This window comes from Peromyscus californicus, unplaced genomic scaffold (assembly GCF_007827085.1).
Source record: "Peromyscus californicus insignis strain IS unplaced genomic scaffold, ASM782708v3 Scaffold_20__1_contigs__length_68692818, whole genome shotgun sequence".
Taxonomy (NCBI): Eukaryota; Metazoa; Chordata; class Mammalia; order Rodentia; family Cricetidae; genus Peromyscus; species Peromyscus californicus.
The window spans coordinates 43,781,524-43,911,512 of NW_026294503.1; the positions used below are offsets into that span (position 1 = coordinate 43,781,524).

The following is a 129,989-nucleotide window of genomic DNA, read 5'->3' on the forward strand; positions in this document are numbered from 1 at the left end:
TGAAACAAATACAACATAAAAGAATGCAACACATCTTTGCATCATTAACAAATATCCCACAGCATAAACAAATCTAACACACCAACTAATATTCTACAACATCTAACACCCTCTTCTGACCTCTTCAGGCAAAACCCCATATAAGTAAAATAAATTACAAATAATAGTAATTAAAAAATTGCACAGACTGGCAGCTAGCTGGTGCACACCTTTAATCCCTCACTCGGTAGCCAGAGTTCTGTGAATTTGAGTTTGAGGCCAATCTGGTTTATATAGTGAGTTCCAGGACAGCCAGGGCTATGTAGAGAGACCCTGTCTAAAAAAAAAAAAAAAAAAAAAAAAAAAAGGATCCCAGGCCACAGCCTCCGCTGTGAATGATCCATAGATCATGGGGGAGGAGTCTGAGAAACAGCTGGCCAGAGAAGCAGCAGCTGTGACTTACCAAGTCAGGCCACAGACCTTGTGTTTAGTCCACAGCCACAGGGGAGGAGGGAGCAGCCGGTGGTAGCCCCGCAGCAGAAGGCAGCTCTCTGCTTCTTCAGGAGGCACAGTGTGGCTGGGGCAATGCCTCTACCCAGATGGGAGATGCCAAGGGTGGCGGGAGGGCTTGGCCCTAAGGGAGCAGAAGTGACCACTCAGAAGCACATCTGTCCAGTACCCTGAAGCCTTTTTCTCTAGGCATGATCTCAGGTAGCCCAGGCTGGACTCTAGCTTTGTATGTATTGGAGGATGACCTTGAACTCCCGATCCCTCATACTAGGATTACAGAATGTGTTACCATGCCCAGCTTGGGGACCCCCACTTTGAAGACAACGTCTTCTCAGCATCCAACATGGAGTCCCCAAGTGGGGGACCCTTATGGGAGGAATCCGACATCTATGGGGTGTCATACCTGCTGTAAGTGAGGCTCCTTCCAAAAATCATCCTTACAGTCTGCATCCTGCCTTTCTAAAGCAGACAACTTAGCTACTGGGGGAGTGGCCAGGGAGCTGGTAAGGGACACCAAAGACAGGCAATCAGGCTCATGTTTGAGCTCAGTCCTCTTCCTCCCTCTTGGTGTTTTGTTTGTTTGTTTGTTTTGTTTTTTGGTTTTTTTTTTTTTGTTGTTGTTGTTGTTTTTTTGAGACAGGGTTTCTCTGTGTAGCTGGCTGTTCTAGAACTCACCCAGAAGACCAGGCTGACCTCACAGAAATCCGCTTGCCTCTGCCTCCTGAGTACTGGAATTAAAGGTGTGTGTTACCATACCCAGCATACCATACCATGTCCTTTCTTAAATGACAGCTTGCCTCTCTGTGTGCCTGGCCCACGGTAGGCATTCACTACTGGCTCTCTGGCTTCTGTCTGAAGGAGGACTGGATCCCAAGAGCCTGGTTTTTGTCTGTTACCCTGTGTTTCATCACCTGTTCTGGGCCCCTCCCTGCCCTCCACATTGCTGGAGACAATCCTGACCTCCTGCAACGTGCTGAGCGTCTTCTTGCGGCAGAAGCTTCATCCCCTGCACTATCTTTTTTTTTTTTTTTTTTTTTTAAAGATTTATTTTATTATGTATACAGTGTTCTGCCTACATGTATTCCTGCAGGTCAGAAGAGGGCGCCAGATCTCATTACAGATGGCTGTGAGCCACCATGTGGTTGCTGGGAATTGAACTCAGGACCTCTGGAAGACCAACCAGTGTTCTTAACCTCTGAGCCATCTCTCCAGCCCCCCCTGCACTATCTTGATCAGGGTCACAGGGTCAGTCCTTACAGCCAAGAACATCAGCCATGTCTTCCGCACCCAGCACGAGACTTGACAGAACCAAACGCACATAGCCTTGAGAATGGGGGAAGTCTATTATATAACGGAGTCACTAAAACCCCTGTCCGGTGTTACTTACCCAATGCTTCAAATTCAAACCCTTGTGGTGGTTAGCAGAAGGGGTGTTGTTAAACTCTCTTTCCATACTTGGGGAAACTGAGGCACGTAGCTGGATGTGGCTTGTGCACCAAACCTGAGTGTGGCCAAGCACTGTGTTATACACTCCTGACACCACTCACTTGTCCCACCACAGTCAAAGTGTATTGCCTGCAGGACCAGTATTCGGGGCCATCCGAGAATGTGCTGGAAATGGATATTCTGTCCAAATGTGCTGAACCACAACCCCTGGATCTGGATTTCAGCAAGCCTGCTAGGACATCTAGTGCATGCCAAAGTTCTAGGACCACTGCTTTGCAATAACCCTGCCAAGTCCCTACAATCATCTGTACTTTATAGACAGGTAAGTGAGGCACAAAGAAAAAGGCAGGGGGTAGGGACAGTGAGATGGCTCGCTCAATACCTTAAGCTCTTACTTCTCTTGCAGAGGACCTGGGTTTGATTCCCAGCACTCACATGGTAACTCACAACCATCTGTAACTCTATGTGCAGGGGATCTGATACCCTCTTCTGGACTTGCAAGCACACCACTCATGTGGTACATATAAATTCACTCAGGCAGTTGTTTTTCTTCTTCTTTTTTTCTTCTTCTTCTTCTTCTTCTTCTTCTTCTTCTTCTTCTTCTTCTTCTTCTTCTCCTCCTCCTCCTCCTCCTCCTCCTCCTCCTCCTCCTTCTTCTTTTTAAATCTTATTTGTTTGTTTGTTTAGTTTTTTTTTTTTTTTTTTTTTTTTGTGACAGGGACTTTCTTTTATGCAGTTCTGCTCGGGCTGACCTGGAACTTATAATGTAGACCAGGCTGGCCTCGAACTCATAGACATCTGCCTGCCCCTGCCTGCCAATTGCTGGGGTTGAAGATGTGCGCCACCACCACCTCGTTGTTTTAATCTTAAAAAAGCAAAAAAGGCAGTCAGTCGCTCCACGGCCACGCAGCTGGTAGATGAGTACCAGTATTTGAATCCAAGTAGTTTCCCTCGCTCATGGAAATCACCGAAGAGTTGATATCAGAATTCAATTAGGATCAGTTTTGTTTCATTTGTTTGGTTTTGTTTTTTTTCGAGACAGGGTTTCTCTGTAGATCTGGCTGACCTCGAACTCACAGAGATCTGCGGACCTCTGCTGGGATTAAAGGCATGCGCCACTACCTCCCGTCTAGGATCAGTAGTTTTTAGTCATTCATGAATAACTCCATATTGTGCACCTGTTAGGGCCAGGCTAGGTGATGGAATCGGGGAGCCTAGTTCTCACTGAAGCCATTCTGGGAAAATCGGTCAGAAGACCTGAAGCAAAGCTGTGCGAGACAGGATGGGAGGCTCCTTTAAAAGGCGGAGACAAGTTGGCGGAACTATGGAACGAGGCCACTACGAGCGCTCTTCCGGAAACCTGAACTGTTACACTCGGAAGTGTTTTAGGCTAGCGGCAGCCACGCTACCGGAAGCTAGCTTCCCTGGTATGGGGCGCAACAAGAAGAAGAAGAAGCGAGATGGCGATGACCGGCGGCCCCGGCTCGTCCTCAACTTCGATGAAGAGAAGCGGCGGTGAGTGGCAGGGTCGAACCGGATTCCCGTCGGGCTGCCGGGAGAGGCCTGGCCAGGTCCAGGGCACGCACGTTCACGCAAGAGTCCTTCCGGCCCCGCCCCTGGACGTGCCCGAAGACCTCCGCTTTCCCCGCCTGGTGGGATGGAGTCGCCCGCTCTCCGCGCGCAGGTTCTGGGGTGCGCAGGGCTGTGCAGCCTGGTCCGTGGTCCCTGCACACCGCCGGCTCCCGACGAACAACGAGCGAGTGGGATGAGAGCGGTTTATGTTCATTCATTAACTCATCATACTGTGTCCCAGCCAAGCTTGGGACCCGGCGCTTCGGTGTCACCGTGGATAAATGACGCTGTAGTGAGTCTGCGAAAGCTCTAATGCAGCGCACCAAAGGGACCTGCAATGGCCAGGCCTGGTGGTGTAGACCTGTAGTCTTAGCCACTCGGGATGCTGAGGCAGGGGAATTGCAAAGTCAAGGGCTACAGAGAGAGTTCAAGACCAAGTCTGGGCGATTTGTAGAGTCCCTGTGCCCAAAGCAATGTAAACTAATTAGTTTAGGTTTAACCCTCCAGTACAACAGCAAAATCGGGAACAGAGCAGGGATCAGATAGGAGGAGGAAGCAAGAGTCAGGAAGGTGGGCGGCACCCCTAGGTCCCACCCCACCGGTGGGCTTAGGGGTCAGATGTCATTGAGGACTGGGTATTGGTTGGTTCAATAAAAGAGTTTTGGGATCTGGGTGCAGGCGTTCTTGGAAAGCCCTACTAGAGGTGACACCTCCCAGTATGGAAGCAGCCCCCACTTGCTCCGTCTCTACCACCTCATGTGTACCCACCAAGGGGGAAGAAACAGGTGAAGTAGGTGCCCTGGAGAAGGAAGCCTGGGAAAAAGCAGCCTTCTGTCGCACATTGTATGACGATGTTGTGGTCAGTGATGGAGCGTGTGAGACTGTCCCTTACGGCGTAGGTGTGTGATAGGTTATACCACCTAGGATTATATGTAAATACACTGTGATGCTCTAGCCAGGACTAGCAACGTGTTTCTTGTAAGGTACTCTTGTCATTGAATGCCTCCTAACCATGTTCTCTGTGAGCTTGGATGAGCACCCTAGTCTCCCGCAGTGTCTTTATCTGTCAAATAAGGACAGGCCGTGGAGAGTTAGAATGGGTTAGTGGGTGAGATAGACCCTGGCCCTTCTCTCCTCATGGCTCCTCCTGACTCTCCCCTGCTTCCTTCCTGCAGGGAGTACCTGACAGGCTTCCACAAACGGAAGGTGGAGCGGAAGAAGGCGGCCATCGAGGAGATAAAGCACCGACTGAAGCAGGAGCAGAAGAAGCTCCGGGAAGAGGTGAGGTGCGGAGGAGGGTGCGGGGCCAACTCCCAGGGGAGGGGCAGAGCGGAGGGTGTGTGAGCATGGCTGGAGCTGTTTGCACAGGTAGACACTGGGGGTGTGTGAAGGATGAGTCTCCTCTTGCGTTTGCTCTAGGAACCATGGTCCCACACCATGGAAGTGAACGGGGCTGTTGCCTGGGATGGACTGAATGGCCATTCTCACTGTGTGCCTTCCTGTTTGGTATCTTTTTCTGTGACCGTGATTTAAAAAAAAGTTCCTGACAGAGCAGCTTAGGGGAGAAAGGGTTTATTCTGGCTTTCAGCTCAAGGGCACAGTCCATTGTGGCAGGCGGATCAAGGCGGCAGGAGCTTGAATCCGCTGGTCCCATCACATCCAAGATCAGGAAGCAGAGTGATGAAGACAGGCTGCTGTTCAGCTCTCTTTCTCTACCTAATATAGCCCAGGATCCCAGCCAGGGAATGGCACCGCCCATAGTGGGCGGGTCTTCCCACCTCAAGATAACATCCCATAGGTATGCCCAGAGGCCCATCTCCCAGGCATCCCAGATTCTGTCAGGTTAACATTAACACCATCACATCCTTCCGTTTGACTTCAGCGCCACCAGGAATACCTGAAGATGCTGGCAGAAAGAGAGGAGGCACTAGGTGAGTCCCCACCGAGGTCTTGTGTGGAGAGCGTCTAGTGAGCCTGGGCTTCTGTGTCCCCTGGTGGTGATAAGGTAGAATGGGGAGAAAGCCGGATGGAGGGTGATTTTTGTTAGCCGCAGAGATCTTGGTGGTGATGTAGGGGCCACGCATGGTCTAAGTGCAAGTGGACCCAAACCATGCGGTACATTGAGGCTGAGCAGAGAGCCTGGGGATGGGACAGCTCTTGCTGTCAATCAGTTTCTCCAAAGCAGGGACACGCTGCGAGCATAAGGGATAAGAGGATAAGTCATTTCCAGCACTTACCTGTGGGTGGGACTCTGGACCACTCTGTGGATGCAGAAACAATGGGGAGGTAGGGGTGTAGATGCAGAAACAATGGGGAGGTAGGGGTGTAGATGTAGAAACAATGGGGAGGTAGGGGTGTAGATGTAGAAGCAATGGGGAGGTAGGGGGGGATGCAGAAGCAATGGGGAGGTAGGGGGGGATGCAGAAGCAATGGGGAGGTAGGGGGGGATGCAGAAGCAATGGGGAGGTAGGGGGGGATGCAGAAGCAATGGGGAGGTAGGGGGAGATGCAGAAGCAATGGGGAGGTAGGGGTGTAGATGCAGAAGCAATGGGGTGGTAGGGGGTGTAGATGCAGAAACAATGGGGAGGTAGGGGTGTAGATGCAGAAACAATGGGGAGGTAGGGGGAGATGCAGAAACAATGGGGAGGTAGGGGAGATGCAAGGAAAGAATGGCTGGCTCTAGAAAGCACACGGCGTGCCAGTCCCCGTCCCTGGAGGGCTGGGAGGGAGGCTGCGGCCTGGTGCCTGAGCCAGGGCTGAAAACTAGTCTGTGCTCACCTTGCAGAGGAGGCGGATGAGCTGGAGCGGCTGGTGACAGCAAAGACCGAGTCGGTGCAGTATGACCACCCCAATCACACAGTTACCGTGACCACCATCAGTGACCTGGACCTGTCAGGGGCCCGGCTGCTAGGTCTGCCCCCGCCTGAGGTAGGTCCCAGGACAGCCCTGAGGAGGAAGCGGTAGATTGGTCTGTGGGGGCTGCTCAGTGCCTGCCTATGTCGAGGGTCTCCTCCTGGAAGTGTGTCCCTGGCAGCTCTCTTGTATGGCTCAGCCCATCAGTCAGTTGAGTGTTGCCTGGATACGGGGGCCAGTAACCGTGAGGATGCAGGGGTGAGGCCCTTGGTACTGAGCCCAGCTGTAGTAATTGCTCAGCAGACCACTTCGATGGACCCCAGCCTGTGTGACAAGCAGCATACTGTGGCGTGTGTGTGCAGGGACAGTGAGTTTGCAGTGTGGGTTGTGCATCCTCAGTCACTTGTTCACTAATTGAAAACAACAGCATCCTGGTAAGGGACCAAAGCCCCTGCTCCACGTGAAGCTGAGCCTGTGGCTTGTGTAGGGATGTCTATAGCAGGCTCCCTTCAGGTCTGCAGTGTGCAAGTCTTTTGAATGAAACGCTGTGATATTTACATGGAACCTACGCAGGTTCTCCCCTGTCCTTTCAATCATTTCCTAGTTACTTAGAAAACTGAATGCCAGGCCAGCGAGAGAGCTTGGGGGTGAAGGTGCTTCCACCTCCTGAGTTCCACGGCCTGAGGTCAGTCCCAGGAGCTCGGAACTCCACATGATGGAAGGAGAGGGCTGGCTCCTACAGTTTATCCTCTGACCTCCTGTACACATCACACACACACACACACACACACACACACACACACACACACACCAACACACGCACACTAAATAATACAAAAACAAAATCTGAATTCCCTGTAAGTCCTGTCTGAGTTGTTGTTACAGGGCAGTGTTCAAAGAATAACGTGAGTCTGGGTCCTGGAAAGCTGGCTCAGCAGTTAAGAACACTTTCTGCTCTTAGAGAAGACCCAGGTTCAGTTCCCAGCACCCACATGGTGGCTCACAACTGTCTATAATTCCAGTTCCAGAGAATCTGACACTTCTGACCTCTGCAAGCACCAGGCATGCACGTGGTGTATAGATATACATGCAAGCAGTGTGTTCATACACATCAAATAGATGTAAAAATCTAAAACAATTAAAAAAACAAAAAAAAAGACTAATCTATGCTCAGCACAGACACCGTGTTTCCTTCCAGATGTTTTCTTTTCATTCTGCAGCTGGTCAACTCCAGCTGCCCAGAGAGTTAGAGTATAAAGTGCATTTCTGGGCTGAGGATACAGCCTGCCCAGAATGTGAGACCCTAGGGCCAGTCCCCAACATCACAAACAGCAGAACAAAGTCCCACACGTTTCCAGGCACGGGCACACACGACGGGGTGAAGGCAGGAGGGTCATTAGTTCAAGGCCAGCCTGGGCTCCTGTCTCAACGGGGTTCCTGGTTCCTGGGTTCCTGCTCCGTGCTGCAGTGTCTACGTCCTGGAGAGCCACGGCCAGACTGACCCCACTTAGCTGCTTTAAGCTCGTCCTTCCTTAAGGCCTGACACTGTGTCTTGCCATTTTGCTGATGTCGCTCTTGGTGAATGACTCGCTCACTACTTCATGCTTAACTAGCTTTTTTTTTTAAAGGTTTATTTATTATGTATACAGCGTTCTGCCTGCACATATCCCTGCAGGCCAGAAGAGGGTGCCAGATCTCACTATAGATGGTTATGAGCCATCATGTGGTTGCTGGGAATTGAACTCAGGACCTTTGGAAGAGCAGCCAGTGCTCTTAACCCCTGAGCCATCTCTCCAGCCCCTTAACTAGCTTTTTTATACAGCCCAGGACTCCATGCCTAAGGAATGATGCCACCCAGGGTGGGCTTGGTCTTGCCCATAGACCAACTTGATCTAGGCAGTTTCTCAATTGGGGCATGTCTCAGATGACTCTAGGGTATGTTCAGTTGACAATTAAGGCTGAACAGGACAGACATACACAGTGTATTCTTCACAGAGCCTTCTCTGAGCCCTCCTCAAGCCTTCCAGGTCAGACTTCTGTGCTAAAGGTAGGACTGCTCATCGTGACTATCCACACCCTTTAACAGTCCCTGTCCTTTGTTTCTCTAGCAAGGGGACCTGGATGGGTCCCAGGAGGAGGTGTCATCCATGGAGAAGCCAACAAAAGCCTTGCCCAGAAAGTCCAAAGATCCCCTGCTATCTCAGCGGTGAGCTCTGGCTTGTAGTTGCTGGGTCCCATTCCTGTCTGGCAGTAGTGGCGAGGCATGTGGAGCTGCCCTAGCCTGGAGGTTTGGGGGGTGGGGGTGGGGAACGTCAGGCTCTGTGGAGCCAGACCAGGCAGAGTTTGCAGTGTGTTTGGAGCTTGTCCCAGCTTCTCACCCGTGAGTCGAGTGATCACTCCCCAGCCTCTCACCCTTGCCTGAGTCTCAAGGGGAAGCCAAGCCCTGGCCTCACCCGCCTCCATTTTCCCCGTAGCATCTCCTCCCTCACAGCCACACTGCATGCACACAGTCGGAAGAAGGTGAAGAGGAAACACCCTCGGCGGGCCCAGGACTCCACCAAGAAACCACCCAGTGCCACACGTACCAGCAAGACTCAGCGCCGCCGCCGGATGACTGGAAAAGCCAGGCACAGCGGGGAGTGAGCCCTTGAGAAGAAGCCTGTGGCTCCCCAGCCAAAGTCCTGGCTGTCACCCAGCTATGCCGAGGGGTAACTGCAGCCTAAGCCTGGAAACAGGACTTCTCCAGCCTGGGGCCATCTTGTTTGGGACCACCCTGGGCTTTGAGCCAGGAAGGAATGGGCTTCCTAGAACCCTGGCCCCAGGAGCCTGCAGAGTGGTGTCGGGGTTTCTTCACACATGTACATCCACCTGGGACTCAACAGTCTTTGAAACTCCTCCCGTGTATGCTTGTGATTTGTCCTGGCTTTGATGCCATGCTCCAAAGTTGACTTCTGGGGTGGTGGGAATGGTCAGGGGTCCGTCTTCCACCTCTAAGTTTTTTTGAGGATATTGTAAGGTCATGTCATATCTGGGTCCCCAGTTATAGCTGGAGACCAGCATGTCCCTATGGAATCCAGAGCTGTGGCCAGCTGTGGTGGTATATGGTAATTAATGAAGCATCAAGGAGACTGAGGCAGGAGACTCAATTCATGGTCATCTTCAGCTCCGTAGGGAGTTTATGCCATCTTGGACCGGCTGTCAGGTAGTATCTGAAGACAGGGCTGGAGTCAGAAGGTCCCATTCAGGGGTGGGAAGCTTAGCTCAGGACCTTCCCTGGGGCTGGCTTGCCTGGCCTCGGCCCCTTCCCTCCTTCCGTGCCCTCTCTGCTTTGGGAGTGGTACCTCTGCCTGTTTAGCTGTCTCAGGTAGGCCTGGGCCTCACCCTCTAGACCACTGAGCAGGACAGCAAGCCAGGAGACGTGGGGATTTGGTCCCCACATGAGCCTCAAGCAGTGATACCCTACCGTGTGAACCTCCTTCAGGCCCCCCCCTGAGGCTGGAGTGTGAATAGTATAGGATGTTCTGTACTCCAGGGTCACACCTCATGGCTCACAGCATGTCCCCATCTCGTCTGCCTCCAACCCCTTTCTCTGGTGATGTGAAGTCATTTCCAGTGTACATTGGCAATTCACAAGAAGTGAAATGCCTTACATTTCTTTTCCTATGTGCCATTGGTTTTTCTAGCTGACCAAGGAAATTGAGTCCGAAGTTTGGCCAGTCATCAGATCAGGGGGGTAGAGTCAAAACCTCCTGGAAAACTTGTGTCTCCTCTCAGGATACACCCGAATACACAGGACACCCCCTACACATACACACACACACATCTGGAAAACGTGTGTCTCCTCCCAGGATATACCTCCTATACACACACAAACCCCTGGAAAACGTGTGTCTCCTCCCAGGATATACCCATTTATACAGGTGTTCCCCTACATATTCTCTCTCCTTTCTGTCTCTCTTCTCTCTTAGCTTGGACTCCTTCCCCGTGTCTCCATCCTGGGCAGGGTTTGGTCTGTAGGGACTTCATCAACAGCAGTGAGGTGAATTGAGCATGGTGACATACTCCTTTAATATGGATTGCTTTGCTGTAAGCTCTCGTCCAGACAGGGCTACAGAGAGCCAGCCTCAAAACGAACAGACACGCAAAAACGAGACACAAAAAACAAAAGGAGAGATAAAGTCACTAGGACATGTGTGCACGTGTGCAGTCCCAGCAGCTCAAGAGCCCTACGCAGGAGACCCCACGTTCTCCTCCGCACCAGCTGCGTTCCTCAAAAGTTCACAACTAGGTGGTGTAGTTAGGGCTCTCAGGCTGACAAGGTTACCAGCCTGGAGCTGGGAAGGCTAGACGCTGCGGTGGCAGCAGGCTTTCAGATCTTCTTTTATGCCTTTTTTTTTTTTTTTTTTGGACAACTTTGCCTCACAGCCTACTGAGCTATAGCCATCAAACCTGCCTTTCAGCTCTCAGAGAAGAGGAAGGGATGGCGAAGGACATAATCACCCTTTAAAAAATCTACACACTGGCTGTGTTCTGTTAGCCATAGAAGGCAAAGGGTATACTCCCTGCTGAGATGAAGCTTCAACCCTGGCTGTTCTGGGAAGGCATTCGCCCAGACAACTAGGGGTTGATCTGCGAACAGAGGGAAGGAGGATTGGGATGCAGCTAGCAGGCTCTTCCCCAGGAAGAGCTGTAGAGAGGCCCTCAGTGGCCCAGAGCTAATGGCTCCCAGCTGGCCCTGTCCAGGGAAGGCAGCCGGCCCAGGCACTCCAGAACAGGACAAGGGCATTTGACAAGGCTTCTGATCAGAAACGCCCCTTGATGTGACTACAGAGGCTCTTCCTGAGTTGGGTGACAGGAGAAGGTGGTGTGTGATTCAAGGTCTCTGGAGAGCAATGGATGGTTGGTTGGTCGGGAGAGGAAGGAAGTCTCGCCCAGGCCCAATGGAGTCAGGGTCAGGGCTTTGTTTTAGAGAGGCCCCCTGGTGGCAGTGAGGGTGTGTGCAGGCAGATCTGGACAAACCAGGGAGAGGCCGGAGGCTTCCTCCAGGCCTTCCCTCTCCAAGCATTTTCAGGCCACTGCAGATAATGGTGAGCAAGGCAGCTCAAGTGCCATGAGCACGTGGTGGGGACTCCCAGGAGGGAACCGAGGAGAGATGGTAACTCTAACATCAACGGCAGGGACCAAGCCCACCAAGCTGGCTGGCCGTACCCGAAGAGACAAAGGCCAGGGTTTGGGGCCTCACCTCCAGGATCTCAGCTGAGAGCTCTTGCTCCAGGTTGGGGTGGCAGAGGCCTTCCTGGGAGGAGTGGGATTTGAGCCATCACAAGTCAGTGAAGATCTGCTGTGATTCACCATTTCAGAGACGGCACAGAAGAGGCCTCGAGCTTAGAGTGGCTTTAGTCACAGTGTTGAAAGCCACCTTGACTCCATAGCAACACTGTGGTGATACTTCGTTTGTGCTTGAACAAATAAAGCTTGTCTGGAGATCAGAGTGTGGAGCTAGCCACTAGTTAACCACAGAGGCCAGACCATCGTGGCACACACCTTTAATCCCAGCACTAGGGAGGAGGAACAGGAAGTGACATGGCTGGGCGGAGAGAGGAATATAAGGCAGGCAGAGACAGGAGCTCTCCCTCCACTTCAGACTGAGGAGTTGGCCAGGAAAGAAGTGGCTGTGTCTTGCTCTTTGGTCTATCTGATCTTTCAGCATTTACCCCGATATCTGACTCCAGGTTTTTATTCTTAAGACCAATTAGAACTCATGCTACACAACACCTGCGTTTCCCCAGATGTAAGCAACCTTCCACCACCACAGTCTGATTTTGCCACCATGCTTTGGAATGTATCCCCTTGAACTGTGAGCTGAAACCAATGCTTACTAATTTTAACTCTGTGTTTTCCTAGGCAAGTAAACAGGTGAAAACAAGCCTGGCTATGTGCCGTCATCCCAGGTCAGCCCTGGCTGCAGCCAGCTTTGATGACCCCAGTAAAGGTCATCCATCCTGCTCTGCTCTGCCTGATAGCCCTCCTCTACCTTGCTCACCCTCCATTGCCCACGGGAGAAAGGACTGGGTGCTCCTTGCCCTTGCCAAGTGAAGAAACAGGTTCTGGGCTAGAGCAGGAGTCGTGGCACTCTCCAGATCTCTAAGGGGGTCTCAGTCAGGTGTGGAGCAGAGGCCAGTGAAGTGACAACATAGGTAGATGTTTGTCTTAGTTTCATTTGTTGCTGTGATAAAACATCCTGACCAGGGGCTGCAGAGATGACTTAGCAGTTAAGAGCACTGGCTGCTCTTCAGAGGACCTGGGTTCAATTCCCAGCACCCACTTGGCAGCTCATAACTACCTGTAACTCCAGTTCCAGGAGATCTGACACCTTCACACAGACATATATGCAGATAAACACCAGTGCACATAATAAGAATAAATCATTTAAAAAAAAAAAAAAGATGGGCTGGAGAGATGGCTCAGAGGTTAAGAGCACCGACTGCTCTTCCAGAGGTCCTGAGTTCAATTCCCAGCAACCACATGGTGGCTCACAACCATATGTAATGAGATCTGGTGCCCTCTTCTGTATACATAATAAATAAATAAATCTTTACAGAGGCTTAAAAAAATTAAACAAACAAAAAGCCTGACAAAAAGCAACTTACAGGAGAAAGGGTTTATTTTAGCGCACAATTCCAGATTACAGTCCATTGCAGGGAAGTCAAGGCAGGGACTGGAAGCAGCCAATCACATCACACCCAGACAAGAGCAGAGAGAATAAATACATTGATGCTATTTGTGCTCGGCTCCCTCCCTGCATTTCTGCAGTTCAGGATCCACTGTCTAGGGAATGGTGCTGCCCACAGTGCGGGAGTCTTTCCACCGCAACAGTGATCAAGACGACCCCCCACAAACATGTCCACAGGCCCCCCACAGACATGTTCACAGGCCCTCCCGACCTAGGCAGCTCTTCACTGAGACTTTACACATGATTGCAGAGTGTGAAAAATGATAATGAAAACTAACCACCACATCAGACTTCAGCCTGAAAACCTGAGTTTGATCCCCAGAACCAACATACCAGTGGAAGGAAAGAACCAATGGTTGCACAAGACTATCCTCTGAAACAAATGCTTGCCATCTTTTAAATTATTATTACTATTATTATTATTATTATCATTATTTTATGTTTTCTCAAGACAGGGTTTCTCTGCAGCCCTGACTGTCCTGAAACTCTCTTAAGATGAGGACCAGGAGGGCTGTGTGGTTCCTGGGTCCCAGGCAGCCTGGGAGAGCACAAACATGGCCATGTGGGGGTGAGGGGGTGGCTTCATCTCCTGGACTGCTAAGAGCTCTCTGGGCTCCGCCATCCTCCTCACCCACCCCTACAAGAGGAGCCTCTTCCCATAGTTCCCTTTGCTCCCGGCCTTCTGTCATCCTCTTGGGCAAACATTCCAAAGCTAAGGTGAGTACTCACTCACGGTGCCCAGCTGGTCCCCCCTCTCCTGCTTTCTACCCTAGGTCCGGCCATCCTTCAGCCTGTGACCCATCCAGACCCACAGGCTCACTCCTGGGTCTTTGCTTAGATGCAGGAGCCACGTCTCTAAGACCTCCCTGATGACCTGCTTGGAAACACACTGCCCAGCCCCCACATGCCACTCTGCTCTGCTCCCTTTTCTCCTAAGCACCTGCCAACTCAGCCATGCTTACTTATTTCTCTCTCACCTGGATCTGTTTTCCTCCACCATACAAACACACAAAAGCAGCACGCGGGTCTCTTGTTCTGTGATGAACTCTCAGCACACATGACTGACAAAGGGCTTCATAAATAATTCACAAACTGGGTTGTCAGGCGGGCCACCCTCAGTCGACTCTAGGTTGAATTGCCTGGTAGGGGCAGAAGGCTGGGGTCATGCTCAGTTCCAACTCAGATGAAATATCCATTCTACCCCAGGCTCAGAGAGGTCAAGAAACTGTCTCAAGATGACCCAGCCAAGAAGTTCTAGAGGCTGACCCTGAACCCAGGACTCCCTAGCCCCTGTCTTACTTACAGCTAGCCGGGCCATGGAGGAAGCCAGCTTGTCAGCCAGATGAATGCTGGGCCAGGATGGCTTGTTCGGGGCCTCGTTTCTGCCCTCACATGGGAAGAGGCCATATTTTATCCATGCTTTCTTTTCTGAGCTCTTCACCGGATACAGGTCAAAGAGAGAATTAGCAAATGGGGACGCTTTCCTGTGGCCTGTGGAGTCAGACATCCCAAGACATTGGTCCTGATTCTGCCCTTTATTAACTCTGCGACCCTGGCAAGTCAGTTGACATCTCTGATCTTTGTTGATGTGTGTAAAGGCCTGGCTTAGGAGCTGGTGTGGAACCGGTGCACAATAGAGCTTAACTTGAAGAGTTGGGGTGGTGCTGTACATTTTGTGGGTGAGCCCAGGTTTGTGTTCAAATGGAGGTGGAGATCCCTGAGCTTGGATGCTCTGTGGTCCCTGAGCAGCCTGGATACTGACTGCAGTATCCGGAGTGATGTGATGTTGGTACTGTGTTCCATTCATATTTACTAGTTGTCTGGAACTGTTCTGCCTGAACAATTTATTTGGTTGGTTGGTTTCTGTTTTTTGCTTTTGTTTGACAGGGTCTCATGTCTCGTAGGCCTGGAACTGATTCTGTAGCCAAATCTGGCCTTAACCTCCTTATCTTTTCTTTTCTTTTTTCTTTTCTTTTTTTTTTTTTTTTTTTTTGTTTTTTAGACAGGGTTTCTCTGTGTAGCCCTGCCTGTCCTTGAACTTACTCTGTAGACCAGCTGGCCTGGAACTCACAGAGATATGCCTGCCTCTGTCCTTTGAGTGCTGGGATTAAAGGGGTGCGCCACCACCACCCGGTCAACCTCCTAATCTTCTTGCCTTCACTTCCAGATCACTGCTTCTACTGTCCCCACCTCCCTCCCAATTGCTGCACTTACAGATGTACGTCACCAGCCTTTTGGTTTTGCTTTCTGGGAGTGTCTCACTCTTGCAGCCAGGCCGATCGAATTGTGAGCAATCCATTCTCCTGCTTCAGATTTTCAAGCGCTAGATGACAAGTATGTGCCACCACACCGGGCTAGACACACTTTGTACTTCCCACGTATGCATTAGTGTCTTTTGAAGACCTTAGCCAGAACGAACCAACGGGAAAGAGACCAGAGGCCACTGGGCCAGCTTCAGCACTCAGGCCCCATGGGGACAGGGCTGGACCAGGCTGCGGGTAGCCCAGGCGGAACGTGCTGTGCATCCCGCGCTCCAAGGCGCCTGGGCACCGCCCGCCTCTGCCCCGCCCCTAGTCCTCGCTGGGTCCAATCGCAAGCTGATTATGCAAATGAGGCTCTGAGGGCGAGCCTATTGGAGCGCGGCAGGGGCGTGGTCTTACGCGCACCTCCCGGGCAGCGTTTTGATTCATTGTTAAAATAGAGACTGTGACCCTGGCAGGAGCACCTCCATCGCGCGGTGAGTGGAAACCTGAGCCTAGGTCAGAACCCCGCGGCTAGCGGAACTGTCTGGGCCAGAAGGGGAGACCAGGGGTGGGAGGCTGAGGGACCCCGAGGAACTGGAGGACCGGCTGCAGGAAGTGCGGACCAAGGGTCCATTCTCCGGTCGGGGTGTGCAGATGCGCGAAGGCTTTTTGTAGTTACATCCTTACCATCTAAGGTGTATTTTAGGGAAGATTTCTGCCGGTTGGTTGGGGTCGTGGAGGAAACTGGAGTCACAGGAGCACATGAACAGTCCTTGTCTCGCCCCCTGGAAAAGGAGCCACGTTCTCCATCCAAGACGATGCTCCTCTTGGTGGCTGGACCAGGAAAGAGCAGACCAGGTTGGTGGGGCAAGTCCATCCATCCACCATATTAGAACCGGGACTAAGGAGGGCAGAGGGATGGTCGCCCAGGGAGGAACCCAAGCTCCGTGGATCCTCCTGTGGGGGTTCCACTCTCCAAGGGAACGACCTGGAGCCCCAGGGGGAGGACCCGAAATTCCTCAGCTCGGTTGAGATTAACAACAAAGGTTTGCTCCCCAGAGCTCTGTGTCACCATGTAGGTCCGGTATGAGGTGACCCCGTGGTGCCCTGAGGTACTTGAGCTTTGGGAGATGCTGGATACCACCTCTACCAATATCCTTCCAGGCTGTGGATAAGTGAGAGGACCCAGTCTCCTGACCCAGAGTCCCTTCCAGGGTGTGGACATTGTAGCCTCCAGAACAAGGAGGAGACTGGACTTGGCTCATGACCCCTAGCAAGGATGGAGGTGTAGCTCAGCGGTAGAGCGGTTGTCTAACACCTTCTAGGAGTTGGGTTTGATCTTCAGAACTGGGGTTGGGGTGGGGGGGGTGGGGAGTGGGATGGGGGACACCAGTGGTTCCTTTTGGGCTAAGCTCAGTCACATATGAGCTTTGTGACCTTAGGTGACTGTTCACATTTGTCTAAGATTTGTCCTCAAGTCTAAAATACCTGGCCAGCGCTTTGCATAACTGCATTTGCCAAGGGACCTGGGTGGCTTGGCAGTGTGATCCAGCACCCTCATGTCCACCCTGAGCTGTAGGACAGACCAAGAGCCTCCAGCTGGACCAGGTGCCACTGTGTGTCAGGGAACCTCCCTGAGCCTTGAGTGCCTCCTCGGGAACTGGTGTTAACTTTAGCTGAGTAAGAGGGGAGCTGTAGGTTTAGAAAGCTAGACACTTTGGGACGAGCTAGGGGGCTCTTTTATGGTGTACTCCAGCAGAGAAAACAGAATTATGGGGGTTTTGTTGCTGGCTTCTTTATTTGGTGTGTGTGTGTGTCTACATGTTTGTGTATGTGTACATATGGTGTGGGTACATGTGGAGGAAAGAGGATGTGTTCTTTCTTTCTTTCTTTTTGGTTTTTCAATACAGGGTTTCTCTGTATAGCCCTAGATGTCCTGGAACTCGATCTATAGACCAGGATGGCCTTGAACTTGGAGGTCTACCTGCCTCTGCCTCCTGAGTGCTGAGATTAATGGCGTGTGCCACCACCGCTTGGCAGGCAATGCTGGGTTTCTCTTTCAGTCACTATCTACCTTATTTTTGGAGACAAGGTCTCACTGAGACTGGAGCTGGATGATTCAGCTAGACTGGCTGGCCAGTGAGCACCAGGGACCCCCCCCCCACGTCCCCACCTCCCTAACACATAACATCGTGCTTGGGTTCTGGGCATTCAGATACAGGTCCTCATGCTTGTTGGCAGCTCTTTGCTGTTGTTTTTTGCTGTTGTTGTTTTTTTTTTTTTTTTTTGTCAAGAGATGGAGACTGTATGTTGCCTACACTGATCCCAAAGTTGCATACTCACAGATCCTCCTGCCTCACTGTTCTGAGTAGCTGGGATCAAGGGTGCACATCACCACCTATGACTGGAAACTTGCCTTTATTTATTTATTTATTTATTTTTATTCTTATTCGTTTATAGGTATACAGTGTTCTGCCTGCATGTGTCCCTGCAGGCCAGAAGAGGGCATCATTATAGATGGCTGTGAGCCACCATTTGGGTGCTGGGAATTGAACTTAGGACCTTTGGAAGAGCAGTCAGTGCTCTTAACCCCTGAGCCATCTCTCCAGCCCCCAAACTTGCCTTTATTATTGATTTGTTTGTGTTTGTTTTTTCAGACAGAGTTTCTCTGTGTAGCCCTGGCTGTATTGCAACTCACTTTGTAGACCAGGCTGGCCTCAAACTCACAGAGATCCATCTGCCTCTGCCTCTGTCTCCCGAGTGCTGGGATTAAAGGTGTATGCCACCACCTCCTGGCTTTGTCAAATTTTTTTTTTTCCTCATGGAAACTTGCTTTTTTTGTTTTGTTTTGTTTTTTGAGACAAGGTTTCTCTGTGTAACATCCCTGGCTGTCCTGGAACTCACTTTGTAGACCAGGCTGGTCTCGAACTCACAGAGATCTGCCTGCCTCTGCTTCCCAAGTGCTAGGTTTAAAGATGTGGGCCACCACCACCCGGCAGAAACTTGCATTTTTATGAGCAGCACAAGGAAAGTGTAATTCAGGGTCCTTGGAACATTGACCAACAATATATAGTAAGGATTAGAAATCACATGTAAATGCTTGGCAATATGTTGGGAAACTTAGTTGTTGATACTGTTGTTGAATACATGAACAGAAAAATGGGTAGACAGCTTTGTCTGGCTTGGACAAATCAGGGCTGGGGTCTATCTACATAATGGCCCACCAGTTATCAGGTTCTTGTTCCCGAATCCTTGCCAGGCCCCACGTAGAGAGCCAGCCACTGGGTCACAGGAAGTGCCTGGTGTGACTTACCTGCTATGGAGGACTTGGCTATGAAAGTCCCAGGTGTCCGTTTTGAAGCCATCATATCTCCCGAGAAGCACTCTCTGAACTGCTGTCACCCTGGGGAGCTCCATGGAGCAGGACACCAGGTAGGCCGGCGCTCTTTGGTGGTAGGTGGTGTGGAATGTGGCGTCAGTGATGGGCTGGGCCATGAACTTGCAGCTGAAGGGGAATGCTTCCTGCTGAGCTGTGTGGTGCTTGTGCTGTGTTAATGTTCCTACACCTTGTCCACTTTTCAGAGATCCTATATTTATGTGTGTATTTCATGTATATGAGTATCTGTTTGCCTGGATGCCTGCATGACCGAAGAGGCATCAGATCCCATTATTGATGGTTGTGAGCCATCATGTGGGTGCTGAGAATTGAACTCAGGACCTCTGGAAGTGAAGCCAGTACTCTTAACTGCTGAGCCATCTCTCCAGCCCCTATTTAATTTTTTTTTGAGACAGAATCTTACTGTGTAACCTTGCCTCAAGCTCACAGATCTGACTGACTGACTCTGCCTTTTTTTTTTTTTTTTTGAGATAAAATCTCATTATTATGTAGTGCTGATTGTCTTGGAACTTGCTATGTAGACCAGACCAGGCTGTCCTTGAGCTCAAGAGATCCCTTATCCCTGAGAACTGGGATTAAAGGTATGCACCACCATGGTTGGCTTATTAAAAAAAAAATTTTTTTTTTTTGAGACAGGGTTTCTTTGTGTAGCTTTGGCTGTCCTGGAACTCGATTTGTAAACCAAGCTGGTCTCAGATTTACAGAGATCTGCCTGACTCTGCCTCTCAAGTGCTGGGATTACAGGCATGTGCCACCATCACCTGGCTTTAACAATTTTTTTAGATTATATTTATTAACTCATGTATGTGTGTGTAAGGTTACACACATGCCATGATGCACTTGTAGAGATCAGAGGACAATTTGTGGGAGTCATTTTTTTCCTTTTATCATGTGGGTCCCTGGGATTGAACTTGAGTCTTGAGACTTAAGAGGTAAGTGCTATTACCCAGTGAACCATATTACCAACCCATACTTCTATCATTTTTATTTTTTTTAACTATAGACTCATCTAATTTATGCTTTGATATGCTGTTCTTTTGTTTTGTTTTGAGACAAGGTTACACTGTGTTGCCCTGGTTAGCTCTGGAACTCACTCACTGTGTAGACCAGGCTAGCTCCAAACTCACAGAGTCACATTCGTCTGCTTCCCAAGTGCTGAGATTAAAGGCATAATGCCATCATATGATTATGATTTCTCAACTATAATGCAATAAAGCTTTTTTGGGGGGGGCGGGAGGGGTTAAAAACTAAAAGAAGAAAGACCAGGTGTGAAGATGCTTGCCTTTAATCCCAGTGATTAGAGGCTAATGTGGGAGGGTTTGCATAGTTTGGTCAGCTTGAGCTACATAGTGAATTCTAGGCGAACCTGGCTGCAGAATGAGACCCTATCTCAAAACACAAAGCAAACTACAAAAAGCTATTAAAAGAGAACAGTCAATAGATGGTTGTCTGTCAAAGGCACCGCTCTTAAATCCCCACCTTTGAGGAAGAGCTTCCTTGGCAGGTATGAGAGGTACTAAAGATGGCTGGTGCCCACCAGAGACGTGTTTCCTCAGGTGCTGGGGTGAAAGAGGAGTCATTTGCTCACTGTGGTTGACGTGGGCAGACGCCAAGCTGCGGTTACACATAAGCCCAGGTGCCCTGGCATGCACCCTGAGAAGCGTGGTACCTGCAACTCTCCGAGGACCTTTCAGCCTCGACCTCCTGTGTTGCTTGTCATTTCCAGCAGAGTCTGAGGTTTTTCTTAGCCTGGCAGCCAGCTTCCCATCGCAGGGGGAGGGGTGGTGGGTGTCTCATTTGCCTGGAGCCGGTAGGCCCGCACTGTAACTCTGCTGGCCAGTTCCTTACCATGTGACCTGGGGCATATAAGCTCTCCTGACGTTCTCGGCGCAGCAGAGGGCTCAGCAGTCCCCTTACTCTGGTGCCTGATGCTGCTTAGCCTGAGATGTGTGGAGTCCTTGTGGGATGTTTTCCTCCTCTCCCCCCCACTTCCTGCCCAGAAACGAAGCTTTGGGAGTTCTTCCTGCCAGAGCAGAACCTCCTGTGCAAATGACCTTCTCTCAGCTGAAGGGGAGATGGCAAGCATGGACCAGAGGATTATGGGCTCAGTCAGATCTGAGGTAGAGCCTCAGTCCCACCATTTCCCAGGCAAGGTTTTGGGTCAGCATGTGTAGTCGTTTGGAATGAAGAGTTGCTTGAACTGAGCCAGTGTTTCACGGGATGCTAGGGCAGTGATGTTAAAGGAGCCTGTTGCCTCCCTGGCTCCAGGGGGCTGGTGGTCTCGTCAAAGCCGTGGACAGGAAGAAAGGAACCACGGAAATGGCTGTTTCAGCATGGCCATGGTCCATGCTATGAGGGATCAGGGGTTGTCAGGCCACGGGGAAAGTTCTCCAAGGACCTTTAGTGACTTGATGAAGGCTTGCCAGTGAAACTAGGGAAAAAAGAAAAGGGGAAGAGAATGGTACCGTGTGTACGAAGGGTTTGAGGGGGAAAGGATGAAGCACATCGGAGGGCTTAGGATTGGTCATTGAGGGCTGGAGAGATGGCTCAGAGGTTAAGAACACTGGCTGTTCTTCCAGAGGTCTTGAGTTCAATTCCTAGCAACCACAAGATGGCTCACAGCCATCTATAATGAGATCTGGTGCCCTCTCCTGGCCTGCAGGCATACATGGTGGCAGAATGTTATATACATAATAAATAAATAAATCTCTAAAAAAAAAAAGAAAAGAAAAAAAAAAGATTGGTTATTGAGCCAGGCAATGGTGACCCACACCTTTAATCCTAGCACTCAGGAGGCAGAGGCAGGCGGATCTCTGTGAGTTTGAGGCCAGCCTGGTCTACAAAGCAAGTTCCAGGACAGACTCCAAAACTACACAGAAAAACCCTCTCTCGAAATGACCGCCTCCCCCGCCACACAAAAAAAAGATTGGAGAACCGGTTGGGGCCTGGCTCTCATCTGGCTTGGTGTGCTTTGGTTTTGTGGACGAGCTGAGGACCTTAGATTGTGCTCGGTTGTCATGAGGTGACACTAAGGATTTTAAACAAGAGAGTGACTGAAGTGATCCTGTCTCCATTTTCAGTGTTGCTGTGATTGCTGGGCAAAGCGTGGAAGGCAGGGGGGAGAGAGGGGGAATGGGGACGGGGTAGAACTGCGACATGCCTTTGGTCCAGAGATGACGGCAGCCTTGAGATGGGGACAAAGGACTGTCCAGCCCCCAGAATCAGATTCTACTACCACGTCCTATGCACAGAGACTTGTGTCCTTCCAGAATTTAGGTGCCAGGGCTTCCTGAGTGACCTTCCTGTGCCTTCAGAGCTGAGCAGTTATCACTGAGTTTGCAAAGCTGAGGTCACCACTGAAGCAACTGGGATCTGACTCCAGTGGCCCTCTAGAGCAGCGAAGCATCTGTCCCCCCAACCAACCTCCTGGGAAGGAGGGCCACAGGCTGGTGTGTGCCCCCAGCCCTCCGGCTGCTCATCTCCGTCTTCTGGGCCACCGCTGCCTCCTGTTACTTGAAATTAAAAACTGACTGGGGGCTGGCAAGGTAACTCAGTGAGAAAGGGTGGTGCCAGGTCTGAGGACCTGAGTTCAAGTCCCTGGGACCCACGTGGTACAGGGTGAGACCTGACCCTTGCAAGTTGCCTTGTACACACACACACACACACACACACACACACACACACACACCCGCACACACATACACATACACACACACATACACACACACACATATACACACACACACACACCACACACACACACATACACACACATACACACACACACATACATATACACACACACACATGCACACACACACACAAATGTTTAAATAAAGAAGCTGGTAGCCAGGCGTTGGTGGCATATGCCTTTAATCCAAGCACTCAGGAGGCAAAGGCAGGCAAAGGCATCTCTGTGAGTTCGAGGCCAGCCCGGTCTATAGAGCAAGTTCCAGGACAGCCAGAGCTACACAGAGACATCCTGTCTTCAAACAAACAAACAAGAAGCTGGTGTGGAGAGATGGGTCAGTGGTTAAGAGCACTTGCTGCTCTTGCAGGCTTGGTTTGGTTCCCCAGCCCCATACCAGGCAGCTTACAACCACCTGGACCTACGTTCTGGGGAATCCAGTGCCCTCTTCTGGCCTCCATGGGCATGTGCACACACAGGCAATGAACATATATACACCCAGGTGCACACAGCATGCATATAAAATTGTGAGCACTTTAAAAGGCTGACCGGGAGCTGGACGGTGCCAATGATGGCAAAGAGGCGGCTCAGTGAAGGACACTTGGCCTAAAACAGGATGCTCTAAGATCCACCCCCAAGCCGGGCAGTGGTGACCCACACCTTTAACCCCAGCACTCAGGAGGCAAAGGCAGGCAGATCTCTGTGAGTTCGAAGTTAGCCTGGTTTACAGAGCAAGTTCCAGGATACCCAGGGCTACACAGAGAGACCCTGTCTTGAAAATTAAAAAAAAAAGAAAAAAAAAAATCCATCCCCAGAAGCATCAAAGGCAAACTGATTCCAGCCTCCATCTAGGACCTTTTCTCACTCTACACTGCTTGGTGGATGCAGGCTCAATCGTGGTGCCAGATCCCCAAGCCCCTGTCTCCTGCTGTGGTCTAGCCACTGAGCTGCAGCTCTGGATCATTGCCACTGTGTCCTATGGGTGCTCACACTCACTGAGCCCTGAGCAACCTCATACCTTAGGAGTTAGCCCTGGGCTTCTCCTCTCCATCCCCAGCCTTATCAACTCCTATTCCACTAGCAAGCATGAAGGCCTGAGTTCTGCTCCAAGCACCCACATAAAAAGCTGGGTGTAGGCCGGGCGGTGGTGGCGGCGCACGCCTTTAATCCCAGCACTTGGGAGGCAGAGCCAGGTGGATCTCTGTGAGTTCGAGGCCAGCCTGGGCTACCAAGCGAGTCCCAGGAAAGGCGCAAAGCTACACAGAGAAACCCTGTCTCGAAAAACGGAAAAAAAAAAAAAAAAAAAAAAAAAGCTGGGTGTAGCTAGGGGGTGCAGGTGGTGGTGGTGCACACCTTTGATCCAAGCACTCAGGAGGCAAGGCAGGCAAAGGCATCTCTGTGAGTTTGAGGCTGACCTGGTCTACAGAGTGAGTTCCAGGACAGCCAGGGCTGTTACACAGAGAAACCCTGTCTTTAAAAACAGAAAACCAAAACCAAACAAACAAAAAAGAATAGGAGCCGGGCGGTGGTGGTGCACGCCTTTAATCCCAGCACTCGGGAGGCAGAGCCAGGCGGATCTCTGTGAGTTCGAGGCCAGCCTGGGCTACCAAGTGAGTTCCAGGAAAGGCGCAAAGCTACACAGAGAAACCCTGTCTCGAAAAACCAAAAAAAAAAAAAAAAAAAAAAGAATAGGATAGTAGGAACTGGAGATATGGTTCAGTGGGTAAGACTCTTGCAGAGGACCTGATTCAGTTCTCAGTACCCACATAGAGGCTCAGATCCATCTCTAACTCAAGTTCCAGAGGACCGAACACCTTTTTGACCTCTGTGTACACTGAATGCATGTGGCACACAGACATACATGTAGGCAAGCAATCATACACACAAAATAAAATAATTTTTTAAAAGGGTAGAGCTGCAGTTGCCTTTAGCCTACTGGCTATGGGTGGGATAGGACCTCTGTTGGTCTTTTCTGTGTCGAACACACAGATTGCTAGCCCAGTGCCACTTTGAGATCTTTGGCAGCAGTTAACTCTGCAACTCACACACGATTGAGCCTGTATGATAATGAGTATTCAGAGATGGGTAATGCCTGGGGGGCACTCACCAACCTAAGACAGAGCGCCTGTGTGGCCTGGGCAGGCGTCTCCATGATGGGTAAGGTGACCTGCTGACTTCTCACACAACCTAAGTCAGAAGCTCATTTTTTAGTAAAAGAGGGACCTGTAGGGCCCTGTCGTCCCCCCCCCCCCCCCCCCCCCCCCCCCCCCCCCCCCACCCCCCCCCCCCCCCCCCCCCCCCCCCGTTTTGGGTAACTGTTGCCTTGCTTGCTGACCTTGACCTTGATATCCTCCCTATGCTAATTCCCTGCTGGGTTCCACCCTCCTGAATGCTTAAGGGAAGTTCCTTGTCTGTGTATCCTGCATAATGGGCATTAATAGCTTAGATGCAAGATTGTAAAACATCTGTAGTGAACTTCTGCCCTCCGGGGTTCTCCCATTGTGCTGTAAGCCTGTATTTAAGACCTCTTCCCTCCTTCAATAAACAGCATTCGGCATTTAAAAAAAAGCAAAACAATCAAAACCCAGCGCAGTATTTGACTTTTAAAATGGCCATCATATTCTCTTCCTCCCTTTTGTAAAAGTATAATAGTAAATTTCAACAAAAGAACAAATTCTCCACTGACAATCCCTATCTCAGCTTAAGCATATAAATTTTGCTGAGTTGGAATTGTGGGCAAATGACAGCTAGGTGTAGGAGCCTCACAGAATGGCATAACCTTAACAGGTAGCAGACAGTTCTAACGGATTCATCACCTGAAGTTTGTGCTGAAGCAGTCACTCCTTTGAGTTTATCCTTTGACCTCCACATGCACACTGTGGCGTGCTAGCCTGCCCCCCCCCCAAATCGAGGGTTTGTATATGAGAGAAAATGTACTATATTTATCTTTCTACATTTGGTTTATTTTGCTTAATTTACAGTTCCATGTATTTTCCTACAAACACTGTGATTTCATTTTTCTTTGTGTCTGAATAAATTCCATTTCATATATAAAAAAAAAGGGTAGAGCTGTGCGTGGTAGTCCACACCTTTAAATCCCAGAACTTGAGAGGCAGAGGCAAGTGGATCTCTTTGAAGAGTTTAAGGCCAGCCTGGGCTACATTGTGAGTTTCAAGTCAGCCAAGGCTACAGAGACTTTGCTTAGATAAATGAATAAATAAAAGGTGGAAAATGGTAGAGGAAGACACCAGTGCAATGTCACTCTCCAGTCTCCACATGTTCATGTGCACCTAACACACACACACACACACACACACACGCACGCACGCACGCACACACACACACACACACACACACACACACACACGCGCGCGCACACACGCACACACCACCCTAGTTTAGGGATGCAACTCAGAAGTAGGATACTTGCGCCGGGCGGTGGTGGTGCACGCCTTTAATCCCAGCACTCGGGAGGCAAAGGCAGGCAGATCTCTGTGAGTTTGAGGCCAGCCTGGTCTACAGAGTGAGATCCAGGACAGGCATCAAAATTACACAGAGAAACCCTGTCTTGAAAAAAAAAAAAAAAAAGAAGAAGTAGGACCCTTGCCTAACATGAACAAGTCTATGATTTCCATCCATTTCTGACATTACATAAAACAAGTCAGGGTTTTTTGTTTTGTTTTGTTTTGTTTGTTTTGTTTTTCCCTTGAGACAGGGTTTCTCTATGTAGCCCTGGCTGTCCTGGAACTCACTCTGTAGACCAGGCTGGCCTTTAACTTAGAGATCTGCCTGCCCCAGCCTCCCCAAGTCCTAGGACTAAAGGTGTGCATCACCAGGGCTAGAGAGATGGCTCAAAGGTTAAGCACACTGGCTGCTCCTCCAGAGGACCCTGGTTCAAGTCCCAGCACCCACATGGCAGCTCACAAGTATCTGTAACTCCAGTTCCAGGGGATCTGACACCCTCACACAGAAACACATTCAGGCAAAACTCCAATGTACATAAAATTAAAAAAAAAAAAGTGTGCTGTGGCCACCACTCTGCTAACAAGCCAGGTTATTATCTGACCCTTATCAATTCACCTCTTCTGAATCTCCTCTGGCTGCTTCCCTGGACCCCATTCCCCATTAGGTGGGAGGCAGTGGCTGGAGAATCTTGACCACTTCCCCAGGACACCGGCACCTGCCCTTAAGTGCTGCTTGTGGAGTCACTTTCTCTCCCCTTGCTCTGTCTGTACTGTCCACTGTCCCTCCAGATCATTCTTAGAGCACGTCTCCAAGGAACCGAATGTAGCCAACCTTGCCCCAAAGGATTCTGGAATCTAGGCCCCATTTGCTTCTACCTTTCAATCCAGACACACGGAGCACAGAAGAGGTCTGTATTTAAAAGCATCACTGGCCTGAGAGAGTAGTGCAGCCCCTAACTAGGTCCCCACCACATCTGCCACAGGGGATGGCCTAGGCTCCCCTGCTCATGGCTTCAGCTGCTCAAGCATGTGTAGAGATGGCTGTGGTCACATAGTGTCCCCTATGACCTACTGGAAATGATTAGCTGCTGGTCGTACACAGTTTCTTGGCATCTCCAGCTTCTGAAACCCTCAGACTCCAGACACACCTGAGTCCACAGGCTTGGAGGCGGCGGAGGGGCTGGTGGAAGCTGAGCCCTGGAAGTCACATGGTATGGAGCAGGCTATGGCCAGGTTTGGAGGGAGGGAGGATTGTTTGGGTGGGAGGGCCTTGCTTTATGCTAGGGCCATACAGACCTTTATACTCTATTTGTTATCATCAGCCCCATCCCCACCTGCCCTTTTCAGACAGACTCTTTCTATGTAGCCCAGGCTGGCCTCGAACTCATAATCCTTAGTTCTGGCATTGTATCACCAGGTCTGGCTAATTTATTTATTCTTAGTTGTATTTAATATTATCCTACCAATTTAACATTTGTAAGATTCTTCTTAATGTTCTCTATCGGTTTTTTTGTGTTTATGATAGACAAATGTCACCTCATGTAATTCTCCTCCTGTCCCCTAGGGGGTGGCTGGGGTTATCATGACAGTTTTATAGGTGATGCAATTGAGGCCAAGTCACCTAGCCAAGGTCTTGGTCACACCTCTGACTCCTTTTCATTGACAGTAAGGCCCAGAGAAGGGAAGCCACTGAGTGAGGTCATCCACCTGGGATGGGACCCAGGTCTGTTAGAGGCGGAGACGCTGAACACTGACTGGGCAGGAAATCAGAGCTGGGGACTGACCACTGGACACAGTCACATGAATGGGGGAGGGGATGGGGCTAAGGGTGCAAGCAAGAACCAGGTGCTAGGTCAGCCTGGGGTGCATGCTGGGTGGGGCCTTTGGAAGTGCAGGGGTTGGGTTGAGAGTCCGCTCCCTCCCCTCCTTCATGCCATGCTGTCCCCTGGGTAGCCAAGGCGCCAGGCCCGGCTGTGGATCTGACACCTCCGGCTGCCTGGCTCTGATCAGAATCTGGCTGTGGGGCAGGTGTGAAACTGAATCCTGATCGGCTCCCTTTGGCCTGGATGTGGCTGCAGACCCCTAGCCCTTCCTCGGCCCAGCCTGGCCTTGCTCATGGTGGCTTTCTTGAATTCTAGAGCACTTCTGCCCACCCAGGGCACTGCCTGGGCTACAGCCTCTGTCCCAGTCACTGGGCTCCAGGGTCCCCAGGGAGACTCCCACCGGGCCTGCTCTCAGGTGAGCCGCCAGGATCGGGTTCCTCTGGTTTCATGTCCTGCATTGTTCTTGGCTGGGCCCCGGCTTATGAAACAGTAATGAAGGGCCCTGCTCCCGAGGCTGGCCCCTCTAAGGTTTCTGCTGCCTGGAGCACCACAGCCACCACGGCCCAGAGTCAGGGCCTGGGAGGGCGGCAGTGTGGGGGCCTGAGCCGGAGCCCCCCGGGAACGAGGGTGCTGACAGCCGCCAGCTGCCACTGCCGGAGCCCGCTGCCCAGGTAACCCGAGAGGAGGCGGGGCACAAGGTGCCATGGCCCTGTCTCCCACCACCAGGGGAGGGCTCTGCCATTCTGGGAGGTGGAGGGAATGGGGGGGCCTTCTTTGAGGGGAGCAGCCGTTCCTTCTGGCTGAGCCCAATACCAGCCTTTCCAGGTGCGGCCTTGCTGTGGTGTGGGCAGCGCCAAGGGTGCACCTCTAGCTTGGGGCTGTGACCCTCTACTTTGGGGCCCCTGCCTCTCCTGTAGTGGAACAGAACTCTTCATTTCTTCTAGATCTTGCTGGCCCCTCCTCCTTCAGACCCCTTCTTCCATTCCAGACTAGGCCAGTTCTCTCCTTCCCTCTTGTTTTCTGGATGCAAAGCTGCACTGGGGCCTTTGGTGCATTTCTCATTCTCAGGCATGAACACATACATTTGTGTTTACATGATCTTGCACACATATATGCATTGGTGTAGCTGACAGGCCTGTACACATGCAATTGGACACATATCCCTCAACAATGATGTAACACATGGGTACCCCAAACCACAGGTATTTATCCGCATACAGACACACACACATGTACCTGGACTCATGCATGTACACGTGTGCATATGTACTCCAGGTACCCTGCTGACTCTAATCAGAGTCCCCAGGGCACCTCCAGCTGATGGAGTGGCTGGTCTTGAGCAGGAGATCCCAGGAGATGACTTTTGGAGACACCCACCAGTCTGAGCTGGGAGGGGCTGTCTGGGGGAGGGAGAAGGGGAGTCCCACGTGGGCCTGAGCTGTCTCCTCTCTCCAATGCGGGCCCAGGAGCCTCACAGCCCTTCCAGTGCCGAGGCCCCTTACTGCGACCTGCCCTGCTGCCCACCGGCCCCTCAGGACCCGCTCGACACCACCACCTGTGCTGGCCACTCTGTGGAAGGTCTTGGCCTCAGGCAGGGGTCTCAGAGGTGGGTAGAGCCCCCCGCTCCATGGACGGGTTCCCGGGGGTGGGGGGAGGTGAATGTCCATACCTTCCCTACATGCAACTCTTCATGATGGCAGTGTCCATCTACAACAGCTGTCATGGGTCACGTGGCCAGCCCACAAAGTCTGGGCACAGAGGACTCTGACAGCGAATGTTTTTCAGGGGTCCTTGGGACCCCTGGAAAGCTCACATTGATCTGTCCTTGTTTTATCTGAGTCTCTGACCCTGCCCCTGGCTGTCTTTCCCGATGGCCCGGACTGTCCCATAATTCCATGGGGTAGTGGATAGCTATGTACGTCTCCTGGTTCCTGTGTGCGGTTTTAAAAGATTGAAGGAGCTGGGTGAGGTGGCAGATGGATGTGATACCAGCACTCAGGAAGTGGAGGCAAGAGGATTTGGAGCTCAAAGCTAGACTCTTGCCCCCACACCCCCTAAAAGATTGAATGGACCTCTCAGCCAGGGCACCTGCGGCCACCCCTGCTTGACTGGGTCCCCAGACTTGGAGATTCCCTCCAGTCTAGGCCCGAACGGACCCCAAGTTCCTTACTGGGGTCATGAGACCTTGGGAGGCTGTGGCTTGGGGGTTCAGAGAGCTGGATCCCAGTTTCACATCTGCTGTGTTGGACTGTGGGACCTTTGGCATGATATTCCGTCTTTTTATACCTCACTTTTCCTGTTTGTAAAACAAGATGGGCTGAGAGTGTAGCTCGGTGACAGGCGGTGTGCCTAAGATCCTGGGTTTGATTTCCAGTACTGCAGAAATAAGTTTTAAAGAGAGAGGCTGGACCAATTCCTCGTTGTTTGAGGGCAGATGTTCCCCTCGGGTGGGCATCATTTTAAGAGAAAGAGAAAAGGGAGGCTCTGAAGGTCGGTGTATTTCAGGAAGTCCAGGACAAATTACGAGGAATCTTTCCTGTAGGATTGTCAGAGCGTTTGATTTGCCAACCTGCATTGCGTGGTTGAGGCGTAAAGGTCGGGACGTGTGTAGAATGTTCTGTATTTCCTTCACCATAGATCTCTTTTAGAGCGTCATGACTCCTTACTATTTTGTAGGCCCGTGTGTGGGTCACTTTGGGAATGCCGTGAGCCTTAAGCCTCTTGAGTGGGGGCCACAGGGACCACTTCTGTACAGTGCACTCATTTCCACAGCTCTTGCCCTTGGAACACGCTTTACCTCACAACGCTTAACAGCCTTCATCTGCCAACCTGGCTCAGTGTCCCCACACCTGTTCACTGAAATGGGCTGGGAGCCTCGGCCAGGCTCTTGACCCCTCAGAGCCTGGGTTTCTTCATCTATATGGTGGGACTCTCTCCCTTGGGAGGCTGCTACAGCTCTAGGAGGTGGTCCGTATAGAGCCCAACCCAAATGTCTTCAGCACTGACTTCTTATTTGTTTGTTTGTTTGTTTGTTTTGTTTTTGTTTTTTTCCGGAGCTGAGGACCGAACCCAGGGCCTTGCGCTTGCTAGGCAAGCGCTCTACCACTGAGCTAAATCCCCAACGCCCAGCACTGGCTTCTTGTTCTGTGGCTGCAGCCCTCGGCATGGTGTGAGCACACCTGCATGTCCCTGTGGGCAGGCAGGACTCAGTCCCTGACGTCGTCGTTTACCTTTTAGGGGAAAACAAATGGTCTCTCTCCTCTCCCAGGGTCTGGTCTCCAACAGCAGCTCTCCCTGCAGAGGGCCTTGCAACTGCTCCAAGGAACAGGCCCCAGGACCCTGAGGTGGTACCCTATCTGGAGGGCCCGGCCTGTAGTAGCTGGGACAACAAGGACCCCGACTCTGACACCAGCTCCAGCCAGGACAGCAGCACCCCTCATGATACCAGCACTTCTTCCTCTGTGGTGAGCTGAGGGCCAGAATCTGGGAACAAGAACAGGGTCATCCAGGGTCCTCGGCCCTGGAGACAAGCACGCTAAGCCTCCAGAGGAGGGCTGAGCCTCTCACAGCAGAACCCTGGGCCAGGCTTGGCCGTTGCCTTCCCTGATGGGAGGGTGCGGCTTCTGCTGGGCTGCCTCAGGGCGGGTGGTACTGTAGACAGGTGGACGGAGGCATTTCAGTCCAGTAGGGACTTTGGGTGACTCACTAGTCAGTTCAGGTCTCAGGGCTGGGAAGCAGGCATGAGGCTGGCCCCAGCCCTGCCCTGGCCACATGCTGCTGAGACCCAGACCGTGACCAGTCCTGGTGCTGATTTCCAAAGGCAGAGGGAAGGGAACAGGCTTGGGAGCTGGCAGGAGCTGGCGGGAGAGAGGAGCCAGGAGGCTGTCCCTGTGCTTTCACACGTTCAGACCCTACCCCCTCCCCGAAAAAAGGAAATGACAGGGAAGAATGGGTTCCACATAAACAACGCACCCAGCCTGTTCACACGCGTGGTAGGTACCGTGCAAAGGTCTCAGTGGGCCTGAGCTCATGCCCGGCTCTCCACCACCCTCTATGCTAGAGACTGCTGTGGTCCTGTTAGGGGGAGGCCCAGAGCAGGGAAGTAACTCACTTGAGACCACCCAGCTGTAAAGCAGTAGGCCTAGGATTTGAACCCATTTCTTCCATCCGTGTGACTTCGGCCCAGATTTTGATTTCAATGTCTGTACCTCTTTCTCAAGGTTGATAGAAGGTTCGCTGAGTTATCACTGGCTGAGAGCCCCACTCAGGTGGCAGGTGCCCTTAAAAACCTGTTCTTCTACCCTTCATGCTGGGATACAGGCTTGGGGCCCTCTTCTCCTCCCCAGCAGGATTGGGACACTGTTGAGAGGCCAGGGGTGGTCCCCAACGGGGACAGACTCAACGTGATGATCCCAAGGAGGCCTCAGGAGGGGCTGAGAGCTGACAGTGCTCGAAGGGTCACCAGGTCCCCGGCCAGAGGAGACACAGCGGGCCAGAGAAAGGAGGGTGAGTACTTCTAGGGTGGTAGGGTGGTCTCATGACCACGAAGTGGTGATGGCTTGGGTCCCCCCAAAGCCATCTCACTGGCTCGGCTTCCTTTGAGGGGCAGAATCTCTCTCTTTAAATTTATTTGTATTTTATGTGCATTAGTGTTTTTGCCTACATGTATGTCTGTGTGAGGGTGTCAGATCCCCTGGAACTGGAGTTACAGATAGTTGTGAGCTGCCTGTGGGTGCTGGGAATTGAACCCGGGTCCTCTGCAAGAGCAGTCGGTGCTCTTAAACCATTGAGTTGTCTTTCCAACCCCAAGGGCCCCAATCTTAATAATAGAAGTTCTTATATCGAGTGTCCTGCTGCCCAACTTAAGGACGCTTTCCCTTGGTTGAAAGATTGGGAACTCTAAGTTCTAAGAGGCTGAAGCTGGGTGAACCCAAGTGGAACACCTGCCATAAGTAGAATGGTAAGGGTGGGACTTCAGGGATGGCTGGACCCAGGTGTCCAGACAGTACCCAGATCTCCTCTCCATTCTGCCTTCTGTGGAAGTGGCTTCATTCCTGGTCAAACACTTCTCCAATAATAACATGATGACCACCAGAGGGGCCAGCTTGTGTCCCACGGAAGAAGGGCATATCTTTCCTATGACCACCGTTAAGTCTCAGGAAGGGTTATCACCGGGACCGCTGGGGGTCATCTCGATCACCAAGTCTGGCCTCCTGTGCAAACCCCATGGCCTGAGCTAGGAGGAAGGGAGAATCCCCAGAGGAAGTCAGGGTGCTGTTGTGAGAAAGAAAAAGAGAGAGACAGAGAGAGATGGGGGAGGGCACCATTGTTATGCCAAGTTCATGGAAGTTGGGGAGGTTGACCAGCATCTTGCTGGGATGTGAGTTCAGTATAGTGGGCACCCAATTCTGACCCTGGTATCTCTTCAGTGGGTCAGGAGTTGGGGCTAGAATGCCAGAACACCCACCTGTAGATGTATCCAACCTTCTTATTAAATAATAAACACAGAACCAATGCAAAGAAGAAAGCCAAGAGGTCAGAGCTAAGAGCTAAAACCTTACCCTTCCTCCTGCGGTGGTCCTACCTCTCCGAACCAGAGCTACCCCTGTGTTAAAGTCTTTATATAGAGTTCCTGTCCTGCCTTCTCATTGGTTGTAAACCCAACCACATGACCGCCTCCTCACAGCCTGTCTGTATAGGCCTCCAGGTTTTCCATGATTGGTATTAAGATTAAAAGCATGTGTATCCAATAATGGCTGTATCCCTGAACACACAGAGACTTACCCAGCTCTGCCTACCAAGTGCTGGAATTACAAGCATACGCTACCACTGCCCTGCTTTCCTATGGCTTGCTAATAGCTCTGACCCCCGGGCAACTTTATTTATTAACATACAAATAATATTTTAATACAAATAAAATATCACCATACCCACCACCTTCCCTGATGGCAGTCCTGGCTTCCATGGTCCTTAAGGAGTCTCATCAGTAGGCATGTGTGAAGTTTGGGAGAAGATGCTCTGGGATCTCAGGGGGAGTTAGACTGACCCTTGCCCTAGAAAGCTCAGCCTCTAGCAAAGCAGACAGACAGGAGCTAGCTCCTGTCGTCCAGGACAGAGGAGGCGCAGACACCGGCATGGGGGAAGAGAAGAAGTCTTTCGTTTTGGTTCCTTTTTGCTTTTCAGACAGGGTTTCTCTGTGTAGCCCAGACTGTCCTGGAACTAGCTCTGTAGACCAGGCTGGCCTCAGAGATCCACCTGCCTCTGCCTCCCGAGTGCTGGGATTAAAGGCGTGCGCCACCACTGCCCAGCTATGGAGGGTCATTTTTATTCAAGCCACCACAGATGGGTACAGGGCTGGCACAGGAGAGAGGACTGTTAGGGCCGAGGAGAGCAGAACAAGGAGGCAGGACTACGTGGCCCGTTAGCAGCTGCAGTTTAAACATGGGTGGGGTGCGCACCAGGGGTAGGCTGTGCTGGGCCTCCTCAGCCTTGCCAAGGGGTTGAGATTCTCTTCTCTAAGCAAGGTTTGGGCAGGGGGTGAGGAGTGATGTTATTGAACCTATGCCTTGGGATGGTGCCGGGTGCGAAGTCAGAATGCACTGGAGCAGAGTGAGGCAGGAGGATGGGAAGTCACGTGAGCCACCTAGTAACACCTGGTTCAGCCCAGAGTTGTCACTGGCTGATGCTGAATCCCACGGTAGAGGTTTCCCGCCAACAGGATGAGCAGGGTATTCACAATGTTCCTCAGACCACACTTGAGCTGTAGGGAAAAGGCTCCCCGAGGCTGGAGAGCTTTGCAGATGCTGCCACACAGCCAAGAGGCCACTTAGTGTCCCCATGTGGGACAAAATGCCCCTCCCTGTGAGGTCTGGGGACAAGATAGCACATAGCACCTCATCCCTTCCTTTTTAAATCCTGATGCTAAAATGCCCCAGTTGAGTGTGGGGGTGCAATGCCTGTGATCCTGGCTCAAGTGAGCTTTGGACTCTATGTAGCTGAGGCTGGTCTGGAATTCCTGATCCTCCGGTCTCTGCTTCCTCCGTGCTGGGATTACAGACAGGCCGCACACACCCAGGCTTTGCTTTCTTGCTTTGAAAGTCCCTGGGCAGTGGGTGGTAGCCTCTCTGTGACCTACTTAGAATCTGTGGCCACTGGCCACCTCGTGGCTACTTGCAATATTGCAGTCAGGGACTGAGCCTCTGCTGGGCACATCCCAGTCCCGCAGCTCACTGGGGGGAAGGGGGACGCAAGACACAGGTTGCCCAAGCACAGCTGTGTACCTGTCTTGCATGGAGGCCACGTCCTGTGAGAACCGGGCTCCTAGGGCATCTTGATGTGGGGTAGCAGGAGGCAGCTAAGGCAATATATGGCACAAAGGGTAAGGTCACTGCAGAACCAGAACCAGAGGTGAGAGCACTGTGTGTACTGCACACCTATTGTGTGCTGAAAACCTCTGCAAGTCCCAGAGGCACCATGGGAACACCAGGCTGTATCACACAGGGCTGCTAGGAGAAGAGCAGGTAGTCAAGGAAATAGACATGAGAAGGGTACATGGAAGGCAGCCCTTGGCCAGGAAACTAAGTTCTAGAAGGATGCTGCCCACTTCAGACAGAGGCAGCAGCAAGAGCAATGGCCCTGGGTGGTGAGGCTCCTGTGCTGTGCTGGAGGACCTCAAAGAGTGGGTGCTGGACCCTGGCAAGTGGGCAAGGGTGGGGTGTGGAGGGAGACAATCCCTGCACAGCCTGGGTCTTAGTCCAAATCCAGCGGGAAGCCCCCTAGAGGGTATTTTCTTTCATTTTGAAATAATCTTAGATTTTCCAAGATGGTAGCTATGGGGCTATTGGACCCTTTGCCCAGGTCTCCCTGATGTTGTTAGAGTCACATACAACTATGCAGAGGCTGGAGTGAAGAAATTAGCATTATCCCAGCACTCTGTGAGTTTGAGGCCAGCCTGGTCTACAAAGCGAGTTCCAGGACAGTCAGGGCTGTTACACAGAGAAACCCTGCCTCGAAAAACCAAAGTCCATAAACAAACAAATAAGTCACATTGGTGAGGGCTGGGATGTGTCTCAGCACTTGCCTGCAGTGTGAGACCCTAGACTCCAGCCCCAGAAACAAAAGGGAGCGTGAACACGATAGCAGTAAAGTACAGATTAATCAGGTCCACTTCTTCTCCTCCTCCAATCCCTTTGGGTTTGTTTGTCTGTTACAAGATCTTGTTCTGTAGTCCTGGCTGGCTTCAAACTCTGGAACCCTGGGCAGCCTCAACCTTGCGGCAATCCTCCGGCATCCTCCATCTCTCGGGGTTTAGTGCTAAGGTTACAGTCTCCAACAGTCCGAAATCCTTCTCTGTCCTGGGACATGACGCAGGATCTCACTGCATTTAGTCAGCTGACCTTCTCTGGTCCTTCCTCCTGTGACAGTTTCCTGGCCATTCCTTACCTGCCTGCCCCTCAAGGTTGTGAGCAGGGCAGACCTACTCACTGTGCTTTGTGGGGGAACGATAACTCTGGGCAAAGAGCACTCAAGCTGTAGGGGAGGACTATTGAGATTGAGCAAAAATGACAGTGACCTTGGGTGGGGGCTGGGGATGACAGAGCAGGTGGATTTAGAGGACGTCTTGAGGCGCCTCAGATCCACTCCGGTGTTGAGAGTTCAGACTTCAGGGACACCAGCTACCAGTGTAGCAAGATTGGAGGGGATAGGGGTTGAATGTGAAGGAAGTGTCCTCATGAAGGCAGCCATGGCTTGCTACTGCAGGAGGAGGGACGGGAGCACACATAGCTGATGGTTAAGGGATTGAAAAGGGTGGAGGTTGACCCCAAGTTCAGGGCAGTCAGGAGCCGTGACATGGTCACTGTTGAGGGCAGCTCATTCGTCTCTAAGAGCAGCACGCCCTTGAGGTGCCTAAAGTGTTAGTTTCTTTATACCTGACAAAAGAAATTTCAGGAAGGAAGGCCGAGGATACAATCCAACATGGCAGGGGAGGCTTGGTGGCGGAAGTGTGATGGCTGGTCACGATGGATCTGCAGTCAGGAAGTACCTACAGCTAGCTAGCTTGCTTTCCTTCCTTCCTTCCTTCCTTCCTTCATTCCTTCCTTCTTTCTTTCCTTCTTTTTTTGGTTTTTTTGAGACAGGGTTTCTCTGTGTAGTTTTGGTGCCTGTCCTGGATCTCGCTCTGTAGACCAGGCTGGCCTTGAACTCACAGAGATCCACCTGGCTCTGCCTCCCGAGTGCTGGGATTAAAGGCGTGCGCCACCACCGCCTGGCCCAGCATTGTTTCTTTTTTTTTTTTTTTTTTTTTTTGGTTTTTCGAGACAGGGTTTCTCTGTGTAGCTTTGCGCCTCTCCTGGAATTCACTTGGTAGCCCAGGCTGGCCTCGAACTCACAGAGATCCGCCTGGCTCTGCCTCCCGAGTGCTGGGATTAAAGGCGTGCGCCACCACCGCCCGGCCCAGCATTGTTTCTTAACCTTCCTAAGGCTGCAACCCTTTAATATAGTTCCTCGTGCAAGTGATCCCCAATCTTGCTGTTATTTTTTGTGGCTACTTCATAACTGTAATTCTGCAACTGTTCCGAATCGTAATGTCAATATCTGTGTTCTCCTATCATCTTAGGCAATCCCTGTGAAAGGGTCACTCGACCCTCCAGGGGTCGAGACCCACAGGTTGAGAATCACCGACCTAGACGAACAGCAGTGCCCAGCGCAGGCTCCCTGGCCTCCGTGTGTCCTCGCTTTTTAAAAGTTCATTTATTTATTCGTGTGTGGGCGTGAGCTTACGCACGTGTGTGGGCATGTGTGCCGAGGAGCTTGTGTGAAGATCAGAAGAGAACCTCCCGGAGTAGTCAGTTTTCTCCACCCTGTGGGTCCTGGGGATCAAACTCACGTCATCAGGCTTAGCCACAAGCACATTCACCAGCTGAGCCATCTCGCTGGCCCTTGCTTGCTTTGTCCTTTTAATCCACTCTGGGACCCCAGCACATGGGATAATGCTGCCCATATTTCAGCCGGGCCTCTCTCTTCTTCAGTTGCCCCAATCTAGCAACGCCCTCACAGAGACGCCCAGAGGTTTGTCCCCTGGGTGAGTATATCCTGTTGACAATGTTAACTGTCACATGCAGTAACCTGGTTAGGTGCCCGTTCTGCTCTGTGCTAGACCTGGGCGTCTGCCGCCCTCACAGACACATAGGTGCCCTCTCCGTGCACATTCCCAGCACCTGGCATGAGCCTCTGGGGCAGGAGGGGTAGGAAGAGTCCTCAGGTGTAGGCACGGGCACTTATGGCCTGGCACCCACAAGAGGGGTTTCTTAGAAGTGAGGATGATTTGTGGACATCCCACCCAGGAAGCAGAGGAGAGGAGTCAATATCATCAGACAGCTGCCCCTGGTCCGCTTCCGCCTCTCTGGGGTCACTGCTCTCTACGCCCTTGATCTCCTTTGACACGACCTTCTTGCTCTGGCCCCATTCCGCGAGTCATTGTGAATCCCTGGCCTGGTAGCAGATGGGTGCCTGAGCCTGGTCTCAGCCTGAATGGGAAGGGTGCACCTCTTTGACTAGACACTGAAACCTATTAGAAGCAGGCTGGGGGCTGCCCCTGGGCTTTTCTGTCCTCCCTGGCTCCCTCTCCACCTTAAACATCCTCGTTTCCCTCCAGATTCTGGCAGCGGTGGGGAGAGTGCTGGCCAGCACTGGGCGAAGCTGCGGGCAGAAAGCGGCTACTTCTCCTTGGAGCGACATCGCTCGGGGCAAACCCAGGCTTCCTCCGGGACACCACCGGGTGGACCTCGGACCGCCACCCAGGCCTCTTCTGCTCAAAGAGATGTTTTCCAGGAGGCTTCTTCTGCACAAGAACCCTCCCAAGCTTCCTCTCTACCTAGAAACCCCCAAAGAGACACCCCCAGGACCTTAGCCCCACCGCGGAACACCCCCAGAACATCCTCTCCTTCAAGAGTTTCCCAGAGGGTCACTCCTAGAACCGTGTCCACCGAGAGAAGCAGCACTCCACTGTCCTCTCCTCTCAGAGCTCATCAAGAGAGCCTCAAGACCTCCACACCACAAGATGGCCCCCACGTCGCATCGTCTCCTTGTGCCCAAGCCTCCTCTCTCAACAGAACCACCCAGCGGGAAAATCTCACAACTCCCTGTGCCCAGAGGGACAATCCTAGAAGTTCCTCTCCAAACAGAACCACCCAGAGGGACAACCCCAGGACCCCCTGTGCCCAGAGGGACAATCCCAGGACTCCCTGTGCCCAGAGAGACAATCCTAGGAGTTCCTCTCCAAACAGAACCACCCAGAGGGACAACCCCAGGACCCCCTGTGCCCAGAGGGACAATCCCAGGACTCCCTGTGCCCAGAGAGACAATCCTAGGAGTTCCTCTCCAAACAGAACCACCCAGAGGGACAACCCCAGGACCCCCTGTGCCCAGAGGGACAACCCCAGGACTCCGTGTGCCCAGAGGGACAATCCCAGGACTCCGTGTGCCCAGAGGGACAATCCCAGGACTCCCTGTGCCCAGAGGGACAACCCTAGAAGCTCTTCTCCCAACAGAACCACCCAAAGGGACAACCCCAGAACTCCCTGTGCCCAGAGGGACAATCCAAGGAGCTCCTCTCCCAACAGAACCATCCAGAAGGACAACCCCAGGACTTCTTGCATACCGCCGAACACCCCCAGGAACCCTTCCACCCAAGGAGTCAAGACTACAGCCTCCTGCAGCAGATGGGAACATCTCCGAAGCGCCTGCACCCAACGAGACAACCCAGGACCATCATCATCTTCCTTCCAACGAGACAACCCCAGGGTTTTCTCTCAAGGCTGCACCCAAAAGGACAACCCAGGACCATCATCTCCCCGCCGGGCCCCTCAGGGGAGTAGTTCCCGGAACCCCTCTCCCCACCGGACCAACAAAGATATCCCTTGGGCCTCCTTCCCCCTTCGACCCACCCAGAGTGATGGTCCTCGAACCTCATCGCCATCTCGCACCAAACAGAACCAGGTGCCTTGGGCATCCATTTCTCTCCGGCCAACCCAAGGGGACCGGCCTCAGACCTCAGCTCCTACCAAACTAGCCCATCACGACCCTCCCCAGCACTATTCGCCATCCCCGGCCACCTCCTCCTCCACCTGTCATAACCCAGGCCACCCCAGCGCCTCTCGGACTTCATCGCCTCCGCACCCAGCACCACGAGGGGCTCCCCAGACCTCTTCAGAGCCCGCCCAGCCACCATGTGCTGTGTGCATTGGGCACAGGGATGCACCTCGCGCCTCTTCACCCCCTCGCTATTTTCAGTACGACCCTTTCCCCTTCTTTCCGGATCCCCGCTCGTCTGAGAGCGAAGCACCCCACCACGAACCCCCCTACATGCCACCTGCAGTGTGTATTGGGCACCGTGATGCCCCCCGGGCTTCTTCACCACCTCGCCATACCCAGTTCGACCCCTTCCCCTTCCTCCCAGACACATCAGATGCCGAGAACGAGTCCCCCCAGCATGATCCTCCACAGTTTCCCCCACCAGTGTGCATCGGGTACCGTGATGCCCCCCGGGCCTCTTCCCCACCGCGCCAGTTCCCAGAGCCCTCCTTCTTCCAAGATCTCCCCAGGGCCAGCACAGAGAGCCTTGTCCCTTCCACAGACTCTCTGCATGAGCCTCCCCACGTCCCCACTCCTGTATGTATCGGACACAGAGATGCTCCCTCCTTCTCCTCCCCACCACGCCAGGCGCCCGAGCCTTCCCTCTTTTTCCAGGATCCCCCTGGCACCAGTATGGAGAGCCTTGCCCCTTCCATTGACTCTCTGCACGGCTCCCCACTGCTGGCCCCCCAAGTATGCATCGGCCATCGGGACGCACCCAGAGCCTCCTCCCCTCCCCGCCACCCACCCGGTGATCTAGGTCTCCTGGCCCCCTCCCCTCCCCCGGGTAGCTCAGGCTCTCGAGGCTCAGCACCCCCAGGGGAAACCAGACACAACTTGGAGAGGGAGGAATACACCATGCTGGCCGACCTGCCCCCACCCCGGAGGCTGGCCCAGAGGGGGCCAGAGCCCCAGGCACAGGGCAGCAACGAGGGCCGGACCCGCAGCCCTGGCCGGGCAGAGGTGGAGCGCCTCTTCGGGCAAGAGCGCAGGTGAGCCAGGGCAGGGGCAGCCAGGTGGGCTGGGGAGGAGAGCAGTTGGAAAGTTCCAGAAGCAGGAGTTCAAGCCCTGCTGCCCACTGGCTGGGCAGTCTCGGGCAAGCCACTGTGTCTGTCTGTACGTTAGGATTTTTTTTCCCCCCTGAGGTTGAAGTAACACTGTGGATAGCCAAGTAGTTAAAAACAAACAAACAAAGAGCTGGTGTCTGGCAGGCTTAGTTTAAATCTGGGGTCAAAGCTACCCAGTATCCTGTGATACCTGCTTAAAGCAATTGAATCTACTTGGGCCTCGGTTTCTTCCTCTGTCAAATGGGGAACACTAAAGCACACTGATTCCAATGAGGCCGAACTCCTGAAGGGTTTGCTCCAGAGCAGCGGGTTTACTGTTTCTTCCCCACATGAGGGAGGAAACAGAAAGTACCCATGACTCTTCCCCCGTGCTTTGTAGGAAGACAGACATGCTTGTTTTACACGTGTGGCCAGTGGCTGGGGTGCAGTTCAGTGGTGGAGTGCTTGGCAGGCAGCATGCAGAGGGCCTGGGTTTGAGCCACTAAGTAGATAAATGTCCTGGTTTTTATTCCTCTGGGTGCTGGGGATGGATCCCAAAACGTGCACCTGCTAAGGAGATCCTCGGCCCTCATCCCAGAGCGTTCCACAAGAGCTCCCAGAGTTGCAGACTTTCAAAAGTTAGGGATTATTTTCCTGGGACGTGGCCACAGAGTCCCAAATCCTAGTGTCCTGTGAATGTCCTAAAGGTCAGTACACATGGGAGGACAAACATCCCCCTCCTGCTCTGGCTGGGATTTCTCTCCTCAGCAGAGCCAGCCCCTGAATTTAATTTAGAGATGCAGTTCCACTTACCATAGACAAGAGAAAGGTGGGGGGTGCCTAGAAGTCTGGAAACTTTCCCTGTATTATCTAATGGGTTTTAGAGCCGGACTGAGAGGAGCAGACCTCATGGCGACATCATTCTAGAGCATCTCCAGCACCCTGCCCCCTCTCTTTTCCTTTTGGTTTTTCAAGACAGAGTTTCTGTATAGCCTTGACTGTCTGGAACTTACTCTGTAGACCAGGCTGGCCTCGAACTCACAGATCCGCCTGCCTCTGCCTCCTAAGTGCTGGGATCAAAAGTGTGCGCCACCACTGCCTGCCTCCAGCACTGTAAGATTCTTCTCTTCACGGCCCCTGAGTGCAACATTTCTATAAGATCTGAATTTGGATGAGAAATCTTTTTTTGTTTTTGTTTTTTGAGACAAGATTTCTCTGTGTAACACCCCTGGTTGTCCTGGTACTCACTCTGTAGACCAGGCTGGCCTGGATCACAGAGATCCGCCTGCCTTTGCCTCCCTGCTGGGATTAAAGGCATGAGCCACTGCCCAGTGAGAAGTCTTATTTCTTATTCAAATGACCATTTCAGTAAACTGTATCCGTTCAGTTCACTATCCGAGAACCTTTGTTGACCCCCACACTAGTGTATTTCTCTCTTTGGTCTTTACAAAAAGGAAAACCATTTTTTAGGGGAGAAATGGGTTTGAGACAGGGTCTCGTTGCAGCCCAGGTTGGAACTGAAGTCACTGGGTAGCCGAGGATGACCTTGAATTCCTGATCTTCCTGCCTCCCTCTCCCAAGTGCTAGGTGTACAGGAGTACGCCATGCTGGCTCTGCAATAGAGTTCACAAATAAGTCTACACATAAATATTCTCTCTCGTAGTTACTCACTTTTGAAATAGGGTTTTGCTATGTAGCCCAGGCTGGCCTTGGACTCTAGGTCCTGCCCCAGGTTCCTGAGTGCGGGGATTATAGGCGTACGGCACCACACTGGGCTTGCACAGTTAATTCTGTTCACTGTCCTAGAATATTGTCTTCCCATCTCAGTTTTATAACTTTGGAGTATTTTCCCTATCTAGTACTTTTCCAGGTGGAATACCATCTGCCCTCTGAGGACAGCATGTATTTTCATAAGAGGCAGAATTTATGAGGCTGGGGGATGGGGGTGTGCAGGGTTGTATTTTCATTGTCTCCCATTTACTCCTCTGACAGATATTTATTGAGCATCTACTTTGCCCAAGCATTGTTCTAAGTCTGGGACATTTTTCTAGAAGGATCATGTCAAAGACTTAGGCATTTGTCTGGTGTTTTGGCCATTCCCCTACCCCCATCCCCTTAAATGCCTGAATTTTGAAACAGTCTTCCTTGGATCTGCTAAACATGGTGTCTTTGTTTTGTTTTGTTTTTAAACAGGGTCTCACTATATAGCCCTTGTTGGCTTGGAACTTGCTATGTAGACCAGGCTAGCCTGGAACTCATAGAGAGATCCACTTGCCTTTGTCTCCCAGTGCTGGGATTAAAGGTGTGTGCCATTCTGTTCTGTTGGCTCTTTGACACCATTTGGAGACCCTACACTCATCCAAGTATCCAGAGGAAATTTATTTCCTTGGTCATCCACGGTGCAGCCACATCAACCCTTGGGGACAGGTGACTCTGGGTGGGTCCTGTTGCAGAAGAGCTGGGTTCCCATGGCGTGGGGCTCAGAATCTTCTAGAGTTCTTCAGTCCTGTCTTTCAAAGCTTATGAGGAATAGGGGAAGATGTATTGGAAGGAATGACCATTGAGGAGGCTGGAATTTGTATGGAGACTGCATGTTTGAAAGAGACCAAACATTTGTGCTTCCCTACTAGGTCCCCATCATGTTTGGGACTTTGAATTTTGGGACTTTCATTGAAGCCCCTAGACCTCAGTTCTGGGGGAAACTTGTTCAAAGGCCTCAAATTTGATTTTAAATGGAGCCTCGCCTGGGTGTGGTGCACACCTTTAATCCCAACACTTGGGAAGCAGAGGCAGGCAGATCTCTGAGTTCAAGGCCAGCCTGGTCTACAGAGCAAGTTTCAGGACAGCCAAGGCTACACAAAGAAACCCTGTCTCAGGGGGAAAAACGGAGCCTCATCCAGGGAGCCCTCAAGCTTAGAATCCAGGGACCTTAGGACAGCTAAGGACTCCAACAGCTTCCAGATCTAATTCTAAGGACATCAGTAGAGGCCACAGGACAACAGCAAAGCCTGATGCCACATTTTCCGTTGGTCTGAGACAGGGTCTCATGTAGCCCAGGCTGGTCTCCAGCTCTCCATGTAGTCAGTGATGCCCTTGAACCCCTGGCCTCCCTGCCCCACCTCCTGAGTGCTAGGATCGCCGGCGTCATCACCACCCACGCTCCATTCCTTCTGCAGACCTCTACAGTGTTCTTCATGGTTCTTCAGCTGTGGGCAGACTTTAGAGACAGTCCCCACAGACACCTGCACAGTCCCCCTCGGTATCCTTTGGGGACTCACCCTGGGCTGGCTGAAAAGGTTTCTCCTTCCTGGTTCTGCTCAGCTACCAGCCATGGCCCCACTGACTCATGTATTTTACTTATTTTTGCTGTGCTGGGGATGGACCCTATGGTCTCTCACATACCATGACCAGTTTAGATGAAGTCCAGTAGTCAGACCCCACAGGAGGTATCTGTTCATGGAGGCCGAGTCTTTTGTCCTTTACTAGGAGAGAGGACACACACTGCCCCCAGAGACTGTTAGCTTTATAATGGTGATACCATGCTGAATATAAGCACGACCACTTTTTTTTTTTTTTTTTTTTTTTTCCGAGACAGGGTTTCTCTGTGTAGCTTTGGTGCCTTTCCTGGAACTCACTTGGTAGCCCAGGCTGGCCTCGAACTCACAGAGATCCACCTGGCTCTGCCTCCTGAGTGCTGGGATTAAAGGCGTGCGCCACCACTGCCGCCGGGCCCTGGCCACTCATTGTGAACCCACACAAGCCGGGGATTTTGGCACAGGCTGAAGGTGATCTCTGTTGGCTATGGTGACATTTGCTGGTGACCTTTCTGGATTGTTGAGTTGGAGAGAATGTCTCTTTGTGGCCACCTGGCTAGGCGCTCTTTCACCAATGGCTAGAAGGGTTTTCGAAGCTGAGTGCTGGAGTTCTGTGAGCTCTGAGAGGAACACGGAAGGCAGCTGGCTTGAGGAGTCCTCACTTTGCATGTGGATGGGGAAAGGGCAGAAAGAATGGAAAGCGAGGCACCTAACGTTCCCCTCTCTTGTCCCCGGAGCAGGCTGTGCAAGGTTAAGTGGGACTTGGCACACGAACGCTTGGCCTCCAGAACAGAGGAAGTGCTCAATAAATATTTTCTTAAACATTGTGATTATTTTCTGCTCAGTGCCTGGTACACAATAGATGCTCAATAAATCTGAGTTCCCACAAGGCCCAGTCTAACCCTTGTCAGGGGTGGCTGGTGGGTAATAGGAAGTGCTGAAGGAGGAGGGAGGGAGCCATGGCCAAGAGCTGCCTCCTCCCCACCCCGCTGCTTTCACCCTCTTGTGTCTTCATGGCCTTATAAGATGGTGCTAACTGCCCCCATTTTCCAGAAGGGGAAACTGAGGCCTTGAGAGGGTCATCCTCTCTTTGGGCTTTCAATGAGTCTCTTCTCTGGGGTGGGCTGGGAATGCTGGGTGCTGGAACGGAGTCCCAAAGGCCCTCTGGAACAGCTACATTTACTCTTAGGAAGTCGGAAGCACCGGGGGCCTTCCAGGCTCGGGATGAGGGACGGTCACAGCGGCCCAGCCAAGGTCAGAGCCAACTTCGAAGACAGTCCAGCCCCACCCCCAGCAGGCAGGTGAGCTCTGCTAGCCACCAGCCCTCATGAGTGGACACTGCCTCTCCCCACACCCTGGGTTCCGGGCAGGTGTCCTGGGCAGGGAGGTCCTCTGTGAGAAGGGCAGGGCCCCAGCGTGGGATCATACTGCACTCTCTCCAAGGGCCAGAGGCTCTTGCCAAGATGTGAAGGACTCCATACAGATCCTTTGAAGACAGCCCCTCGGAGCTGTTCCCATGGAGGCATCTGCTATCTTGAGATCTCAGGGAGCCCGGGTGCATCGGGGGCCGCCTCGTCCAGCATAGGGATTGGATCTCAAATGAAACTTAGAGGACCAGGCACACCCCAATGGCACAGTTAGCCATGGTGGAAATTCGGGCACCTGATAGCTAAGGCTGGAAAGACTATCTTAGGGAGGGGAGCCCGGAAAGTAAGCAGCTCTCTGCAGATCTCTTTCTGGAACCGAGAAAACTGGGTGAGAAGAGAGAAGCATGCACCGTAGAGAGAGCCGCGGCTCTCCACCTGCTTTGGCCTAGGCTTCTAGGAAGACACAGCCTCACCTCCTAGCCTCCCTCCTTCTGGGGCTTGGCTAAAGCAGACAGCCGCTACCCAGTGCAGTCCGGAGCCTCACCCACCCCTTCACGTCATCCACAGGTGACCAAGCCCTCTGCCAAACAGGCAGAGCCAGCCCGGCGGAGCCGAACAGAACCCCCGCATCCTAAGAGTCCCGAGAAGCGGCCTGAGGGAGACCGGCGGCCCCAGAGGCCCTCAGCACCTGCCAAGACATCAGCCCGGCCCCCCGAGAGGAAGGCTCAGATAGAGACACAGCTAGAGAGTGACTGCACTGGCCTGAGGCAGCCTCCGGGAGGGTGGCCGAGTCAGGAGGAGCTGTCAGGGCCCCAGGGTCCTAGCAGACACCCAGAGAAGAACTGGGGAAGCCAGGAGGAGGGTCCAGGACTGGGGGGCTGGCCAGAACTTGGGAGTCCCAGCCTGGAGGGGATATGGAGGGGCCCTCCCCAGGAGCACAGGGAAAGGTGGGGACAGTCAGAGGCCTGGGAGCAGCCTCCCAGTAATGGGCTACAGGGGGGCCCCCCAAGGGGCCTTCAGGAGTTGTCCAGGCCTCACCAGCCTACAACCCCCCCAGACAACTCCTGGGCAGGCCCAGCAGAATGCTCGTGTGCCCGGCAGCCTGAGGGCACCACTGGTATGGGCTGGAGGGCTGAGGGAGCATCCCCACATCAGTATAGTCCTGAGAAGCCACCCGACCTCGACTGGAGGGACCTGCTGGGCCTTCTCCGGGCACCTGAGGATGGGGCCTGGGCCCGGCTCCCAAGGCTGGACTGGGAAGGCCTGCTGGAGCTCCTGCAGGCTCGGCTGCCCCAAAAGGACCCAGCTGGGCACTGGCATGACCCAGCCAGGGCTTCAGGACCAGAGCTGGGCTCCCCGGGAACAGAGGACACCCTGAAGACAGAGCCGCAGACCCAGCCTGAAGGATGGGCCAAGGCCACCCAAGCCAATGGGCACAGCCTTGGGCAGCAGTCCGAGAGCCCAGCACAGCTACCCAGCCCTGTCTGTACCTCCACCCAGTGGCCAACAACCAAAGTGACAAGTGAACCAGAAACATCAACTCTGGCTGCTCTGGAGCAGACAGGTCACCTAGGGAGCCACAGCCCACCAGACCTGGCGGTAAGTCGGTGTCCAGCAAAGGCCACTGTTCCAAGTTATGTGCACCCCGCCCCCTGACAGCATCTGGCAGTGGTGTCACCAGGTCACAGGCAGTGTGCTAGGCCACATGTGCCATGCACGGTGAAGAGGCAGCTGCTGCTGTCCCCAGGTTATAGATGATGAACCTAAGACCCGTACTCAGGGACCATACCTGTGGGAGTTTTGATAAATGCTATTAAAGTACCCAAGCCTGTGCTTAGTGCACTGTGAGTCCCTCTCCCCCAGCACCCTGTGGCTGTTCTCAGTTAACTATCAAATTCAGCACCAGGACACCAGGGATGCAGGGTCAGATGACATGGCCCTACCCTTAAATTGCCATCAGGCTATGGGGAGGCAGGGCGATTGCCCGATGCTCAGCAGAGGGGTCGGGGTGGGGATGCAATGCTGTCCTCCAGTGGCCGCTGGCTTGCTGCAGTCTGACTTGTCACAAGGGAGGTGGGAGGTCAGAAAGATTGGGGTTCCTCTACTTGAGGCTCAGGATCCCTTGGAGACTAGGGGGGATGGAGGGATGGAAGGATGACCAGAGGGATGAAGAACCTCTGGCCACTTCAGTAGCTCAGGCAGGGAGAAGACTGCAAAGTGCTCACTGGGTAAGTGTAGTAGCCAGGATGGATCCAGGGCTGTACTCGGTGATGTCTCCAAGCCCAGAGCGTTGATGGGGGACAGGGGTGGCCGCACTCTGGCTGCAGCTCTATAGAAACACCGTGTGTCATGCATGTGTCAATCCAGCATGAAGGACATCTCACGGATGACAGAGCAGAGAGCTCACAGGTCCTGTGGGCCTCCGGGTACTTCTCTAGTGAAGGTCCTTGCCATATCATTCAAGGCTCCTTCCTCTTCTTCCTCCCCATACTTTCCTCTCACTGTGCGGAGCTGGATGGAGGACTCTGCGTATGTTCTTGCACATACTGTTCCTGTTGCTGAGGATGACTCCATCTCCCTTGTCACCTACCAAATGTCTGGTCATTAATGTTCTGTCCTCCAATACTGACCCCACCCCAGGGCTGCTGACGGTCCCCTTCTGGGCCTCACAGTTTGGCTTCCATCCATCAGTCACGTCGGATATTCACTTCCCCTTAGAATCATGGGCACTGACTAGGGATGTGGCTCAGTGGTAGAGCACCTGCATAGCATGCCCAAAGCCCTGGGTTCAACCTCTAGCATCGTAAAACAAGCAAACATGAGCTCCACAGGGGGAGGGGCTGTGATCACTTTATCTCTGTACCTCTGTCTCTCAGCCCAAGGCCTGATAGAGAGGAGGTGTTCTACTCAGTGGATGGCAAATCCATGAATCCACGAATGCTTCATTGTCCCCGAGAGCAATTGGATGGGACAGTAGCTAGGTGATGGGTGGGCAATGAGGGAAAGATGGCTGAATGAATGATGGTGGGTGTTAGGTAGACGGGGATGGGGTTTGGTGGATGGGTGGGTGTGCTGGTGATGGATAGTGGTGGTTATTCGGTGATGTTTGAGTATATGGTTGGGTGGGTAAACATTAAGTGGAAGATGATGGATGGATATAACATGGATGAATACATGTTCCATCGATGGTGAGTGACCGCCGGAAGGATAGAGAGATGGGCGAATGGATAGGAGGATGCATGATGGTAGATGGATGGCTAGATAATGACTAAATGAAGGGTGGGAGTAGACTGGGTGACGGGTGGTGATGTGCAGTGGGTGACATGAGGACAGTATAGGGTAGATGTGGGCTGGTTGGGCTGGCAACATGGATCCAGTGATGTTGGATGCACAGAAAATAACCGGAGAATTTAGAAGGTGGATGGATGGGTGAATCATGCGGGATGAGCTAGGCTAAGCTGTATTCTTTCTTATCTTCAGTTCCAGGCAGAGGAGCCTGAGGCGTCAGAACCGAGCAGAGTCGAAGAGTCACTGGATGACCAGAAGCAGGCTGACTCGGTAGTTGGGTCCTAGGCTTGGGCACATGGGGAGGGGAAAGGAAAGGAAATCAGGCTGGAGGTGGGATGAGCTCCTCCAAAGAGCTCTGGAGCCATCCAGACCCAGGCTGGCTCTGCGATGGGGCTTTGAGAAGAGAAACGTAGGAGGAGGTGGTGAGCAGAACCACCCATCGCATGGGAACCTCGGTGGGGATAGTCCTGGGGTCAGAGTTCTGCTTCTGACTTACTGGCACACCGTCTTTCCCTGAGCAAATGGCAACTTGGCCCCAATAGTTCCTGAGGGCAATGTTCTTTTGGGTCTAGAGGGCTGGGCCAGGCTTCCTGGGTGGGGCTGGGCCATGCTTCCTGGAGCTGGGGTCAAGAGTAGTAAAGTGGGTCAAAGGAGGTGCGGCTGCAGCCCCGAAGGCCGTGGAGGCTCTCCAGGGTCCTGGAGACTGGAGCGATATGCCAGGGGTGGCACAGGGGGCTGCCTGGGGCCTGGCTGTTGCCGCACCTCTCTGTAACTTGCAAACAGACCTTTCTCACCAGAAACCTCTGGAGGGCAGAGGCGGAGGCGGAGGCAGAGGCGGAGGCAGAGGCAGACAGCAGGCAGGCAGCACAAGCCAGGAGACTCTGGTTACGCTTTTCTCTTCCCCACGGTCCTCTGGACTGCCTCCTGAAAAGCCAGAGGTGACGGGCCACCTGAGTCTGGCCCGGCCACTGGTCATAGCTGGGGAGAGGCGTATTCTGTCCAACCCATTTGTGCAGACCAGGAAACAGCCAGTGTGTGGCTGGACCCAAATAGAACCCAGGACTCTGGTCGCCTAGCTGGGGCTCTGTACCGGGCTTTTTCTTTTAGGGTCACCAACCAGCTCCCAAATCATGACACAGGGACTTGTTATTAGTTTTGAATACTCGGCCTAGCACATTTCTGCCTAGCTCTTTCAAATTAACCTGTTTCTCTTTATCTACCTTTTGCCTCTGGGCTTATTACCCGTCTTCCTTCTGTGTGTCTTACTTTCACTGCTTCTGGCTGGCTTCTGGCCCAGATGGGCGTGTCCCTCATTCTCTCCTCCTTCTTCTCTTGTTCTTCCCTCTCTCGAGCCCAGATTTCTCCTCCTATTTATCCTCTCTGCCCACCAGCCTCATTTATCCCTCTCCTGCCTAGCTATTGGCCATTCAGCTCTTTATTAGACCAATCAGGTGCCTTAGGCAGGTCAGCTGAAGCAAATGCAACCCATCTTTACATAATCACACACATACATCCTTACATCATTAAACAAATGCAGCATAAACAAAAGTAACACACCTTTACACAGTTCAAGTAATGTTCTGCAGCATAAACAAATGTAACACATCTTTACATAATTAAACAAATGCAGCATAAACAAATGTAACACATCTTTGCCCAGCTAAACTAACATTCCACAACAGGGCTCCCTCTACTCCCCATCCCCGCCTCTGTCCAAGTTGCTTCCTGGTTCTGTCCTCTCTATGTGCCTCTACCTGCTGGGTGGCCAGTCTCCCCTTCTGTGAAATGGGGAGGGGACAGAGGACTCCCATCACTAACGGGGGGGGCGGGGGCTGACAACTCACTCTTCCTCTTTGGGGCTGATTTCTTCATGCTTCCTGGGGCCTGGCCTTTGTGAGCAAAGAGGAAATTAGCAATATGGAAAGCCTCTCCCCACTGCCACACACACACACACACACACACACACACACACACACACACACACACACACCAGGCCACCTCTACTGAACAGAAATGTTAATACCTCATTCATTCACTCACTCACTCATTCCTACTCAGAACACTTAGCGAACACCTTCTGTGTGGTGGGATGAGTTGAGGTGAGCCAGAGTGGTGTCATGTGGTGGTCAGGGCTGTGGGCTGTGATGGGGTGTGATCATGGGGAGCACTCCTTTCCTAAATGCTCTCAGGTACTGTGCTCTGATGTTTCAAACTCCGCTTCTAGAGACTTGTAGATTCCAGCCAGAGGACAGGGAAGTTCTGCCCCCCCCCCCCCCCCCCCGCCCCAACCTGCAGTGTGGCTTTGGGCCGGTCCCTCCGCTTTGCTGGTGACTCAGTTGCCCCAACAAAGATGACTTCAAAATGGAAGCTCTAGGGCTATGCGATAGGCATCTGTATTAAGTCTGTGACTCATTCCTTTCATGTTAATGCCCCAAGATCCAGGCAGGTAAAAAGGTGCTAAGAACAGGAGTTGGGGGTCACATGTGTGACCCCCATGTCCCCAAGTGGTTGCTGCTGAGCGTACAGTGGACGTAGAATCTCCATAGCTTTCAGATTTTTCAAGACAGTTTCTCTGTGTAGCCCTAGCTGTCCTGGAACTCACTCTGTGGACCAGGCTGGCCTCGAACTTGCTATGTTGCTGAAACTAGTCTCGAGCTCTGATCCTCCTGGCTCCACCTCTGAAGCGCTGGGATTACAAGTGTGCACTACCACACTTGGCCCAAACTTCTTGGTTATTAATGTTAGAACCAGATGCAAGATGATGGACGTGCACCGTGTGAGCTAAATGTCTGTGACCTGTACCCCTCTCCTTGGTAGTTTGACCTAGGCTTTTGGACACAAATTCCAAGGATGTGTGGAGTCCTAGAGACCGTGTTGCTCAAACACTATGTAGTGTGAGCAAGACAACCAGTTTTGTTTTGTTTTGTTTTTGTTTTTGTTTTTTCCTTTGTAGCTCTGATGGGGGAGGTAGGTGGGAGCTCCGGGCCTTTGCAGTAGCAGAATGGTCAGGGGAGGCTGTGGCCAGGGATGCCCCATCCCACCAAAGGGACCTACAGCCAACACTGGACCCTGTTTGACAGGCAGACAAGAGGCCAGCAGAGGGCAAGGCTGGGAGCCCACTCAAGGGCCGACTGGTGACATCATGGCGGATGCCCGGGGACCGGCCCGCGCTGTTCAATCCATACCTGCTGTCTCTGGGGGTCCTCAGGTGGCAAAGGGTAGGCTGGCTCCTGAGGGATTGGAGGGGAGAGGGTGGATAGAGAAGGGAAGTGGGGAGGAGACTGGGGCTAGCCAAGAAAGAATGGGGGCTGAAAGGGAGGGGTGGGGGAACCCCATGGAAGGAGAGGATGCTACAAAGCTCTGTCAGGCTCTGGAAGGTGGGCTTTTCTGCCTCTCCTGCAGGGCACTGATCCTGAAAGCTTTTAGGATGAAGGACTTTTGGGTAATCTCCAATCAGCAACTGCTGGCCTGGGCCAGGGAGCCAGGTGGTGGGAGGGATGAAGGAGGAGGGCCTCAAGGGGCTCTGGATTACAGAGTGTGTCTCAGACCTGGGCCCAGGCCAGTTTCACAAACATCTGGCCTTACGTAACCCATCTCCTGCCCAGAGAGGCCTGTAAACACTGGGGCCTCTGGTCGGGGCTTCCTCCAGGGCAGGGAGAGGAGGTAGCTATGACTTGTCCCCTCCCAGCGGGCAAGAAGCAACCAAGGGCTGGTTTGGGGGGTTAACTGTGTCAGGAACTGGGGGACCCCTGTACTTTCCTGTCGGTGCTGGGCCCTGACACTGCAGGGCCCTTGGAGGCACATGCCTATTTGACAGAGGTGGGCACTGAGGCTCACAGAAATGAGCTGACAGCCAGGACATCGCAGGGCTGGTTTTTGCACGGTCCCAAGTGACAGAGTTCCAGAGGAAGTTAGAGCACTGGATAGCATATCTGTCTGTCACATCTATCAGCTGGGATGATTGATGGAGCTGTCCAGGGCTGAGGGGAAGGTACCAGAAGCTTGGGATGCCCAGAGGCTGGGGGAGGAGGACTGCCCGAGTCCTGCTTCCCATCTGTGTCAAGGATCCCTCCCTGCCATGCCCTGCAGGCAGGGGCACCCAAGGCAGCCAAGCAAACATGGCTATCTGGGTGTTGTGGTCCTTCGAGCCATGGGCAGGATTTGCCTTATCAACCTAACTAAAGGTCACCAACACACAGCAGGGCCGGGACGGGAGGAGTAGCAGGGAAGGCCTTGGTGGAGAGAGGGTGAGAGAAGTGGGCTTATGATAATAGATGTGCTCTGGACTCCAGGAATCCCCCGGAAGGGCAGACCTTTGTACCCTAGACTACCATGTCTGTGCCTTCTCTACATCACCACAATTGTTGTGTACCTACCATACTCCCCACCCCAGGTCCCACGAAAGACGTGCCTGACTGTGTTTGGTCCTCTTCTCAAGGACGATTAGATTCATGTTTTCCACATGCTAATGAGGAGGTGAAGTCTCTTGTCCCATGTCACACATGGGTGCGTCTGAGATGCAAACCCTGTTCTGGCTGGTCTGAGCACTGAATACTTACAAACGCACCCCTGTGTTGCTGATCTCCCAGAGCTTCCTGGCAGTCCTTGGTTCTCTACCAGACGTGTGGCAGCTGGGGCTTGGCGAGTCTGGGGCAATGCTCTTTTTATCTGGGGACTAGAATTGTAAGTACCAGAGACCGAACTGCCTGGGGCCTCTCTGAGGATTGCTAAAGAGCCAGAAAACCGGCCAGAATTCTATCTCTGCCCGTACCAGGCTGTGTGGCTTCTTCCCTGAACCTTACCTTAGAGTTCTCAGTAGAAACATGATGCTGAATATCCCTGAAGTGTGGTGGCTCCAGTCTTGGCCAGCAGGAGTCACTTCCAGGCCCCTGAAGCTCTGCATCTCTCTTGGGCTAGGGTGAGCTGTGATCACTTCATTTGTATATTCATTCAGTTAACCAATGTTTACTGAGGGTATACTGTAGGCTAAGGCCCTGGGCTGGCCTCCAAGACAGAGAAAGACATGCTCCATTACTGCCCACAGGGGGCACATAGAGGCAAATACCGTGACAGGCACCTGGGTAATTTGACACTGTGGCAGAGGGACAGGCAGATAGATGCAGGGAACATTAACAAGGGGTCAGATACAGGGAGCCCTTGACAAAGATATGGATTCAGGGAGCATGGGGCATGGAGTCACATATCGGGAGCACCGAGTGAGGAGCAAGTTGTAGGGAGACAGATCTAGGGAGTATTGGGAAAACGGATGGGCATAAGGAGATATGGGCAAGGAATCGGGTCAGAAGCAAGGAGCACCGGATGGAGGGGTCAGATGTAGAGAGTACAGGGAAAAACCATTTTGTGTGTGTGTGTGTGCCAGGCTGTATCATGTAGCCATGTCCCTGACCCTGCTGGGAAAGATGAAAGGAGCATTGGGTGAGGAATGCAGGCATTGGACAGTGAGGTTCTAAGTCTGCAATACATGGCTGTTTACTTTTTGTGGGGTAGTAGGAGAGAAAACTCTCGTGTGTGTGTGTGTGTGTGTGTGTGTGTGTGTGTGTGTGTGTGTGTGTGTATACATGTGCTTACACAGGCAGGAAGGGAAGTGTTCCAGACACAGTAGTCTAGAGTACAAAGGTCAGCCCTCCCAGAGAATTCCAGGAGTCCAGCATTGTGCCCTTCATATGGAAGAGGCATGTATAAAATTTAGTGCAGTCCCAGGCAGGTTATAAGGGAAGCTGCCTGGGCAGAATCCAGTGTGCGGAGCTGATCACCATCACTCTGGTCCCTGGGTTGAGGTTACCAGAAGGTGACTCTCAGTGGCCAGGAGCCAGGAGGCTGGTGCTTGCTGTGCCCAGGCACCCGGTGGTAGGGGGTTTCTTCTTCTTACTCCATTTCCAAGGGCTGACAACCTTTGGGGAGTGCAGGGGGAGGGTGGGAAGCATATGGGTAGCAAAAGGCCAGTGTCTGGAGCAAGTGAACTTAACGTGTGGATTTGTGTGTTGTGAGGAGACTTCAACAGAGATGCTGGGGGAAAAAAAAAAACTCAGCTTGCTGGGCCTCTGAATCCCTATCTGTGAAATGGGCAAAGAATCGGAGCACTATAGTAAGTACAGGATACGATACACATTTATTTCTTTATTTGTGAGGCAGGATCTTGATATGTAGATCAGTCTAGCCTTCAATTATAGGGAGGGGTACACTCTCATGGTTTGTTTGTTTGTTTTTGTTTTTTTTTGGACAGGGTCTTGCTATGTAGCTCAAGCTCAGGCTAGCCTAGAATTACATATGTTGCCCAGGCTGGATTGGAACTCTTGATCCTCCTGCCTCACCCTCTTAGCCAGTATACCCAGCAAGAGAATGCTTTTGAACTCCAAATCATGTTAGCAGAGTATCTGCAACTGCAAGTAATCCAGGCTCCCTGGCCCACACCTAAGAGCAGCTAACTAGAGAAGTTATTCTAGTTTCTTGACTCGGTTAACGCTCATGGGTCATTGCATCAACTCATTTTACCCAGTGTGAGATTGAGGCAGAGTACTCAAGCACCTTGCTCAAGCCACACAAGCTTCCGGTGCATTCAGCAACCAATTCCCTCCTTACCTGGAGGGCCACGATGAGCTTCCACAGGCAAAGAAAATATGACGACACATTGATAAGGGAGCTGGGACCATGAGCAACAGGTGCACACCCACACCCGGGAACCCAGCACTTCTTAACGGAAAGCCCCACTTGGGAGATTTCGAGGAAGCTTTCTCTTTCTCTCTACCACTCCAGAACTCATCTTGTGCGCAGCTTACGTGCTAGAATTCTCTCTGTCCCATTTCTCTCGCCCTCAGCCCCACCCCGTGAGACCTAGGGCAAGTAGGTCCAACAACTTTGAACCACTGGGTTCTCCTGGGTAAAACGGCAACAAATGAGCCCCCTTCTCAGGTCTGTGGGGAGTACGAATGCCGACTCGGCAGAAAACGCGTGGGGCTCCCCGAGTCGTCAGTACTGGGCGCTGTACTCCGATCGCCTTGCAACCTAGGCACCGAGGCCGGGTGCATCCAACATTGGGGCGATGTGGAGGGGGGTGGGGGTGAGACGACTCAGGTTCTCCGCCCCAGCCGCGAGCTCGGACTGCCCCGCCCCTGCGCTGTTGCCCGCAGAGTCACCTGCACGCTGGCCCTTCCTTCCTGCAAGCGGCCGGCCGGAGCCCGGCCCTCCCGGCCCGCCGCCGCCCCATCCGCCCGCCCCGTCGCGCAGGCCCCGCCCCCCGACCCGGCCCTCGCTCCCATTGGTCCTCTCGCCGCCCCCGCCGCGGTTTGCCCCGGCTTCCAGGCCTCCCATTGGCCCTCCCGGGTCCTCCCAGGAAGTTTGAAAAAAAAAAAAAAAAAGTTTTATGGGCGGATGGAAGGGGCCGGGGCAGCTCCGGGGAAGGGAAGGGCTGGAGCTGAAGCGGCCGGCGGCCGAGAGGGGCGGCGGGCTGGGTGCGCCGCGGAGCCCGGCCCGAGAGTCCCCAGCAGCGTCCCCGGGCGCCGCCATGACGGTGAGTGGCCCCAGCTGGGACCCGGAGAGGCCGGGAGCTGAGTGCGGGGCAGCTCGATCCAGACCTGTCCCCCTGGTCCCCTGCCCTCCTCCCCCCGCCCGCGGAGCCCGTGCGTGCGGTTGAGGGCACTAGTCACTGACAGACTCAGGGCGACACTTTCCCCGCCGCCTGCCAGCCCCCTTGGTGGAAGTCCGACTCCCCCACAGGCTTCCTGGCTTGGGCCTGGGGAGAGGTGCTCCGGGCCTTGGATGGGTCGCACTGACCTGACCTGGGCTGTGATGGCTGTCCAGCCCATGTGGGCTCCAGCCAGAGTTTGGGGGGTCCGGCCCCGCCCACCCCCACGGTTGGGAGACCCCCCCCTCCTGGGGCAGCTGAAACTGAGTTCTCACAGCGTTGGGCGCTGGGGCCTTGGGCGGAGTCAGAAGTTTCAGTTTCTCTTGGAGGTGGGCTCTACCAAGATTTGTCAATCAATGGCTGTGCCCTGATGATCCTATCGAAATCTCACAGTGGAGAGCACTGCTCTCCCCATTTCACAGCCAAGTGAATTGAGGCTTGGGGAGGGGCGCTGGCGGGGTGTCCTGAGTGTAAAAGAAGACACAGCCTCTTTTCCAGGTCGGTCTGACCACCTGGCCATGATGTTCTGGAATGGAGGGGTGGGGCTGCTTTTGGTTTCTGCCTAGTGCCCCAGACAGGCGCTAGGAGTCTGGTGACCCTCCTGGGGTTGGGAGGAGGATGAACAGGGTGTGTGTGCGCACATGCGCAAGGGTAGGCCTGGTGAGGGGTGGGCTGTGCTGCTGGGGGCGTGGCCTGTGGGGCTCCGTGTGTGTGTGTGTGTGTGTGTGTGTGTGTGTGTGTGTGTGTGTGTGTGTGTGTGTGTGTGTGTGTGTGTGTGTGTGTGTGATGACCTGGCTCTGTTGCCTGGACTTCCCTGGTGAGGGGTGGGCTGTGCTGCTGGGGGCGTGGCCTGTGGGGCTCCGTGTGTGTGTGTGTGTGTGTGTGTGTGTGTGTGTGTGTGTGTGTGTGTGTGTGTGTGTGTGTGTGTGTGTGTGATGACCTGGCTCTGTTGCCTGGACTTCCTCGGCCTCCGCACATCCTGCCACCTCCCTACTGGCCTTTCCTGGCGTCAGCAGCCTCCCCTTCCCTGTTATTGAAGAAGGGATGTCGGGGGGAGGAGTTGAGTCAGTGTCCTGGGCTAGGGGGAGGTGGTTGCCTGGCCCACTGAGTGCCTGCCAGATCCTAAACTGGATGCCTTCATAGTACCAGATTGATCCTTTTAAGGTTGGTGATACCATCCCTGCCATACAGTTGGGGAAACTGAGGTGGGCAGGAGTGAAGTATAGCCTTGGTGATGATGCAGTTTGGCCTTGGCTGGGCCAAAATGTATATCCTGGTCCCTCTCAGTTTGCTTTCTGGGGGAGAGATAAGAAATGTACACAGTTGCCACTCCCAGGAAGCACGTGCTAAGCAAGGGTGCGCCTGCTAAGCGCCGCATGTGTGCCTGTATCCTGAACGAGGGGTGCCAGGAGGAGGGCTAGCGCATCCCAGCTGGTGGGAGGGGGGCTTCCCGAGGGGGTCGTCCTCTGATTACCAGTCTTTGTCAGATGGTGACGGACTGCGGAGGAAGGGGGTGTGTCGATAAAGGCTAATGGCCATCTTGGGGATGCTGAAAGCTTCGAGAAGGGGTCTGAGAAAGGACAGCCTGAGCCGGGATCAGCGGGGAGCCATGAATGGTTCGGAGCAGGGAATAGGCGTGTGGTTACCATTCTCGGTGCTCACTGGGCTCATCCTGGGCACCGCTCAGACTTGAGCGTGTCCCAGGTCCTCCTAGCCTTCACCCTCCACTCATGTCTGCAGCCATCTCCCTGACACACACCCACCCAGCTCCCAGCTGAGTGTTCTCTACAGAGCAAGTGGCCAAGGGCTGGGCTGGCTAAGAGGCTTCAGGGAGCTGGAGGATCCGGGCTGACCTGGTCCAGGGCCTCTTCCACATTTCGTCTTAGTCTTTGTTAAGGAGCCTCATTCTGCAGCCACTGCCGGGCATCAGATTATATACTTGTTCTTCGTGTTTACTGTCTGTCTCCTAAGCTCTCCCACCAGGGCAGGGGCCACAGCTCTGTGCACAGCTGATATCTTGCCCTCGAACAGTACCTGGTGCCTTTTTGTTGTTGTTTTTTCGAGACAAGGTTTCTCTGTGTCGCTTTGGAGCCTATCCTGGATCTCGCTCTGTAGACCAGGCTGGCCTCGAACTCACAGAGATCCGCCTGCCTTTGCCTCCTGAGTGCTGGGATCAAAGGCGTGCACCCCCCCCACCCCACCCCCCCAGCAGTACCTGGTGCCTTTAAAAGGGTTTTGTTTTTTTTTCTGCAGACTCTGAGCCCATCTGTACTGGATCTTTTGTTTGTTTTTTCTTTTTTTTTTTTTTTTTTTTTTTGATTTTTCGAGACAGGGTTTCTCTGTGTAGCTTTGTGCCTTTCCTGGAACTCACTTGGTAGTCCAGGCTGGCCTCGAACTCACAGAGATCCGCCTGGCTTTGCCTCCCGAGTGCTGGGATTAAAGGCGTGCGCCACCACCGCCCGGCTTGTTTGTTTTTTCAAGTCAGGGTTTCTCTGTGAAACAGCCCTGGCTGTCCTAGAACTCACTTTATAGACCAGGCTGGCCTTGAACTCCCAGAGATCCAGCTGCCTCTGCCTCCTGAGTGCTGGGATTAAAGGCCTGCGCCCCGCCCTCCACCCCCGCCTCCCACATGTACTGGGTCTTGATCAGCCCACCTGGTGGGAAAATTAAAGTGCTTATAGCAATCCTAAATGCAACAGGGGCCCTGCAGGGAGGTGTGGGAGGTGACTGTGGGCCGTAGGAGCCCCGGGGTGACGCTGTTAGGCAGGTCTGAAGGCATGAGCAGGGACTTGGCTTGGTCAGTGGAGAAGGACGCTTAGTATCTCAGGTTGAGGACATGGCAGATGTAAAGGACTTGAGGGGTTGTCACCATGTGCTGGGGATCTGTGAGCATAGTGTGGTGGAATAGTTGGAATAAGTAGGAGGGGGCAGCAGGCCGGACTGGCATGAGAGATTAAGGCATCTGATGACCCTACTGCAAGGGTCCCTTTGAAGGTATGTGCTTCGAAGGGGCTGCAGCTGTGGCTGAGGTGACAGGCAGGAATGACCTGTGGTACTGGTTGGGGAGGAGGGCATGAGAGCCTGTGGGTGTTCCTCACGCTGGTCTTGTTGGTGGAGAATACGCAGCTGAGCCGGAGGAGCTGGGGAGGTGGCGGCTTTCTGGATGTGGCTTGTCGGATTCAGTTTTATTGGTGCATTTGTGCGTGCGTGCGTGCGTGCGTGCGTGTACCTGTGTGTGTGTACCTGTGTGTGTGTGCACCCCGACATCTGGAGGAAGCTAGAGGTTGACTTTGGGTGTGTTGCAGTCTACCTTATTTTGCAGACAGGATCTCTCGGGTGAATCTGGAGCTTTCTAATTTAGCTAGGTTGACTGACAGCAACCCCGGGACTCCTCCTCCATCTTCCCGAACTAGGATTATACCATCGCACCCAGTTTTTTATGTGGGTGCTGGGGGTCCAAACTCAGGTCCTCGTGCTTGTGTGACACATGCTTCCCTTACCGAACCTCCCTAGCTCCTGTCAGATCTTTTAACCCTGCCCATAAGTTCCCCTCCCAGAAGGATTAGACTCACTTTGCTGGTCTTCTCTCCCTGGAGTTGCCATGCTAGGTCACACCAGACCTGACACACCTCTGTTGGTCCTGGTCTTGGGAGTCACCTGGGAGCTGTCCAGACTGCAGTACATTCAGTCACTTGCCACATATGAGCCAGAGCCTGGAGGGGGCCGGGCATGTGTTCTAATTCAGCACTCTGGGTCCCTGTCTGTCACTGTGCCTTGGGGGCCTTCTCTTTTGGGTCAGCCTCATGGTGCCAGCTCCACAGACCCATTCCTGACTTTTGGCTCCTTGGGGCCAGTTTGGGGTCAGGAGATCTGCCCCAAAGCCCAGGAGCTTGTGACAAGAAGATATTTATACACTGCTTCTCCTGAGACCCGTTGTGACTAGGCCTCTCTTCCAGGTCCTGGGGCTGTGGGGGTGGGAGGGCCACGCTGAAGGGAAGTGGAGTCAGCCATGGTTGGGTCACTGTCTTCAGTCTTAGTGCGGGGAGCATCCTGGGTTGCCTTGTCCCAGATGGGAGACGGTTTGACAGAATAGAAAGCAAACAGGACGATCACAGCCCCAGGGCTTCCGGGCTTGGAGCACAGCCCGCCTCCTCCCTCAAACAGGTATGCAGGGTGAGGGAGCCCCAGACATGGCTGTGGGTAGTTCTAGGTGTTCAGACGACTGGCCTGGGGCTCTCTCAGCACACTTACTCCATCTGAGGGAACTGGGGTTCTCTAGAGGAGATCAGGCCCACAGAGATGGCCGGGTCAGGTGGCTCTGGTTCCCAGCTGCTGCCCGCTGCCGCCACCCTGCTGCACTATGCCACTGACTCCCTTCGCGCAACCAGACACCTCGGCCCGGTGAGGCACACTTGATGCAGACTCTGATAGGTGGGCTCAGAGCCATGGCAACAGGTGGCCACCTCCTCCCTGCCAGCCTGTTTGGCCCGCCCTGTTCTCTCCAGTGGGCAGGAGCTGAGGCTACCGAAGGACAGGGATCTAGACAGGCGAGGGCCCTAGTGGACAGGGAGGGTCTGGGGGATGATACCCTCCAGATGGGCAGGTCAGGATGAGCAGCTGCCTGTAGGCCTGGGCAGAGAGATCTAGCTCACAGCCTCCCTGTGGAACATGCTGCAGCTGGGGGCCCCCAGACTCCAGGGCTATGCCTCCCCGGGTAGGACCTGCCAGGTAGGCACAGCCAGGATTGAGGTGTCATGGCCTGTCCAAGGAGACCTAGGGGAAAGAGGCCATCTGCCCTCAGCCTGGGCCTGGCTCAACCTTTCAGGGTCTCGGGGAGATGAGGGAAGGCAGGATTGGTGGGTGCTCTAACCAACGGCTTGGGTTAGAGCATTAGGTTGTGTTCCGAATAGTCCACCATGGTCTTGTTGAAGAAAACTTGGACGTTTGCTAGGCTGTTTCTCAGGGTTACCCTCTGGACTCCCTAGAGCTCTCTTTGTAAGCAAAGTTCCCTCTGTCTCCTCTCTCTCCATCTTGGGTGGGGCCAGGGATCTTGGACATCTGGGTGTGTGTCTTAGCCACTCAGCCCAACCTCTTGGCTCTCAGAAGATGCTGGGGAAAAGGGCCAAAGCTGTCTCAGTGGCTGGGAGCCTGCTTGGTTCTGCTTGGTTTGGGTGAAAGTTCTCTGAGTCCTCTGCCCTCTTCATTGGTCTCCCAGGACCTCAGTGTCACAGGACTAGAGCAAGATGACTGTCACACTCCCTCCTGGCAGCCCTGTGGGCCTTCCTACTTAGTCTGACTGTTTACCTTTTCATCCACCTATAGCCTGATCTGCTCAACTTCAAGAAGGGATGGATGTCGATCTTGGATGAGCCTGGAGAGGTAGGAGGCTGGGCTGGAGGGGAGAGGTTGGGCTGGGCTGATGCAGGGCTTCTATGGAAAGGCCCTTGGGGTGGGCACGGGGTAAAGGTGAGGGCCAGGTGAAAACCCCAAAGGGATTTCTGGTCCAGGGAAAGGGAGGCCAGGCTTCGTGGGAACTCAGGAGAGACAGGTTGCTGGCTATCAGCTTCCTCACCAGCTTTAACACATAAGTCACAGAGTGGAGCCTCCCTGCCATGCACACTCCAGCTCCGATCCCCAGCTCTCACCAGGAGCATCTTGGCTCTCCTTCCTGATGACAATGTTAGCTAAGGGTCTGAGGGTCTTGGGCGAAGGCTTCCCCTGAGTTGTACAGATTTCCAGACACTGGGGTACAGAGTGGAGCACAGAGCACAGACTCCAAAGTCTCTCCAACCCGGGGCTCTGTTGGTGAAATCACAGCCTCAGTCACCAGGTCTAGGACATGCAAATGTTGGACAAAGTGGAGAACAGAGTCACAGAGGTCACTGTGCTGAGGGGGCCCAGAGGCCTCTGTTGCCTGCCGGGAGCTCAACTCACCACCCCTTATCTTCCCAGTCTTGGAAATATCCGAGGCAGTGCTGCTCACTAGCTCTGCTCCGTCAGCTGCCAGGCAGGCTGGAGGCTGGCAGCTAAGCTGGCTCCCTGCCTACTCCGCCTGCATGTGCCTGTGGCTCAGATCTGCGTGCAGCCCGCATGCCGGGCAGGGCTCTGAGCCAAGGGGAATCGCATTGTGTTTCCTGCCCACGCGCTTTATTCCCCGCAGCCAGCAGCCTTCTGTCCCTGCTGCCTGCTCAACGTCCCTCAGTGGCTGCTCTCCAGGCTCACACAAGGCCTGGCGCCCTGCCAGTGACCCCTTCCTGGCCTCCCTACCCAAGGTCCCTGGAGGGCAGAGGGATTATGGGCCCCGCCTAGAACTGGCCGTTACTCATGCTCTTTCATGGGGTTTTGGAATGTCCACCCTGGAAGGGCCTTGGGAGTGTAGCCAGCCTGGCTCCTTGTGCACAGATGGGAGTCAGGCCCACAAGAGCGAGACCTCTTTCAGGCAAAGTGATGCCTTGGGCAGCTCAGGCCTAGACCCTGGTACCTTAGGCCCTCAGAGCTCCATCCCACTTCTGCTGCATGTAGTGACAGAGTAGGCCTGGAGGGCCGAGAAACCATTTTCCACAGAACCCGCCCACTTTGCAGAGACAGTCGAGGTCCCAAGTGGTACCCGAGATTAGATTGTTCCAAGTGGCTGGCCTCTTTGAACTGTTCCCAAGATCCTGTGCCACATGCCATGAGAGACACACGAGGGATGGATGCCTCCAGACTGACCCAAAGCCTGGGGACTTCTTGTCCTCCATACTGTGCAGTCAGAACACTGAAGACTGGGGACATTGCTACACCAGCTGAAGGGCACACAGCAAGGGAACACCCAACTCTGGTTTGCTGGTGCTAAACCTTCTTCCTCAGGGAGACCACAGAAAGAAGTAGAAAGCGACACCCTCGAATGCTAGAAACCGTAGCATGTCCTTAAGGAACAAAAACAAGAACAGCTGGGCGGCGGCAGTGGCGCACGCCTTTAATCCCAGCACTCGGGAGGCAGAGCCAGGTGAATCTCTGTGAGTTCAAGGCCAGCCTGGGCTACCGAGTGAGTTCCAGGACAGGCACCAAAACTACACAGAGAAACCCTGTCTCAAAAAACCCCTCAAGAAACAGTATCTATAGGGTTGGTGGTGTCAGGGGAGCCCCAGGAGGACTGGACTGGGGGGGCACCGATCCTGGCAGTGGGCTGATCCCAGCTGCCATTCCAGTAAAGTGGGAAGAGCCCAGAGGGAGGCTGAGGTTGGCGCGTGGGGTGCCAGGTTTGCGGGCCTGCCCCTTTCCCACATGGCGTGGCGGCCTGACCTTTGCCTCCTGAGAGGCAGTGCAGGGACACTCAAACTGCAGAATCACAAATGTGAGCGTGAACTGACGCACTCTCACAGTGGAACATGTGTGTAACCAGCCCACAGGGCGGATGGGGAAGCAGCACTGGGTGGCCTGCCCCAGGCTTCTTTCTAGACCTTCTGTCTGAGAGATCTTTGTCCTTGACCCTGTGTCAATCCAGTGGGCCTGTGGAAAAAGACTTGAGAGGTCTGGGCTGACTTGGTCACTGACTTGCTAGGCATTTGACCTCTCAGAGCCCTGCCCCTTCCCTCATGGCCACTGGAGGAAGGCACACACTGAGCTCTGATGTTTTCAGAGGGCTCTGGAATGGGCTGAGAGTCCTTCAGTTGATAGTATCGTTGTCTACCAGGCATGACCTCTGGGTTCAACCCCCGGCATCACATAATCCAGGCATGATGGCGCATGCCTGTAATTCTAGGACTCAGGAGGTGAAGACTGGATGCTCAGAAGTTCAGGGTTGGGCCAACCAGACAGTTTAGCTGGTAAAGCACTTGCCATGGCAAGCCTGCTGACCTGAGTTGATTCCGGTTGATTCCTGGAATCCAGGAAGGGTAAGAGTGATGGAAAGGGAACCTCTCGGCAGAGTCGACCCACATGTACACTGTGGCACATGTACCCATACATGTGCTGGTCATCCTGGCTACATCGCAGATCGAAAGCCAGCCTCAGCTACATGGGACCCTGTCTCAAAACAGCTACAAAAACAGTAACATGGGGGTGTCAGCAAGCCAAAGAAAGGTTGCCCACTGGGCCACAGAGGCCATAGTTAGCGAGAAGGGCCAGTTCGTAGCCACTGTGTGCCTGGCTTCAGATCTGCCATTCTGAGCTGTGGCTCCCTTCCCACCCCTCAGCTGTAAGAATGGGAGTAAGGGATGGGACAAGCACACACAGGCTCCTTCCTCCCCCCTCCCCCCCTCACCATCTCCTCCTTCGCAGTGGAAAAAGCATTGGTTTGTGCTGACGGATTCAAGCCTCAAATATTACAGAGACTCCACGGCTGAGGAGGTGAGGTGCCTGGGTGGGTGGGCCCTGGAAAGGGCTGGGACCCATGGTCGGGGTCTGTGGAGCGGGGCTCCTCGGGGCCCATGTAGACCATGGTGGATCCTCTCGCATTAGGCAGATGAATTGGATGGCGAGATCGACCTGCGCTCCTGCACAGACGTCACAGAGTACGCAGTACAGCGTAACTATGGCTTCCAGATCCATGTGAGGCTGCGTGCAGATCGGGGGGTGGGGTGGTGTGGGAGGTGGGGTGGGGGGGGGTGGGGGGTAACCTCAGGCCCTGGGCAGGTGTTGGCCTGACTCACTCCTTTGCCCTCAGACATCCTCAGCCAGGCCGCAGTGCTAATGCCCATGCTTAACGTGTCTAGGGAGACCTGGAGCGAGGCACCCTCTGTCACTCAGCCTTATACACCCTCCTGGGAAGGAAGGAAGGCCCACCTCCACACGGGGAGGGAACACAGGGCTGGCCATGTGGCAAGTTACATGTAGATTGCCTTTGCAGACCAAAGATGCCGTTTATACCTTGTCGGCCATGACCTCGGGCATCCGGAGGAACTGGATTGAGGCTCTCAGGAAGACTGTGCGTCCAACTTCAGCCCCAGATGTCACCAAGTATGTGTTGGGCTGGGCCCTGGGGAGGGAATGATGATGCTGTGTCCCTGAATGGGGGGTTCTGTGTTCTCACCTGAGGGCCCTGCAGCTATACCTCCTGGGGCTCGGTTCCTCTAGCAATGAAATTCGGAAAGAACAGTACATGCTCTTGGCCATCCAGAAATCCATTGAGAGCTAAGGGTTTAGCCTTCTGTCTCATTAGGTCCTTTACATTCTAAAAGCTGGAAAAGGTCTTGGTGGTTTAGAGAGGGGGCTTGAGAGGCAAAGAGGGCTCTTCCAGCTGCTCAGTATTATGGCCTCTGCACATGGCCCCCTCTAGCTGCCGTGGTAGAGGGCGGGGGCGGGGGCTGTTTGTTACAGTGCGTGGGGAGCTGAAGCTCAGCTGCTGGGCAGAAGGAAAGAAGTGTGGTGTTCAAGGGACGCAGCATGAGCCCCCAAGCCTGGCTACACCCTGGTTGTTCAGCCAGAGGCCAGAGGCTTTCCCATCTGAATTGCTCACCTGACATGCTGGATATCGTGTCTGCACCTCTGTAGGCAGGTGTCCAGGGCCCTTGGTGAATCCTGCAGAACATGCTTTGGGGCCATTTAGTCTACAGGCTGGAGTGCTTTGCAGGATTGGCCTAGAAGTGTTAATACAGGCCTGGCGTGCAGCTCAGCAGCCCTTAGCTCACAGCTGGGTCGTCAGGACAGAGGGCACAGCTGAATTGCTGAGGAGGTTCTTTGGAGGGAGTTGCTTCTACCTGTCTCCCCCCCCCCCCCCCCCCGAATGTGGTCACATGATCACATTGCTACAGAGGATGCTGGGAAGTGTAGTTTGGAGCTGAAGGACAATGAACACAGCTGAGCTGCCACTGTCACTCACTGTCTCAACCTGTGCTCCGTTCACTTAGGTATCAGCATCTCCCCTCATCAGCCTTGCCTACACTGAGCCTGACCCTAAACCCAGGGCCTGCCTAGCCTTATGCATTTTTAAGTTTATTTATTTATTTGTGTGTGTGTGTTGCCTGTATATACATATGTGCACCATGTGCATGCAGTGCCCATGGAGGTCAGAGGTAGGTGTCAGATCCCCTGGTTGTGAACTGCCATGTGAGTTCCAGGAACCAGACCTCCTAACCGCCGAGCCAGCCCTTCGGCCCCTTATACATTTCTGTTGTTGTTTTGTGCCTTTAGTAACACATGCATCAGCATTTGCAAAGGATCTCCCATTTGCTTTGCACCCTGAGCCCCACATCCATGCCACGTGCGTGAGGCTTTGACGACCCGTGATCCAGATATAGTGACTGGGACTGTAAGAGGGAATCTGCTGGCAGATGCTCTCGCTAGGGTCTCCCCAGGGTCTGACAATAAGGAGGCGTGAGTTCTCCACCGCTAGTCAGGACGGCTTGCTCACTGGAGTCCATGTCCAGTCCCTGGCCTGGAGCCTGGCATATGGGCAACCCCTCTGAAAGCGCTTCTTTGAGCCGGAGTGGGCAAAAACTCCCCCCGCCCTGACGTGGCTCTGCTGACGTCCTAGGCTCTCAGACTGCAATAAGGAAAACACGCTGCATGGTTATGGCACCCAGAAGGGCTCCCTGAAGACAGGGGAGCAGCGGACAGGCTCTGAGGTCATCGGCCGGGGTGGCCCTCGCAGAGCGGATGGACCACGGCAGTCACTGGACTACGTGGAGCTCTCGCCATTGACCCCGAGCTCCCCGCAGCGCGTGCGCACTCTGTCCCGCTCTACTCCCGAGCGCCCGACCAAACAGGAGGATCTGGAGCGGGACCTGGCTCAGCGCTCTGAGGAAAGACGCAAGTGGTTCGAGTCCACGGACAGCAGGGCCCCCGAGACGCCCAGTGGGGATGGGCCTCGCAGGGGCCTCGGTGCCCCCCTGACAGATGACCAGCAGAGCCGGCTCAGCGAGGAGATCGAAAAGAAGTGGCAGGAGCTGGAAAAGCTGCCCCTGCGGGAGAACAAGCGAGTGCCACTCACGGCCCTGCTCAACCAAGGCCACAGCGAGCGGCGGGGGCCCCCGAGTGACAGCCATGAGGCCCTGGAGAAGGAGGTAGGCCTCTCTCCCCATCGGGCCCCCCTGGTACCGGTGTGCATGGCCTGACGTTGGCCTTGCAGCCCTACAGCGATGAGCTCACCCTATGTCTGACCTGCCAACTGACCCCTCAGGCTCCTCACAGGGGACAGTTTCCCCCAGGCCGTAGAGATGGCTTTGTCTTTGTTCTGCCCTTAACCGCAGGGAAGAGACATGAGGAGAGGTGGAGAGCAGGCCCTTTGCTGTGTGACTTTGGCACCCTAAGCCTTGTTAGGTGCCTCTTGGCCCTCCGTGACCTCTGACCTGCTAAGCCGCACTCCGTTTTTTCACACATGGGAAGTGAGGCGCAGGGATGTCCCCCATTACAGTCATGGGATGATAGGTATCTGTGACTGCAGTGTGCTGTTCCCAACCTTGGCATCTCTGGGTCAACGCTCACCCGGGCCATTGACCTAGCCATCCTGGACCCAGCCACCAAGTGTCTTTGTCTGTACCACTCCCACTGCCCCTGCTCCCAACCGGAGCTGTGCCTGAGCACCCCAGCGAAACTGCAGCTGTGTGGAGGTAGTAGCTGTGGGCTCCTCCTCGTCTTCCACCAGCTCCCTTCCCCATTTCAGGACACTGACACCCACTGACCTGGTCTTCCTGTGTCCCAGGTCCAGTCTCTCCGTGCCCAGCTGGAAGCATGGCGTCTCCGAGGGGAAGCTCCTCAGAATGCCTCCAGACCCCAGGAGGACAGCCGTATCCCTCCAGGCTACATCTCACAGGTAAGGCTGAGGAACTGCTCTGTGGGGTGGGGGCAGGTTCCTGATTGCTGTGTTTTCAGAGAGCAGCCACGTTTGGGGAACCCTTCCTGTGTGTGAGAATCCTGTCAGGCATTTGCTACACATCCTGTCATTTAATCTCCCCACAGCTGGTGGGCATGATCACTGTGCCCATTTTACAGACAAGGCCACTGAGCTCTGAGAGGGTATGTGACGTGCCCGAGGTTCCCCAGCCTGCAGGTGTCAGAGGTGGGATGTGAGCATGGGCCCAGCTGCCTGCAGAGCCTGTGTGGGAGTCCCCGTGCGACACTCTGCCCCTTGGACCTCTTCCCTGCATCACTGGGGAAGTGGGGAGCCAGTGGCCCCGAGAGCCACTCTCTAAATACAGGGAGAGGCTTTCCCTGCCTGCCAAGGAGGTCTGCGGGACTTGGGAGCCTCCAGTGTGCCCTCAGGAGTTTGCCTGAGAGAGCAATTCTCAGCAAGGGAGGAGGACTTTCTCCCTCTAGGGCCACTTCGTCCCCCCTGGGAAATGACTTTGTCCCCTGGGGACAGTTGTCTGTGTCTGGGAATGACGTTGGTTCTCACAACTGGACAGCTAACTCACCAGAAAAAATTGTGTGTGTGTGTGTGTGTGCATATATTTATTATAAATTATAAAAGGTTGTCTAGTATATAAAGTATAAATAAAGTGTACAATCCTTCTTATTGTGAATTCCATATAGAAATGGATGTTTCTCAGAGTGCTTTAATGATTTCTCCTTATTCTTGTGGCCACAGCTGATTAACATACACGGGTGGGTCTCATGTGTGCTGATTGATATTTTTATGCTAATGAGTAAGATGAAGAGACGTCAGAACCTCTCAAGATCAATGTTGTAAGCAAATCCTTTGCTGAACTGAATGACAGCTTTCTGTTGAGACCGAGTATATTCTAGTCAGAGTTGTTCACCGTTTTTGTTCTGTATAAATGTCATTCTAGACATGACACCGTGCAAGGCTGAATCTGCGCTCCCAGCATATCCTCATGACTTGCTCGGTTCCAGACAGTGTAGCAAACAATAAACTGAGTCCCCATTGGTGACGCTGAGCATTTCCGTGGTGTGAGCTTCCCTCTGCAGCTGATGTTAAAGCTGTGGTCCAAAGGCCCCGAGCTTGAGATGGGTCAGCACCAGCTGCACAGGGGTTCTGCTGTCCAGGTTTAAGGTCAGGGTGCACACACAATATAAATGAATCGCAGCAGGGGGGTGGACACATGTCGAGTATCAGCCATGACATCTACTTGTCTTGTTACTTTCTGTGGCCATGATAAAATATCCTGACAAAAGCCACTTAAGAGAGAGAGGGTTTGTTTGGGCTCAGGGTCCATCATAGCAGGAAGTCGTAGTTACAGGAGGCAGCTATGACGTCCCAGCCAGGAGATAGAGATGAGTGCTTATGCTCAGTCACTCTGTTACATAGTGTGCAGGCAAGGACCCCCGCCTGTGATGGTACTGCTCTCCTTTCTGGTGGTCTCTCCACCTCAGGTAAACCAATCAAGACCTTTCCGCACAGGCACGGCCAGAGGCTAACCATAAATCATCCCTCGCAGTTGTCTGGAGACTTGTTACCTAGGTGACTCCAGATTCTGGCTAGTTGATAATCAACACCAACCTTCACAACCTCCTTTAGTGAATTCATTCTACATATTTAATTTTTTTGAATGTACTTTTGCTTAACAGCTGAGTCAGAATTCCAAATAATTTGGCAGTCAGCTGTCTATAGTCTATACCATACATACCAGTGCCAAGAAGAGAAAGGAATGCTGGGATCCCTGGGGGCATGGCGTGAGGAGGTTCTTGGAAAGTACCCTGAGGGTCACAACTGATCTGAGCTATAGTGGTGAGCGGGTGGGGATATTGGCTATGGCAGATGGCTGAAGGCGGTTGGTGCCTATGGCAGAAGCCCCAAGGACAAGCTGAGAGTCTCCTGCAGATGCTGAGTTTTCCAGAAACATACAAGGTGATCTTGGAGTACAGTGGGTGAGGAGAGGACAAGGTCCAAGCCTAGGAGGCTAAGACAAGGCTGCCTGAGAACAGATTGGCAGAGGTCTGACGGGAGACCTTGGGCCCTGGTGACTGGGGTCTGGGAGGGCAAGAAAGCCCTTGGAGTCCTGGGGCAGAACCGCCACACTAGCAGGGGCTGGCTGCTGCTTCGTTATGGGTGGGGCGATCAGAGGAGACTTGGGGACTGGAGAGGCTATCCTGGGCTACCTGGGCTAAGAGAGGAAACAGCCCAGTGCTGTCAGGTCCTGCCCTGGGTGGGGCCTGGCATGCAGGCTGAGCCCGTACCACAGCCTGGAGTCACTGAGTGGAACTGGGAACTCCTCTCTGGGAGGGTCCACTTGCTGGGATCAGAGCAGCTGTGTGTGTTCAGTTTGCTATTAGAACCAGCTTTAGATTTCGTCTGAGAAAAAGCTTGTTCTACTCCACTGAAAATTTAAAAGCTCTGCTGTGGCTCCTAAGCATGCCAGTGAGAACACTGAGGCCCAGAAGTGTGGTGTGACCTTTGAACTATAGGCAAACCTGGAGCCCTTGCTTTCTGGTCCCCTTCTGTCCCATGGGGCACTTCCAAAGCTGCCAGCACTCGATCTTAGTAGGTTGGGGCAGGCGTGGGGCAGGTAGGACTGGGGTGGTAAGAGGTGAGATGGAAACGCTCAGGAAAAAGTAATGGCTGGGATGGCAGGTGCTAGAGAGAAGAGGGACCAGGTCACCTGTCCCTCTCAGCCACCGGAGGAGGTGGTTGGAAACTCAGCTGATCCTGGAGAGGTGACTGCCGGGAAGCAATCCTCCAGCCTGTTCCCTCAGGCTGAGTGGGTACCCCTCTTGCAGGGCTGGGGGGCTCACCACTGCAGAACAGCTGTGTAGGGAGTGGGGCCTGTGGCAACACTCAAGTAGGTAGAAGGACCCTCTAACTAATGCAAAGGGGTCAACAGTACTTCTTCCTCTACCTTGATGTCGTGGCAGAGAGGTGGCCAGTGTCGAGACATCTTGGGCACTAAGGAAGGTAGGTCACAGTTGGCACCTGGCTGGCCCTCACCCCGTTGTTGCTGAGCTCTCCACAGATTTGGAATACTGTGTCCAGTAGCCCCTTTGCCTCACAGGAGGCCCTTGTGAGGTCTCTGTGATGGAGGCTGAGGCTCACGGGGGAAGCATGATGGAGTGTGGTTGGCTGTCTCTACTCCCTAGGTGGCCTGCTCTGTAAGGGAACAGTTAGGACAGGAGCAAAGATCCAGCAGGACAGGTACCCCCCAAACACACTCAGAACATCTGGATTCAGCCTCTCCCCACTATAAGCCTACTATGGTCCCAGGAATAGCTGCAGAGGTAGTAGGTGGGGTCTTGGTGAGGGCGGAACTATATTCCTTCATGTGGCCTTCTGTGACTTAGGTTTCTTCCCTGCCCCAACCTTTTTTTTTTTTTTTTTTGGTTTTTCGAGACAGGGTTTCTCTGTGTAGCTTTGCGCCTGTCCTGGAACTTACTCGGTAGCCCAGGCTGGCCTCGAACTCACAGAGATCCGCCTGGCTCTGCCTCCCGAGTGCTGGGATTAAAGGCATGCGCCACCACCGCCCGGCTTGCCCCAACCTTTTTTAGTGATCTTAAATGTGGTTTTTTTCCTTTGTCTTTGTGCATGTGGTATACATGTGTGTGGGCATGCTAATGTGGAGACCAGAAGTTAATTGCTGCTATTGTTGTTGCTTTGGTCTTTTGTTGTTGTTGTTGTTTGGTTGGTTGGTTTTTGTTTTTGTTTTTGTTTTTGAGACAGGGTCTCTGTGTAGCCCTGGCTATCCTGGAATTCATAGCGATCCACCTGCCTTGCCTCCTGAGTGCTAGGATTAAAGGCATGCGCCACCATACCTGCCCGGTCTCTTTACCTTTTTTAGATCAGAATCTGTGTGTGTGTGTGTGTGTGTGTGTGTGTGTGTGTGTGTATGGACACTCACCAAGGTCAGAAAAGAGTTTCAGAACCCCTGGAGCTGAAGTTCCAGAGGGGTGAGCCACCTGACCTAGGTCCCCTAGAAGAGCAGGAAGTGTTAACCACTGATCCATCTCTCTAGACATCCTTCCTCTTTTGTTTTTTAGATCAAATTTCACTGTGTACCCTTGGCTGGCCTGCAACTTGGAATGTAAACAGACTAATCTCAGATTCACAGAGGTCCACCTGCCTCTGCCTCCCAAGTGCTGGAATCAAAAGTATGTACCACTATGGCCTACTATACCTTATGTTTTTCAGACAGGGTATCTCACTGAACCTAGCGCTTGCTGTGAATTGGGGAATCTGCCTGTTTCACACCCAGCACTAAGGTTACTGGTGTGTTTTTATGTGGGTGCGTGGATGCTAAGGATCTGAACTCAGGTTCTATGTACAGAAAATAACTTACCCATTCAGCTGTCTCTTCAGCTCCCAAACATTTTTTTAATTATATAAGAAACATAGCCTGGCATGATGGTGTACACCTTTAATCTCAGCACTCCGGAGGCAGAGGCAGGCAGATCTCCATGAGTTCAAAGACAACCTGGTCTACGTAGTGAATTTCAGGGCAGCCAGAGCTACATAGTGAGACCCTGATTCAGAAAACCAAATATTGCCTGGCAATGGTAGCACATACCTTTAATTCCAGCACTCGGGAGGCAGAAGCAGGCGGATCTCTGTAAGTTCAAGGTCAGCCTGGTCTACAGAGTGAGTTCCAGGACATACAGAGATACACAGAGAAACCCTGTCTACAAAACAAATCAAAAACTAATAAAAAAAATTATACAAGAGCCACATTTACATTTACATTTTTTTTTTAAAGTAACACAAGTGGTGGTGCATAATCTCAGCATTTGGGAAGCTGAGGCCAGATGGTAAATTCAAGGTCAGATGGTAAGTTCAAGGCCAGCCTTAGCTAGAGGCTAAGGTCTTAGACCAAGACCTTGTCTTTAAAAAAATAAAAAAAAAATCAAACGATGGTTTGGGGCTGTAGCTCAGTGGTAGAACTTTCCCCTAGCATGTTCAACTCGGGGTTCCACTGCAAAATTTATCTAAATCAAAAGGTTACAAATGAGTCCACAAAGCCCGCCGATGCTCAGTGGGTAAAGGTACTTGCCTCCAAACCTGAAGACCTGAGTTCCATTCCAGGGACCCACATAATAGAAGGAAGGAAAGACCCTTTGGCCTCCACGAGTGTCCTGTGGCATTCATGCACCCCACCCCTAAAAAAAAAAATGTAAGAAGTAATGAGCCCTGATGCTGCCACCAACCCCTTGTGTACCTCTGCCCACCATTGAGCATGTCTGGATCAGCTTCCTGTGGCCAAGGGGACAAATACCATCGAGAGCTGGGTCAGGGACACAGACTTGCCAGTCATCTTGCTAAAACCTAACACAGGCTAAGTGGGGTGGGGGTGGGGGCCCTGGATCACACTCCTTTCCTAGGCTTCAGGTGGGACTGTGGGCTCCACAGCCTTGCCTGTTTCCCAGCCTGTGTTCCCTACCCTCATATCAAAGCTTTTCACTCACTGCCACTCTCCTGGTCATGTCTCTAGATGTTTGTCTTCTGACCCCCCCACACCCCCTCCATCCATTCCTCAGGCCACCAGATTGTCTAGGACAGTCTTAGCTGGTTAGAAGCCTTAGTTTCTTTTCTCATGGACTTCTCAAGGCAGTCCCAGGTCATATATGGAGATCCTTGGAGAGCTGTTACTCAGCCTGCCACACTATCCTTCCAGCATTTTCTGTGTTTTTGCATACCTGGGCCAGGGCAGGCAGTGACCTGTTTTGCACCCAGGAATACTGTCAGGAGTCAGCTTTCATTCCACAGCAGCCCACATGGCATCTCTGCCCTCCAGCTGCTGCCTGTTGTCCTTTGCAGATTAGAACCCACTTGTCCCCCTCGTCTTTGTACACAGGTAACTTCCTGTGGGATGTTCCTAGGAATGGACCTGCCCAGGCAAGGGCTAGAGTTGCAAAAAAAATGCAATGATGCCTGTAATCCCAAGCACTCAGGGAGGCTGAGGCAGGAATGTTGTGAGATCAAGGCCATCCTGGCTCCATAGCAAGACCCTCCATAGCAAGGATGACGGTGACACCAATCTGCCCATACACATCAGGCACAGTGGGCACTCCAACAGTAGACTTTACGGCTCTAACTACCTACCATCTTGTCTACAAAACCATTTTTACGACATCAACAGTGCCAGCTCATTTCCTAAGCCCCTGCCATGTGACTTACCCTGGCCTGCACCCCAGGCCTAAGCTGGGTCAGGTGTACCTTGTCACCAGGCTATTATGTTCCCGGAGAAACAGGACCTTGGGAGGCTGCCCAGAGGCAGAACTAGCAAAGGTGTTTAAGATGGGCTGTGAAGGGGAGTGGGGTGCTGGAGAGATGGCTCAGAAGTTAAGAGCACTGACTGTTCTTCCAGAGGTCCTGAGTTCAATTCCCAGCAACCACATGGTGGTTCACAACCATCCATAATGAGATCTGGTGCCCTCTTATGACATGCAGGCAGAACACTGTATACATAATAAATAAATAAATCTTTTTTAAAAAATGATGGGCTGTGGGGAAAGTGAGTTACCCAGGAAGTAGAGCGTTCCCACTTCAGGCAGAATAGCGTTGGTTTTCCCAAGTTGTTATTTTTGAGGGGGGTGAACACATGCATGCCATGGCATGTGGAAATCAGCACACAGCTTCATGGAGTCAGTTCTTGCATTCTCAGGCTTACAGGGCAAGTGCCTTTACCCACTGAGCCGTTTTATCATCCCAAGAACTGGTTTTATAACCAAGGTTGCTTGGCCGCCACGGGCTAGGCAGAGATGGGGCTGTGGGAGGCAGACTTTATCCTGCAAGTGGGGAATCGTTGCAAGATTTGAAGCAGAAAAGGGGCGAGTGAAGTTTGCGGGTGAGGAGGGTTGGGTGGCAGTGGGAGCAGGTATGGACTCACGGTGTCGCATTGCAGAGCCGGGTAATGAGCCTGGCCCTGGGCAGGCTTACACTGAAGCTCATAGCCTGGAAGGGCTTCTAGCCTGGGGGGCGGGGGGGGGGGGGCAGCCTCGTGACCTCCCTGGCCTCTGGCCCGCAGGAAGCCTGTGAGCGCAGCCTGGCGGAGATGGAGTCCTCACACCAGCAGGTGATGGAGCAGCTGCAGCGGCACCATGAGCGCGAGCTGCAGCGGCTGCAGCAAGAGAAGGAGTGGCTGCTGGCCGAGGAGACCGCAGCCACAGCCTCGGGTGAGGACCACGGCCGTGCCGCGGGCGGGGCCTGGCGCTTCCGCATTGGACTGGGAAGCTCCTAAAGGAAGGGGTTGGGGTAAGGAGTCAGTAGGGGTTGGGAGCCCCAGAAGTGATCTGTGGTCCAGCTTGAAAAGGAGAAAGAGAGGCCGTAAGAGATTCCCCTCAGCCCGGCGGTGGTATCGCACGCCTTTAATCCCAGCACTCAGGATGCAGAGCCAGGCGGATCTCTGTGAGTTCGAGGCCAGCCTGGGCTACAGAGTGAGTTCCAGGAAAGTCGCAAAGCTACACAGAGAAACCCTGTCTGGAAAAACGGAAAGAGAGAGAGAGACCTCCCCTCTCATGGGTGGTGACTTTTCTTTCTTGGGTTCTGTAGACATTGAGGGGTACCTCAAGCCACATACCACCTCCATGCTAGGGGAAGACACCCATCAGCTACAGTCTGTTCTGGTAGAGTGTCACCTGCCCAGGTACTTGCTCCAGACCCTGGGATGCTCACGGTATAGTTGTGACCTTTTCCCTAGGCTGGCAGTGTGTACCTCTCTATGCCCCCACACATTGCTCACGGGAGCCCCTGAGTGTTCGTGGTATCCAGGGAGTGGGGAAGCCGGGCCTCAGAGAGGCTAGCGACCTGTCCCAGGTGGCACAGCGTGGAAATGAGAGAGCCGGGCTTTGAGCCCAGAGCCAGTACTCTGATGGCGAAGCTGGGCCCTGAACTGCCTCACCCTCCCCAAGCCCCAAACAGGAAACACCCGAGACAGACAAATCGCATCCTCCTCTTCTGTCTCCTGTACACCTGCTGTGTGCCGGGCATATCCTGGGCAGCCCTCTGGCTTTGCAGAGTCGTGAATGAGGTCAGGTGACCTGGAGCTTGCATCCTGCCGATACCGGCCAAGTGTTCCCTGTGCTCAACTCCACATGGTCACTTCTGCCAAGCCTTGGGCTGTGTTCACATTTTAGGACAGACTCACCCAGCAGGCAGCCTAGAGTAGCTGCCCTTCCCCAACAGGATGCAGGCATTGCCCAGTGATCCAGCACCAAAGTTTCCACAGTGAACTTGAACTTGATGGAAGTGGCGCTGGGTTGAATAACAGACCACCAGGGACTGCCACCGAGGAGGAACGAGGTCCTCCCAATGTTCAGAGGTGTTGCGTTTTGGAATTGTGGATAAATCTAAGGCTGGAGGCTTGCATACTCTTCACCCTGCCCTGCACAGTGTGGGGGGAAATGGTGGGTTCCTGGGAGCTCCCCATTGGAAGCAGCCAGCAGGAGCCAGTGCTTGGGCCTTACTCTCCATGTCAGGCCGTACTCTAGTCACCTCTGGAGAGGAGAAGCCATGGTTAAGCACCTTCCAGAAAGGGTCCTGAGGCAGAGGGATTGAGTCAGTTACACGGCTTTTTAGTGCCTGCAGAGCTTGACCTCTGGACCACAGGCCAGGCAGGGCCTTGATGGATGGGCCTTCCGGGCTCTACAGGGATGGCGCGGAGCACTGTGCGAGGCTGGCCAGAAACCACTAGTAGGAGGTAGCAGTGGTTAGATACCGACATACCACCCCAGGAGAGCCCACCACACAGGGTTACTTCAAGGAGGACCCATGCTCTTTGCAGTCCTCTGGCCCCGTCTGCGCCAGTACAAATGGAATTGTGTCGATCCCCTTCCAACCTACCCTCTGCCTGTCTGCTCTACTCCTAGCCATTGAAGCCATGAAGAAGGCCTATCAAGAAGAGCTGAGCCGGGAACTGAGCAAAACACGGGGTCTCCAGCAGGGTCCGGACGGCCTTCGGAAGCAACACCAGTAAGATGGTGGCGGGGTCTGGGGTGGGTCAGCCTCTTGAGTCTACTGTTCGCCCTGATAGATGTGACTGGGGCTTTGCTGAGGGCCCTTGGCAGAGGACACAGGGGTCATCAGTGCCCAGTCCTGACCTCGCGTGCCCCTTTAGTGTCTCCTAGAGCTGGGTTGCAGAGTCGCTCTTGACCACTAGGGTGTCTCCCTGCCCCAGCACCAGTTCCGGGTGCCTGGGCTATGGCAGTGTGAATGGTAGTCCCTGAGCTCACCCTCTAGAGGAAACCCCTGCAACCCAGAGAGACCATTACCAGTCCACAGCCACGAGGGGCTGAATTAACCACAAGGTATCCAGAACACCAACAGCGTTGAGATGCGACTCCAGGCCGAGCAGTGGCAAGAGAGCCCCCGTGACCCATCTCTGTCCCCTCCCGTGCTGGCTAGGCTGGACATGGAGGCTCTGAAACAGGAGCTGCAGGTGCTGTCCGAGAGGTACTCGCAGAAGTGCCTGGAGATCGGTGCCCTGACGCGGCAGGCAGAGGAGCGTGAGCACACCCTCCGGCGCTGCCAGCAGGAGGGCCAGGAGCTGCTGCGCCACAACCAGGTAGCTAGACCGGCCCCCAGGGGGCTGTGAGAAGGCAATGGTGGGCTGAGCCCCCGCCCTGACCGTCCTGTTCCCTCAGGAGCTGCACTCGCACCTGTCCCAGGAGATCGACCGTCTGCGCAGCTTCATCGCCTCGCAGGGCACCAGCAACAGCTGCGGGCGCAGCAATGAGAGGAGCTCCTGTGAGCTGGAGGTAAATGCCCTCCCCCCCTCCCCTCTGCTCCCTGGTGCCAGGCAGCCCCGGGCTCTAGGGCCTGTGAAAGCTCCCTAACGGGCTGGGTGTCACCTGCAGATGTCACTCAGACCTCTGGGGCCCTCTCGGCTAAGTCAGAATTCTAGCGTTTGATCCAGTTCTGTCATCCACCTGCTGTGTGACCATGCTCAGTCACGCTGCCTTTGTGAGCGCACACCTGTAATCCCAGGACTCCAGGGGTAGAGGCAGGCAGATCTCTGTGAGTTCAAGGCCAGCCTGGTTTACATAGCATGTTCCAGGACAGCCAGAGCTACAAAGAGAAACTCTGTCTCAAAAAATAAATAATTAACCAGGCAGTGGTGATGCACGCCTTTGATTCCAGCACTCAAGGCTAGCCTGGTCTACAGAGAAAGTTCCAGGACAGCCATGGCTACACAGAGAAACCCTGTCTCGAAAAACCAAAAATAAACTAAGCTAACAACAACAGAAAGAAAAAAAAAAATCAAGCGGGTAGGGATAGCTAGCCCTCTTCTTATGGGGGATGTTGAAAGGAGAAAGTGTGAGTGATTACAGGGTCACCCAGCTCTTTGTGTCAGTTATTAGCAAACAATAACCTTCCTAATGCTGCCACCCTTCAAACAGTTCCTCATGCTGGGCATGGTGGTGAATCAGTTCCAGGACAGCCAGAGAAACAGTGTCTTGAAAAACAAAACAAAACCCCAAAACAGTACCTCATATTGTGGTGACCCCCAACCATAAAATTATTTTTGTTGCTACTTTATAACTATAATTCTGCTACTGTTAGGAATCATAATGTAAATATCTGCTATGTAGGATGATGGTCTTAAGCGACCCCTGTAAAAGAGTAGTCCAACCCTCAAAGGGGGTTGTGACCCACAGGTTGAGAACCACTGCTGTAAGGCTCGCCTCTGTGCCTAGAAGTTCTAAGCCCTTTGTCTCTTCCCTTCCATCAAGCTCATTAGACACACACTGTTACTGTCCGCGTTAACCCGATGGAGAAACAGAGGTTAATGGCCTTCCTGAAGGTCCCGCAGCTATTGGTCTGGAAGCTGGGGCTGGAACCAGGCAGCAGAAGGCCAGTCTGGAGTTTAAAGGCTTTCCTGCCCAGCTGAGCTTATGTACCCCACGGATCAATAGCACTGCTCCTCAGAGTTCAGAGGGTTCGGTGGGGGTAGTCCTGCCACAGTGTCATAGCTACAGGTCACAGGAGGGCCAGCCTGTGTGTCACAGATCTCCTGTCACCCCCTCGGCCCTAGCACCTCGGCCCGAAACAGTGTTAGGTTGCAGCGATGTAGCAGGGAGAGTCCTACTCACAATATGCGTGGGGTACAAGTGAGGAAAAGGAAGGCAGAGGCAGAGGGGCCTCTGCGGCAGTAGACTGTGGGGTGCCGGGGCTCTCAGTGGGAGCTGGGGTTGCACTCGGGGCTTTAAGTCATGGAGGTGCCAGGCTGCAGGGCAGTGTGGATCCGGGGAGCCTTGGCCTATGGTCCTATAGGTCCTGGCTCAGCCCAGCGCGTGTGTCCCTAGGTGCTGCTGCGAGTCAAGGAGAATGAGCTCCAGTACCTGAAAAAGGAGGTGCAGTGCCTCCGTGATGAGCTCCAGGTGATGCACAAGGTAGGCAGCGACAGCTGTGGGCCGGGTGTGCTCCAGGTGCCCGCCTGAGCCGGCCCCCACTGGCCTCCTCCTCTCCTTGGGCCTTCCGTGTAGGACTCACTATCCCATTGCAGACAAGCCTGAGAAGAGAGAGGGGTGTGACTCACCCAAGGTCACACTTGCGTTCAGGCATTCAAGGTCATTTGGCTTTATTATGGTTGAACACCTACTAGGTGCCTGGAATATAGCTTTAAACAGAACCGGTTCCTCTCCCAGCCTGGCTGTGGGTTGACTCCAAGTGTCGCTAGGAGTTGGGAAGCCCACTCAGTCGTGTGCAGCCCTTGGCTCCTTCCTGCCTTCATCAAGTTATGGATGTATGGTGACTCGAGAATATGAGTCCGCAGTGCACTGGCTGCGCTTGGAGAATGCGCAGAGAGAACTTACTGAAAGTCCAGAGCCCCCCGGACATGCCCCTCCTGGGGCTCAGCCTACCACTCATTGTGACCGTGGGCAAAGGCTTCACCTCCCCAGGCCCTAACTGCTGCCCCTCTAATGGGACAAGGAAGGACAATGAAGTCCCCATCACTGGGGGATCCTGGCCTTCTGTGCTACCAGCAGGGGGCCAAGTGGGTGTGTGGCGGGGAGCGGGCGCTGCGGGCTCCGACCCTCAGTGCTTCCTCTGTGGCCCTAGGACAAGCGCTTCACGGGGAAGTACCAGGACGTGTATGTGGAGCTGAACCACATCAAGACCCGGTCGGAGCGCGAGATCGAGCAGCTGAAGGAGCACCTACGCCTGGCCATGGCTGCCCTGCAGGAGAAGGAGGCTGTGAGAAACAGCTTGGCTGAGTAGAGGTGGGTGGGGACCCTGCAGTGCAAATTCACGGTCCCTTCCACGCAGCCTGAAGGGCCAGCACTTCCTTCCCCTGGCCCATTTCTCTTTCTGTAAGTGGCTACAAAGAGTAGTTATGGCCCTAAGACAGTCCAGAGTCTGCTGGGTCAACCTGTGCATGTTTGTCCCGAGGTGATGACACATGGCTGGGTCAGGACCCCACGGCCCTGCATCTTCAACATTGTCATGGTCACCGCCCCAGTAGTCTGCCCTTTCACAGGCTAGTGGTGACCCTGAGCACATTCTGAAGTTTGCATTCAGTCATCCCCCAGCCCCCCAGCTTCGTGCTGCAGCTAGCACTGACCTCAGAGCCCTAAAGATGCCCTCCTTCAGAGGGCTTGCAAGGATACGATACGATATGATGTATGATATGACATGACATGGCCTGTCTACCTCCTCGACCTGACCAGACTGGACTTCCTAAGGCACATGAGTCAGGCCGCCCCAGCAGCCTGGAAAAGTGGCTCTGGCCAGCTGCGGGGCCAGCAGCCGTGGGCAGTTTGGCCTGTGCTTTGGCTTGGTCCACACCAGCCGGCCAGAGTGTGAGGCCTGCCTTCCCAGTGCTCAGTGGTCACTCTTGCCTTCCAGGTCTCTGTGGTCCAGCTCAGCTGAGAACCCTCCGGCCCCAGGGGACCAGCCACCCTCCTTCTCGGACAGAAGTCAGAAGCCAAGCTTTCTCCCCACCCTGGGTCACATGTGCACTCACACCTCACACACACACACACACACACACACACACACACACACACACACACACACACACGTACACACGCACAGACACACACTGCGGATCTGAGCTCATCCCTCGCACTGGGTCTTACCTTGCACCTTCTTCAGGATTTTATATGTGAAGAGATTTTTATATAGAATTTTTGCCTTTTTTTTTTTTTTTTCTAAAACACTTTAAACTTCTTCAAAAGGCAATTCTTGGTGGCATGTACCTCTAGCACTGGCTCCTGTTCCCCTCCGGTGCCCTGCTTAGGCCTCCCTCCTACTCTGGGCATCTCGCAAAGGCCCTAGCAGGGCCTGAGTGAGTTGACCAGAGGGAAAAGGCCGGAGCAGCCCTCTCTTCCTGCCCTACCTCTACTAACTACTTCTGCCCTGGCCGGGTCCACACCCCGGCCTCTGGACTGGGGAACCACTGGACAGAGAGAGGAGCCCACGGCTGTCCCCACGGCTCCACTCCTCTGAGGGGCGCTGGGTGTGGACCACTAGCGCTACCCATGAAGACACATCTCTCCTGTTCCATGAGTCACCCTAACTTAATAAAACCTTCCAGCAGCTCTGGCTTTGTGGATGGCTGGGCAGGGTAGGAAGTGGCAACCAGGTTCTTGATGGCTTCTGTATTCCACCTTACCTGAAGCAGGGGTCTGTGGGCTTCTAAGGGTGGAGCTGAGTCCAGTTCATCCCCTGGACCTTGGACATTTGAGTGGTTTGAGGGTAGGAGCCGCGGTCAGGGAGCCCTGTCTCTGCCCTGATAGCAATCAGAAATGGTTCCCTGGTGGACCACCAATGGCTCACCTCAGGCTCACTCATCAACTGATTATCTGAGAAGCTGTGGAGTTGCAAAGAGAGGGCTGGTGCTGAGACTGTGCCATCACCACACACACCATAACATCCTCCCCCCAAGCCTCAGTTTGCTTCTCCAGAAAATGGGTGTTTTCTGCACTAGGCTGAGATTATACCCAGAGGTTCTTCACCCCTGGACAGAGGTACAAGTGGGAACAAGTGGTCATCGTGGCGGGCTATACCCATGGTCACTTTTCCAAGATCTGGAAACCACATTGGGTTTAGTCCCAGGAGACTGGGATCCCACAGGAGACACTGGCCTGGCCTGATGCTGGTTCGAGAACCAGTTTTCCCAAATGGAAAATCAAGAAGGGTATTCCAAGCAGAGGCATCAGCAGGAAGAACTGCTCTTTGAACATCCCTGATGTGGTTTTTTGGGAAGACCCAGCCCACAGGGACCTCATAGAGCAAAGGTTCTCAACCTGTGGGTCACAACCCCTGGGGGGGTTGGTCATCAAACAACCTATTCACAGGGGTCACACATCAGATATCCTGCATATCAGATATTTATATTATGATTCATAACAGCAAAATTACAGTTATGAAGTAGCAATAAACATAATTTAATGGTTAGGGGGACTACACCATGGGGAACCATATTAAAGGGTTGCAGTGTAGGAAGGTCGAGAACCACTGTCAGAGTATAGCAGTGCCTGTCTGCATCCTTCCCTGTGATTGGTTCAAGAGTGGCATGGATGGCAGGCGGCTCCACCAATGAGAAGCAAGGGAAGTCTTTGTGTCTGGGTGCCATTCTGGAAGGGCTTCTTTTGTTACTATTCTTTTATGCAGAGACCCTCCGACCAAGGTTTCTCAGAGACGATGGCCATCTGTGGCTGGCAGCCCCAGCATCCACATACAGGGTTGAGAGTCCAAGCCCTTCTCTCTCATCATCCTCACCTTCCTCGAAATCCCTGGCTCCCGTGCTTAGGGTCACAAGTCACCAGGCTTCATAGTAGTCCTTGCAAACAAAATCTTCACTCCCTGGTTCTAGAACAGCTCAAAAGACCCGGCAGTCCCAAGTGTTAGCCAAGACTGGGACACCAGGGACTGCCATGCTCTGCTGGCAGAAGCACACTTGGCACACTGTGGCAGCTTTTGGCACTTTCTTTCTGGGATAAACTTACATCTCTCTGACCCAGCACTTCCCTCCCTTAGAGGCATCTGGAGCATCAAGGGCCTGCCCACTGCACAGTGACGTTCATGTCAGCCCTACTCAAGGTTGCTCAAACCTCGGCTGCCTCTCAGTGGTAAAGTAAGTGGCTGGGAATGTGACTGAGTTGATAGAGTGCTCTCCCAGCAAGCATGGAGCCCTGCGTCCAGTCCATACATAGCCTTGAGTAAGCCAGGGGTGGTTTTGATACACACCTGTTAATCCCGGCTCTTGGGAAATGGAGACAGAAAGATGAGAAGTTCAAAGTCACCCTCAGCTATACAGCAAGCTCCAGGACAGCCTGGACTACATGTGACCCCCATGTCCCATCCCCAAAAAAGAACAATTGTGGTCTATTTGTACACAATGGTATAGTATGGCAATAAACCATAACTGCTACCTGCAAAAAACATGGGTGAGTCTTCCAGACTTAATGGTTAAGCCGAAGCCATGAAGTTCAAAAGCCGCAGAACAGTGGTGCCCTGAGCTGGGGAAGAAGGGACACTGCCCCGCAGTGGACACAGGGATCCTTGGGGTGGCAGGTGTCTTCTGACTCAGTCTGGGTAGTGGGGACAGGGCACATACCCATGTAAGAGGTACCGCACTGCACAGTTAGGTCTGTACATTTTACTATGTACAAATCTTGTTAGTAAACCTTTTAAAATATTTTTAAAAATTGTATGTGTATGGGTGTTTTGTCTGGATGTATGTCTGGGCACCCTGTGGTGCCTGGTCCTCACAGAAGAAGGAGTCAGATCCCCTGGAACTGGAGTTGCAGACGGTTGTTAGCTGCCATGTGGATGCTGGCAATCAGCTCAGGGAGAGCAGCTGATGCCCTGAGCAATGTCTCCAGCTCAGTAAACTGGCTTTTAAAAGAACAAACCCGGTTTCCAGCAGGTGTCAGGTCAGCCACCTGGGAGAAGAAGCTCAGCCCCCTCCATCGTTGGACATTTGGCCTCAAACACAACTGTCTGGCTGTTCAGTCTGGTTATAGCCTCAGGCATCCAGCCGTTGCTGTGGAAATAGCCTGGACCAGCCTCCCTGACTCAAACTCCACAACTGCCTCCTGAAGTCATCTCCCTTTCTGGGCTTAGTTTCTTCATCTGTTAAATGGGGCGGTAATGTTCGTCCCAGGGGACTGTGAGTATTAAACTACTAACCTTCAGGTATCTGTTACTTTGTAAGCAACTACCGTAAAGTAAACTTGATGGTTGAGTATGGCAATGTTCTTGTCACTCTCCTGGACTTATGGCTGGCCTGGGCCAGTCCTTGTGTCCTTCCTGCAGCTGAGCACAGGTCACCTGAGGTTGCCTGTGGATGTCTGTCATAGCTTCTCCCATCATAGGTGGGCCGCCTTAGCGGGATGCCTGCTTCGCTGTGGCTCTCCCTCCGCTTCCTGGATGCACGATGGTCTCGGGACCTCTGTCGTCTGACTACCTCCCTGGTGGCTGACTCCCTTAGGGCTTCGGCTATAGAACCCATGCTGCTTATGAGCAACACTTGGAAATGCTGTGACATCACTTCTTGTCAGTCAAAAACAAGTTAGGGCCAGCCCAGACTCAAGGGGAGTAACAGGGCCTGATCAGCAGAGGTGGTTCTTCAGGCTAGCTCTTTTCCCAGCCTCCTGTTCCTCTGAGGTAGGATCCTCTGTAGGGTCCTCTTCGGGGCCTGCCCTCAGCTCTTCTGTGTCTGGGTGTTCTGTTACCCTGACCTTGGCCACTTGTCCTTGGCTTCTCAACATCCAGCCGCTAGTCTGTCCCCAGCTTTTTCTCAGAAACTCATATAGGGGCGCCCCCATCCCGAGGTTGACGTGGAGTGTGTCTTCCCTCTAACTTGCTCTTTAGCTCTTCCTTGGCCTGGAAGCCAACTTCTAGATGAGGCCCCGAGGAGCCAGCCTCTCCTCCTGGGGCTTCCCCTTACAGTCATGGGTCAGTGTTGGACGGGCCCACCCTAGGACTGCCTAAATATGCAAATCCTTGGCCCTCTATGTCAACTTATCTCACTTCAGGACCCAGAAAATGAATCTGTTTCTCTTCCTGTCATGAAGAAATCTTTTTCTGCTCTCCACTCTTTTTTGTTTGTTTGTTTTGTTTTGTTTTTCGAGACATGGTTTCTCTGTGTAGCTTTGCGCCTTTCCTGGAACTCGCTTTGGAGACCAGGCTGGCCTCGAACTCACAGAGATCCGCCTGGCTCTGCCTCCCGAGTGCTGGGATTAAAGGCGTGCGCCACCACTGCCCGGCTGCTCTCCACTCTTAATCTGACTCTTTGTCTGAACCTGGCCATGGGGCACAGGCTGTGGCCCCTAAGTTCAACAACAATATGACCTCAGGAAGCAGTTCCCACTTCTGTTCCCCTGGGCATACCCTTCTGTCTCTCCCCTCACCCAGCACAGACACTGCAGGAGGCTGAATAATTAAGAAAGGTGAGGTTTGAGAATCAAGTAGCCCTCCATCATATTCCTGTTCCCGGCTCCGCAACCCTGGGAGGTTACACACAACTGCTCTGAGCCTCAGTTTCTTTTTTTTTTTTTTTTTTTTTTTGGTTTTTCGAGACAGGGTTTCTCTGTGTAGCTTTGCGCCTTTCCTGGGACTCACTTGGTAGCCCAGGCTGGCCTCGAACTCACAGAGATCCGCCTGGCTCTGCCTCCCGAGTGCTGGGATTAAAGGCGTGCGCCACCACCGCCCGGCGAGCCTCAGTTTCTTAACTGTACAATAGGCCACTTTGCTAAGTGTGTGCAGGTGAAGACAGCTAATGACAGGCAGGACATGCTGAGGAGAGCGCCTGGTGCCTCATAAAACGCAAAGCAAACATTAGTTGTTATGACTGAGGTAGCCGTCACTCAGTGCATCAGAAGGGGCTGTGGCTCATGAGTCAGGCCCAGGAGGTCTGACTCCAGACCTGCCCATCCACTCCAGCAGATCCCCATGAGTGCTTCAGGGATTCCTGGGGCGTCATTAATGTTGGGGCTGACAACAACTGCTGGGCACGGAGCTCAAAGGTCCCCAATTGTGATGATTGAACTTGGGGTGCTGTGCATCTACAACACTGAAGTGACTCATGCTCAGGGGTAAACCTGTGAGTTTGGATCTTTGTCCAGGCCAGCACGGATAGGATAGCATAGTCCTGAGTCAGCCTCAGGAGCATAAGGGCACCCTGACAGTGTAATGGGCCCAGTGTGTACGTACCAGCACATGCATGCCATGGCGTGTGCTTGTGTGCGTGTGCGTGCGTGCGTGAGAGAGAGAGAGAGAGTCAGAGGACAATTTTATGGAATTGGTTCTCTCCCCCTACGGTGGGTTCCTGGAATTGCACTCAGGTGCCAGGCTTGTATGGCAAGCGCTCCCAACACACTGACTGTTCAAAGCAGTGATGTCCATGCTGTTTCTTCTCATGAAGCCCTGCCCTGCCCTTCCTCCATCGCCTTTGGGTTGGAGGGGCAGGGCACAGGAGCCCCTTGCCTGCCTTCCCTCCCTTCCAGCCCTTGACTCCAACAGGTAGTTACATGCAGCTCTTCAGGGACCCAGCTGTGCCCTGTCTGTCCCTACTGCTCTCCTCTCGCTCACCTCCCTATTCCGTGCCTTCTCCAATGGCAGATCCCTCCCCGTGCTACCTCAAGGCTCAGCTACCACCCGCCATCTCTAGGAGTCCCTCCCAGACGTTGATGTCCCAGACAGAGTTGAAGCCTGCTCTGAACCCCACAGCCCCTCCACATGGCACGCTCTTTCATGTGCTTCTCCCAGACTTCGAGCCCCTGGACCAGGGAGCCAGCTCTAGTCACTCTGCTAAGTAACCAGCACCTGAGGTCTCAGCTGGGTGAGCATTTGTTGATGGACTGACTGACAGACTGACTGGAAATGAATGAATGAGCCAAGCACCCTACAAGCAGATCACAGGCATAGCCTCAGCCTCATGCCAAGCAGTAGGAGACTGTTTCTCCCCATACCCCCGCCCCGCCCCCAGGAATCCCCCAAGCTAACCTGAAGGGCTGCAGGCTAATAGCAGTTTCTGAACATAAAAGGGCCCAGCTGTAACTGTGACTCATTTCAGTCATCCTGGCGTCCCATCTGGACCTAACAAGGGCTGGGTGGGTTCAGAGGCCCCGGGAGGGAGGAGTTTACTTTGATGAGCATCTGCCCCAAACACACTTCACACGCAGCATCTCTCCTAATGTTCGCCATAAGCAGTCCATGCCTGCAGCTCTCGTTTTACAGAGGAGGAAACCCATGATCAGAGAATAGCCATGATTCACCCAAGAACAATGAGGTGCGTAGTAACTCACAGCTTAGCCACATGGCTCCCAAGCCCAGATCCTGTCCTGGTTAGATAGGATTCCTTGAGTTAGCCATCGACAGAGGCAGGCAGGCCCTGTAAGAAGCATTTCACAGCCATCACACGTTCTAGTCCCTAGCATAGCCTGTGAGTGAGGGGCACACTTGCCCCCGTTTGCAGGAGAGGAGACAGAACTCAGAAAATGACAAGGAACCATCTGGTCACAAAGCTGTCCATCTCACAGTCCAGCTGGCCTCCAGGACTGACCAAGGTTTTTTCACTGGAGACCAGGAACCTTGAGTCCCCCCACTTGGGAGGAAAACATGGGAAGGTCTGGGGGGTACTTCCTGTTCCCCAAGGTGAGCTTCCTCTCAAAGGTCTAGGAAGGTTGGGGTCCCCTAGAAGAGCATGAGGGTACCAGATACCATGTTACTGCTGACCCTGGCAGCATAGCCTCACCACATACATCATAGCCATGCCAGCCATTTCTGTGTGTGCGCGCCTATCACATATTTCTTAAATGTTTAATTATTTATTTATAAGAGTGGGGTGGGTGCATGGTGTGTATGCCTGTCATAATGTCCCTCTCAAGCCTACTCCAGCATCAGGGGGACACAGCTTTGAAGAGACACATCCTATCCCCTGCCCTCACCCCACAGGAGTGAGAAAAGAGATGATAACAAGGTAAAGACTGTGGATAGTTGATGGTGGCACCCCCTCATCCAGAAGAACAGGAAAGACTGCCTGGGAGCAGTGGCATCCGTCTCTTCAAAGACCAATAGAGCTGAAGGGGGGGGGGTGTCTACAGGAGGGGAACAAGACAAGCCATGACTGGGGTGCTGGGGGATGCCTGCTGGACACACCCTCGTCCACACCCCAGGAACAGGGTTGAAGGTACATTTGGTCAAGAACATCCTGCCTATACTTGCCGCCCCCTACGCCCACCTGCTCACTCATGACCATACTTCCAGGGGGCCTTTGGCTGCCCCGGTGACCCCAGGTAAGAAGCCCTACCTCTCTGGGATCGGCCCTGCTGCCTCTAGCAGGTACAACAGCACCGTCTGCACAGGAGTGTGGCATACCCGAGACAGTACCTGTGGAGTTCTGAGGGTGGCCCTGCACGAGTCTAACTGCTTGTTGAAGTAAATGCAGTTCCTGCCCAGGAGTCAGAAACACCAGCAGTGAAGACGGTAATAAAAACCTGCTGGTTGGTGGTGGCGCACGCCTTTAATCCCAGCACTCGGGAGGCAGAGGCAGGCGGATCTCTGTGAGTTCGAGGCCAGCCTGGTCTACAGAGTGAGATCCAGGACAGGCTCCAAAGCTACACAGAGAAACCCTGTCTCAAAAAAAAACAAAAACAAAAACAAAAAACAAACAACAACAAAAACCTAGTCCTCTTCTGTCTCAGCTTATCCAGGATGTGCTGATCCGTTCATGAGCTCTGGACTCCTTATTGTATTTATATTACCCATATGCATGCATATTTGTATTTTAAATTCCAAATACATTTAGACCACATAAAAACTGTATCTCGAAGGTACTATCAATATCCATAATGAGGCCGGGCGGTGGTGGTGCACGCCTTTAATCCCAGCACTCGGGAGGCAGAGGCAGGCGGATCTCTGTGAGTTCGAGGCCAGCCTGGGCTACCAAGTGAGTTCCAGGAAAGGCGCAAAGCTACACAGGGAAACCCTGTCTCGAAAAACCAAAAAAAAAAAAAAAAAAATCCATAATGATTAATTCCAAGAAGGAGAAACTGAGGCACAGAAAGGTGAGCTGGCTAATAACCTCCTAGCTCAAACCTCAGAACTCCACAGGTACTGTCTCGGGTATGCCACACTCCTGTGCAGAGGGTGCTGTTGTACCTGCTAGAGGCAGCAGGGCCGATCCCAGAGAGGTATCCCAGCAGGTGGGCATAGGGGGCGGCAAACCTCAGGCTGGGGCTGAGATGTGAATCCAAACAGTGTGACTTTGTACGGGAAGTCCATCCCAACCCTTGGAATACATACAAGAGAGCAGGTGGGCCCAGAGAGGGTGAGTGAGCTACCTCAGACCTCACAGCAACTAGGGAGTGCCTTCCACTGCCCTGTGTTACATCCTCAGCTTCATTCTGATGCCTTCAAAGCCAACAGGGAAAGTGTCCTGGAAAGCTCTGGTGAATTGTGTTCATCTCTCTTCTCTTGGGAGCAGCTTTGCTCTCCACACACACACCCCACTCACCCCACATTCCCCCACCCCCTCAGCCAGCACCAAGCATCCTTGGGACACCTGCAGAGAGTGACACCATCTGTGTTTGGGGCACACGTGGATAAGACTCTGGACAGCTAACAGCCAGGCCCAGCATGTGGTCCAGGACATCCCACTCCTGCTGTGGGTCAGGCTGCCTGCTGGAACATGAGTTCACAGTAACTTCGGTAGAAGAGGCTTGCTCCACCTGAGCTCACAGTAACTTCGGTTGAAGAGGCTTGTTCTACCTGAGCTCACAGTAACTTCGGTAGAAGAGGCTTGCTCTACCTGAGCTCACAGTAACTTCAGTTGAAGAGGCTTGCTCTACCTGAGCTCACAGTAACTTCGGTTGAAGAGGCTTGCTCTACCTGAGCTCACAGTAACTTCGGTAGAAGAGGCTTGCTCCACCTGACCACTTCTGGGCTGTGGGATGACAATGCCAGTGGTTTACATTTCAGAATTCTCTTTATTATTTGCTTTTTCAATTTCTTCTTCTTTTGACTTTTTGTTTTGCTTTTTTGTTTGTTTGTTTGTTTTCTCGAGACAGGGTTTCTCTGTGTAGCTTTAGAGCCTGTCCTGGAACTTACTTTGGAGACCAGACTGGCCTCAAACTCACAGAGATCCACCTGCCTCTGCCTTCCCGAGTGCTGGGATTAAAGGCGTGTGCCACCACTGCCCGGCTAAAAATTATTTTCATGTATGTGTGTGCGCCTGCATGTTTTTAGGCGCATCACCTGCATGCAGTACCTGTGGAGGCCTGAAGAGGGAGTCAGATCTCCCAGAACTGAAGTTAACAGGGCGTTGTGAGCGGCCTGTTGTTGGTGCTCCGGACCAAGCTAAGGTCTGCAAGAGCAGCCAGTGCTCCTAATTGCTGAGCCATGTCTCCAGCACCTAGACTTCAGAATTCTAACACAGGTAGTCCAGAATCCCTCATGTCCATCTTTCTGTTTTTCCCAATTCTTTTACTCTGGCAGCCTCTGTTTCATTCCCAAAGCTGGGTCTAGGAAGACCATGGTTCCTTCCCAGCAGCTAGAGAAGAGTAAAATGTTGAGGCATGGGGGGGTCATGACTCACTTCTTTAGGAGGGAAGGGATGGGAGTGCTTTGCTGGCTTTTTCTGGAAGCCGTGTTTTTGCTGGAGTCTGGCTACCCCTCCACCCCAGGGACCCTCTCAGTGTCCCCCAATGGGCAGGCTGTCTTTTGCTCACTCGAGAGGCACCAAGTCAAACTCAGATGACGCCTTGAACAGAGCCTGTGCTGAAAGCCGGAGAAAGTTAGTGCCAGTGCCAAATGTTACAGCTTTCTGAAAGGAAAAAATAAAAATTAAAAAGTCTTTCCCTCCGTAACCAAGCCCTGAGCACCGAGCAGGAAGGCCCATACCGAAAGGCAGGTGCAGGCAAAAGCAGGAGCATCCGGGGCTTCCAGGGCTCCTGTGGGTGCCTGAGCACCCAGAGCTGGGAAAGAGCCGTACAGAGAGCTGGGGACGATGAAGGACCCTGGAGCTGGGCTGGGGAGCCTCAGGCAAAGCCACAGGCAGTACCAAGGTCCTCGTCACAGCACAGCTGGCTCTACTGGTTCATTTTTTGTCGACTTGACACAAGCTAGATTCATCTGGGAAGAGGGATGCTTAATTGAGAAATCCTGATTCATTCCTGATTAATGTCTGATTCGGGAGGGCCCAGCTCACTGTTGATGCTGCCACCCCTGGGCGGGTGGGCCTGCGGTGTATGAGAATCCAGGCCCAAAGCAGCGTTTCTCTGGCCTCTGCTTCAGTCTCTAGCTACAGGTTCTCACTTTGAGTTCCTGCCCTGACTTCCTTTCATGATGGAATATATATTGTAAGCTGAAATAAACCTTTTCCTCCCCAGGTTGTGTGTATGTGTGTGGGGGGGGTGTTTTGTTTTGTTTTTGTGTTTGTTTGTTTGTTTTGTTTTGTTTTTGAGACAGGGTTTCTTTGTGTAGCTTTGGTGCCTGTCCTGGATCTAGTGCTGTAGCCCAGGCTGGCCTCGAACTCACAGAGATCTGCCTAGCTCTGCCTCCCGAGTGCTAGGATTAAAGGTGTGCACCGCCACTGCCCCCCAACCACGTTGTGTTTTTTCTCATGGTGTTTTATCTCAGAAATAGAGGCCTAACTAGGGCATGCCAACAAAACAAAACCAGCCAGACAGTGGCGGTAAGTGCACGCCTTTAATCCCTGTACTTGGAAGATCTGCAGGCAGATCTCTGTGAGTTCGAGGCCAGCCTGGTCTACAGAGTGAGTTCCAGAACAGCTAGGGCTACACAGAGAAACCCTATCTTGAAAAACAAATGCTAGTAAATTTGCAAATACTTTCGGGGGCCAGGGTGTGGGATTGACTGCCTCCTAAACCAGGAGCTCCATGGTCTGCAGAAGTTCCCAGCCCAGAGGTGCAGGAGGTTGTTGCTCTCGGGACAGGGGAGAGAGCAGGAGCAGGCACAGTGGCATCCAGGACCAGACTTGGGCTAGCCTTTGTGAACTGGCAAGCTCTGCCTCAATGGTCGGTGCTGTTGTGGGCTTGAGGGAGCTGGGCCACCAGATTTACTGGGCATTCAACACTTTTCCTCTGATTCTGTAGACTCTCAGAACTATAGAACAGCCGTGTGAAGGGATGGCATAATAACTACCTGGCCTGGTACCTGGGTTCACCAGCTGCCAGAGCTCTGCCATCTTACCATTCTATCCTGTGAAATCTGCTGACACACCCACATTACCTGTGCCCTCAGGATCCTTGGGGATGGAACACTCCGGAGGAACAGCAATCAGGGATGCTGAATCCCCATACACAATGGTGTGATGTTTGCAAATTGGCTGTGCATAGCCTTGGGAACACCTTGAGTCATCTCGTATGAATTCTAACCAGTCCCTGATGCAGTATAAATACTGTATACACAGCTGTTACACTGTCTCTGATCCAATCTAGAGAGGCTTGTTCAGCACAGCTAAAACCTGTGGATGGAACCCAGGGCCTTGCTAATGCTGGGTGCTCCACCCCTGAGCCACACCCCCAGCCGTTTCACCATTTTTGTTTAATTATGTATTTATTATTATTATTATTATTATTGTGTGTGTGCGTGCGCATGTGCATGCGCGTGCATGTGCATGCGCGTGCGCGCGCGCGCGTGTGTGTGTGTGTGTGTGTGTGTGTGTGTGTGTGTGTGTGTGTGCGTGCGCGCAGGCACAGATGGTCCAGGGTATCATCTGGGATGTGTGGTGAGATTAAAGAGCCTGCAGTGCAAGCCTGACAACCCGGATTTGATCCCCAGAACCCTTGGTGGAAGGAGAGAACCAACTCCTCAAAGTTGTCTTCTGACCTCCACATGATCCCTGCACTCCAGAGGCAGAGGCAGGAAGATCTCTGTGAGCTCAAGGCTAGCAAGTTCCAGTCCAGTCAGGGCTACAGAGTGAGACTCTCTCTCAGAAAGAGAGAGAGGAAGGGAAGAAGGGAGGGAGGTATTAGAACATGGTCAAAAGAATGACCCGTCTCGAAAAAAACAAAAAACAAAACAACAAAAAAAGAATGACCCTTAGCCGGGCGGTGGTGGCGCACACCTTTAATCCCAGCACTCGGGAGGCAGAGCCAGGCGGATCTCTGTGAGTTCGAGGCCAGCCTGGGCTACCAAGTGAGTTCCAGGACAGGCGCAAAGCTACACAGAGAAACCCTGTCTCGAAAAACCAAAAAAAAAAAAAAAAAAAAAAAAGAATGACCCACGGTGATCTATCCCTTGGGGAACTGTGAGAGAGGCTCAGGAAAACAGACGAGGGCCCTTTACCTCAGGTACGTTTTGTCCCCTGGATTGTTCTTGGATATGATTTCATGCCTCCTGTGTTAAACATTTACATCAACTTATAAGACATGTTTATTCAGCCGGGCGGTGGTGGCACATGCCTTTGATCCCAGCACTCGGGAGGCAGAGCCAGGCGGATCTCTGTGAGTTTCAGGCCAGCCTGGGCTACAGAGGGAGATCCAGGACAGGCACCAAAACTACACAGAGAAACTCTGTCTTGAAACAAACAAACAAACAAAAAGACATGTTAATCCTTGTTGGATGTCAGAACATAGCTCTAGAACCCAAACTGGTCAGTGCACCCTGAACCTGGATACGGCCTCTGCCTTGTGTCCATGCTTTCCCAAATATAATCTATAGTACATGCCAGGCACCATGTTTAAACTGGTCTGTCCTGAGAAAGTTCTGGGAATGGGTTGTTCTGTTACTATTCAGTATGTGCTCCCTGGTGTTTACTTATGTGTTTTTCTGATTATGTTTTTCTGAACTCAAACAACCTTCCTTGGATCACTGTTTCTTTGTTACATTCACGGATAAAAGTACCCTGATACTTAAGTAGGTTGTCTACGGCATTACACTGTCATCTGCCCCCTTCTTTCAGGTCCTCAGATCCCGGGTCCAGCAGACAACATCTGCATAGGTTAGCAGAAAGTGGACAGGAGGGAAGGAGAGAGAGATGAGCTGGTTCCGATGGGGAGAAAGCATAGCTGCTCTTGGAAGCAGTTTCTCTGCTTTCTGAGATTAAACAAGCCACCGGCGCCGCCGACCAGGCTATGACAGAGCTGCTGATGTGTGTTTTCCTACCTCGTTGGTGGGTTCCTGTCAGCTTCACACAAACCAGTCACCTCCAGAGAACCTCCACTGAGAAAAATGCTTCCATCTGCTTGGCCTGTGGGCTTGTAGGGCATGTCTGTGGGGGCATTTCTTTGATTAATGATTGACGTGGGGTGGGGGGGCAGTGCCACCCCTGGGCAGGTGGTCCTGGGTTATATAAGAAAACTGGCTGAGCAGGCCAGGGGAAGCAGGCCAGCAAGCAGCATTCCTTAATGGCCTCTGCTTCTGCCTTGAGTTCCTATTCCTACCTTAGTTCCCACAGTAGTAGACTGTAAGGAAATAAGCCCTTTCCTCCCCAAGTCAGTTTTTGGTCATGGTGTTTATCACAGCAACAGAGAAACAATCTATACTGAGGCAATAACATTTTTCTTTTTTTAAATTGATACGTGTTTTCAGGGGTGCACACTTGTTCATGAGCACAGAGACCAGAAGAGGCCCTCCGGCATGCTCCTCTCTCTGTCTCCACCTGTTCCTTTGAGGCAAGGTCTCTCCCTGAACCATGGAGCTTGCATTTTCTCTGCCTGGTTGGAAGTCAGCGAGCCCCGGCCATCGTCCTGTCTCCACCTCTGTCAGGGCTGAGATTACAAGTGTTTGTGGTGATCCTCGGCTTGTTACATGGATCTAAACCCCAATCTTCATGGTAGTGGAACAAGCCCCTGCCGCAGAACCATCTCCAGCCACTAATATTTTTCGTTTAGGGATCTGTTTCAGCCTTTGACATGTTAAAGACAGCTGTACTTATTCCAGGGCTATTGTTTTTTCTAATTATATTTGGCTTTTCTATCACATTCATGTTAAGGTTTTTCTTTTTGGTGTGTGTGTGTGTGTGTGTGTGTGTGTGTGTGTGTGTGTGTGTGTGTGTGTGTGTTGTGTGGCAGCAATGGCTTAGGATGGAACCCAGAAACTTGCCTATGCTAGGCAAATACTCGTCCACTGATTCACCTCACCAACCTTTATTCTTTTCTCTCTTTCTTTCAACAGTAGCCCAGGAGAGGAAGTGCTATGAGGCATCGTCCTCTGGATGTTGCTCGGCCCTGGCACTCATGACCTCACAGCAGCTGTGGGTACGGTAACAAGACCTGCACAGATGGAGGCTATCACCTTCCGTTATGATGGGGTGGGAGGGTTCAAGAGAGCCTGCCCTTTGCTGAGGAGCTCTTGATAATTAATAGCCACTGGGAAGGGGATGTCCGTCATTTTTCTTCAATGGTGTAGTCACTGATGAGTTGCCCTATGCTTCAAAATAACCCGACTCAAGTGCATGTCAATCACCCCGATTCAGTTCAATGGATCACACACAGGAGACAGATACACGTATGGAATTGCCAAATAATAAATTAAAATATACAATAAAGGGGAAAAAGTAATACATCCTGGCTTTTTTTTTTCCTGAGGCAGGGTTTCTCTGTGTAATAGCCCTGGCTGTTCTGGAACTCACTTTGTAGACCAGGCTGGCCTCGAACTCACAGAGATCTGCCTGCCTCTGCCTCCCGAGTGCTGGGATTAAAAGTGTGGGCCAAGCCGGGCGGTGGTGGCGCACACCTTTAATCCCAGCACGCGGGAGGCAGAAGCAGGTGGATCTCTGTGAGTTCGAGGCCAGCCTGGACTACCAAGTGAGTTCCAGGAAAGGCGCAAAGCTACACAGAGAAACCCTGTCTCGAAAAACCAAAAAAAAAAAAAATAAATAAATAAATAAAAAAAATAAAAGTGTGGGCCACCACACCCGGCATGCTGGCTCTTTATAGATAATTACAATATAGGCGTGTATAAAGTGAAAAATAAAAGCCACTTAAGAACCAATCCCATTTCTCAAGATATATCACTAATATCACAGAGTGTCTACACCCTTATGGTTCCAAAGCATCGTGAAATGTGGCCACAGCATTGAGGCTGGTTGAGTGTTTGTTTGTTTGTTTGAGATGGGAGAGGGGGGTCTCATACTTCTCAGGCTGGCCTGGAACTCATGATACTCCTGCTCCAGGCCTCCCCATCTCTCCTGGGTTCTCCTGCATTAATTAGTTAAAAGCCCAGCATCTCCCTCTTGAGGCCTCTTACAGAATAGTCTGGGAATCCTGCCAGGTCCAAAGCAGGCAGGGCTACTTCACAAGGACCAGAGGCCTCTTGTAGGCCCCAGGCTCATAACCTTCCCACTTCCTACCTGAGCTCAGCCTGGGCTCCTGGAATGGGATGAATGCGGTTTGTGGGTCCAGTGTGGCTCCTAGCCCAAAACACATGCATCATCTGCATCACGCCCCAGGGCCTGGCCTCAGGCTTTCGGTATATAGGTCACCGGTCCACACCTTGCCCACAGAGTGAGGCATCTCCTTTGAAGTCTGGGTGTCCTCTCTGCCAGCTGACCTGGGACAGGACTATCCTGATGAACCAGAGGACAGCTAATCCCATTGACCCTTACACAGGACAAGGGGCCTGGAGCTCTTTCCGAGTGGGGCTCCCTAGTCATCTGCAAATGTGTCCCCCTCCTTCCCAGTCACTGGGTCAGTTCTGAGAGCTGGTGTCAGCATGGGTCTGCTTACCTCAGTCCCGTCTGGCTGTAGAATAATGTCGAGGTGCTGGGAGTGCTGGGACTTGGTACCTGCTGCCGTGAACTATCACTACTGTATAAAATGAGGTGTCTCCGCCTGCGCCCGCCCGAGGCTGCTCTCATCTCCATTCCTTCCTAGGCAGAGCCTGGATCCTCAAAAGGAAGGTGTGCAAGATGGAAGGATGACCCTGAAGGGTCAGGACCTCAGCCTTTGCCTTGGGGATGCTTTCCAAGGTGAACCAAGGAAATGAGTTCTGGCCTGGTCCAATTAGATCAGTTCAAATTGAGTCATGGAACTGTCACCTGCACTGTCATGACTTGAGAGTGTGTGTCTGTCTTCCTGTCCGTTGACTCTTAATCCACATGGGATGACAACTGATGTCCTAACCGAGGAGAAGTGGGTGAGGCTGAAAGCTTCCCCAGAGTGAGACTGAAAGCTGAGAAGGGTCCAGGAATTCTACCACCGCAGTGGGTTCCGAAAGGGAAAGCTTGCCAAAGGAAGGGTCTGGAGTCAGACTCCCTGGCTAGTCATCCCATCTCCTGCTCCTGAAAGCAGGGAGTCCTCCCCATTCCTCCCTCTCCGCCCCCGGCCAGCCTGATTGTGGATTTGTCCCCCCAAATAAGCCTCGAAGCTGCCTCACTCTGGAACGCTGCAGACATGCAAGGCCATCTGTGGCTACACAGCAGTTTTGAGGCCGGCTCGGAGTGCACACGACCCTGTGTTCTTCGTTGTTGTTGTTTTGATTGTTTGATGAGACCCACCCGCTGCCTCTGGCGTGCTGGGATCAAAGGCCTGCGCCACCACACCCAGCTTTTTTTGTTTTTCTCTTTCCTTCTCATAGGACCCTGTCTTAATCTCACATACACATACACAAACGTATCGCTCGATCTGTCTGGATGTCAGAATCTGAAATGGTCTAAGATTACCGGGCCGGCTGGGACCTGTCCCTTCTAGAGGCTCCAGCGGAGAAGGCTCTCTGTTTGTGTCACCTTGCCCAGCTCCCCCAGCTGCCTGCCTCCTATTCCCACTCAGGTGGAAGGTCTCTCTTGAGATAAACCTCTCTGCTCTCCTGTTTGAGGATCCTTGGGAGGACACAGAAAATACCTGGTAACAGTGTTAAGGGACTTGCTTCCGTCTTTAACTTTGCCTCCCCCAAAGAAAAAGACAGTTACGGACATGTGTGGGGTCCATTCCACCGTCAGCAGCAGGAACATAAATGCAGGGCTCTTCTTGGAGTAGAGCACAGCACATTCTGGATCTGATCCACTGGGGATTGTCCAGACTGAAGCCTCGGGAGCCCTCCCTTGCAAGGTCCAAAGGACCCTGGCATGGCAGTTAATGAATGAGAGCGTGACTAGTCTATATTTTGTGGTGCTTATTATATGTTTCAGCTTCTTTCTTTTTAAAAATTTTATTTGTTGTTGGGGGGGTGGCACAGCACTTGGGAGGCAAAGCCGGTGAATTTCTGTGAGTTCAAGGCCAGCCTGGTCTACAAATTGAGTTCCAGGAGAGCTAGGACAGTTATACAGAGAAACCCTGTTTCAAACAACAAAACAAAAATTTTCATTTATTTATTTATTGTGTGTGTAGCGGGGAGCACATGTTCCATAGTCTGATGTGACAGTCTGAGGAAAGCTTGTGGTAGTCATTGTCGTCGTCATCATCATCATCATCATCCATGTGGACTCCAGGGCTTGAACTCTGGTCATCAGGCAAGTATCTTTACCTGCTGAGCCACGTCACGGGTCCATTCTCTCTCTTGTTTTGTTTTGTTTTGTGTGTGTGTGTTCGTGTGTGTTCGTGTGTGTGTGTGTGTGTGTGTGTGTGTGTGTGTGTGTGTGTGTATAGGAGTGTGTAAGGTTAGACATTTATGGCGGTTGGTTCTCACCCTCTATCTTGTTTGAGTCAGAGTCTCTGGCTGCTCATCAGCTCATCACTTCCTATGCCCGGCTGGCCGGCCCAGGAGCATCTGAGGGTTCTCCTGTCTCCAATCTCATCATAGACGTGCTGGGGTTACAGACACACTATTTCATGTAGCTTTACGTGGGTTTGGGGGATTCGAACTCAGATCCTCATGCTTGTATGTAAGAGCTTGATGTCACCTCCTGAGGCCCCTGTTTTCTCTTTCTTTATCTCTTCCCCACTCTCTTCTCTCTTGATTTGAGGCTGGAGAGAGAGCTCACTCACTGCTCTTGAGAAGAACCCCAATTTAGTTTCCGCCCTCCCAGGGTGGCTCACAACAGCCTCTAATTCTAGTCCTCCCAAGGAGGCTCACAACAGCCTCTAATTCCAGTCCTCCAAGGGAGGCTCACAACAGCCTCTAATTCCAGTTCAACAAAGACAAGAGAACATTAATGAGCTGGGCTTGGTGGCATATACCTTTGATCCCAGGCAGAAGCATGTGGATCTCTGTGAGTTCAAGGGCAGCCTGGTCTACAAAGCCAGTTCCAGGATAATCAAAGCTATTACACAGAGAAACCCTGACTCAAAAAACCAACCAACCAACCAACAAACAAACAAAAACAACATTAATGTAAGAACAATAATATTGACTAAAAGAAGCCCCACTAAGAAATTCACCATAAAAAGAGGGCTTTGTGCTTGCCTAGTGTGCATGAAGTCCTGAGGTCCATGAAGCAGGTGTGATGGTGCATACCTGTAATCCCAGGATTCGGAAGCTTGAAGGTCAGAAGGCCAAGGTCATTTTAGGCTACATTGAAAACTCAAGGCCAAGCCAGGGTGGCTGTGCACACTTTAATCCTAGCACTCTGGAGGCAGAGGTTGGCAGATTTCTGTGAGTTCGAGGCCAGCCTGGTCTACAGAGAGGGTTCCAGGACAGCCAGGACTACACAGAGAAACCCTGTCTCGAAAAACAAGTCCCAGTCTCAAAAAACAAAACAAACAGAAAAGAAAGCCATGGCCAGATTGTTTTTGCTTGGCCCCAAAGTAAAGAAGAAAAAGTAATTATTGCATTGGATTAGCTTGTGGCATGTGGTTAAGCCAGAAGGAAAAACCAAAAAGCTATTTATATCCCTGGTGGTGAGCACAGGCAGGGGTGTGTGGGGAGAGACCTGCCATGTTTCTTTTTTCATTATTGTGTGTAATATACCCATAGGGAGGTGTTCGTGCTGAGGCACGTGTGTGCAGATGTCAGAGGACCGCTTTTAGAAGGCAACTTTTTGGAATTGGTTCTCTCCTCCCACAGTGGGTTCTAGGGCTTGAACTCAGGTCTTTGGGCATTTATGGGGGAGCGGGCAGCAATTGAAACATAGTCTCTTTATGTAGCCTCGGCTGTCCTGGACTTGCTGTGTATTCTCTCCCCCACCGCCATGTTTCTTACTTTAACTACAGAGACAGGACACGGCTGTCTGGCTTCATGTTAGTTTAAGAATTGTACAAATGTGATCTATTTTGTCTGTGGACAGTCGTAATTTTGTATGTCACACTTTATCATTTTTCCCTCAAAATAATTGTATTATTTTATGAAGCGTAACGACTCTGTTTTAAATTCTCCCTGGATCATGTTCTCAATGCACTGTGAACAAATTCTAAGCCCTTCACCATGATTTAAAGCCCCATATGCCCCGGCCAGCTCACCTTTCGACCCACATCCTCTTTTAACGTTCTCAAACCAGGTACACGGCCTTCCCTGGCATCTGTCACACCCTCCCACGGTCCTGTTCTGTTCGTTCTGAGCACTGTCACAGAGCCACAATAGCAATACCCACCAGAGCATAATACCCTCTGGGGGGGGGGGCAAGACAGATGAACGGTTGGATGTCCAGCCGGCCTGGCCTGGGAGTGCAGCTGTGTGGTTTGGGGGCAATTACTTCGTCTCTGTTTCAAGCACTGTCCAATACTCCTTGGGGATGCAAAACCAACCCCAGTGAGAACTAGTGAAGACACCCACCGCAAGGCAGAGAGAGGCTAGATGAAGTGCTGGATGGGCCAGGCTGAGGGTGGGCTTTTCCAATGAGGGGGTCCAGGCTAGGCAGCAAGGGGCAATCGTGTCCTCTCGGATGGACTCCTCTGCTGTTTCCTCTCCTGAGATTGGAGCTGTGTCCCCTGGTGTCCTTGCTGGGTCCACACTTCTGGGGATGGCTTACTTTGCTGCAGACCTTTGCAGTTTTAGCCACTCCAGGCTTCCCTGAGGAGCCTTACCTTGGGGTCTAACGAGATTCCTCTTTTAGGAGCTCTCCAGCATGCCCCCTCCCCCCGTAGTCCACATCCTGATACTGTGTAGCCCCTGGGAACCTGCCAGGCTTCCCTCCCTCCCCTCACACACTTACCACTTTGCCCTCTGACATGACTCTTCTTCCCCACCCCCACCCCCTGCTTGCCGGGACATTGAGGCAGCTCTGTCCCTCACAGCCGCCAGAGATGCCTACAAAACACTGCCACCATGCCACCCACACGCCTCTCCTTGTATCCTGTTCCCTCTTCTGCTGGATCTCCTCAGGGTCTCCTGCCTTTTCAGGCCCCCTGCTTTCCACAGTCCCCCACTTTCCCACCACCAGGCCCTGCCCAAGCTGTCCCTCGAGGTAGAGCTGCCCCCGTGGTTCTATGTAAGCCTCACTCTGGTCCTCAAAGCCCAGGTCTCTTCTTCCTCTGAGCTGTCTTTTCCTCAGACCCTCCTGTCCCCACATTACCCCCACCAAGGCCCTGCTTCTTATCTAGGAAGGACAGATAGGTGGATGTTAGAGACTGAACTTTGACCCCACAGAGGTCCCGAGACTCTGGGGACCCTTGGCCACAACTTCCATCTCCTGGAGGGCAGCAGCCACCCAACAGGGTGGACTATGTCCTTGCTACCCTGGTTGGTGGCATCTGATATGACTGGCCTCTTTTCCTCTGTGACACTCTCCTTTCTCATTGCCCCCACCCCCACCCCCCGCACCCCTCCCCCCTCCCCCCCCCCCCCCCCCCCCCCCCCCCCCCCGCCACCGCCCATGTTCTTCCTGCTCATCTTGGCCCTTCCTGGGTCTCTGTGATGGTATCTTGTGTCAGCTTCCACCTTTTCACAGCCCCCAACTCTGCTGCTGTCCACTCCCTCCGTCCCTCTGGATGCCTGCCGCCCTGTCCTGCCTCTCACGTCTCTGCAGCAGCTCCCACTTCACCCAGTGAAAACCAAAGTCCCTAGCTGCGCACACGAAACCCTACACTAGGTGTTCCTCCTTCCTCAGCCCCTCCTCACGTCCTTTAAACTCACCATGTCCTTGTTTCAGCGACCCTGCGCATCGCTGCCGCACGTCCTTGGTGCCAGCTGTTTCTTCTGAAGACTCCTCTTGTAATAGGAACAGCTCCTTTCCTTGCCTCCTTCAAATATTTGCCTAGATGTTGGCTGCGTTAAAAAAAAAAAAATCACACTTGCTGGGCACTGGTGGCGAACGCCAGCCAGGTTGCTCTGAGAACCTCTACTTGTCCATAATCATCAATTCCCAACATGTATAACATTTTCTTTTTTGGTGATGGGGGGGCAGGATTTATGTAGCCCAGGTTGACCTCAGTCTCTCCACAGTCCTCCTGCCTCAGTCTCCCGTGTGCTGGGATTACAGGTGGGCACCACTATGCCCACCAGCGATTTAATCGTAACTGTTCATTTTCTTCCTTGTGCGTTTTCCACTACAATTTCAGCCCCACACAGGCAGGCTTGTCTTTTCTGCTCATGGCTTTATTCCCAGTGCCCGGCACATGCTCAGCGCATGAGGAATCTTGAGCTCAGGATGAGCCAGGGGGTCTTACCGGAAGGTGGAGGGGAAGGACAGTGGCCGGACAGTCCACACCCTTGTAGAACCGCCAAGCCTTTCAGGGCTCCTGCGTATAACTTGTAGACGTTACAGTCTCACTAAACCCCCTCCCCCTAAACATGATTCCCACTCTACTTCGATGTACAGGATTTCCCACTCAGGGTTTCATTTCTCTGCCACACTAACCCCAGAGGCAGCAGAGGCCCCTTTTTTTGGCCCGCGGAGAAGCTGCCCGGGTAGCAGGGAGACTGCACACGGAGACTACATTTCCCAGGAAGGTTGCCCACAGCGCTGCAGCTCTGGGGTTTTTAAAGGGCCTCCTGCTAAATCCAGCGCCGGTAGGCGTAGGGGGTGAGGGGGGTGGGGATGGGGTGGGAAAGTGGGTAGGAATGTCTGCCGGACAGAAACCCGCACCGGAGAGCCAGCTGGGAGGAGACAGTGTGAGCCAGGCGGGAGGCACTCGGCATCCTGGTCCTGCAGTGTCCCGGAGGTGAGGCTAGGCAATGCCAGCCTGGGGGCAGCCCCTCTCTCATCGTGACCCACCTCAGCATCTCCCAGAAAATTCTCTTTGTTCCCTTAACTCCCCAGAATGATGGCATGGCGGGGTGGAGCTGTTAATCTCGTGTCTCAGCGGGAGGTGCCCCCACCCAGTCCCAATGTTCTGGGATGGGAGTGGTGGTTAAGACGTTAGAACTGTAAGACTAAATGAAGGTCTGGGGTCTGAGGAAGCTGCGCCTCACAACACAATGCCTCTTCCCTCTCCTTCCAAGCTCCAAGGCCTCCAGGTAAATGTGGGTATGGGTCACCCTCCCAGGAAGGACCAAGGAACTGGTGGGGAGCACCTTGTAAACTGTAACAGGCTATGAGAATAAAACACTTCAACACCGGGTCATCCGATACATTTGGGTTGTATTGGGGGAGGTGGTACAGTATCTCAGAGGTAAGTGCATTTGGGTAAAGATCTTAGTGGAAACCCAGAGGATCGATTATAACCCAAACAAACCTATCAGAATATGTTTTCAAATTAGGAAACTTCAGGGTCACTGACACCATCAGAATTAAAGACGACCTTTTGATCTAACCTGGCCTTTGGCCTCGGTCCCTTCACCTAGATACGACTGGCCTGCGGTGAAGGCACAGGTCGTGGTTCCTCCCCTCCCCTCCCGTCCTCCAATCATTTGGGTTAACCTATGGTGTTGAGGTGGGGGGAGGCTCACTCATTTGCCCTTGTCTCCCCTTAGGTCACCCCACACTTCCCCCAAGTTCAAAGCTCCACCATCTTAGCCTCCTTCCCGCGTGACAAACAGCCCCAGGCCTTAGCAGAGGTTCCTTCATCTTCTTCATCAGCTACCATCACCCACTCCCAGGTTACTATTTAATTAAACAGCTACATGCCTTTTGGCTAATAAAACCACCGTGATCCAGGGGCCGAGCCCAGGTAGGTAGGCGAGACCACCAGAACCCTTACTGTAGAGCCGCTGCCAAGCGGACTTGGCATTTTGAATAGGAGGTAGGCTGCAGACAGAGGTCCTGGGCTCTCTGGGGGCCTCTAACTCGGACCCTAGGACTCCCAACAGCTCCAGGTTGCACTACAGACTGGTGGCGCCCCTTGCTCACTTCGTGGATTTGTGCCAAGCAGGGCAGGAAAGATGGATACATTTTATAACAAAGGCATGGCATCTTCCCAGCAAACTGGCTGTGGTCGGGACCCCGGCTCCCTGCTCGACTGCATACCTCCTGAACCTAAGTCACGACCAGAGAAACGAGGACTCCCTCCCTCGCCCCATCTTTCTAAATCTCTAGAGCACACAGAGCCTCTGCTCATCCCAGGGGTCCCCAGGACAGTCTCTGGTCAGCGCCTGTGGGACAGCACCAATGATGGGTACTGAACCCCCCATCAGGCACACCCCACTTTCAAGAGGCCAGCGGGAGAGGGGAGCTTCACCCCCGGGGTGGGCCTCGGGGTCCTGCTTTGCACACCCCCAAAACTCCCAAGCTAGAAAGGCATATATATATATACATGAACTCTTAGGTTTGGATATATGGAAGACGTGGGGGTGTCTTTGAGGAGAGCAGGCCACCCAGGAAACCAGTTGCCATCTCCCAGGGACCCCAGGTTATTTTGGGGGGCCCTGGCTCAGGCAGGAATCGCCATGCAGAGATCTGGGGGCTCCGTGCAGAGCGTCGAGGGGAGAGGCGACTCAAGAGGGGGAAGGGACAAAGTTTGAAAGTGCCCTTCCAACTCTTCCAGGGAAAGTTTCCTTGAGGGCCCCGGGGGCAGGAAGGGGTTAGGGGTGCTGGGGGGCCTGCGGCCGGGTGACCCCCAAGAGGTGATCGGACCCCGGGGAGACGACCCCTCCCCCCTTGTCCCGACTCGGCCCGGCTGGGAGTCGCCCGGCTCGGGGCCGCGTGTGTTAGTTGGGGCCGCTTCTGAGCCGCTCCGCCAGGTTGGGGGACCCCGCAGCCGGCCGGGAGTGGGAGCCCTGGTAGTCCCAGGGGGGAGCTTTCCTACGAGGGGTCTCAAGCCCCGGGGCTCCCGGGCCCCGCAGCGCCAGCCCCCCGCAAAGGGGAAATGTGCCGGCGCCCCAGTGCTCCTCGACGCAGTTTGGGGCTCGTGGCGGGCGCGAGGGACGGCGGCCGGGGCGCTGGATTCCCCAGCGGGGAAGCCTAGGGAGCCGGGCAGGGACCCCGAGAGACAGCGGGCGGCGGGAGGCCCCGGGCCGCCGGCAAAGGTCGGGTTTGCTCGGCGGAAGAAACACAGATGGCGGCGGCGCGGCGCCATTCCGGGCCGGGAGCAGGCAGCCAGCAGCCCAGTCCTCACCGCGGTCCGCCCGCCGCCGCTAAATACCCGGATGCGCCGCCCGAGCGCCAGACGCAGAGCTGGGAAAAGGGAGGCCGAGGAGAAGGAGGAGGAGGAGGAGGAGGAGGCGGAGGCAGCGGCAGCGGCAGCGGCAGCGCCAGGCGCCGGACCAGCGACCGAGCCGTGGGGGCTGGGCCGCGCAGGGCAGCCCGCGAGCCCGCCTGCGACCCGCGCCCGGCAGGACCGGAGCCCCGCGCCCGGGAGGACCGGAGCCCCGCGCCCGGGAGGACCGGAGCCCCGCGGCCCCCCGCGGCCCCCGCGCCCCCCGCAGCCGCACTTCGGTCCGGCCTGCCAGTCTCCAGCGGGAGAGCGGATCCCGAGTCCGGTTGTGCCCAGCCGGAGCAGGCCGGCCACCATGACCGAGAACTCCACGTCCACCCCTGCGGCGAAGCCCAAGCGGGCCAAGGCCTCCAAGAAGTCCACCGACCACCCCAAGTATTCAGACATGATCGTGGCTGCCATCCAGGCGGAGAAGAACCGCGCCGGCTCCTCGCGCCAGTCCATCCAAAAGTATATCAAGAGCCACTACAAGGTGGGTGAGAACGCCGACTCCCAGATCAAGTTGTCCATCAGGCGCCTGGTGACCACCGGGGTCCTCAAGCAAACCAAAGGGGTGGGTGCCTCGGGGTCCTTCAGGCTGGCCAAGGGCGATGAGCCCAAGAGGTCGGTGGCTTTCAAGAAGGCCAAGAAGGAAGTCAAGAAAGTGGCCACTCCAAAGAAGGCAGCCAAGCCCAAGAAGGCAGCCGCCAAAGCCCCCAGCAAGAAACCCAAAGCCACCCCTGTCAAGAAGGCCAAGAAGAAGCCGGCTGCCACGCCCAAGAAAGCCAAAAAGCCCAAGGTGGTCAAAGCCAAGCCAGTCAAGACATCCAAACCCAAGAAGGCCAAACCTGTGAAGCCCAAAGCCAAGTCCAGCGCCAAGAGGGCCGGCAAGAAGAAGTGACGGCGAAGACTCTGCTTGTGGACACTCCTTCCTCCCTCCTGTGTGTTCTTCTGTAAATACATTTCTCTCTTGGTCTCACCTGCAACCCCCTTGCCCGTTCTAATCTGACTTTTTACAAGAAGGACAGAGTTTGGATTCCTCAGACAGACCTTGTGGAATGATTCCCTTTCCCTCAGCCCACTGTGCAAGGACAGCCACATCTTTGTCATGATGAAGATGTACTTGTTTCTTGATTTGATATTATTAACCTTCTTACGGGGTTAGGGATGGGGGGGGGGGTTGGTGTTTCCTTGGGTGGTTTGTTTACTGTGAAGGCAAATGGAACTGGCGAAGTTCTGGCTAGAGGAGGGGGACCCAGGAACTAAAATTGGTCTTTTTAAGGCTTTCTTAAGCTGCTCGTCCATCCCTTGTCAGATCAGAGCTTCAAAACCTTTGGTGGGGAGCAGAGGGTGACACCCCACCTAGCTGGCCAGGGAGGGCGGAAGAGCTCCCTGGGCTGCCGACACCAGCCGTCGGCAGTTGGGGACCTGGGATTCCTCTTCATTTATGCCCTATGCCTCCCCATTGTCTGGAAGGGGAAAGGGGTCCAGCTTCTCACGATCAGGATCTAGCCATTGGGGAAGGAGGGGTCCGTTCAGCAGTCTCTTGTAAATGGGAGTGGACTTAGGGGGAGGGGTGGAGTCAGCCAAGTGCCTCAGTGTGCCTATGGAAACTTGGGTTTTTTCCACACGGTGGACGGAGTGTGTCCTAGAAGGACTTTGTTCTCCCCCCCCCACTTTCTTTTCCTTCCTGTATAGGATGTGGCCTTGCTTGGTGCCGCTTCAGTTCTACCAGCTGCCACTTAAAACCCCTCCAACCTCTTTTACCTTCTGAATCTTTTCTAAGTAGCCGAGGAGGGGGGAAGGCAGAGAGAGTGGACTGGAAGACATAGTACAATTGATTTGAATTTGCTAGGTAGCTTTAGAGAGCCAGGATTGTGTGCATGTGTGTATATGTATATATCCGTATCTAAGACTAGTATTAGTCTCACTTCGGGAGCTGGGAGAAAAAACCTGTACAGTTGTCTTTCTCTTATTTTAATAAAATAGGAAACTCGCGCACTCGCGCCCCTCCCCCTTTTTAAACAAGTGTTATCCGTGCCGGGGAAAAATTTGCTGTGGTTGTAATTTTAAACTTTAAAATAATAAAACTGGAAAAGGAAAAAAAAAAATCTGTTGCGTTTTTCCTCAACTGGAGGAGAGGAGCAATCGGATGGGCCACGTTAGCGCCGGAAAAAAGCGAAGCTTTGGAGAGAGCCGGGAACCCTCAGGCTGGAAGGGCAGGATGCAGGTCGGCTCGACCCAGTGGCGGGTCCTCGGGAGAGGTGGGTATATAGGCAGGGTCTGGGCCTGGGGAGGGAAGGCCCTGAAGCTGCTTCCCCCGCGCGGACCTCCCGAGTCTCGACTTACAGATCGATCCACTTTTGTCGCCTGCCGACCGCGTCAGGCCCCGCCTGCGGGCGGGACCGCCTCGGCAGCCTCTTAAAAGTGAGCTCCTGTTGCTCTGGCGGTCGGGGCCCTGCCCACGCCACGTGACACGGAGCGCTAGGCAGCCGGCTGGCAGGCGCACTTCACCCGGTGGGCGCGATGTGGGTCAGCAGCGTGTGGCGCGCGACGCTGTCACCCGGCCGCCGCGCGCACTCAGCGCTGGCGCAGCTGCGCGGCGTCGTGGAGGGCGAGCTGGAAGGGATCCGCGGGGCTGGCACCTGGAAGAGTGAGCGGGTGATCACGTCCCGCCAGGGACCGTGCATCCGCGTGGACGGTATCTCCGGAGGTAACTTCCCCTCCTGGGAGTCGGTGTATCTGGCCAGGTGGCCAAGAGCCCTTCCTGGGCTTGCGTGTGAACGGAGGCCCTAGGGTGGGTGTGGGGGAGGTACATTCGTGGGTAGCTGCTGGTCTCCTTCCAGCAGCTATCTTGAGCACACACTATGGCTTCCTAGTGTAAACTCTACCTGTTTAAACCTGTTTCGACGGAGGGAGGTGATTTACCCGTCAGCACTTTTTGGGCGCCCAGGGTTGTGCTGCAACGAGACCCAACCCTGTGAGAAAAAGAGAGCGATATCCAGCTGCACTGGCCTCCTACGCTCTGCTTCCAGAAACAGTGCACGAAAACCCTCATTCATTCATTGAGCCCAGTCTGTAAAAGTTACCAGTTGCTATACCTTTATTCCTTATGACATCTGCAAGAGAGACCAATTCTTTTTTTTCTTCCTTTCTTTCTTGAATTTTTGAACAGGGTTTCTCTGTAGAGCCTTGGCTGCCCTGGGATCCGCTCTGTAGACAAGGCTGGCCTTTCCCTCCCCAGTACTGGGATTAAAGGCATATGCCACCAAGTTCCCACCCCCCCACTCCCCATCCCCCCACTACCCGAGACAGGGTTTCACTTGTGTAGCCCTGGCTGTCCTGGAATTCATTCTGTAGACCAGGCTGGCCTGGAACTCACAGAGATCTGTCTGCCTCTGTCTCCCAAGTGCTGGGATTGAAGGCATGCACCACCACCTCCAGGCTCAAGAGACCAACTCTCATTGAAAGGAAGCACGCCTTTAATCCCAGCACTCAGGAGGCAGAGGCATGTGGATCTCTGTGAGTTCAAGGCCAGCCTGGTCTACAGAGCTAGGGTTCCAGGACATCCAGGGGCTACACAGAGAAACCCTGTCTCAGAAAACCAAAAAAAAAAAAGGGCCGGAAGAAGCTGAAATGGAACTAGATGTCCCCAGACCCCCCACTGGCCAGCTCCAGTGTCACAGGGTGTGAGGTAGAAGACCAGCTTCCACCAGAGAGGCTAAAGTTTAAACAAACAAGGAAGGGGATTGGGTCTGCAGAAGCACCTGTGTCCCTGCACGTCCTCTAAAGAAGACTGTAGAACCAACTTCCATCTCCTAACAAAACCTGCAGCCAGACCAAACTGCTCTTTCCAAGTGATTTCAGAGAGATCTAATCATCAGGTTCAGGGCAGAGTGCTTGCCCAGCACACCTAAGGCTGTGGGTTCAATTCCCAACACACACACACACACACACACACACACGATGGGATATTTAGAGAACCAAGCTCTTAGACTCTTTGTGTTGGTCCCAGGTCATGAGCCATCCCTTCCTCAGGCCTCAGTTTCCTTGGGCCAACTATAGTAACTTTTTGAGATTGGTAACTGAGGTCTCTGAGACACCCCTCTGGAGATACAACTCTGTGGCAGCAGATGAGTGAGCTCTGGAGCTGGAGGAGCTAGGCCCCTTCACAGTCAAGAAAAGTCAAACCAAGATGGCGATGGTTTGGGCCTCAGAACCCGTGAGGAAGGTCTGGGATCCTCTCAGATGGGATGTTATTCATAGCCAGGTTTAAACTTCTCACCCTTCAAGGCAGAGAGGGACAAACCTCTCCTAACCCTCCTGCACTGTGGCAGTGGATTCGAAGCCTCTGGCCTCTCCCCAGACTGGATCATCTGTGCAGCTGTTTGCCTCTCAAGGGCAAATCCAAGTTGACTTCCTCCGGTCCCCGTCGCAGGGCCCGACACCATGGTCCTTGCAGGCCCTTCCTTGCTCTTCTGAACCGTGTTGTTGGTGTTCTCCACCTCAGAAATCCTCAACTTCTGTGCCAATAACTACCTGGGCCTGAGCAGCCACCCTGAGGTGATCCAGGCAGGTGTGCAGGCTCTGGAAGAGTTTGGAGCTGGCCTCAGTTCAACGCGGTTCATCTGTGGGACCCAGGTATGCAGCAGGTGTTGGGGGGCACTGGCCCCAGCTGTCTGCTTCCAGTCAACAGGGCTGGTTCAGCCAGCTCAGCTAATCCCAGGATGCAGCCCCCACCCCCCACCCCGTCAGCCTCAGAACTGTGGTGCTGCAAGGCTGGGCAGGCCTCTTCTGAGAAGCCTGGGACAGAAACTTGACACCCTGGCTTCCACTTCTCACCTGTGGGACAGAACACCTGCCATGCTGCAGGCAAGGGGCAAAGGGCAGAGCTGCAGATATGGAGGCTTTAGAGGTGTCTGTCTCGGCACGGTCTCCCTACACAGGCTGTGCCGCTGAAGATGGTATCTTAACCTCCCCATTTTACTGTTTGTTTTGTTTTAAGATAGGGTCTCCTTTGTTTTTTTTTGTTTTTTTTTTTCGAGACAGGGTTTCTCTGTGTAGCTTTGCGCCTTTCCTGGAACTCACTTGGTAGTCCAGGCTGGCCTCGAACTCACAGAGATCCGCCTGGCTCTGCCTCCCGAGTGCTGGGATTAAAGGTGTGCGCCACCACCGCCCGGCTAAGATAGGGTCTCAATATATAGCTCTAGCTGGCCTGGAACTTCCTATGTAGACCAGGCTGGCCTCAAAATCACAGGGATCCACCTGCCTCTGCCCCGCCATTGCTTTTAGATTAAAAGCATGCACCACCAAGCCTGACCTTCCTCGCCGTCTCTTCATTGATACAATGAGGATCGAAATACTTGATAGGCTTGCTACAGGTGGCAGTTAATACATGTAAAACTGCTTTAGAATGGTCTGTGGTCCACATTAATATTTATAATAATATTAGACACAATATTAGAACAGCCTCTGGCCCACATATAAATAGTAACTGATTTGTTAAAGGTATAAAATAAGTTCATGTAAACATGAGGCTGATGACCATCTCATGAAGTCCGTGCCCATCACTGGGTATGTACTGCCATTCTCCAGAGTGCCCTTCTTCCCTAATGCCCACTCCTAAACCAACATCAAACCCATCCTTGTGCCAGCAAGATGACTGCAGGTAAAGGCACCAGCTGTGTGAGCCTGCCAACCTGAGTTCCATCCCCAGAAGCCACAGTAGAAGAGAGAACTGACACCCGGAAGCTGCCCCGTGATCTCCACACACGTGCACACACAGACACGTAATTTTCTTTAAGAGGGTAAAAAGCGGCCGGGCGGTGGTGGCGCACGCCTTTAATCCCAGCACTCGGGAGGCAGAGGCAGGTGGATCTCTGTGAGTTCGAGGCCAGCCTGGGCTACCAAGTGAGTTCCAGGAAAGGCGCAAAACTACAGAGAAACCCTGTCTCGAAAAACCAAAAAAAAAAAAAAAAAGAGAGTAAAAAGCTAGCTGAGCAGAGGTATCATTAATCCCAGCCCTCAGAATGCAGAGGCAGGCCAATTTCGGAGTTTGGAGGCCAGTCAGGTCTACAGAGTGAGGTCCAGGATGGCCAGGGCTATGAGAAACCCTGTCTCAAAAAGCAAAAACAAACGAAGAGCAAAGCGTTCGTTTTAAAAATAGTAACCTTTTTTGTTTTCTTAATAAACAAGTTTGCTTCAAAAACAAAACTTACATAGTGCCTGCTGTGTTCCAGGTGTCACACAGGTAAGACCACAGCTACTAATTCATTAATTCCCTTAACTGATTCCCAAGCAATCAGTGCTGTTCTTACCCATGATATTGACACTCGGCCACGAAAGCCCAAAGAGACTAATTACTTACCCAAAAGCACAAAGCTTCTCATGGTGGGACTTGAACCCAGGTACATGAGGTAAGGGTCCATCCATTCTCCTAGGCCAAGCATGGTGGCACATGCTGAAGGCAGAGGCAGGCAGATCTCTCTAAGTCTTGTCTCAGTGAACGTTTGAAAAAAGAGTCAATTTTATAACTGTCCTTGGTGAAAGCGAGTGTGAAGTGAACACAGGCAAGAACCCCCCACCCCTCATTTTTGTTTTTTTGGTTTGTTTTGAGACAGATTTCTCTGTGTAGCTCTGGCTGTCCTGAAACTCAGTCTCTATACCAGGCTGGCCTTGAACTCAGAGATATGCCTGCCTCTGCCTCCCGAGTACTGGGATCACAACACACTCAGTTTTCTTTTCTTTTTCTTTTTCTTTTTTTCTTTTTTCTTTTTTTGACACAGGGTTTCTTTGTGTAACCTCGGCTGTCCTGGCTCTGTAGACCAGGCTGGCCTGGAACTCATAGAGATCCGCCTGTCTCTGCCTCCTGAGTGCTGGGATCAAAGGCATGTACCACCACTACCTGGCTCGCACTCAGTTTTCATGCATTTATTTTCTTTTTTTAAAAAACAACTTATTTATTTTTATTTTATGTACATTGGTGTTCTGCCTACATGTCTGTCTGTGTGAGGATGCTAGATCCCCTGGAAATTGAGTTACAGACAGTAGTGAGCTGCCATGTGGGTGCTGGGATTGAACCTGTATCCTCTGGAAGAGCAGCCAGTGCTCTTAACCACTGAGCCATCTCTCCAGCCCCCTGCATTTATTTTCTAATAAAACTCTTGAGTCAGACCAAACAGCTAAGAAGTAGAGCCCCTAATAAGCATAGGCTTACTTAATGTGACCCTCTTCTTTGCTGTGGAGACAGTCTGATGTAAAGACAAACTTCTGTCCCCAGCGTCACTCAGAATCCAAACACCAGACAGTTCCCCCACTGCAAACAAAGGTCCACTCAGGAATCGAGATCTGCCGGGCCTCATCCTCCACGGTGGGAGCAGCTGCCCCAGTCCCAGACTAGGAGTCCCCTATGTGGTGCCAAAGGAAGGGTGTGGCTGAGGCTCCAAGGCCTTCTGCACTGGGTCTGTTGGTGATTATCTAAGCCTCTCCTCCAGGACTTGTCCCACCAAGCCCGCAGACACTAACCATCACCTGCCTGTATCCTTTAGAGCATCCATAAGAATCTAGAAGCCAAGATAGCCCATTTCCACCAGCGTGAGGATGCCATCCTTTACCCCAGCTGTTTTGATGCCAACGCCGGCCTATTTGAGGTGTGTAGAGGCTGTGGATGACTTTGAGGTGGACAGCTGGGAGAGCCTGGCAGAGTGTCAGTGCCACAGAGCAACTTGTGTTCGTCAGAAGGCAGGGGTGAGGGGGCCTGGTACCGACCTGCAGATTTCACCGGGCCCTAGGCACCCAGGATAGAGGTAGAGTTTTGCCTTGGGGGAAGTTAAGAGGGAAAGGGAACTCCTGGGTGGCTGTGTACAAACGCTTCCCCATAGGCTCTGCTGACCCCCGAGGACGCGGTCCTGTCGGATGAGCTGAACCACGCCTCCATCATCGACGGCATCCGGCTGTGCAAGGCCCATAAGTACCGTTACCGCCACCTGGACATGGCTGACCTAGAAGCTAAGCTACAAGAGGCTCAGGTGAGGTGAGGCCCTGGGGCTCCAGAGAAAGGCCTGTCTTCCCCTACTCAAGGAAATAGGCTTGGGGGGGGGGGCGGTGCTCCCCCTTCACAAATAGCCTGAAGGGCCGAGGGAGCCATTTCAACTTCCTCATCCCTTGTGTCCAAGACTGTATTCTATAGTTCCACATGGCCTGAGGTCAGCAAGCACCTTTGAGCAGCAGGTGGGTGGATGATGTGTGACTAGGACCTGTCCCTACTCCCGCATGCCCTCTTGAGGTCTGAGTCAGGATGGGGAGGTCTAAGCCCTTTCCCAGTGCCAGGACTAAGGCAGCTGAGCTCGGAAGAGTTGGACAAGGCTCAGGCTACAGTTAAAGAGCAGGTGGGTTGGTCCCGCTACTTATCACATGCTCTTGTCTGTCCCACAGAAGCACCGACTGCGCCTGGTGGCCACAGATGGAGCCTTCTCCATGGATGGCGACATTGCTCCTCTGCAGGAGATCTGCCGCCTCGCTGCTCGATATGGGGCCCTGGTCTTTGTGGATGAATGCCACGCCACTGGCTTTCTTGGGCCCACTGGACGGTGGGAACATTTGCGGCCTGGGTGGGGGCTTCTGAAGGTGGATGGGAAGTTGGGAGGCCAGGGGCAAGAGCGGTTGCTTCCTTTGCAGAGGCACAGATGAGCTGCTAGGTGTGATGGACCAAGTCACCATCATCAACTCTACTCTGGGGAAGGCACTTGGCGGAGCATCAGGTGCCTATGGAATCCTCTCTGTGGGGTCTCCTTCCCTACATGCAGGGCCTGCCTTGTATGGGGTAGAGAAGGCAGGGAGGGCAAATGGAGGGAGCGGCAGTATAGATGACAGGAGGGGTCTGGGGCAGTTCCTGGCCCCTGACTGGCTCCTCTTGCATTATTTTCTGTCTTTAGGGGGCTATACCACAGGGCCTGAGCCTCTGGTATCCCTGCTACGGCAGCGGTCTCGGCCCTACCTCTTCTCCAACAGCTTGCCCCCCGCCGTCGTTGGCTGTGCATCTAAGGCCCTGGACCTGCTCATGGGGAGTAACACCATCGTTCAGTCTATGGCTGCCAAGACCCAGAGGTATGGTGCCCACAGGGCCGGAGCAGAATGGGAGGGAGATGGTAGTCCTGCATCTTTCTGCCTCCTCTCGCCTGCCTTCCTCTGTTCCTCCCCATCCCCCTCTGTCACAGCATCTGTCACCTCCTTCCATCTCCCATGCCCTTGTCACTCCTGCTCTCCCACCTCCCTCCATCCGTCCATCCGTCCTGCCTCCATCTGCCCCTGCCTGTGCCTCACCTGCTTCTGGGGTCTGTACGTCTGTCCTCATTACTTCCTCTCTTAGGTGGCATAGATCCTGGGCCTCTTCTCCTGGCTCCACGACCTTCTGCTACCCGTGACACTCAGCTGTGTCCCCAGGTTCCGCAGTAAGATGGCAGCTGCTGGCTTCACTGTCTCAGGAGCCGACCACCCCATCTGCCCCGTGATGTTGGGTGATGCCCGGTTGTCTTCTCAAATGGCAGATGACATGTTAAAGAAAGGTAAGAGGGCTGGGGGCAGAGTGTCCTCGGAGAAAAGAACACCTGTAGACTGCAGAGTCTCCCTAGACCCATGTCCTGCTCCTCCTGCCCACACCACCTCTTAGGTCAACCATCTGTCCAGACTTAAACTCTAGACTACGAGGCAGCCCCGTGTCTGGGAGCTCGGCAGCTCCCTTGCTCACTGTGGTGGACTTTGGAACAGCAGGCCCTTATAGGTCACGGTCCCAAAGCCTGTCTGCCTCTGTGTGCCTTCCCTATCTTCTCAGGCATCTTTGTCATCGGATTCAGCTACCCTGTGGTCCCAAAGGGCAAGGCTCGGATCCGGGTCCAGATCTCAGCCGTACACAGTGAGGAGGACATTGACCGCTGTGTGGAGGCCTTCGTGGAGGTGGGGCGGCTGCATGGAGCTCTGCCCTAAGCTCTGGGTAGGGACCAGCAGAGCCAGTGTCCCTCTACTGCCGTAATGACAAAGGGGTCCTCTGGTCAGTCCAGACTAGAGGCCCTGACCCAACCCAGACTTGTAGAACCTGACTGAAAATGGGCCTGTACTTGTGGTCGGAGAAACAACAGTGTGAAAATTGGCTTATGACACTTTGGTCTGCTTTATTCTTTCTGAGTAGGCCCAGTCCTGTAGCTAACTGATAATCAGGTAGGGACTGGGTCCCTGAGGTCAGTCCCCGGCATGAGGTGACTCCTTCCCCCAAATTGAGTTTTGAAATCCTGTGTCTGGGAGTTATCATTTGGTACAGCCGGGGTCTGTGCTGCTGTGGAGGGCAGCTGAGAACCGGCCCTGTGGACCCTTTCCTCAGTCTAACTGTGGTGGCTTGTCTCCTGTGCCCATCTGAAGGACAAAACACAGCTGCCAGTTGAGAGGGTTTCCTGGACCTGTGTTTGGGAGAGGGCAGAGGATTCAGGCCCCAAAGAGAAGAAAGCGGGTCGCCACTGAAGGACATCTACCTTTGTTTTCTAGAGCTCTTCATCCCTAATTCCATGGCCTTAGGCCCCTGTGCATGTCCCAGGTTCCCCCATTTTACAGAGCTGCTGTTCCACCGCGAGCCACACCTCTCTGACTCTGGGTCCAAAGCCTATGTAGTCTGGTGGTCAGCCGCCAGAGGGCGCAGCGAACTCGGGCTCCCGCCGCTGCCTGCCCCGCCTCCTTGAGCTGGGGGCCTTGGACCAGGCTGTTGGGCAGCCCTCCGGCAAGGCCAGAAGGGGTGGTTTGCTGCCGCCAAGGCCTTGTCCTTTGTCTTCCCCACTCACAAACACCACCTACTCCATTATCGTAGGTGTCAGCCTCCCTTCCCACATGGCTGATCTGGCACTGTGGGAGGATAGGGGAGGTCTCCGCTCTCAGGCCCAGCCTCCCAGGCTTCTGAGAGCCGCTGCAGACTCAGTGTGGTGGCCTTGGGAAGCTCCTTAATTTGCTTGAAGTAGAACTAAGGACCAAAGGCGCTTGCTTTTTCACTAGAAACAGGAAACAAGGCCTCATCCCTCCTCCAGCTCACCTGTCGGGCACCAGGACGGTCAGAGAGAGAGCTCCAACCTAACCTTGCAGATTCTTAAAGTTGGGGTTCTGGGAGTCCTCAGTTGCAACCCGGTAGTGCTGGAAGGGTTGCAGCCTGGCAGGAGGCGGTTGTGCTTACGTCGAGGGCAGGAATGCCTACAGACCACCAGGTATTCCTGATGAGTGTTGATTCAACGTGCAGCGCTGGGCCAGAAGCTTGGTGTGTGTGTTCTGTGCAGGCTGACAGGTCACGCCTGGGGGCCGAGAGCAGCCACTGGGTGATGTGTGTGGCATAGCCAGCCAGGGCCAGAACACTAGGCCCAGGTCCACGCACATCTAAGTGAGGCTGTGGGAAGTGTGATCTGCCAGCCAGTGGCATAGCACGAGAGCCCCCTCCTGCAGTGCCCGGGCATGCTGCTGGCATTGTTTTCCGGGAGGCAGTCCCTGTGGCAGCTGCACTGACCTCCTGGGCCACTTGGCCATGGTATCACTCCATGCTGTCAACCAGTATGGGTCTCAGGGGGCCTGGCGCCTGATCCAGGTTTGGTTCCCTTGCCTTGCAGCTACTCTGCCCTTCAGAAGGGGTCCTAGGAGGTGCCCAGTACACACAGCAGCCCCTTAGGGTACACATGTCCCAGCGTGGGCACATACTGATGGTCTTCGAGCTCCTGTGACAAGCTGTAAGGCATTGGAAGACTGGAGAACCAGCTGCAGGCCGGCCATAAGTCCTCATCTGGCTGAGCCCAGGGCTCCAGGGCCCGCTCCTAGGCCACATGGTCCTTGTCCTCTGCATCAGGCCCCATGGGGTTCAGGATGGAGGCTGGCAGCAGCCAGGGGAGGAGGTGGTGGCAAGGACACCCTGGGGCTCCAGCCATGATGGTCTGTCCTTCCTGCCCCACACCCAGGCTCTCAGTGACCTCTCCCTGCCCCCACTGTATCAGCTCAGCCCTGCTGCTGCTCAGAACCCTTTGCCCTGGTACTTTGGAGGCCAACCCCAGCAGGGAAGGAGGGGGTCTGGAGGCCAGGCCAGCGGGAGCTTCCTGGTCATGGAATTCATCTGGGTCTGGGACTTGGGTATGGATATGTGGGTCCACACTTGTGGAAGTCTTACTGCATTGTTGCCCACGTCATTGACCTCACACCCCGTCTAGAGTCCTACCAGTGCCCTGTCCAGGGATTCCCAAGGTCCTGCTTTTCAGATCGTCGGCTCCAATGGTTCCAAAATTCAGCTTTGCAGTTTCTAGAGCTGACCCCTTAATAGCGTCAATCCAGTGAGTCTCTGCATGTGGGGTTGGTGACGGTCGAGAGAGGCCTGGTAACTGTCTGGAGACTTCCCACAGGAACTGGTCTCGAAGAGTTTCCCAGCTCTCCCAGGCCTGGCTCCATGGAGCCCACACACTCTTCTCTGATGTCCCCTCCACCTCCAGGTTCTAGACTCTTGTCCCTTCCTAACTCACAGCAGACTGTCTTCAGCCCTGGATACACTTGTCCAAGATCCAATCCAGGTTGCCAAGTCTAGTGCCTCTTGCTCCAAAAGTAGCAGCTGCTCTACCCCTAGAAGCGTTTGGCCACAGAACACAACCCTAAGGGTTCAAGGTAGGTCATTCACCAACAACTCCTAACCTCTGGTTCCCGCCCAGACAGGAGGCTGTCGGAAGAACTAAGAGCGGACATCTCCTCTGTTCTTCTAACCTCAGCCATAGCAAAGTCCTTACAGAATGAAAGGCACAGGTCATGTTCTACCTCTAGAACCTTGTCTAGCCCCCCCCCCCCCCCCCCCCCCCCGTGGCTTTCAGGCTAAACTAAGACTTGGTTTACAGTGAACGAAGCCCCTGAAACCAGCTTAGGGAAGGAAATGGCTCTCTGGGGTTCACAGAATGCAAAGCACGGGTTCCTACCTGAAACCCACAGCAAAGACACTTTGGTTCACGTTTCCTAGTCTTGGAAACTCCATTTCAAACTAGAAATCCTTTCTGAGCTTAGATCAGAGTTTTTACCTGGAGCCAGGGAAGCTAGGAAATAGGGGGAGGAGTCACAGGCAGGGCCACAGGAGGTGGGAGGGGCCAGGCAGTGGGCTGAGCCCTGGCCGTGGAGGGGTTAACCACAAAGCCAATCTCATAGAGCGAGATGATCAATGGGTTACTGCCCGTGAAAGAGAGAGTGAAGCAGCATCAACGCAGACAGGCAGGGAAAGAAGAGCCGGGCAGAAGAGCATGCCGCCCCGGGGAAATCAGAGTCTGAGGAGGTTGGCCAGTCCACTCCGGAGCAGTAGCAAGTGCCCGCATCCAACTCAGCAGAGAGCTGAGGGCAGCTGAGAGGAGAGGAGGGGCCGCGAAGACGAAGGAAGAGAAATAGGAAGCAGAGCCGTACCTGCAGGGAGGCACCAAGGGCAGCGGCTGAGCCGAGAAGCTCCAGCCTCGCGGTTCACCAGGAAGCATGCAGGGGCCCGGTGCCTAAGGCTGAGGTGGGTGTTGCCCAGCCCGGGCTTGGGGGCCTGTGGCATGATGGGTGCTACGCAGGGGCAGATATCATCTTTCTTCCCACCTCCCTTCCTCCTGACCCCACCGCTCCAGGGGTCCTGGAGGGCAAGGGGATCCACAGGTTGGGAACTGTGGGGTGGGGCAGGGATGAAAACGGGCAGTGTGCACACAGACACGTGCACTGGGACGTGTGCGAGGAGTCAGGGGCACCACCTGTTACAGTCTTTCAGACGGGCACACCAGCCTCAGGTCTGTCACTCGGGGTGTGATATCAGCCACTCACGTCACCTCTCTAGGACTCAGTTTCCCTATGCACAGAGCAGAGGCAGTGACTTCCATGGTCTTCATAGCTTTGCCACTGTGGGGCTTGTGTGAGAATGGACTCTCCAATGACTCGGGGATGTCACCAGTGCCGCCTGTGGCCACACACACACACACACACACACACAATGTCCCTAAGTACAAGGGTCTCTCCTGAACTTAGACCTGGTAGAAAAGGAAAATATACCCACATCCAGAGTTTGTGCTGCCCCCCACCCACAACATCATCTTATTCTTGTTTCACATGCCTAAGTCCAGAGTAACCCAAACGGCCTTCCAGGCTCTAGGTTACAGAGGTGTTCCCTAGGAAACCAAGGAGTAGCGCTCACGTGAGAGCATACACGCACGTGTGCACGCGCGCGCGCGTACACACACACCAAAGTGACTGTGGCAGGTTCTTGCTCACGCAGTGATTTTTTTTTCCCCCCTGCTTTGCTCTACCCTCTTCCATCTCTCATGAACTTCTAGCCCAGGGCACCTAGTCAGATCCAGGCTGGAGGAACCAGGCCCCTGGGTCAAGTGCCCGGAGCCCTGGCCTCCGGTCTGAGGACCCGTTTTCTCTTGCTCATCTGATAGGAAGATGACTGACATCCAGAACATTTCGCTGGACAGCCCGGGGAGCATAGGGGCTGTGGCGGTGCCTGTGGTCTTTGCCCTCATCTTCCTGCTGGGCATGGTGGGCAACGGGCTGGTGTTGGCCGTGCTGCTACAGCCTGGCCCAAGCGCCTGGCATGAGCCGGGCAGTACCACAGATCTCTTCATCCTCAACCTGGCGGTGGCCGACCTCTGCTTCATCCTGTGCTGCGTGCCCTTCCAGGCGGCCATCTACACGCTGGATGCCTGGCTCTTCGGGGCTTTTGTGTGCAAGGCCGTGCACCTGCTCATCTACCTCACCATGTACGCCAGCAGCTTCACTCTGGCCGCCGTCTCCGTGGACAGGTGAGCTGTACCCTGGGCAGGCCGGACAGGGATCCAGATAGATTCTCATTGGTTAGTGGAGGAGAGACGCGGGACCCAAGGTTGGTGGGCATAAAAGGGAAGCCTCGGTGGTACCCGCCCTTTCCACCTCCACTGTGAACCTCCAGGGGACATTTCTGTGTCCTGAGTGTCGGCCCAGGCCTGGTATAAGGGTGAAGTGTACAGCAGCAAAAGAAACTCCAGGGCCTGGTGTGCCGGCGCGCACCTTTGATCCCAGCACTCCAGGGGCAGAGGTAGGAGGATCTCTGTGAGTTCGAGGCCAGCCTGGTCTACAAAGCGAGTTCCAGGGCAGCCAGGGCTACACCGAGAAACCCTGTCTCCAAAACCCAAAGAGAAACAAGAAACTCCCAATGCATTCTTCAGATGCTAAGTCCCCACACCTGGCCCACATGGCCCTCACATCGGCTTCCGGGGCTCGAAACTCCCTAACCGATGACCGTGGGCGAGTCACTTCTCTTTGGGGGCGGTGGGCCCTTGCTAGATGCCAGGCCAGGGGGGTGGGATGTTTGGAAGATGAAGGCAGGTCCGGGAGGGCGGGGCGCGCGGGAGGCCCCGCCCCCTCCGGCCCCGCCCCCTGACCGCGCCCCCTCCGGCCCCGCCCCCTGACCGCGCGCCCCCTCCGGCCCCCCGCAGGTACCTGGCGGTGCGGCACCCGCTGCGCTCGCGGGCCCTGCGCACCCCGCGCAACGCGCGCGCCGCCGTGGGGCTGGTGTGGCTGCTGGCGGCGCTCTTCTCGGCGCCCTACCTCAGCTACTACGGCACGGTGCGCTACGGCGCGCTCGAGCTCTGCGTGCCCGCCTGGGAGGACGCGCGGCGGCGCGCGCTCGACGTGGCCACCTTCGCCGCGGGCTACCTGCTGCCGGTGGCCGTGGTGAGCCTGGCCTACGGGCGCACGCTGCGCTTCCTGTGGGCCGCCGTGGGCCCCGCGGGCGCGGCGGCGGCCGAGGCGCGCCGACGGGCCACGGGCCGCGCGGGGCGCGCCATGCTGGCGGTGGCCGCGCTCTACGCGCTCTGCTGGGGCCCGCACCACGCGCTCATCCTCTGCTTCTGGTACGGCCGCTTCGCCTTCAGCCCGGCCACCTACGCCTGCCGCCTGGCCTCGCACTGCCTCGCCTACGCCAACTCCTGCCTCAACCCGCTCGTCTACTCGCTCGCCTCGCGCCACTTCCGCGCGCGCTTCCGCCGCCTGTGGCCCTGCGGCCGCCGCCGCCACCGCCACCACCACCGCGCCCATCGCGCCCTCCGTCGGGTCCGGCCGGCGTCTTCGGGGCCCGCCGGTTATCCCGGCGACGCCAGGCCTCGCGGGTGGAGCGTGGAACCCAGAGGGGATGCCCTGCGCGGCGGAGAGACCGGACTAGCCCTGACCGCCCGGGGACCGCACTAAACCCTGCCTGCTTGGATTCGGCCGGCCGGCTGTCAGTCTGTCCTCCTCCCTGGGTGGCACGGTGCCACCGAGGAGCGCCTAGAGAGAGCGTGGCAGGCAGCCTGGCCAGGCTCCACCGCAGAGCCGAGGCAGAGTTGCAGCTCTAGGCCAAGGGACAGCCGGGTGGTTAAAACTGGTCCACCCAACCAGACACAGTGTCCCCAAAAGCAGGCAGCCTCAGACCCTATCCAAAGCCGGTCTAGCAGGAGAACAGTCCATTCATTCACCCAGCTCACACCTGCCAGGCCCTGTTTTCTTCTACTACCTCTGACTGGCCCTTTTTGATCCCAAGTCCCGACCTAAGTGTTTTTGTTTGTTTTGTTTTGAGAGAGGGAGACAGAGGTAGAGACTGATTCAAGTAGTCTAGGCTGGCCTGGAACTGCCTACTGTAGCCAAGGATGACCTTGAACTCTTCATCTTCCTGCTTCTATGTCCCAAGTGCTGGAGTGACGGGCACCGCAGACCCCTGGCTTGTTCAAGCAGGGATTAGCAAGTATTTCCTTAGCTCTTAACTGTGTACCTCACAGAATGCTATAATTATCGAGACAGCTTAAGGCAGGGCAGATATGATTAACCTTATGTTACAGACGTACAGCGCAAGGATCAGAGAGTGCTTGGTAGAGGCTAGATCCAAATCCATGGCTATCTAACGGTTTTCACTCAGCGGCCTTTCTTCTCTTCCGCTGGTTTATTTTATCTTTTGTTTGTTTTTGAAGCCTTTGTGAATGGTAGGCAAGGGCTCTCCCGCTGAGCTGTGTTCCCAGCCTGGGTTTGCTCTTGGTTTACTTCTGACTTGCAGCTCTTCTGCTCCACACATCTGATTCCATGTTCTAGAAGCTTCAGAGCTCCCAGGCACCTTCCTTCAGAGTTCTGCTTGGCTCCTGAGGCAGTTCTGCGGTGGGCTCCCTGTAGTCATGCAGTCTTGGGGTCAGCTCCCTGGCCCAGACACCTTGCATTGTTCACTGAGCTCTTTGGTGTTCCTGGCTCAAAAGAGACACTGAACCTCCTTGCTTGGGCCCCAGCTGGCCTCTTAGAGGCTCCCCCTTCCCCCCTTCCCTTCTCCCCTCCCCACACACAGCTGAGAAAGTCTGTAGCTGTGGAAAAGACTAATTAACCAATAAATCAGTCTTGCTGGGTCCCAAGCTGCCTGCTTCTGCCCTGCCTTTCCAAATGTCAATACCGTTGATTAGTTTCGAGCCCTAACACACCTCCTGTCTGCTGCTGCATGGAGCACTCTGGGAAGGGCTCTCCCTGTCAGTGGGCAGCTGCTTGGTGGTCATTACGACCTGCCACCTGCTGCCAACAGACAGAGAAGTCAGAGTAGCAGGAGGGGGCTGAGATCAGCCAGGGAGGTAGTAACTGCTTCCAGGACTCAGTCAGGCCTCCACGCTGGGCCTAGTGTTTTCCCCAAAGATTCTGCCAAGGTTCCAGGCTCAGTGAGAAAGTTCCCTGAAGGCAGGGAGAGTGTTGTTGCCCCTGTGTGGCATCCATGGTGGCTGTCACTGGAAGGCAAGGGGCAGTGCTCCATTTCTTTGGGAACAGGGCGGCAGATAACATGACCAGACACAAGCACAAATGAGTAGCAGATGGTAGTATCATTTGAGTAAATGTGGAAGTACCCTAAGTATCAGCCCCTGAATGGAATATGGAACTCATACACTGGTATATCATTCCATATATAAATAGAAATATAAGCCACAGAAGACAGGCCTTGAAAATAGGCAATGAGACATATATTGTATACCTCTGTTTACATGAAGTTCCTGGAATCAGCAAATTTACTAAGACAAAACCCAACTTGCTGTTTGCTTAGGTCTGGGGGTGTCGGGGAGAATGGGATGAGAATGCTAATAGGTGCTGAGTTTCTTCTGGGGTTGAAGGCCCTAAAACTAGATCAGTAGGGCTCAGTTGGGAGAGTGCTTGCTTGCTCGGTGTGCAGAAAGCTCTGGGTGCAATCAAGCTTTGAGTTCAATCCCCAGAAGGTGGTAGCCAACTCGGGACTGTAATCTAAGCACTTGGGAAATGGATGCGGGAGAATCACAAGTTTGCAATCAGTGGGCCAGATGTGGTGGTGCATGTCTTTAATCCTAGCACAGGGGAGGCATGCAGCTCCCCTTTGTGATTTTTGAGGCTGACTTGGTCTACATAGTGAGTTCCAGGCCAACTAGGGTGTAGTAACAACCTGTCTCAAAAAAAAAAAAAAAAAAAAAAGAAAGAAAGAAAGAAAAGAAAAAGGATTGTCCTTGACTATGTATCAAGTTCAAAGCCAGCATGAGACCCCCATCTCCAAAAAAAAGAAAAAGTGGGAGGGAGCCGGCAGAGAAGATGACTCACCAGACAAAGGGGCCTGCTGCCAAGCCTGAGAACTTGAGTTTGATTTCCCAGAACCCACATGGTGGAAAGAGAGAATCCATTCCTACCAGTTGTCCTGACCTTCACGTGTGTGGTGGCATGTTTAAACATGAACACATTCTCCCCACGCATACACTCATACAGATAGATAACGCTGTTAAAGCAAAAATAAGTGGGATGTTATGGTTGCACAGCTTTAATTCCATCACTCAGGAGACAGAGGTAAGCAGATCCAATGTGAGTTTGAAGCTAGCGTGGTCTACGGAGCAAGTACCAGGCTAGCCTGGGCTATACGGAGAGATCCTGCCTCGAAAGGCAAAAGTAAAATACAGGTAGATCATCACAATGCTGGGCCACCATGGGACACGCCGACACCATTAAAGTGTGCAGATAAAGTGGGTGTAATTCACATGTAAATCATATTTCAATCAGTACATTTGGAATACAAAACTAAGGTTGGTCTGGGACCCAACTAGACCCAGGGGCCATTTTCAGGGCAATCTAGCAACTTTGAGTAAATACAGGAAGGGCGGCTGAGAAAGCTGGCCGACAGTACACCCCTGCAGAATAGGAATGGAGACGGGAAACCCCCAAGCTGGCCTAGAGGAAGCGAGTCTAGCCACCCAGTAGTTCTCTGTAGGTCCAGGCAGGTGACCCAACTCGACCTTTGTGAACCAGAGAAGATGATGGTCTCTGAGACCCTTCACAGTGGCCCGAGACTCCGCTCAACTGGTAGAGGACCACTGGACAGCCAGACCCCTCGGGGGCTTACGGAAACCTCCTGCTTTTGAAGCAGGACTCTGGCTCAGTGCAGCCACCCAGGGGCCTGTGGACTGACTAAGGGGAGCCCTGGAAGCTTGGCACAGTGTAGGCAGGCCGTGGGTGGATACTTGTATGTGATGCAGGACAAGGTACCAGGGAAGAGAAGGTCGGTCCCCGCCCTTCTTTTCTTTAGCCACAAAACATCAACCGCAAGCCTGGCTTTAAGAGAAACCAGAGGTGGCCCGAGTTCATCCGGGCTCTGTCAGCTGGGAGCCTGGCTAGAGAGCTAACTCCAAGAAAAGGAAAAGCACAGTGACATGAAGAGTCTGGTGCGATAGACCTGTTGCTGGGAAATCACAAGTTCAATGCCTACCTAGGCTATAGAGTGAGTTCAAGGCCAGCCTGGGCAACTTAGTGAGACCTGTCTCAAAAAGTAAAGAGAGAGCTAGGGATATAGCTCAGTGGTAGAGTGCTTGCTTAGTATGCATAAAGCCCTGAGTTCAATTCCCAGTAGTGCCAGAAAGAGAAAGAGGCCCTAACAGAAGAACACACTGACCTGAAATGACCCAGAGAGGAAAGTTGAACGATCCCTGAACAGTGCAAACGAGAATTCCAGAGAGAACCTCTGTGAGTGTGTCTGTGCATGTCCATTTGTGTGTGCGTGGTGTGTAAGCCCGAGGTCCAAACTGGGTCTCTTCCTGAACTGATCTCTACCTTATTTTCTCTCACTGAATCTGAAGCTCCCTAATTTGGCCAGAAAATCCTTGAGCTCCTCCTGTCCCAGCTTCCTCAGCCAGCGCTAGGATTACATGGCTTTTGTTTCCTTTTGTTGAGGTGGGGCCTCACTATGTAGCCCTGACCAGCCTGGAATTCACAGAGATCTGGCCTGCCTCTGCCTCTGCCTCTGCCTCTAGAATGCTGGGGTTATAGGCGTGTGCCGGCCAGCTGTGGCTTTTTTTTTTTTTTTTTTTTTTTTTTTTTTTTTTTTTGGTTTTTCCAGACAGGGTTTCTCTGTGTAGGTTTGGAGCCTGTCCTGGAACTTTCTCTGTAGCCCAGGCTGGTCTCGAACTCACAGAGATCTGCCTGCCTCTGCCTCCCGAGTGCTGGGATTAAAGGCGTGCATCACCACCACCCGGCCAGCTGTGGCTTTTTACCTGGGTAGCTGGAGACCAAACTCAGGTCCCCTGGCTTGCAAACCTGAGCTATCTCCTGGGCCTGCTGTGTATCCTGGATTACCTGGTGTACTTACTATGTAGCCCAGGTTGGCCCCAAAGTCACAGCATTTCCCCTGCCTCAGCCTCCTGAGTACTAGGTTGCAAGCATGCATCACCGTGCCTGGCTCCTGAGGTGACATGTAAAGAAGCACTTTTTTTTTCCTGAAGGAAGGCAACCCACAAGAGGCAGGGGTGAGGAGCCGAAAGCAAGCTTACACAGCTCCCGTGGGAGGGGTGGGTAAGCCTAGTGGGGACAGCAGTAAATTCATCTCTTGGGCAGACCAGGATGGGCAAACCATGGTTTCCCGGAGGGAAGAGGTGGAGAAGTTGGGCTCCCTCTGAGGCATTACTCAGAAAGCCCCAGGGTTGTGTTCACAGGCTGGGAGCCCAGTGGGGTAAGCCCTCAAGGCCTGGACCAGAGCTGGAAAATGGTTTCTGCAGAAACAGGACAGGAAAATTGATGGCCTGCTGCTAGGTTTGGGCTTGGCTTCCAGGATTCAAGGGTTTGTTTCAGGGAATAATGATGTACTCGGAAGAGCAGGTGGTTGCAATGATTTGTTAGGAGAGAACCGTGTGTCCTGTGGAGCCCAAGGCAGGCAGTGGGGGCTGGAGTGGAGGCTGAGTGAGACCAGGATGCTGCCCTCAGAGCCCAGGAGAAGTCACCTGACCCAAGGCCCCAGCAAAACTCAGGCCAAGGCTGGGGTAGTCTCAGTGGGACGAAGGTCTTCCTAGCTGGAGCAAGGTTTAGATTCTGCAACCCTTGCTTTCTAATTGATGAAAAATCTTTTTTCTTTTTTTTTTTTTTCGAGACATGGCTTCACTGTGTAGACCAGGCTGGCCTTGAACTCACAGAGACCCACTTGCTTCTGTCTCCTGAGTGCTGGGATGAAAGGCCTATACCACCATGCCCAGCTGGTGCAAAACTCCTAAGGAGCGGTGTGTATTCACTCACATGTGAGTACCTGTCAGGCACAGCAGGGAAGACAGCTGGGACTGTGGAGCCCAGAGAAGAGCCCATCATCACAGTGTGGACTCCCAGAAAAGACTTCCTGGAGAAGCTGTGCCCAAGGCCACTCATTAAATGTGCATTCACTGTGGCCCAAAGAGGAAGGCCTGAAAGACCATTTGTAGGGGCTACTGACGGCAGGGGCCTGCGATGGCGCGGGATCCCCTCAGGACAGGACGCCAAGGTGGTGGGGACATTGTGAAGAAGGCTCTAGGTTGCATCTGGACTGGAGACTGGACCCCTCCTGAGGGCAATGAGGGGCTCTTGCTCTGGTTCTGAAACCAGAGTGATTCCATGAGGTATCAGGAGCTTTCTGTCGCTTTCTGTGGTGTTGTGTGGTGGAAGAACCAAGAAAGACGGGGGGGGGGGGGGGGGGGGGGGCAGGGACACCGGTCAGGCTGGCGAAAATCCAGAGAGCCGAAGAGGGCCAGGACAAAGACACTGGGCCGGGGCCGGGGGCGGGGGTGGGTGGTGGGTGGGATTCAAACAGCGAATCACGTGGGAAGTACAATTGTCAGGACTGATGACCGTTGAGGAAGAAGAAAGAGGTACCTCGGATGACACCCAGGCTTCTAGCTTGAACCCTGGGGTGGCAGTGGGGACACCTAAAGGGACAGATTCAGGGGAAGGTGATGAGCTGGGTGGAGACATATTAAAGGGAGGGATCTAGGTGGGGCGGGCTGCGGGGTCCTCAGGGAAATGGAGTACTACGCCTGCCACGTTTTATTTAGTTCTTGTGCTTGGCTCTGGAACTTACGCCTCATCTGCTTTAGTTGGAAGGTGAAGAGGGTGAGACCAGGAAGGCTGAGTAACTTGCCCTAGACCACAGAGCTCAGGTTTGTTTGGTTTCATGTAGTCATAGAAGTGGCGAGAGGGAGTGATGGGGGTGGGTGAACTAGAAGGTGGCCTCGCTGTGCTCAACCCCATGCCACTCCCACTACAGGGCTGCCTGACCCTGGCTAAGTGAGAGCTTTGGCACAGCCCTACTCACCAGCCCCCCCTCCTGCTTTGGGCTGGCAGGAACAGCATCATCTATCAACTTCGAGGTGTGGACCAAGGGAAATAAACACCAATTAACCACCCCAGCTTTCCTATTAATGAACATCGCTTCCTGACGCTGGGCTCATTTGTGGATTTCTGGCTGCAAGATGATGTGAGGCCAGGAGGCCAGGCTGAGGGCTGTTGAAGAGGTTTAGACTGATTGTGGAGACATCTGCTTGGCAGCAAGCTAAGTGGCCTGTGTAGGGGTGAGGCTGGAATTGGAAGGATGGTTCCAGGACCCGGTGGATGGGGGTACCTGTGGGTGCAGAGGCTCCCTCCACATCTGGGGTTCTGTGTAACCGTTGTGGAGCTAGGGCAGGCACTGACCTCAGCTGCTGGGACAACCCGGAGAACCATGTAGCGCAGGGGGAAGGGATGGGCGTTAGACTCTATTGGGTTTGAATCCCAGCTGCTATACTTCACGGCTGTGAGGCCTCTGGGTAAAGCTGGGCCGTTTGAGCTGGCCTCCCTCCAAGGCACTAAGGTCTTATCCAGAAGTACCTCCTAGGGGCCCTTCCTAGCCAAATCCACTTTCCTGTCTAGCCAACCTCTCACCCTTTGGTGTCCCCTCCCCAAAGATCAGCCAGGACTACCTAGGCTCCTGACCAGCCCCATTACCTCTGACCATTGTTTTAGTATCAGGTGTGTGTCTTATCCACCCAGCACACTCTACTGTGAGCTCGGCAAGGAAAGAGTCGGACCCCTGCTTCTGAGAACATTGACTACTCACAGAAGGCGGCATTCACTCAGTATGGCCCATCCTACCAACCGCATCCTAGGAGTACTACAGACATGGGGATTTTGGAAGCCAGGTGGGGGTGGAGAATGCTAGACTAGATGCTGACACTTTGCTGATTTCAAGCAAATCTCCTTCTGTCTAAGCCTCAGTTTCCCACATCACCACATCAGTAGAATAAGGGAATACACACACACACACACACACACACACACACACACACACACACACACACACACACAGGCATGGTAGAATCAGCATGAGTTTGAGGTGGATCTGGCTGCCTGGGTGGGGGCTCTGGCAAATCTGTTTGGTCAGGTGTGGGCAGCAGCAAGAGCAGGCCCACCTGGAACATGTGAACATGTGTGGTCCGAGAAAGTGCTCAGTATGGATTGTTCATGCTCGGAAGGAAGCAGTCAGGACCAGGTGAAAGCAAGATCCTTCCCTCCCCCTTCCCCCTTCCCTGCTCTGCCCACTGCACCCTCCCGCAGTCAGTGGCTTTCAGGCAGCCAGCTCCAGAGCCAACCCCGAGGACTACTTCCGCTGAGTTCTTTCCTGCCGCTGCCCAGTCCATCGCCCAGGGCCCACTTGTGTGTTCCTGACTCACTCCAGTGTCTGGGCCGACTCCCTCTGGTTGGCTCCTCAGACTGATTCAGGGTTATAGGAAATATTCTGGCTGGAAATGGGACAAAGCAGGTTGCCTGGCAGTTGGTCCAGTGTTTGATGATTAACCTAGAAGCCCCCTTCCTGCACCAAGCCCTCCCTTCTCTGTCTGCATGGCCACAGAAGGAGCTAGTAACAGACACTGTGCTAAGGCCAAGGGTGCTCTTGGGGCCTAACCTGCAGTAACAGGGTGCAGGATGCCATCCTTCCTGGAGGCCTAGGCTTCGGGAATATTAGTCCCTGTGTCCTACTGTCTTAGAAATTCTGGGTCACCTCAGGACAATTTGAAGTTCCAACACACCCCACTCTTCAAATTCAAAGCAGCAGCTTGGGGCAAGGTGTCCTTGG

At 53.5% G+C, this 129,989-nt stretch overlaps 5 protein-coding genes and 2 long non-coding RNA genes across 21 annotated transcripts; 5 read left to right on the forward strand and 2 right to left on the reverse strand.

Annotated features, from left to right (window-relative positions):
• Positions 1-3,308: 3,308 nt before the first annotated feature.
• Nol12 (nucleolar protein 12) lies at positions 3,309-9,254 on the forward strand. 2 transcript variants are annotated; one of them, XM_052748301.1, is made up of 6 exons: positions 3,309-3,450; positions 4,683-4,788; positions 5,390-5,438; positions 6,293-6,435; positions 8,469-8,566; positions 8,835-9,254. In XM_052748301.1, exons 1-6 carry the CDS (start codon positions 3,365-3,367, stop codon positions 9,001-9,003), a joined length of 651 nt encoding a protein of 216 aa, XP_052604261.1. In that variant the 5' UTR covers positions 3,309-3,364; the 3' UTR covers positions 9,004-9,254. The 2 variants fall into 2 exon arrangements, with proteins under 2 accessions (XP_052604261.1, XP_052604262.1); XM_052748302.1 differs by lacking the exon at positions 3,309-3,450 and adding an exon at positions 3,482-3,852.
• A 3,704-nt stretch (positions 9,255-12,958) lies between these two features.
• Positions 12,959-15,693, reverse strand: LOC128116749 (uncharacterized). The gene is made up of 3 exons (XR_008220586.1): positions 15,308-15,693; positions 14,397-14,584; positions 12,959-14,232 (listed from the first exon to the last, which is right to left on the reverse strand). It is a non-coding gene; the product is annotated as an uncharacterized LOC128116749 (long non-coding RNA).
• Positions 15,694-15,748: 55 nt separating this feature from the next.
• Positions 15,749-81,841, forward strand: Triobp (TRIO and F-actin binding protein). Of its 10 annotated transcripts, XM_052748305.1 has the most exons (24): positions 15,749-15,830; positions 16,043-16,194; positions 18,596-18,768; positions 29,175-29,314; positions 30,977-31,172; positions 32,055-32,214; positions 38,363-40,832; positions 45,390-45,501; positions 46,135-47,166; positions 49,048-49,125; positions 51,936-52,073; positions 61,820-61,876; positions 64,760-64,828; positions 64,940-65,029; positions 65,328-65,437; positions 66,954-67,482; positions 68,121-68,231; positions 75,328-75,475; positions 77,168-77,270; positions 77,703-77,862; positions 77,942-78,055; positions 79,604-79,690; positions 80,361-80,521; positions 81,147-81,841. In XM_052748305.1, the coding sequence occupies exons 3-23, from the start codon at positions 18,655-18,657 to the stop codon at positions 80,517-80,519; spliced, it is 6,177 nt and encodes a 2,058-aa protein (XP_052604265.1). In that variant the 5' UTR covers positions 15,749-15,830; positions 16,043-16,194; positions 18,596-18,654; the 3' UTR covers positions 80,520-80,521; positions 81,147-81,841. The 10 variants fall into 10 exon arrangements, with proteins under 10 accessions (XP_052604265.1, XP_052604266.1, XP_052604263.1 ...); XM_052748306.1 differs by lacking the exon at positions 16,043-16,194; XM_052748303.1 differs by lacking the exons at positions 15,749-15,830; positions 16,043-16,194 and adding an exon at positions 28,024-28,123 and having other exon boundaries at positions 18,645-18,768.
• On the reverse strand, positions 68,954-103,041 carry LOC128116748 (uncharacterized). Of its 2 annotated transcripts, XR_008220585.1 has the most exons (5): positions 102,695-103,041; positions 102,162-102,293; positions 79,640-79,809; positions 71,849-73,459; positions 68,954-71,672 (listed from the first exon to the last, which is right to left on the reverse strand). It is a non-coding gene; the product is annotated as an uncharacterized LOC128116748 (long non-coding RNA). The 2 variants fall into 2 exon arrangements; XR_008220584.1 differs by lacking the exons at positions 68,954-71,672; positions 71,849-73,459; positions 79,640-79,809 and adding an exon at positions 98,509-101,121 and having other exon boundaries at positions 102,695-103,008.
• A 2,705-nt stretch (positions 103,042-105,746) lies between these two features.
• Positions 105,747-107,707, forward strand: LOC128116747 (histone H1.0). The gene has a single exon (XM_052748318.1). The coding sequence runs from the start codon at positions 105,915-105,917 to the stop codon at positions 106,497-106,499; it is 585 nt and encodes a 194-aa protein (XP_052604278.1). The 5' UTR covers positions 105,747-105,914; the 3' UTR covers positions 106,500-107,707.
• A 366-nt stretch (positions 107,708-108,073) lies between these two features.
• Gcat (glycine C-acetyltransferase) lies at positions 108,074-115,752 on the forward strand. 3 transcript variants are annotated; one of them, XM_052748313.1, is made up of 9 exons: positions 108,078-108,311; positions 110,109-110,239; positions 113,146-113,247; positions 113,479-113,625; positions 114,032-114,186; positions 114,275-114,357; positions 114,532-114,703; positions 115,040-115,161; positions 115,428-115,752. In XM_052748313.1, the coding sequence occupies exons 1-9, from the start codon at positions 108,125-108,127 to the stop codon at positions 115,577-115,579; spliced, it is 1,251 nt and encodes a 416-aa protein (XP_052604273.1). In that variant the 5' UTR covers positions 108,078-108,124; the 3' UTR covers positions 115,580-115,752. The 3 variants fall into 3 exon arrangements, with proteins under 3 accessions (XP_052604275.1, XP_052604274.1, XP_052604273.1); XM_052748315.1 differs by lacking the exon at positions 115,428-115,752 and having other exon boundaries at positions 108,074-108,311; positions 114,966-115,155; XM_052748314.1 differs by lacking the exon at positions 113,146-113,247 and having other exon boundaries at positions 108,077-108,311.
• A 2,716-nt stretch (positions 115,753-118,468) lies between these two features.
• On the forward strand, positions 118,469-123,958 carry Galr3 (galanin receptor 3). 2 transcript variants are annotated; one of them, XM_052748317.1, is made up of 3 exons: positions 118,469-119,129; positions 120,043-120,405; positions 121,078-123,958. In XM_052748317.1, the coding sequence occupies exons 2-3, from the start codon at positions 120,047-120,049 to the stop codon at positions 121,826-121,828; spliced, it is 1,110 nt and encodes a 369-aa protein (XP_052604277.1). In that variant the 5' UTR covers positions 118,469-119,129; positions 120,043-120,046; the 3' UTR covers positions 121,829-123,958. The 2 variants fall into 2 exon arrangements, with proteins under 2 accessions (XP_052604277.1, XP_052604276.1); XM_052748316.1 differs by having other exon boundaries at positions 118,469-120,405.
• The last annotated feature ends 6,031 nt before the right edge of the window (positions 123,959-129,989 follow it).

What these genes read in the sequence shown, in the direction of transcription:
- Nol12 (XM_052748301.1), top strand. Translation starts at nt 3,365, where the DNA reads ATGGGGCGCAACAAGAAGAAGAAGAAGCGAGATGGCGATGACCGGCGG. An exon ending in TTCGATGAAGAGAAGCGGCG is followed by an intron (nt 3,451 to 4,682) that starts GTGAGTGGCAGG and finishes TCCTTCCTGCAG; the next exon opens with GGAGTACCTGACAGGCTTCC. An exon ending in AGAAAGAGAGGAGGCACTAG is followed by an intron (nt 5,439 to 6,292) that starts GTGAGTCCCCAC and finishes CTCACCTTGCAG; the next exon opens with AGGAGGCGGATGAGCTGGAG.
- Triobp (XM_052748303.1), top strand. An exon ending in CCAGCACTTCTTCCTCTGTG is followed by an intron (nt 31,173 to 32,054) that starts GTGAGCTGAGGG and finishes TCTCCTCCCCAG; the next exon opens with CAGGATTGGGACACTGTTGA. An exon ending in GCCCCACCCCCAGCAGGCAG is followed by an intron (nt 45,502 to 46,134) that starts GTGAGCTCTGCT and finishes CGTCATCCACAG; the next exon opens with GTGACCAAGCCCTCTGCCAA.
- LOC128116747 (XM_052748318.1), top strand. Translation starts at nt 105,915, where the DNA reads ATGACCGAGAACTCCACGTCCACCCCTGCGGCGAAGCCCAAGCGGGCC.
- Gcat (XM_052748313.1), top strand. Translation starts at nt 108,125, where the DNA reads ATGTGGGTCAGCAGCGTGTGGCGCGCGACGCTGTCACCCGGCCGCCGC. An exon ending in CGTGGACGGTATCTCCGGAG is followed by an intron (nt 108,312 to 110,108) that starts GTAACTTCCCCT and finishes TCTCCACCTCAG; the next exon opens with AAATCCTCAACTTCTGTGCC. An exon ending in AGATGACATGTTAAAGAAAG is followed by an intron (nt 115,162 to 115,427) that starts GTAAGAGGGCTG and finishes CTATCTTCTCAG; the next exon opens with GCATCTTTGTCATCGGATTC.
- Galr3 (XM_052748316.1), top strand. Translation starts at nt 120,047, where the DNA reads ATGACTGACATCCAGAACATTTCGCTGGACAGCCCGGGGAGCATAGGG. An exon ending in GCCGCCGTCTCCGTGGACAG is followed by an intron (nt 120,406 to 121,077) that starts GTGAGCTGTACC and finishes GGCCCCCCGCAG; the next exon opens with GTACCTGGCGGTGCGGCACC.